The following is a 144,179-nucleotide window of genomic DNA, read 5'->3' as shown; positions in this document are numbered from 1 at the left end:
CATGTTCTTCTCATATGACGTCTGCATTCAACACAACTCGGTGGTCTTTCTTAACAAGGTGATCACCAAGATGGGTCTTCCTGCAGCCCCTACCCTTGTGCAGTTCAGCTGGGGGACACATCAGACATTTGAAGGCTCTGGCTTATACTGCCTCCGTCTGCCCTGGGCCCTGCTCTTGCCGACATTCTGCAGGGCCACAATCTCACACTGAAGAGAAAGCTATCAAAATCCAAATCTTAAAAGGTCAAAGGAGAACGAGGTTTACAGTAGTCACTCCACTCTTTTTCTAGTTCCGTCTTCTCTTATTTCTCCCTTAGCTTTCTGACTTCAAGATGATGTTATTTCTGGGGCTGGCCCCGTGGCCGAGTGGTTGGGTTCGCGCGCTCCGCTGCAGGCGGCCCAGTGTTTCGTTGGTTCGGATCCTGGGCGTGGACATGGCACTGCTCGTCAGACCACGCTGGGGCGGCATCCTACATGCCACAACTAGAAGGACCCACAACGAAGAATATACAGCTATGTACTGGGGGGCTTTGGGGAGAAAAAGGAAAAAAATAAAAAAATAAAAATAAAAAAAGATGATGTTATTTCTAATCCAATATGCCACTCTTTTTGTGGTCTTTATTATGTTTGCTTCTTCCAAATAAAAAATGGAGGTGGAAGAATTAAATCTCTTTCTGGGCATAACTGAGAAAGTGTAGGGCTCAGCAGAGGCACTGTGTCCAGAACACTCTCATGTTCCTGCCTCTCGCTCCATAAAAACCAACCCATATCCTGCCTCTTCTTCAGAGCCTCCCCGGTCGCCCCTGCCCCTGGCAGTTTCTCCCTGCCCTAGATTCTGTGCAAGGTACTGAAGATCCTTGAGGATGGGACCTTTGTCTAGAAAATTACACCTCTGCCATACTGGGTCATCGAATGCTACCTTTGTTTGGGTTAGTGCTGACATTATCAGAAGGCTGGGATCCTCTGAATCACTGGCGCCCGGGGATTCAGTAAGGCCACCCTGAAGGATGCACCAGGTTGCCCAGACGACAAACTACCTCACTCCCACCATTACTGGCTGAAGGTGTCTCAACATGAACAGGAAGTGTTTTAAGACCACGGATAAAGTGTGGTAAGTTCTAATTATGAACAAAGGAATGGAAACTGAAAGGGCTGACTGATTCCAGAGACAAGGCTTTGGGACCTTATTGTGATCATAACCCTTTGGGACCTGAATCAACATTCTGGGATCCTGGGATCTCTGTAAAAACATAACTAAACAATACAAGACTTGCTTTATTGGGCATGGAGAAGATTTATCCATTAGTTATCCAGTAATATAATTAGTAATGTAAATATGATTTTTCAGTAAACTGCGCTCTTCTTTGAATTTTGGATTGAATATATGAATATTCAGAATAATTTTAAAAGTCGTGAACACTAAGAGGGGTAAGTGAGACCCTGCGCTGAAATTCCCCTGGTCTGCAGGTGTGGCTGTCACAGTGGGAAGGACAGAGCCCTGAACCTTGGGTTTCGTTCCCAGCTCCCTGAACTTTCTGTACCAGCTCTGGGAGTTGAGGCACGCTGCTCTCTGTGGTTGTTTTCTCACCTCTAAAATGAAGGCATTAAATTTCATGACATCTAATATTATTTTCAGCTGTAAAATACTGTTTCTAAGCTATGCTTATTCCAAGAGAGAAATGATTTCATTTTCATTTCTCCATATCTTCAATTTTAGCCAAACTCATGCCTAGAAATGGTTTCATAAAAAGATAAAATACTTTCTCTCTTTCTCTCTCTCATGTGTTTGTCATATAAATAAAAAGCAGCTGTCATCAACGCTTCCTGGGTTTGGGAAAGCAATTTTTACTATGCCTTTTTACTTTCTGGATTTCTAAGAATAGGACATATGAAGTGAAGTTAAAATAAGCTCATTAAAGGTAGATTGACTTAAATTGCTTTTTGCCTATTGTTTTTTTGTAGATAGATTTTAATAACCTCAGAAAATCATTTAAAGAGATGAAACACTCTCTCATTGTTCCAGTTTCTTTGTGTAGATGATGACAAGGTTTTATAAAAAAAGATGTTCAATAAACTGTGTGTATGCGGCTTTGAATTCATTTCTCCAGTTTCAGTTCTCTTTTAATGTATATTGCAGACAGCAGAGACACAAGAATTCTCATCTAAGTTATGAGCCAAAACAAATGATCAGGTTACACCTGTTTGGCTTACACTACCTTGGAAACCACTAGACTCCATTTTCCTGAGCTTAAAGCAGTAGTCCCCTCCCAGGGAGATAATATAATCAACTCAGGTTTTTTTCAATCTAATGAGCAACCGACTGGATTTCTTCTTAATCTCCACATCTGTGTCAAGAGGTAAGCTGGCTTATTTCTGTTTTGATAGGATTTGTTTATTCAATGGGAAAATGACATCTTTTATGATTGGGTAGTTATTACCTCTTTCTAAAAAGTTTCGGTGAGGGAAGGAATTCTGATTATTACAAGTCTAGACATACTGCTGTTGGGCTCGGTGCCGCATCACAGACGCCCTTTCTGGATAAGCCTCCTCTGAGGAAAGTGGCCCATTAGGAATGTGTGATTGACTTGAGGGCTTCTGGAGGCGGGGGCCAAGTCAGCCAGTCACACCTGGTCTGAGCGCAGTACAGGCCGATGAGAATGAGTGGGACAGTGAGGGCACAGAGGAACAGCCCAGGACCTTTCAGTGACCCTTTCTGTGTGGCTTGAGGACAACCTTTGCCCTATTCCTAAGAAAGGATCCTCTAAAACTGAGAATGCCTTTATTCACACAGGAAATTGAAATACTAGGCAAGTGGTATCTATGCATGTGTGTCGCTTGTGTGGGTACTGTTCTGCTCAGCATTGCTCATGGGCTCTCAGTGTGGACAATTAATTTTTTAATATGCTGTTATTTATATGTATAAAACATAAAATGAAATGTAAAATAATTTTACATCTACAAGCTAATCCTTAGACTTTAGCTCTTATGCAGCTATATTTACCAAAAAACAAGTCAAACATCATAAAACCAAGGGGCCGGCCCAGTGGCACAGTGGTTAAGTTCGCACGTTCTGCTTCAGTGGCCCGGGGTTCACCTGTTTGGATCCCGGGTGCAGACATGGCACCGCTTGGCACGCCATGCTGTGATAGGCGTCCCATGTATAAAGTAGGGGAAGATGGGCACGGATGTTAGCTCAGGGCCAGCCTTCCTCAGCAAAAAGAAGAGGATTGGCGGTGGATGTTAGCTCAGGGCTAATCTTCCTCAAAAAAAAAAAAAAACACAAAACTAATAAAATTAAAATTAGTTAAATCTTAGTGGACAGAAGAGGTTGTTTTGCTGCAATGAAATCACTACTCATTGAGAGAATAAGATACTGGCTTCAGAAGCCCAGATTCTTAGAAGGTGGACCTACCAGCCTGTCCCACTATGGGCCAGATAATAGCTTGTTCATCCATTCAAACCACTAGCAGCCTTCTTTCACGCTGCGCTCTCAACATGGCTTTGTTTGGCTTTCTGTTGAGCACAACCCATCATGTGTTGTTTCTCGTAGACCTAGATAATTAAAGTTCAACTCTGTCCCAATATGATTTCAAATACGACATAAATATCAGAGGTCAGCAAACGTTATCTTCAAAGGGCCAGATAGTAAATACTTTAGGCTTTGAGGGTCATACTCTCTCTGTTGCAACTACTCAGCTCTGTGGCTTTAGCAGGAAAGCAGCCATAGACAACAAGAAACAAACGGGCATGGTTATGTCCCCCCAAACTTCATTTAAGAAACAGGTGGGGGGGCTGGATTTGGCCTGAAGGCTGTGTAGTTTGCCAAACGCTGGTAAATATGAGCTGAAATCCTGTGGCAGTCTTTGGTTATGAGCTAGTCATCCGGCGTTGTTTGTTTAAGATCCTAAAAACAAAACACACACACACATAAACTTCTCATAGACGCTTGAGAGCGTAACAACAGACTCTGAGAGGCCACAGATACTTGGTTGGGAAACACTCTGCGTTGGAGATTTTCCTAATAGGAAATAGGATAGGCCATCTCTAAAAATGCAAATGCCCTGGGGTTAAAGAACTGCTAGTGTCACAGACACAACGCGCCTCAGAGGTGGAAAGAGGACCATGGGAGGAAACGCTTTTCTTCAGGGGTTAAATGATTTGTGAGCAAGGTAGGGCAGAGTTATTAATGAGCCAGAAAAGCCGGCTCTCGGGGGGGAGTGGGAGACCAGTCATGCAGGACCTGAGTTCTGCTGCAGGATTTTCTACTGGTTATTGGGAGTCTTGTACCAGCGACCTCCCTTTCTGAGTTTCGGTCTCTTCGTCGCTGCATTGGGGGTCATACCACACACCTTGCTTACTACAGAGGACAGAGGTGAGGCTTAGATGAGATGCTGTGAAATGCCTCGGACACAGTCGAGCACCATCCAAGGAGAGGTATGGAGACTGGGTATGGAGACTGATGGCTTTTTCACGCCTTGTCACTGGTGCTCTGCAAGGCAATTGGAAATCCAGTGCTTTTCAAACACAAGTTTCCAAACAGCACTTTCGGTAATTACAGAGCAGGTCTCTGGCTCCTGGCAGTGCCGGGGCTCCTTGGACACAGTGTTTGTGCACATTCACAGCACAGAGAGGCACTCGCCAATGCCTGGACCCCATAAGAAGGGAAGCCTCCTGTGTGGGGAGAAGTTGCTGGTGTGGGAATGGCTCATCCTGCAATAAGAGAAGGAAGGGCGGGCGGGTGCTCAGTCCCGAAGGCTCAGAAGCTCAGGTGTGGAGTTGAGCCCGAGTTGAGTCAGCTCTAAAGGACTCATCCACGTTGATCAAGCCCAGCAGAGCCTGATTCATAAAGCCCATCTCCCGGGACTGGAACTCTTGTATCTGATCTCAGGAGAACTGCCTCGCACAGCTAAAGGAATCTTGGCAAGAAAATTATTACTCAGAAGGCTGCTTAGTAAGTTGGAGCAATGAAAATCAAGTGATTGTAACAGACGGTTAATCCAGGGTGTAGGAAAGCCAGATGTATTAACGATCCTCCCCTACTATATGGTTACTGCGACTCATTTTCTGAACCTAAAGACTTGCACACATCCTCACTAGCTCTGACAACAGCTTAGCATGTTTGCAATAGATTTGTCCCAGAAAAGCCAGGCTCCTTGGTTGCAGAAGGAGTGACAGAATATTTCACTCTGCACTCTGCTGTGTTTTCCCTGTGTCTAGAACTCCGCAGGCGCTGAGAAGGCCGGTGTCGTTTCTGAGCACCCATCTTTCATGCAGAACTCTACTCTTCTGTTGACCTTTGCTGCCATGTCATTATGTCCGTCACAGGACCACACGCTTGATTAGCTTCTACCTGTTTCTTCACTTACTATCCCACTTTACTCAGGTACCCTCTGGTTGCTAGGATTGGAAAATAAGTTTCCAGTTCTCACCTTGAAGTTCAAGGTCTTGCATAATCTTACTCCCTTATAGCTACCAACATTCTAGTATTTTCTGGGTTATCCTGGGAATACAGGACAGATGATCTCTTTGGGATGGGTTTCTTCTAAAAATGGCTAATCCTTCCCCATGATGGTTTTTACTCATTTCACACTCAAATGAGGTGTTTGTCTCCAAATTCTGAGTTACTCAATTTAGCCTGACTGTACTCTCCCTCCAGGCTGTCATATTTTTATGGAGGCCTGTGATTATATTCTTGATTTCTTTTGATCAGTTAGTATAACCTTAAACTAGCTGGTGGGAGATTTTCACCTGAGTTTTGAGGGTCCTTCAAATTTTACTGGTTTGACGATAATGATGATATTTAAATTGATATTTATTATGCACCAGGAACTATCCTAAGACCTTCAAATGAACTTCCTCATTTATATCTATTTACTCCTAGCTTTACCAAGGCAAGTTCATTCTAGGAGAGTCGAGTTTGACATGTGCAGATCTATTTCCTCTACATACCATTTGGTTGTGACTCCTGGATATGCAGCACACAGGGAATAGTTATTTTAAATCTTACATTTACACATTCTCCTCCAAACTCCCCACTTTGAGGATTAGATAGGTTTCTGCTGGGAAGAGGAGGATTAAAACAATTAGCCAGTCATCACTACTCGAGGATCCTAACTCCTCAGCCCCATTGTGTGTGAGAGCACACATGCACCCACATGGTCTGTCTCCATTTCCCAGAAACATTCCATATGAGTTTTTAAATAAAATTATGAAATAGCTGAATCAACATTGATGCCAGTAATGAAAACTACCCTTGCTATAAGTTCAACATTTGAATTGAGTAAATAGGAACTAATGGATATTTCCTATCAATATGAACATTAGATATGACAGCAAAATGATATAGAAATTATTTTAACTTCTCACCTTTTGGCTGAATTCTCTTAGAGTGGTCATCGGGAAGAGTTAAGGCCCCTGAAGACTGTGTGGGTGATTTACTGTGTGGCAAAGAGCAAAGACATCTGAGACTGACTATTTCACCTGAGAGTCAACTATGCTGTCTCTTTAGCTAAATGTAGTTAATAAATATTTACTAAACAGCTATGTTATGCTAAGCACTTTGGAGGATATGAAACAAGTGAAAAACATGGTCTTTGACTCTGAGCAACAAATAAGGTTCTTTGGGGAGAAACAATCTGTATGAGACTAGTTAAGATGTTATATCGTAAGTGGTAACATATGTGCTATGGCTTAGGGGTTATAGAATCTGAAAAGAGAAAAATCAGAACTTGGAAGGCTATGAGGAGGAGGTAGGGAAGAGAGAAGGGCGGAGCTGAGTGAGCAAGAGGCTGGAGATGCAAATGATGTGTGGGCTTGAATGGGGAGACATGCGGGGTGGGTGGGGAGGGTGAACCATCTGACCAAAGTGGGCATTGGTGAATGGTGGTAGACACAAGAGTGTAAGGTCGTGCAGGACCTTAAACGTAAGGTGAGAATTGGGAACTTATTCCAAAAGTATTCTGAAAGCTCTAGTGCATTCTCAAGCAGAGGACTCACAGGACGAAAACAGTGTTTTAATCTGGCAGCCGAGCACAGAATGGGTTTTAGGAGGGATTCTGGAGACATCTCCCACTTGCTTTCCCTGCAGAGACGAGGCAGGGTGGTTTGGATCTCAGCTCCAGCCAGGAGTTAGAAGAAGTGGAGACCTCAGAACAGAGATGCTGAGTTCAATGAAAAATGGAGTTACATTTAATTCTGGTGGGATAGAGAGAGCAGGTACAAGGGGAAGAATGGTTGAGATTTCCAAGTGTTTCTAGGGGAAGATTTCGAGAGAGGCAGCATTCCCATTTGTTACTGAATTTTGCACTGTTATTTAGGTACTGGCAATAGTGGACAATTAAGATACTTGCTTAGGTTGCCAGATAAAATATAGATTGCCCAGTTAAATCTGAATTTCAGATAAACAATGAATATGTTTTTAGTATAAATAACCCCAAATATTCAATGGCACAATTATACAATAAAATTACACATTGTTTATCTGAAATTCAAATTTAATTGGGTGTTCTATATTTTTATTCACTCAATCTGGCAACCCTAGTCCCTTCTCTTATAGAACACACAGTCTATACAAATATTAATCATATAAGTAAGTATATGACTATAAGTTATAAGTGGCATGAAGGAAAAGAGGCCAATATTATGAACAAGAATACCAAGGAAGACCTAATTTGGATTGCTGGGTCAGAGAAAGCCTCTCTGGTTCAAGTGCAGAAGACAAGAGCATCCCAGGTAGGAGGAAGAAAATGGATGTGGGGCCTAAAGCAGGAGGTGAAAGAAGAGGAGAGTGCCTGGAACTCAGGGTACCTCAGAGACGTGCAAGATGAGGCTGGAGGAACAGGCCAGGGCACCACTGAGCAAGGCTTTGTCATCCAGGAAAGTATTTAGCCTTTTTTTCTACCCTAAATGCAATAGGAAGCCACATTAGGGTTTTGAGCAGAGAAATAAGGCGACACAATCTTCATTTTAAACATTAATCTGGTTATGGAATGGAGAATGGCCAAGAATGAGAAAAGGGGGGACAGAGAAGAAGCTATTAGGTGTACCAGGCAGATGGGAGTGGCTTGGGTTAGGATGGAGGCAGTGCAGATGAAAAGAGTGAAAAGTTTTGGGATATCTTTCAAAGGTAGAAACTCTGGACCTGAAGATAGATTGAATTTGGAGCTCGGGCCAGAGAGAAGGTGAACAGCTCCCAAGTTTCTGGCTGCAACACTTAGGTAGATAGTGGTGCAATTTAGAGATGGAGAACCCGGGAGGAACAGGGCTTTTGAGGGGAGGAGGAGAGTGGAGCCAGGAAGAGCAAGAGTTCACTTTTGGACATGTTAATTTTAAGAGATGACATCCTAGTGGAGATGACAAGGAGGCAGCTAGAGCTCAGAGATGAGCGGTCTGGACTGGAGATACATAATTTGGGGAGTCACTGTCCCCCTTACCTGAACTAGAGAGGCTTTCCCTGACCCCGCCAAACTAAATAGGTCTTATGTAGAGGCAAGAAAGATGGAAAAGGATTGACCGCACGATATTCCTCCATGGTCTAACCTTTCAGACGCATTGAGAGGCTCAATTTATAAACACTAATTCTATAAAAAGACTTCTGCAGTTGTTACAAAAATGTACACAGGTGAAACAGTGATAACTCTCTGATTTCTTACTGTTTCTTTTTTATTAGGTTTATTTTTTCAGATTTAATTTTGTACATTCTTATTGTAAAAATACGGGCAATACAGAAAATCATGAAAAAATAAAATATAAGAACTTTTTTCATTGATAAAATGATTAATATTTTGTTATTCTTTCTTTGTCCTTATTTCTGCTCCCTATGTAAAAAATTCTCCTTAAATGTTCAGGTTATTTGGACCCCTATTGTTCCCTTATGTTCTAAATAGGCTTCCTTCCACCTACTTTTTTGGGGAAGTTTTTCATTGTGGTAAAATATACATACACAAAATTTGCCACTTTAATCATTTTTAAGTGTACCATTCAGTGGCATTAATGATCAGTTTTGTGCAACCATGACCACTATCTACTTCCAGAACTTTTTCAACCCCAAATAGAAACTCTGCAACCATTAAGCAATAACTCCCAATTCTCCCTTCCTCCCACTTCCTAGTAACATGTAATCTACTTTCTGTCTCCATGAATTTGCCTGTTGCAGGTATGTCATATAAGTGGAATCACATAGTATTTGTCCTTTTGTGTCTGACTTATTTCACTTATCATAATGTCTTCAAGGTTCATCCTTGCTGTAGCATATATCAGAACTTCATTCCTTTTAATGACTGTCTAATATTCCATTGTAGGTATATATCACATTCTGTTTATCCAATCATCTGTTGATGTAAATTTGGTTGTTTCCCCCTATTGGCTATAGAGAATAGGTACAATGAACATTGACATAACAAGGATCTCTTTGAGTACCTGTTTTCAATTTTGGGGGTTATATACCTAGAGGTGGCAATTCTTTTTTTTTTTTTTTTTTTGAGGAAGATTAGCCCTGAGCTAACTACTGCCAATCCTCCCCTTTTTGTTGAGGAAGACTGGCCCTGAGCTAACATCCGTGCCCATCTTCCTCTACTTTATATGTGGGACGCCTACCACAGCATGGCTTGCCAAGTGGTGCCATGTCTGCACCTGGGATCTGAACCGGCGAACCGCGAGCTGCCGAGAAGCAGAACGTGCAAGCTTAACCGCTGCGCCACCGGGCCGGCCCGAGGTGGTAATTCTTTTTTTTTTTTTTTTTAAAGATTTTATTTTTTCCTTTTTTCTCCCCAAAGCCCCCCAGTACATAGTTGTGTATTCTTCGTTGTGGGTTCTTCTAGTTGTGGCATGTGGGATGCCGCCCCAGCGTGGTCTGACGAGCAGGGCCATGTCCGCGCCCAGGATTCGAACCAACGAAACACTGGGCCGCCTGCAGCGGAGCGCACGAACGTAACCACTCGGCCACGGGGCCAGCCCCCCGAGGTGGTAATTCTATGTTTAGCTTTCTGAGGAACTGTCAAACTGTCTTCCACAGTGGCTGCACCATTTTACATTCCCACCAGCTTTGTACCAGGGCTCCAATTTCACCACATCCTTGCCAACACTTGTTATTTTACTTTTTTAAAATTATCCTCCTCCTAGTAAGTATGAAGTGGTGTCTCATGGTGGTTTTGACTTGTATTTCCCTAATGACTAACGTTGCTGAGCGTCTTCTCATGTGTGGATTGGCCATCATCTTCTTTGCAAAATGTCTTTTCAAGTCTTTTGCCCATTTTTTAATTGTCTTTTGTTGTTGGGTTTCAGGAATTCTTTATATATTCTGGTTATTAAACCCTTCCCAGACATATGACTTACAAATATTTTTTCTCATTTTTTAGGTTGTCTTTTCACTTTCCCAATAACATCCTTTGACGAACAAGAGGTTTTAATTTTGGTGAAGTCCAATTTCTCTATTTTTTCTTTTGTTGCTTATGCTTTTGGTGTCACATCTAAGAATCTGTGACCAAATCCAAGGGCATGAAGATTCACCCTTACGTGTCCTCCTAGGAGTTTTACGGGTTTAGATCTCATGTTTAGGTCATTGATCCATTATGAGTTAATTTTTAAATGGTATGAATCAGGGATCCAACTTCATTCTTCTGCATGTGGAAATCTGGCTGTCCCAGCACCTTCTTCTCACCTCCACTTTTAACTTAGGTCAAATATTTGGGAGAAATTTGTGACTTTCCAAAATTATTCCTGACATCGGAAATATTGAAAATTTTACTTTCTGAAAGTATTTGATTAACTGAATTTTCCAAACTCAATTCCTAGGTAGTTAACTATTACTTCTTAAGAGAAAGTCATAGGAGAAGTAGAAACTCTTTAAAAATTGGGAGTAATTCTTGGTGACTTAAGAAAGGGGATAAATTAAAGACCCTTATTAAAAATAAGGAGACAATCCAAATTATTATTGAGAGAAAAATGTTGAGCTAATGACTTTCATACGGAGACTCCTATTATCCACCCTCACAGGAACAGAGCTAGAGAAAAAAATATATTTAACTTGCAATTGGAGAGCCTTCACTTTGACACCAAGAAGAGGTTTTTAATGGCAAAATAGGAAAAAAATAATGATAATGCTTATTGAGCACCTACTATGTGTCAGCCTCTGATTTGAGCCCCATGAGGTAGGTTTTATTGTCATCAAAGATGAACTTGAACTTGAACACAAGATGTCCGACACCGTGCCCAGGTTATCCACTATGCTAAACCACCTCTGTTGAGAGTGAACTAACACTTGAACACCCTTCCCTCCTGAGAAAAGCCATTGCCTTCCCATCAGCAGAGAATTTCAAAATAGGATGGAGATTTATTAGTCAAATGAAATTCATAATTGTGACACATTTGGTGGCAACAGTCTTCTAATTCTATCCAAACACCAGTTGCTTTCTTATTACTTTTCTTTTAGCTAAACAAACTGGATCCACTTTTACCTTCCTCCCTTCTCTAAATTGCCCAACAGGGTACTTTCAAATGTTTCATAACATTACATAAGTATCCTCAAGTAATATGGACTTTTGTCTTTTGTTTTTGGGTTTCAGGAATTCTTTATATATTCTGGTTATTAAACCCTTCCCAGACATATGACTTACAAATATTTTTTCTCATTTTGTAGGTTATCTTTTCACTTTCCTAATAACATTCTTTGATGAACAAGAGGTTTTAACTGTGATGAAGTCCAATTTCTCTATTTTTTTCTTTTGTTGCTTATGCTTTTGGTGTCATAAGAATCTGCCCAATGACACAGGTCACAGAGAAACATAATACCTTTTTCCCCCTTTTTAATCTTTTGGGCTTTGTTTTAATAATTCACGGAGACATTAACCTTTCAGGTGGATTTGAGAATCCTTTTTATTTAATACAATTTTGTTTGTGTTCTGAAAAGCAAGGACATTGAAGTATTTATTCCCTGCTGAATAGAGCATTGTGTGCATGCATCTTTGTTTTCTCTGACAACACCTCTTAGCCTTCCTACATCTCCTCGGGGCAATGGCGTCTGGGCTTGCTTCATACTGTTCCCTCTGTGAGAGAGAATGTGATGTGCTCCAACAGGTGTGCTGTTATAATGCTATCCCAATTTTCTTAACCCTCTGGTTCCCCTCACGTCATCATTTCCATGATAGAGACTCTTTTGGCTGAGTCTATGGGGTAAGCAAGAAGTAATTATTTTTTTGTAATAGGAAACAGGACCTGAAATGCCAAGGTCTTCACCCAAGAAATTGCAAAATTTCTGAGTGGTAGACCTGGAGCTCCAGTCCACCTCTTCTGATTATAGCAGAAAGTTAAGAGCAGTGGTTTCAACTAGAAAGATTTTTCCTCATCTTCCTAGGGTACATTTGGAAATGTCTAGAGACATTTTTGGTTGTCACAAATTGGGGTGGGAGGTGATGCTACCGGCATCCACTGGTAGAGGCCAGGGATGCTGTTCAACATCCCACAATGCACAGGACAGTTGCTGCAACAAAGCATTATCCAGCCCACAGTGTCAATGATGCCACTGCTGAGAAACTCTGTTTTAGAGTAATGGAAATTGGACTTGAACCTTGTTCTGCAGCTTACTTTGAGACCTTAGGAAAGTGGCTTAATTTTTCAGAGACTGCTTTCTCATCTGAAAGAACCAAACCACCACCACCATAAACAAACAAACAGCAAAAGCCCACTTTCCAGGGTGACTGTGAGAGACCAACTCAAAAGCACTGAACAGAGGGTGCTGAGCATATGATCAGCCCAACAAACAAAAATCAGCGCCCAGGCCATGCAGTTCGATTATAAGATGGAAGCAGAGTGCCAGAAAGACAATGTCACTGAAATGAAAATCGAAGGCTCCCAGTTTCTTATCAGCTTTTATAGAGAAAAGAGCAAAAGAGATGGAGAGAGGTGCCAGAGAATCAAGCAACATTGAGGATGTACTAGAAGGGAAGGGGCAGAGATGATGAAACTGGAAACAGAAAGCATTTGGAGGGCTGTATAGGTGAGGGAAATTTCAGCAGTGACTTGGAATGAACCTGAGAGACATTTAGGGGGAATCAGAAGAATCTGGTGAGCAATTAAAAATAAGTAATGAGAGAGGAGTTCAGGATGAATAGGGGATTTCCAGCTTGGGTAGTTGGGTGTTGGTGATGCCATTCAACAAGACAAGGAAATCAAAGGGCAGGGCAGATAGTAAACTCAAGCGTAGACATATCAAGTTGGAGATGCCTGTGGGTTATTTAGATGATAATCAGGAGGCTGTGAAATATGGAAGTCCGGGGAAGAGCCAAAGATTTGACAGTCAAGAACTTGAAAGCAGTACTTTACTCCATGGGAATGAATGAGATTTTCCAGGGAAAGCATACAGAGTGAGAAAAGAGCAGAGGACAGAGCTTTTAAAATCTGGACAAAGAAAACTAAGATGGCACAATCAAGAGCATCAGAACAACAGAAAGAGGAGGTAGAGTAGTATGGATACCGAGGCTGAAAGGATTTTAAGACTGCAAGTGCAGGCAACAATATTAAACGTCACAGAAAAATTAAATGCGATCTGAAGTGTGCAGACTTGGTAGTTGAGTGATCATGCTAACTTTAGCACAAAAAATTAAGTGTAATGGTGAGCAGAAAAAACCAGACTCAGAAAGTTGAAAAGTAAATAACAGTTGAGGAAGTAGAAATAAGGGATCAAGGAAGACGGACTGTCAGAAAGATAAGCTATGAAGATTTACCCCACTAAAAATGGACACTTAAGTACATTTACATGCTAAGAGGACGGGGACAGTGGAGGTTGAAGATACAGAATACAGAACAGGGCAAATGGATGGATCAAGAACAGGATGTAGAGCTGGAATGATCACTTTGAGGCAAGAGGAGACTGATCTCTCCCTCCGAACCGGGTAAAGAAGGCCTGGATGAGGGATGGGCATCTGGAGGGAAGAGGGAGCACGAGTTTGAGGAAGTTCATGTTGGAGAGTCTCCCTTTTCACTATCAAATTGTAGGCAGGCTCAGCTGCTGGTATGGGATATGGGACATAAGAGGAGGCAGGGGCAAGGAATAACCTTTAAGGATCGAGGAGGGGCATTGACAAACTAGAGAAAATGAGAAGAGACTACAACTTTAAGAAGCTGGCACGTGAGGGATATCTCAATGTACCAAGTTCACCTTGGGATTCACATTTAATTCTTTCTAGATCAGCAACAGAATCAATTCATCCTGAGAGGGAAGAAATAACTAGAAGGATTTGTTTGAAAATGGGGTAGTGTGCGTGGGATGATCAACTAAGTTCATTAAACTTGGCAAGGGATCAATCACATTTGCGAACCAACTGTGTGATCTCCCTGTATGAAAGAGAGTATATCCTACGGGATTCTTAGCTCACAACATCCATAGTTGTAATAATGCAGAAATTCGAGTTTATCTTCCATAACCCCATGATCAAGTAAGACAGCCAATGGAATAAAAATAATGAATCATGATGAAATTGTTTTCTTTTGCAGAATCTTGCCTTCTTTTGAGCCTGTCATGAGCTGGATGTTCCTCAGAGACCTCCTAAGTGGAGTAAATAAATACTCAACCGGGATTGGGCGGATTTGGCTGGCTGTTGTGTTCATCTTCCGGTTGCTGGTCTACATGGTGGCAGCAGAGCATGTGTGGAAAGATGAGCAGAAAGAGTTTGAGTGCAACATTAGACAGCCTGGCTGTGAAAATGTGTGTTTTGACTACTACTTCCCCGTCTCCCAGGTCAGACTTTGGGCCTTACAACTGATCATGGTCTCCACTCCTTCACTTTTGGTGGTTCTACATGTAGCCTATTGTGAGGGTAGAGAGAAAAGGCACAGAAAGAAACTCTACGTCAGCCCAGGTACGATGGATGGGGGCCTGTGGTACACTTACCTTATCAGCCTCATTGTTAAAACTGGTTTTGAAATTGGCTTCCTGGTTTTATTTTACAAGCTGTACGATGGCTTTAGCGTTCCTTATCTTGTGAAGTGTGATTTGAAGCCTTGTCCCAACACGGTGGATTGCTTCATCTCCAAACCCACCGAGAAAACGATCTTCATCCTCTTCTTGGTCAGTACCTCGTGCCTGTGCGTTATATTGAATTTCATTGAACTGAGCTTTTTGGTTCTTAAGTGTCTTATTAAGTGCTGTCTCCAAAAATACCCTAAAAGCCTCAAGTCCTCAGTGTGTGAGTGCCACCACCTCAGATATATTGAATGTGGTGAGACAGGGGTCCCTCCCCTACTCCAGAATCACCATTCAGACTCGGCCATAAGCACACCCCAGCGAGGTGAAACAAAACTACTTTGTGACACACACAAGAGCTAAACAAAGAAAACCTACATCCCTCCCAAGCAAGACCTAGGCTGGGTCGGAAAACAAAGGATGTCAGCCTTAAAGTCATCAGGGAGGAATTCTTAAATTTTTCAATATGCGCTCAGCTGTGTACACTAGACAGAGGTCTCATTGTTTGGTTGTAGGGTTCGTGTGGCACATGAGTTGTGTTTGAATACTTAATTGCAGATTAGTCTGAAGAAACGCAACTAACAGAATTCTTTTAGCTGCTTAGATACGTCAACTGGAAAACACAAAAAGTGATGCTTCTGATAAAGGTGAGGGCCCCCAAGCTGCAAGTGAGGCACTGGCGGTCTCTCCACAGTGGCAGCCAAGGCTCCACCGCCTCAGCCCTACTCAGTCTTTGAGAGAAAGACACAGTGAGGGTGGGGGAGCAGCTAATCCTCTGTGGGAAGGCCTGGCCAGGGGAAAGACCACAGAGCCCAGCAGTCTGCAGGTTAGGTGTCCCCGGGTATAAGTGGACTAGAGGAGAGGGAAGAAAGCCATCATCCAGTGGTCTCCGAGTCTACAAGTATTACTGGGAGATATGCCACTTACGCCTGAACTAGCAGACATCTGAAAAAGTCCCTCTCGAGTGATGAGGGAAGGCACGTCCCACAGAAAGCAGCACCTCGATGGGGAGCTGGAAAGGATGCAGAAAATGCCCACTTATTTAGCATTTCTCTTTAACCACAGAACATTGAAATACTTCATAAATTTCCACGTTGTTGGACCTTTTTATAATCAGGAATTCACGACGTATCATACAATACGTCACAGTTTGCCACAATTTACTAGTCTCTCTCTCTCTAGGATAGATAATAAAATGTGCACTATGCTTTTACACTGATGCAAAAAGTATAAAAAGTTTTTTTATAACTTGATTTGAAGACTATAGCTCTTTTATTTTCCTATTTAAAAAAAAAGATATATTCTCTTTGGATTTAATACTCTAACATATATGCATTTCTCCAAAATAAAAATGAAATGTGATTTGACTGTCATTGATATCATTGCCTGGCTGCACTGGGTAGATTATTCAGGGAAATAAAACTTGGTTCTGACAATTTTAGAACAGGATTTGCAGCCCTGCTTGGTAAAGATAGCTCAGAAATCATTTTCCTCTGCTGGGAATTTTTTAACAAAGTCAGTGCCTAAAAATGTAATTTTAACTAAAACCAATTATGTCATGTCTTCCATGGCCTGCCCTCTGTGGCATAAAATGTCTCATTATGATTCATGCATAATGGAAGTTACTTGTGTCATTATGTAGTTGACAGACCACGTTGCCAACAGTGGTCATAATCTGTGATAAAGACTGTATCCTGGACAGCAGAGGGCAAGATGAATTTGTGGCTTTCCCCTTCCTTCAATTTGCACCACAGATCACTGCTGGACTCAGGAGCTTACATCTAGACTTTTTACATCACAGGAGAACACCTAGCTACACAATTGCAGGTGACCATGTAAGGACTTACAGGAATAATTCTCTTTTAACAGTGGTGGGTGATTAAAGAGGTTTAAGGTTTTTGAGGCCCTGATCATGGCATGGAATCTAGAAAGCAGAGTTTAGTGCAAGGAACTAGAGTGGAGAAGAGGGAAGTTTTCAGCCTGAGGACGTTTGCTACCAAAAATGTTTTTGGGGAGCTCAGCCTCTTCACCTCGGTTATGACAAGCAGCTCTGCTCAAGAGAAAAGGATCGCTTGGTTATGTACATTCTTTGCTTTTCCCCTTTGTGTAGAGAGGAGATTGAAAAGCAATGGGAGCAAGGGCTGTGAAAACCAAGTTGTTTAGATAGGAAGGTGAACGGTTTTTTCCCTCCTTTAAGCTTAATTTACAAAATAAGTTTCCTATAAGGACATCCTGGAGGCTGTCTTGGTGTCAGTGAAAACCTAAAGCATTTGTCTGAGAGAAATTGGCAGTTAAATTTTGCCATCTTTATTCTGTTTCTCTTATATATAAATTAATATTTATTGAGCAATGATCAACAGAAGCAAGACACTGTTCTATGCACCTTCAGAGATCTAATTCCTGCCTCCAGAGAATGTCCACATTCATTAAGGAGCATGGAGGTGAAGATGGGGCGGAGTGACTTACACCTGTCTCCTCCATTTACATGGCCACCTCCCTACCACCTTCTGGCACTCAGGAAGCAGACAGTAACCTTAAAGATGAAGAAATCGAGAGGCCAAAAGGCAGTTTTTTCAGGGACATACATTTAGAGAAAGCAGACTTTACAATCAACCATAGGTCTTGCTTAAACCACCTGCTCACTACACCAGGCTTCTCAAATCACTAACCAGACAGCTTCCTAGTTCCATTCAAGCCATTCCTGACTTGGTTATCTGACTCCCTAGCACTTTTCCCCAGCACCTGATCCCCTAGTCCAAGGTCCCCAAGGTTACGGACCTTACCCCTGGCCATAGGGTTTCTTCTAATTGGAGCTGGAGGTAAATTTTTTTCAAGTGCTTGTACGAAAGAATGCCTAGAGCTGCAAGTGGCTACGATTCCAGTCTTCCCAAGGAAACTAAGCCAATTTCCTTCAGACAGACAGACTGCAAAAACGGCAGGAGAGACGAAAAAGGCAAAGATCTGAGGATGTCTGAATTCTTCAACCCTGCTGTCCCCAACACTGGCTCCACCCCTACCCTTTCTGCTGTTTAGTTACATGGATAAATTCCCCATTTTTGCTTAAACTGGGTTTCTGTGTCTTGCAACGGAAAGGGTCCTAATAAAACCATGTTTTTCATAAACCTTTTCCTGTATAACAGAAAAAAGAGGTAGGATATTTATCTTAGCCTTTCCTTCCTAGGGATTGAGCATCCTAACTTTTACGTGTGTACAAATAGAATGTTTGTGTAAATCGAAAAATCGGGAAAATGCGGAAGGATGTCAACATTGGTTACAATAAAAGATGAACTTTTTCTTTATAAATCTTCTCATTGTTTGTTACTTTTGTTCTTACAATTTTAATAAATAAAGCAATTATAAAGCCCAAGTGGACCGTCTCTTTTTCTAGCTCACATCCCAACCCATGCATATAACACTTTCCTTAATTACTGAAGCCAATTTACTCCTAGTTCACACTTTTTGTTTGTATATTTACTACTACACAGAGCACAGAAGAAAAGGTATTTCACAGCTCTGTAAAAATTGACGTGGAAAGAAAGCAGGAGTGGTGGAGCACCTGGAGGCAACAGACGTCAGCATTCAATTGAATTTTTATGACAAAAGCCCAAGGGAGGTGTCCTGGGAGAGACCTGCCAGCAGCTGTTTCCTTAACATTAAATTAGGTCATTTTGAGAATTTTTCACAGACCTATATTGTTTCCACCATGTCAGAGAGTCTAATAAACTTCTCTCTTCTAAGAAAATGATTATCTTTTAAAATACTATAACGACTCATACATCCTGCTTGAAAGCAAAGTGAATGAGTTCTGGATGTTACCCACACAGGTCAACACTCCCATCTATTTAAGGTGAAGTATTAGACCCTTCCCCAGCTATGAAGATTTAATTTTCTATAAAAGAGAAGGAAAAATGTTCAGAGAAAAGTAATATATGTAATTTAATTTTTTATCTTAGATTTTTTTCAGACATTAACGCCTCCTGTTAGAGTAGAGATGGTTAGAATGGCTGTGGTATAGAATTGGGGTTGAATCTATTTGTCTGTGCAGAATAATAGGAAGCTGAAGAAGTGGACTCAGATTCCCATCCTTTAGGAAAAGGTTCAACTGTGTGCAGTAGATTGGGGCCAGAGCAAATATTAAGCAATACAATTTCCACATTCTTGCAATAAAAATGTCATTAGTTAAATTATCAATCCCATTACTAAAAGTAGTATTATCACTAGGTTACCTAAGTGCTTTCATTTATAAAGCATTTATGTCAAAGGAGAGTAAGTGCAGTAACTTGAGATTTGACTTCCTGTGGAAAATCAGCAAACCTGATAAACCAATCTTCTTAGAGAAGATTGCTCTTAATTACATTAACTTGGTGATGACATAAAAAACTGCCGACTGTGGCTAAGGTCAAGGATCTGTCTGATTCATTTCTTCATCTTTTTATCCCTATAGCTTAGGTCCCTGGTACTTAGGAGCTCAATATTTCTCGGAAAAGTCTTTACGTTTCTTCTTGCCTCTTCCATCTTTAATCTACTAATATTTATTCATGTCCACCTAAAAGAAGTCTCACTTTGCTGGGGGTGGCAATGTGCCCAGCTACAAAAAGCAGATTTCCAAGTCTCCTTTGGATGTAAAGGTAGCAGTGTGACTACCTTCTTGTCAAAACAATATTTTTTAACGGGTGCTTTGGGAAAAGTTAAAAAGTGGGGTTGACCTAGCTTGCATGCATCTTTTCGCCCTCCCTCTTTCTGCCTGAGTCATCACAGCTAGAGCTGCAGTGAACATCTTTCTACCATGAGGTGATTTTGAGGATAGAACAAGACCTTATGGACAAAGGAGCAGAAAGATAGCTCCTGGGACACTGATAGCACTATGCAACTGCCATATCAGTCCAGAACGGCCTATCTCCATGCTTTGGTTTCTGTTGTTATGTGAGAGACAGTTTAACTCCTACCTGATGTAAGTGACTGCCTTGTTAGTCTCTTTTCCTTAGAGCCAAAAACAGTTCCTGACTATATTCGTGTTAGTGATTAGGATGAAGACACAGAAGGCATGTTTACATCTACTGAAGAATGAAGACAAAAGAAATGACCAGTATGTTGAATGTCAGAAATAAAACAGGATTAAAAACCTCAAATTTTGTTTAGAACAAATCAGGTGAAATGAAACAAGTAATCTTTCTGCATTGAGTCAAAATTTTATTATCAGAACTAATTGATATTCGTTCACCACATAAAGTCCTTGGAGTTTTACCTGTGCATCACCTTAATATGAGCAAAGCATAGTATGAGACTATTGGAAAAAAAAGTTAATTTAACCCTGTTAGTAGAAGGGAATAATTTTCCAAGAGCTTGAAAGGCAAATAGCTTGTTTCGTGTTCCAAGGTTTCAGAACCAGGACCAATGGGTGAAAATCAAAGAGATAAAGATTTTACCTAATATAGAAACGCTCTATTAATTTGAATTGCCTCAGAATGAAATGATTGCCTGATAAAGTAGTGAGATCTCTGACACCAAAAGAGATTATCAAGAATACCCCTGGATTGTATGGGAGGTATAGCTAGATAATCTCCAAATTTCCTTTTAACTCACCTCACTAAGATCCTATTGTTCTTGTTCCTGGAACATATATGTATATATATTGGGTACTGGGAAAATGAGACTTTGTATTGGCTCTATCACTATATAGACTTGATACCACAGAAAGACCTCTGATTGATCGAGAACCATCTTTAAAAAACAAATTTCATGTAGAAACAATGACATCTCACTGCAATAAAAAATTTAGGAAATTCCATAGAACTGATTATAAAAAGATTTATCTTCTTTAAAATCCTGGCATTATAGTGACAAGGTACTTAATAATATCTTGTATGATTTCATTCTTTTCTCCACCTTGAAAAATTCTGATTTCATTTCAAAGCTTGGATCAAATATTTCTACAAGAGAACAAATTTTTAATGTAAAACGGGGATAAATAATACCCATCTCACAGGGTTGTTGAACAGATTAGATGAGATGATCCACGCAAATCACTGGGACATAGAGGTTCTTTTAAAAAATGTTAGATATTGTAATCGACAATAGGTGGCTTTATTTTATCACTTTTCCATGTATTATTTGCTTATGCATTTGTACCCCCCTCTAAACTATAAGCATCTTGAATGTAGGCAAGAGATATGTCTTTCATCACTGTACCTTCAGGGCTTAGCCCACAGTAGTGGCTCAGCAACGATGAACATATTTATGAAACTTTCAGCATACCTATGTTGTATGAACTAAAAAAATCATAGTATTCTGGAATTGGAAGAAATCTTAAAAATATTTACAAATGAGACTAAAATTCAGAATGATAAGGTGACTTGCCTTAACTTACATGAAGTGATAGAGGAAAAATTCAGTTTTTTAAAACTCCAAATCTAGTCTTCCAGAAATTTCCTGTACAAAATTGTTTCAAAGATCTTTGGAATATTGGTATTCCATGTAAAGACCAACTATGTTAGGGTTTTTTTTTAACTTTATTAGACAACTAAATTCTGATTTTGTTGGGGATGGCAATGTGCCCAGCTAAAAAAGCACATTTCCAAGTCTCCTTTGCATGTAGAGGTAGCAGTGTGACTACCTTCTGGTCAAAACAAGATTCTTTGACTGGTGCTTTCTAAAAAGTTAAAAATATGTATAATCCATGAAAAGTGGCTCTAGCCTCTTTACATTATAAACAGTGGTCTAGTCATACTAAAACGGACCCACGGCTAATACATCATAGTCATCTCCCAATTTTTAAAATTGTACTTCAATAATTGTTCAACTTATCATAAGTTTTCAAAAATACAAATAATTACCACATATTAGCCCTTGTCCATGATTAAAGTATAAGTAAAAAATGATGGAAAGGTAATTTCTCATTCAATTTCCAGACTTTAGCTATACACACATTTCCAGTGTTAGCTTGCCATCTTGTGGCCTCTTGCTCCTGGGCAGCTCAGTATCTGACTGCCACACACGGTAAGGCCTATGAAACTGATAAACTTTATCACACACACACATCCACTTTTAAACTTACTTTATATGCAGCATGTAAGTTAATCAAACCTCCAATTTCACTCCCAGACCAACTTCATTTCAGCAAAGGCTGACCAACCTTAAGTCAGAAAGAGATGCTGGCAGCTACAAGTGAAGCAAATCACCTAATTAAAAAAATATGCTCTGAGAGACAAGTACTCAAAGTCTGAACATTCACTGAATAGAACACGCATACATGTTTGCTGAAAAGGAGTGTATGTAATTTTCTTTGTGAAGCCAATATGAACCTAGCCTCTGACAAAGATGTGAAGGTAATAACAGGATTTAAATGTAGATTTTATCAAATCCAAATGGTGACCTGGTCTTTCCTCCCACTCTCACAGGATTATAAAATCTACAATGTCTGCTTTCTCCACTGAAGGTATACATACGTCGTGTGTGTGTACACGCTCACATATACTACTGACTACTACAGAAATTTTCCTTCAAGCAGTATTCTAGGATTGTTAACCTGATTCAATGAGAAAACACGATCTCTTGGAACAGAGGTGGTGACGTGAACAAAAACTCTTGACAATTACCACCAATGCCAGCTACATCCTTCCTATGGTTGTGATTGAGTTGACATGTAAGGAGCTCAGAGCAGTGTCAGGCACATGGTTGTTTATTAAATACTACCTATTGTCCTTACTAGACAGAGCCAGATTCCAGTCTTGGGCTTCCCAAGCCTCCCTTCCAAGATCCTTGAGCTCAGTACTTTTTAACTGCTGTTCCACTGAGTACCCAGTTCAATGTATCAAAGAATCGAAGGCTCTGCTGGAGCATGTCTGCTCTTCCCTTCAACGTTGTACTTGAGCGAAAGCTGCCTACACAGATGTTGTAACTTGGTCATTGATAAGAAAAAGAAAAACAACGTAGCCAAGCCATAGGAATGCTGGGTATCAGTCTATAGTTTTAAAACAAAAATTGATTTTCTTTCACTGTCAAGGATATCAACTTAGAAAATGAAACCAGGGGCTGGCCCTGTGGCCGAGTGGTTAAGTTCGCGCGCTCCGCTGCAGGCGGCCCAGTGTTTCGTCGGTTCGAATCCTGGGCGCGGACATGGCACTGCTCGTCAGACCTGGCACTGCTCGTCAGACCACGCTGAGGCAGCGTCCCACATGCCACAACTAGAGAAACCCACAACGAAGAATACACAACTATGTACCGGGGGGCTTTGGGGAGAAAAAGGAAAAAATAAAATCTTTAAAAAAAAAAAAAAAGAAAATGAAACCAATAATACACAGCTAAAAGCTCAAAAACTACATAAAACTAACCACTATTTTGTATTGGAAAGGCCCACACCTTTATCACATAGAACATTCTGGATGTTTCTGGTCTTTTCACTTCTGGCAGAGCAGCTGTTGCCTTTCATATTTCTGGCTCATCTACTTTGGGGAGCTGGTGTGGGATCAAGATTTTGCTAGAACAAAGTGGAATTGCTTCAGCTTCTCATTTTATACTGGTAACATGCAGACTACATTTTTTAAAAACTATTTTTAAATTAAAAGACATCAATGTATGCCATGCCATGTGACAGAACTTATAATTTTGCCTTATATACTGAAATAAGTAGATTGCACTGCTCCCCGTATTTGCAGTGAAAACTTTCCCTACATAATCCTGACACTGTGCCTTCATCCTTCTGCTTTGAAACGGCAATACCTTCAGCTAGCAGGACAGCAGAGAAAGCATTTTGAACCAGTGATCAGGAGACCTGTTGCAGGTTTGCTGTTACAAGTCATTAAATTTTCTCCATGTCACTGTCTTCATCTACAACACGGGTTTGCTAATTCTCCTGTTCTTCTCCTGGGATAGGGGTTGAGAACTACATTTTAAACTGCATAAATAAGGTCTGAAGAACACCCAATTGCCATCATAGGATTAGAAAATTTCCTTTGAGGGCATATCTACTTGAGGGAAAATTTTGGAATGCTCCAGTTTTAAGTAGCCATTAAATAGGCTTAGTAAATACATTAAAGATGGCTTTGAAATCTTCCCATAAGTAAATGTAATAACTTTACCAGCTAATTGTTTCTAGGGTTGGAGGTAGCAAACAAGGATTACCTAAATGACTTAGTTGTTTGAACAAGTGGATCGTATCGATTGCAAAAGTGTACTGGAACTACAGGAGATTGATTCTCTGAGCAACCCATCCCCCTTCCCATCCTGAAGTGTCTAGGTGTCAACATCTTGAAGCTTCCACACAAAAAGGACTCCTTTGGCTTGGCAAGACGCGGGGCACTCTCCTTAGGAGGATGGCTCCTAGGTACTTGTTTCCAATGAAGAATTTCCTGGTGTGATCTGCTCCTGAATAGTTTGAAACCCACCTGTGTCCTCAAAAGCCGAGTGACCTCTTGAACACCTCACTGCTATAGAGGGGCCTTGCGTTAGGACTACTGTCATCATCCTGACGCCGTTCCTCTCCTCCACCCTACTCCATGGGCCAGGGGCATTTAGAGGATCTAACGGTGGTAGCACTAAGGCCTGTGTCAGGGCAGCTCCATAGTGAACATTCTTTTTCCATGCCCATAGCTATCTTGCGGAACACAAGAATCTGGTAGCTAAGATGGCAGCAACCAAACCTCTCACTACAAGTTTCAATTTTAAGGCTCCCAAGACACACAGACTAGAGGGAGCAGAGCTATCCATTCAATCTCTTGAGTTTTTTCTCATGTCCTTCTCTCTCAGCCATCTTGGGTTTAAGAGTGCACAACTACACAACTGCAGCGAAGATCTCTAGTCGTGAGCCCTTTGTTCTTCCGTGTTCCCTACCTTCATCAATACAGCCACCTCCTTCGTGGCTCCAGAAGTTCAATTTTTTTCCTTTGAAATATTAATTAAATTGTAAACAAAAAAATATGAAATAAATGTATTAAAAAATAATATCACTTACAAATCATCTCCTAATATTGTTTCCTAATCACCTGGGGAGAATACTCTTCAGCTACCAGGACAATTTTTACAGCATCATTCCAGCTGAAGACACTGAGCAACTGGTAGCTCACTGGGCTGCCTATATTCTCCAATCACAGCTGTGCAAGCTGTGGAGTCAGTTTGCCTGGTTTCAACTCTCAGCTCTGCCACATATTAGCTGTGTAAAGCCTTAGGAAAGACACCTCGTTTTTCCTCATCTTACTTAATTTCCTCATCTTAAAATGAGGATAAGAACACATAACTCTTGGAGTTGGTGTAACAATAAATGGCAACACAAGGAAAGTTCTTAGCACAGTGTCTAGCACATGGTAGCAGCCAATAAATATTAACTCTTACTATCATTAGCAGACAATAACTAGGCCTGGGAAAGCTAGATACAGCAGATTCCAGTTAGACTATAGACTTTTTTCTTTTTAAAGATTGGCCTTGAGCTAAGATCTGTTGCCAATCTTCCTCTTTTTTTTTTCCCCTTCTTCTCCCCAAAGTCCCCCAGTACATAGCTGTATATTGTAGCTGTAGGTCCTCTGAGTTCTGCTATGTGGCATGCCGCCTCAGCATGGCTTGATGAGCGGTGCCTAGGTCTGCACCTATGATCCAAACCAGCAAAACCCTGGGCTGCTGAAGCGAAGTGTGCGAACTTAAATACTCAGCCATGGGGCTGGCCCCTAGACATGGTCTTGAAGAAAGTACTCAGAGCTTATCTTTCCTCCTGGCCGCTAAAGATGCCCATCTACAGGGCCAGCCGGTGGCGCAGCGGTTAAGTGTGCACATTCTGCTTCCGTGGCCCGGGGTTCGCCAGTTCGGATCCCGGGTGCGAACATGGCACCACTTGGCAAGCCATGCTGTGGTAGGCGTCCCAGATATCAAGTAGAGGAAGATTGGCATGGATGTTAGCTGAGGGCCAGTCTTCCTGGGCAAAAAGAGGAGGATTGGCAGCAGCAGTTAGCTCAGGGCTAATCTTCCTCAAAAAAAAAAAAAAAAAAAAAAAGATGCCCATCTACTACCTACACTTTTATTCTTACTATTCTAATTCCTCTATCTGACTTACTCTACTTAAGCCTTCTAATCCAATCCTGTTCAGCAGCCTCCTTGTAAAGGGTTCCCCCTAGAACTGTTCTTCACTGCTTCAGTTATATTCTGCAACTTCATCTTCTTTTTTTTGTTCCCAAATCCCCCAGCACATAATTGTATATTTTAGTTGTGAGTCCTTCTAGTTGTGGTATGTGGGACACTGCTTCAACGTGGCCTAATGAGCAGTATCATGTCCGCGCCCAGGATATGAACCAGAGAAACCCTGGGCCACCGAAACGGAGTGCGCGAACTTAACCACTCCACCATGGAGCCGGCCCCTCTGCAACTTTATCTCAACTGAACCTGAATCTAAGACTTTTTGGCCAAGACGATACTCTGAAGAAGCTACTTTCTTAGACTCCTTACATGTACCACATAGCTTAGAAGCACTCTCCCTGCCAAACCTCTTAATTTAGGACTTCAGCACTTGACTCAGCCTTCTTAAACCAGTTGATACTAAGGGCATCATCTGTGTATAGTCCATCCAATATATCAGACCAAACTTTCTTTAAATTTCTCAACTTCAATAACATTCATCCACCTTTTAATTCAGTAATCTACTTCTATGGCCATTTGCAGACACTGCAAGCTGCACTACTCCTAAAATCTTACAGTTCAATGTCCTAGTCTTTCATACCTAATTCTCAGCTTTATTTCCACCATCCCTGCTCTTTGACACCATTAAGACCTCCAGTCTCTTGACCACTCTTTCCTTCTTAGCTTTGCTTCCTGCTCTAACCAGGCTCAATTCATTGATGCGTTACTCCTACCAGGACTATGCAGCTTCTTCCCTCTTCCTCCCCCATTCAAGCTGAGGAATACTACTGGAAATATTACATAATCATGCAGTGCCACAGATTATGCTCTCCTAACTCAATGCTGACCAGTAATCCTTTTATATTTCATACTTAGCTCCTTCTCCCATTCTTTATCTCAAGCCTTCACCATACATACTCCGATTTCCCACTTTTCCAGGGCTTGCTGCTGGGCAGGAACCTTGTTTCCTTTCTTCATGACAAAGAACATTCAACATTACTACTCAACAGACTTAGTCTAAGAGATGTCCTTGCTATTTTGTAATACTAATACTTCCACCTGTGTTCTTGAGACCAGGTTCCACCTACTACTCTACTTCAACTTCAACCTCTTTAATGGATACCTCTCCAGAATCCACAAATATTCAATACTCATCTTAAAAGCCTTCAAATAAGGTCCAGTATTGAGCAATTTCCTTTTCTTTAGAGCAAGATACTTAAATAATTCATTGCCATCACTTCCTTAGTTAGCTTGTTCACCATTCAATCGTACTGGACAATAAACATTATTTAGTATCCTCTAAAACTTCTCTAAAGTTCAACGATCACCAACGGTTAATTCTAGTAGCCTCTTTATTCTTAACTCTTAATTGATTTCCCAGTGGCATTTGGCATGACCATCTATCTATCTCTTAGCATTGTCTCTCCTCTGGCTTCATAACACTCCATACCCTTACCTCCTTTCCTGGTTCTTACCTAAGTCTTCTTTGCTGGTTTCTTTTCTTCTGCCCACTAAGTGTTGGTGTTCCTCAAGGTTCTCTCCTTGGAGATCTATCTTTTCCTACATGCTCGCTTCTTCTTTCTGTTACAGCAAAATGTGTTAAGTGCTTACTGTATCTCAGATTCTAGGCTAAATGCCCAGGAGATAGAAAAAGACAGGATACTTGTCCTCAAGGGACTGTCCAGAACTGCAGTTTCAGACCCCTATAAAGAAATGATCACTATCACTCTCTGCCTTGATGACCTACAAAAAACTCAAACTCAACATTAATCTCTTCTCTAACCCTATTCCTTCTATATTATCTTGGTAAACAGCATCACCATTTACAAACACCCAAGCCAGAAAGAATTTTACAATATATCCTATTTCTCACATCTGAACCCCTCTACCAAATCCTTCTCACTGGCACCTGAATATGTTCTATTTGTCTATAATTTTAAAAACTAGACTCCATGACACCCTCCAGCTACCATTCTATCTTCTCCTCTCCATCACAACCAAACTTTCCAAGAATAAGTGTTTATCCTTGCTCTCTACACTGCTCAAACTAGCTTCCATTAAAATTAAGTAATCACAAAGGTGTTTGATTACTTTTTTACCACTAGATCCCAAGTACACTTTATAACCTTTATCTCAGCAGAATGTGACAACTGTACACACCTCCTTGAAATACTTCCATCCTACTAGTCTCATGATTTTTCCTATTTCTCTTTTAATCTTTTTTTTTAAAGATTGGCACCAGAGCCAACATCCCTTGCCAATCTTTCTTTTTCTTCTTCTCCCCAAAGCCCCCAAGTACATAGTTGCACTCTCTAGTTGTAGGTCCTTCTAGCTGTGCTATGTGGGACGCCACCTCAACAGGGCCTGATGAGCATGCTAGGTCCATGCCTAGGATCCACACCGGCGAAACCCTGGGCCCTGACCAAAGCTGAATGCGCGAACTTAACCACTCAGCCATGAGGCCGGTCCCTAATCTACTTTTAAATATTGAGTTCCTCAGAGTTAAGCCCTGAGCCCTTTTCTATATCCTCTTCCAGTCTCACCTATATGAATAAATGGCATTTCTTCAACCACTGATTCATACCGAAAACCTGGAAATTTTCTCGACTTCTCCCCTCTTCCTCCTTTCCTATAATCCATAATGATCAAGTCCTGTCAAACATTCTAGCTCTCTCAAATCTGTCCACTTTTCTCCCTCGGCCATCACCACTCTACACCAAGACAGTATCCTCTCTTCCCTGGATGACTTGGACAGCCTTCTTAACTGGTCGTCCTGGAACGCTCCCTCACCAGAGTGAACTGTTAAAACAGCAAATCTAAGAATCTCATTCTTTTGCTTAAAACCCAAATATGAACCCATTCCTTAGGATAAAGTCCAATACAACTAAGTCTTTCTAACACCATGTGATCTGGCCCTTGCTTACATTTCCTTGTTCACTTTATACTCTCTCTTTACTAGCTTTTTACCATTTCCTCACAAGCTATCCTATCAGAACTTTTTACAGGTTTTCCCCCTTAGTCTGGAGTTTTCTCTACCTTCCCTCCCCTACTATTTCTTTCTTTAGGGAAGTCTTTATTAACTGCCTTCCCTCATCATAGACCACACAGTATCATCTTCTCACTCTATTATATATTCTTATAATACCCTTAGCACTACTAATTCTAGTTATCGTGTAGAATCAGAGCTCCATGAGAGTCAGAATCATGTTCTCTTCATCTCCCACTTAAACATTCAATAAGTTTTTACTACTGCTAAGTATCTACCATGTTCAAGGTACTGGACAAGGCGCATGGCATAGTGGTAAGTGACCTAACCAGAAAGGATTCTACCCTTGTGCAGCCTATGGTTCATGGGGGTGGGCAGTGGGGTGTAAAGGAGAAAAAAAGCAATTACAATTTGTGACGAATCCTATCAAGGAAAATGAGTACTATCATGAAGTAATCAGTTATGGGACTAGTAGCCTAAGACCTGAAGAATAAGTAAATTAGAATACAGTGAAAAACAGATTCTAAGCAAAAAGAAAAGCTTGTGCAAGGGCCTTAAGATGTGAAAGAGCTTGGCTGGTTTGAGGAACTCACGGAAACCAATGTGGCTAGAACACAATGGACAAAGGAGAATAACAAGATGTGATTAGAGAGATCAGCAGGAATCATAGCAAAAAGAAACAAATAAAGCCTTATTTTATTCAAAGGGCAGGGTGAAGATAATGAATATTGAGTCCCTCTGCTCCTCCCTGCCCAGCCCCAAAAAATTATGTTAAAAAATCACCACAGTGGCTTGGTGGGTAATATTCTGGGAGAAAGACCATAAAGAGAATGTTATAGTGGTCTAGACAAGAAACAATAGTTGCTTGGATGAGACATGAGAAGTGGAGGGGGTTCCTTTCTACTTAGGAGTTAAAAATGACTATAATTGTGAACATAGGGAAAGGGCGTCAGTTGGTTACTGTGACAATGTCAAAGAACTTAGCTTGAGAAATCTATGTAGTGACTTCACTTATCCAGATAAGGAATACTGAGAGGAATACATGGGAGGTGGGGTGGGGAAGGAAATGATTTAGACATGACATATTTAACTATTAGGTAATATTAGGTAAACTATTAGGCAGTTTAATGTACAAGCCTGGAACTATGAGAAGTTTGGTATTAGAGGTATAAATTTGGGTGTGACAGGTACATTGATAATACTAAAACTCCACAGAATCAACTAAATCATCCACAGTATAGAGACACACCTAATGAGCCAAAGTTCAGGTACTAGGAGAGGACTAGTGTTGGAGTCAGTGATGGAGCAGCCAAAAAGGATAAGGAGAAAACCAAGAGAAAATGTCAAGAAAACTAAGAGAGACTATTTCAAAGAGGAAGTCATCAACCGTATTGAATGCTCCTGAGGCAGTGAAGGCAGGTAGAAAAAACATATATGGCAGCATGGGAAGAGACTGGTGATCCTGACAAAAGTAATTGCAAGAGAGTTGTCAGGACTGATAAAGTGGTAGCAAATGGGAAATGATGAAATAGAGTGTTTTATGAGTAGGCAGGTCACTAATTGTGATGGGGACCAAATAAAAAGGGTTATAGTTGAATGGCATCAAGGGAGCACCCTCTCCCTCTTTCTTTCAAGAACAGTAGCCACTAGGGCATATCTATAAGCTGTTGGAAAGGACAAAGTAAAGGAAAAGTTGATGAAACAAGACATTAATTAAAAGATTTTGAGAAGGTGTGGGGGGATGGAATTGTCTGAGAAGGGATCAGTTTTTGCTAAGTAGAGGAGTGCACGTATAAACGGGTTTGTAAATTTGGTGGCGAAAAGCTGAGAAAGCTCCTGTGATATTTTTGTATTTTCTCAGCAAAAGGTGATTAAAAGATCATCAGATGAGGGGAGTAGGAAAATTGAGAAAAAAGAATAGAAATCATTTAAGTTCATGGAAGAAGGTTGTTAAAACTGCAGAAAAATTGCCAGTTTTGAGATTATAAACCTGCTTGTTCCAACAATTTTCTCCCATTCAACTGCTCAAGAGTAGACAGGAAATTCTGAGGTTTTTCCACATCACGACACAGATAGATAGTCTGAGGATATTTGCAAAGGACTATGTGTAATAGTAGAATCCAGTCTCTAAGCCAGAAAATTTTAGGGCAGGAGTGAGCAGATGAATAGTGAGCAAGAGGTCGGATTAACTAATTAGTTGTGATAAGGGAGAAATATTTTTTAGCGGAGATATCTCAGTCAGGTGAGCTGGAAGAAGTTTGTGGTGGGAGACAGGGAATCTGAATTCAAGACTTGGAAGTAATAGAGATTTTGATTACAGCAACATGTACAGCTCTCATTCATGGGGAGCAGATCACTGAAATGAGAGGGACTTCAATGATCAAGCTCACTGGGAAATCAAACAGATATCATCTTGTTCAAAGTGGTAGAGTTGGGAAGCACAGAAAAAGCTGAGAACTGATGGATAAGGAGTCAGCCAAACAAATACAGGAATAAGCACTGCAGACAGAGGAGACAGGATGTGTAAAGGCCTGGAGGTGGGGGAAAAGCTTAGTCTATGTCCAAGGAGATGGACACACCAGGAAATGGCCAGTAGGATAAGAGTGTTTGGGGAAGTTGGCAGGGGCTTTAGCAAGGAGACTGGATTTTAACCAAAGTGCACTTAGCTGACAGTCAAATAAATATTATTTGAAAGTAGAAGTGACACTCAAAACATTAACAACCAACAGTCTATCAATTTGCGTGGATAAACTGACCAATCAGAATAATCACCATTTGTAAACAGCTGATGCAGGCGCACTGCTGCACACCTGATTACCAGCCCTGGCTACAAGAATGCCATTTTAGACCAGTGTTTCCCAAAGTGTCTTCCTTAAAACAGTAATTCAGTGGGATACACCTATTAACATTAAAAAAAGAAAAACGTTCTCATGGTCATTTAGTCTGGAAACTTCCCACTTTAACAGTTCACACATTTTCCATACAGCAGAACGTTTCAGTCTTTAATGTGCTAAAGAGCAGTGGATTCTTTAAGAGGGAACTGTAGCTGCAGCTCAGAAAACTTGATTATAGACCTCACCTTCCAACCCACTGGTATCTCACTACAAAAAACATTTTGAAAATAGCTGCCTTACTGCTCTACTTTTTAACACCTCTCATATCCATTAGTCTCCTTCGCAACTCCATTAACATTCTCTTTCTTTTGGCTCCAATAACTTTTTGCCTGGACTACTTCAGTCTCTCTACTTTTAGTCTCCAACTTATCCAATCTATCCTCTATACAGTGTGAATTATCTTTCTAAAACTGGTACCTGATCAAATTGTTCAACTTAAATGCATTCAGTAACCACTTAAAACAACAAACCGAAAAACAAAGATAAAGACTAAATACAGCATACAAGAACCTTCATGATCTGGCCCATTTGCCTCTTCAGCTTCAGCCTCTCCAACTCTCTAATCTTTCCAATGGACCACATGCGATACTGCAAGTGCACTATGTGGCTTCATACGTCCATGCCTAGACTTCCTTTCCCCTCTGACCATGCGACGACTTCTCATTCATCTTTTAAGACTCATCTTTTCTACAAAGACTTTCAGAACCACCTACCTCCTTTTCCCTGAAAAGTAGAGCATTTCCTCTTTGATGTCTCTAGCTGTAGTATTTATGTACTTTCACTTTAACAGCTGTAGCAACTGTGTTTGCTTACCTGATGATCAAAATTAGCCTTGTTAAACTTCTCCGTCTAGACCTTTAAAACAATAATTTAACTATGCTGAATTTAACACTGCTGGCTGCAAATTTCCCAAACTGTTACATTTCACTTAACACAATGATGTATTTTGAATAATGTGTTCTGATCCGTAAGATTCAAATTCTTTGGGTTTAGAAGAGGGGGAAAAATCTATTTAAGTAAGGATGAAATCTTAGACAAATTTAGGCTGTAAGGAAGAAAATATCTCAAGACAATAGATTGAGGGAAAGTATATATACCATGAAAAATACTTTATGATTCTTTTTTAATACTTAGGCATTACATTCTATATCAAATTTTACCAACATGCTGTTCTATAAATTCATATTTATTTTATACCATAATTTTATTTTTCTGTTCCATGCTAAAAAGCCCACTCTTCCATAATTACTTTCAGCATACAGTACCTGGAATATAAAAAGTTTAACTCAATGTTGGCAAACTCATTCCCTTGACATGTAGGAGAACATTACAGAAATGTCTAGTGGTCAATTTTCTTACGCTAATGAGCAAAATAAAAGCCCCAATACATCGGCATTTTCACTTAACAGCGGCTCATCACTACATTCATCAGAAATAAACCTACTTTATCCTGCACTATATATATAGGGCAGTTTTGCCAAATGCCTACCTTTATGAGCTAGGTCAACTTCTAAGAAAACTGTACAGAAACATTCAATTGTTAACAAAATTTAATATTAAAATTACTCAAAGTTAAGTTATTGTTAATTTAGGAAAAAAACCATGTATTAATCACCCATAAGAACAACTTTTATTTTAATAAATAACAGTGGGCGTACCAAACGGTAGGGATTTTAATGTGTCAAGTTTTATGTATACTGGTAATGAACCTTAAGGAGGTGAAACCAACTATTCAATATAACCCATTAGGCCCTAAAAATAATACTATAATACTTTAATAATAAAATTTTAAAAAATATTTTCCAAAAGAAAATAATTCACTCCTTGACCATGCTTATTTATTCAGAGTACCAGCAATTTCAGTTAATGTTAAGTGCTTCATTTTTCCTGCAAATCTGATGTTGCACAGGGAATATACACATTTTCATATCATCACAATATCATCAATATCGCAAACTAATATTGTGAATGCAACTGGTTTATAACAAACACAAAGTCAAAAATCAATGCTACTATTTATGGCAAACAGAAACAAAAGTAACCTTAAAAGGATGTTTTCTTTTGTTTCCAGAACTAATTTTACTTGGACTTCAAATGAAGGTCATAAACTCTCCTGAAATAACCTCTATCTCTGGCCTTGAATCCACAGTATAAATATGGTGAATAGAGCTAAACTATAAGAGCTAACTATATACCAAATAACCAAAATAATCAATTATAACAACTAATACTGCTCTGGAAGACCAATCTAATGAAAAAAGTATCATTAGATATGGTGGGAAAATACAGACAAATCTGTACAATCTAACATCTATAAACAGTAAAATCAAAACATCCAACTTCCTTATAGAAAGTGTTTCATCTATGTAATTATAAATGTTAAGGACTCTTGCATTTTATAAACACAAGATGGGCTCACTTTAATGATACCAATTTTAAGATTTATAAAAATGTTTAAAAAAATCTTTCCACAAAAGTTTATACAGTTTAAAGCTATACACCAATCTATAAATCTCAGAAAATGGAAAAAAAAAAATCTTTATAAGATCACATGTATAAAACAGAAATGAAATGTGATTTTATTTAAGGCAATACTGGGCTACTTCACAAATCACCACCTCAAATATTTACACTGCTCCACACTACTAGTTTCTATCACATTCACAAAGGGTTTTTTTTTAAATACCAAATATTTAAAATCTTTGATGTAGTAAATTCTTTATTCACATTTCCATTATATTTCATGTAATCATATTAACTATATCCAATTAGAAGCACTGAAAAAAAAAAACGGTATAGGAATACCACCCAAAACTCCTGGATGGAAAATTTACAAAGCAGAGCAAGGTGTTGATATAATGTGCCTACTTTGTGAAAAGTAATTTTGAGATCATCTTGTAAATAAATGTTTTATGTAAAAATCAATGAACTACGGTAGAGTTTCTAGCTTTAGTTCAAAAAATTCTTAATTTAAAACAATAAAAGAACAATTTAAAAAACTTGATCACTTAGTTAAAAATTAAAATTCCAAATATAAATGTGTCATTTAATAGTTTAGACTTACACACTGCTGGTGGCAGCAAATGATTTACAATAATAAATATATACAAAAAAGGTATCTACAAACAAAGAGCACTGTTGTACATGAGCAGTGACCTGGTGAGACATGTCAATCACAGAATACTCAGTTTAGTTCATGGAAAGGGCAACTGGCTGATAGAAATTCGAGGTTTAGCTCAATTATTTACAATAACTGAAGTATTGATTCTGTTCCTCAAGTCCCATAGGGATAAAAAAAGTTTTACATGACAAATGTCATGTTTTTTTTCTTTTTTTGGCCAGGCTAATTCATGTCAACAACAACAAAAAAATAATGAAAAAGTTTCACAATTCTAGCATGCTTGATGGCTTCCTATTTAAAATAAAACTGTAAATAATGTATAGTACATTTGTTATCAGTACTGCCCTCTCCCTGTGGCTTTACCTATACTGATTTCTTTCATAATAGACGCATCTGGATCATTTGAATGTACTTCAAGTTTTTTCAGACTGACGGTAGGTTTCATTTCCTGAAGCTGCTTTAAGACAAGCTCGGTGCAATCTTTGAGAGTCTTGTCTAAAACAATTTTTACATTATCACTGCACTGAAGCTGTGATGGATTGGCAAACTGTACAAAAGTTTCACTTTCTTTACAAGAACATACATGATTTCCACTACTCACAGCAGTCTTGTCAATATTTTTTCTTGAATTTGAATGTGATCCTTTTTTATTTCCACTATTTGGATGGTCCTTGTCAGTATTTTTCTTCTGCTTCACTGCAGACTCCTCAAGAAACTTCAGAAACGATACTTCAAATCCCATTGGTTTAAATGAGCTCCAGTCAAAAGACGCAGGATGCTCCTCAGTGGTCTGAATCGCAACAGCAGTCTCTTCTTCTTTATGCACGCTACTTAACTCAACTGCCGATGCTGCTTCAGCTTTTTCAACTTTCCTCTTTTTAATTTGAGAGACATTTTTTTCTTTATTAACTCTCTTCAAATTACTTGCTTTTTGTTTTTCTGACTGGCAGGGGTTATTTTCCTGAAAATCATTATTTACATTTGAAGATGTATGAGCTTGAGTCTCCACACTGGTGGTGTTGTCTTCATTTATTAACTTTGTAATAAATAATTCTGTGAGCTCATCCATTTCATCCTTTTCATTTTTTTCAACTTCATTCTGTGGAACGGTAGCTGTTCTTGAGTTATCGTTGCTCTTTGACACACATGTGTCAGAGTCTTTCACATCATTCTTATCAACTTCTTGCTCAGAAGTTTCCTTTAACTCTGAGTTGCAACACCGTTTGAAGACAATAAGAAGATTGCGGTGTTGTGATGTAAATGCCTTAGATAATTTGTGGCATTTATAATGTCTAATTATATTGCTTTCACTTGTAACAACTGATGTACACCCCTTTATCATACATGGATACTGGGTTACAAATCTGCTTGTACACTCAGATAAAGCATCATTTCTAGCCTTTATAGAATATACATGCTTCCCACGTTTCAGAGAATAAGGCTTATTTTCTTCAATCTGCACAATCTTTGCATTCTTGTTTTCTAAGTTATTTTTTTTCTTTCTTTTGGTCTTAGGCATTTTGACCCCTTCCTTTCCAGACCTGTGTTTTGTGCCCCGATATTTAGACTTTGTCTTTTCTTGGTTTGCCTTGCTTGATATATTTTCCTGACCAGGTGTTAATCTTCTTGGCCGAATCAAATGAGCTTTATGTTTGTCATTATGCTTATTAAAAATGTGTCGGAGGAGATTAGACCGAGTCGCATATATACGGTCACAGCCTTCACAGTCACACTTGTATATGCCGTCTTCTTCAGTTTTACTCCCCCTTATCCCAATCCCATGGTCTGCCTCAAGATGAACAACATAGTTCAAATATGTGGTAAATGAAGATTTACACTCTAACTGGTCACATGGAAACTTCCCAACATCCACAGAAGCAGTCATACTTTCAATTTCCTCAGGAGTCATTTCATGAAGTTTCATGTAGTGCTGTATTAAGCCAGTAATTGCTTGGAAAATTCGAGAACAGTCACTCACCTGACATCGAAATTCTTTCACAGTTTGTTTGGTTTCAATTTCTTCACTTTCTTTACCAGCTTCACTTTCCTCTTCAACCTCTGCAGAAAACGCAGGTAGATCTGATTTGTGTACAGCCTGGTAATGCAGAATCAAGTTTTGCTGTATTGTAAAGGCAGCAAAACAACCCTGGTGAACACAGCGATAAGGTCTGTAGGGACTGTATCTTGTTGGAAACTCAAGGGAGTGGGAAACTGGCTTCTTGCGTTTTTTCTCCTCCTTTTCTTTTTTATGTCTCCTGACTTTCCGTCCTTTGGTTTGTATGTTTGTGAGAGAATTTATATTACATTGTTCAGAAGTAACTGTAATCACTTGTGAAGAACTCTCTGTTTTTTCAGGACTTTTTTTTTCTATAAGTTGTTTTTCTGGGATCACTGCTACATTATTGAGGGCATTTTCCTTCATTGCTCCCAATTCTAAAGCAGGCTGGAATTCCCTTTTATTTTCCTCTGTCATAGCTAGCTGTCTTTTTACTTGCGTAATTCGTGGGGCTGACAAATTTTCACTCTGAGATTTTCTTCCATAAGGCCGTTTTATTTTTAACTTCACCATTTCTTCTGTTGTAAAATGATGTACCAACTGACAGTGTGCCCGAAGATTAGAATTTCTTGTAAATGTTTTTGTACATGTCGGCACTACACATTTAAATGGAGCAAATTTCAACTGATTCTTCTTAATTTCAAGAATCATCTCTGGAGTGTATTGATGAATTTTACCATAATGCTTAAACAGTGCATCCTTGGTCATAGCACTGTAATTACAGCCTTGGTTTTGACACACAAATGGTTTATTAACTTTGTCACTAAACTGAATGTTGTTTATTATTTCAGAAACTGGCTGAACAACTGTGACATTTGGAACTGATTTAACAGGGGTGGCAGTCAGTGTCACTGACGTATTTACTAGTACACACTGAGATGCTGGAGTGGACAGGTCATTTTCTAATTTTAATTTCTGTAAGCCTTCTAAAATTTCCTGTATTTGATCCTCCTTATGTAATACTTCAGACTGAGGAATGTTACTTTTTGTTGGCATGACACCAGTGAAGGAGGAAAACTGAGAAGAATCAGGTAATTTGTTATTCTGCACAGTGTTTACTGAAGGAAGCTGAATGCTATAATTTATTTGTGCATTCTGTGATGTTTCACCAACACCCTGAGACCCACTTTTTACCTCAAGTATTTGAGAATTCATAGCACTTTTAATAATTTCAAGAGTCTTTTCAAAGTTTTGTATAACATTGTCTTCAGAAATCTGTAAATCAGAATTTATTGAAGCTGTGCATGAATTCAAAGCCATCATTTGAGAATCACCATTTTCAGTTTTTAATGTTAAAGGAGCTAACACTGTATGGGACTCAAGATTGGTTTTGAAGTTTTCTTTCACATCAGTCATAAATAACTGATTGTCAACACTATTTAATTTCTGTGTTAGATTTTCCACCAAACTCTGAGGCTCACAATTTGAAATTATGTTTGAATGAAGGTTAGTAGTTGGTATCTCAATACTCTTTGCTAGAAGTCCCATTGCTGTTAAGTCACTTGTTCCCAAATTTGGGGAAGCATTAGGCGCAATTAGTGGAGGAGCAACTTTCTTTCTCCTCTTAGAAGCACTGTTTCCCTTTTTATTGAAATGACTTGCCCTTGTGTTCTGAGGACCACTTATAACTGAAACACGTGAACCGTTACTGGTAAAATTTTGTGATGGGCCACTAGAATGAGGGAACGAGTCAGAGCACAAACCACTTCCAACAGCCTTCAGAAGTAAGTCGTTCGTTGGAAACACAGGCAAACTGCTGCATTCCTCAATGGAGGAAGTTCTGGCGTTTGGTGTCCTATTCTGGTTTGTCAGCAGGGGGTTTGGGTGGCACACAGCCTGCAACAGGGTTGACACAGTGGGATTTGACATCACTGTTGCGTTTACTTGTGCTGCATCTGAGACACAACCTGTTGGAACGTGAGAAAGCATTTCGGCACCCTCAAATGTGCTGGGAATGCCAGCAGTTTCCAAAGCCTGTTTAATAATTTCACTGCCTTCTTGACTAACACTCGTACTGAAGTTAGCCACACCAGTCCGAGGAAACGTATTTGGTAAAAATGTTGATGAGCGATTTTCAGCAGCAAGAAGTTGCAGGAATGATGGATCTTTAAAACATGCTTCTGGATTGAAGGCAGACTGCTGTGGCTGCTGCAAATTTACTGCATTTGTGGAGAGAATCATGCTGGCGAGAAGAGAAGGCTGTCCATTATTCTGCAGCAGTTCTTGAGCAATTTCTGCCCCATCCAGTGGTTTACAGTAAGATCGCTTAGACAAGTGTCCGCCCAGAGATCTGGGATTAGTAAAAGCCCTGTAACACCTGCTACAGATAAATTTCCCATCTCTGATAATTGCAGGCCATTTAGCCCTTTTGTTGTGCTTGGGTTTTCTTTCCTTCCCATTTGGGCCCCGCCCACGGTCTTTTTTAACTTTTTCAGGTGCAGACTGTTGGGGACCGGTGCTACTGAAACCATTTGCAACATTCACTGGTGAAGGAAAAACCGCATTTTCACCATTACCTCCCTTGAGAAAAGGAGAATTAGTGTTTCCTTCAATCTGTGAGGAGAAATGATTTGTATTATTTTCCAGTTGAGAAAAAACAGAATTAGTCCCACTATCTGCTGGTGAAGGAAAGAGAGACATTGAACTACTTTCTGCAGGTAAAGGAAGGAAAGGATCTGAGCCACTGTCAATGTTCAAAGGCAAAACTGTTTTGGTTAGATCTTCCATTTGTGCTGGCAAGGCAGTGTTAGATATATTTTCCATTTGGGAACATAACATACCACTACCATGTTCACTTTTATCCTGAGAAGGTATATTTGGATTTATGACACTTTCCACTGAGGGCAACAGTGGAGTGGACACACTTGTCAAATGAGCTGGAAAAATGGAAGGTGACACATGTTGCAACTGATTTGAACAAGCAGGATTCCCACTGGCTTTGGTCTGTGGTGTAAAAAATGCATTATTAGAGCTGTTCACCTGCGATGGCAAAAAATAAACAAACTTTCCATTATTTGGTGTATTCAAGTTGTTAGATTTCTGACCTTTTTTATTTTTGCGCTGCATTTTAAATGCAGCATACTGGTCAGGGTGTGCTGTCTTCATGTGTTTCCCAATACTCTGTGAAGAATTATAGGTGCGAGTACATCCCTCAACCTGGCAACTGAATTTCTGAACTGGTGCTTTTGGAGGCACTGATGGAGTTCCTAAAGAACTACTTAGGTTGGGCTGTGGTGGAACAAATGTGATACTTTCTAATGTCTTAAGAGGTAAGCTGTAAAGACTGGACGACGTTTTAACACTACCTCCACATTCAAACTTGGAAGTTGACAAACCGTTTTGAAATCCTGCCTGACTTTGCAGAGAGAAGGTCATCAGGTTGTTCACTTGTCTTTCTAAGTTTTGTGGGGTAAGGTCACCTATTTTGAGGGTTTCTGAATTTACTAAAGAATTATGAGTAATCTGCACTTCATTAAAGCAATCCTGTTCTTTTCTCTCTTGGATATCTGGATGAGACAAATCATTACAAGTATCCTCAACTGGTGCATTTAAGTTTGTGACCAGCGATTCACCAGTGCCTTCTACAGTCGAGCTTTCTTGCTTTCCAAAGTTTTCCTCAATTCCCTGATTGAGGGACACCTTAATAGATACAGCTACTTCACCGGCCTGCAGCAGAGTAGTAGCAGGATTTTCCAAACCATTTGACAGTGGTCCATCAGCTTGCCTGAGCTCGGAAGCAGAAATCTGGTCTTGTTTGGTGACAGCTGATTCTGCCTTGCTTTTATCCCAAGCTTCACTTGTATCTGCTGGTAAGGTGTTTTCGATGTTATTTTCTGAAGGAAGCATAGCACTCTCTTTCTCAGTATTCCCTTCTGTGTTCTGATTCACTTTAGAAGGCTGAACGGAAGCTCCGGGTGAATTAAGTTGGTCTTCGGGAGGCATCACTTTTTCAGGAGTACTGTGATCATCCAGATGCTTTTCTAGCTCACTCTGAGACCGATAAACTTTACCACAACCTGTGAACTTACAAGTATAAGTATTATAATGCTGTGCTTCATGATCATATAGTAAATAAGCTTCTGAAAAAATTCTGCCACATTTAGGAAACATACACTTTGCTCTAAAGACTTGATGCTCCTTTCGGTGGGTTAAGAGCTCTGCATAACTATTAAAACCAGCCTTACATTTCATCTGTATACAGATATATGGTTTACTGCCACAGTGCATTTGTAAGTGATCATTGAGATGAGTAACACTTACAAAATGCCGTCTACAGTACTGGCAAATAACTTTTTTGCTTTGCATTTCAAGAAAGCGCTTGGCATCTTCATTATCTTTATGCCCCTTTACATGAGCGATTAAATTTTTAAAGTACTTAAAGCCCTTTTTACAAAAAGTTACAGGGCAATTAAATTCATTAACAGGTACTGGTTTCTGGACTGGCATCACTTCCGGCTCATAAGATTTATCTTTATCATCATTCTCATCATCTGAACCATCATTGTCATTAAACACGATGAAGTCTGTCGAATAGAGACTATTCTTTTTTATAGGCCGCTGTTCCTGTTTGGCCACAGCATTAGTCTTCTGATTCTCATTGGTAGTTGTGATCTTAGGAGGCCTTCCCAATCTTCTTAACGGTTTCATAGCTGCTAGTCTCTCTTTACTAGATTGTTTAACATGCAAAGTGACATGAGGGACAAAAGTTTCTTTAGAATTAAAGTTCTTTGCACATATGGGGCAACTGTAAATCCCATCTTTGTAATGTTTCTGAGCATGTCGTACTATTCTATGACCAAGGAATTCTTTGTCACATAGCACACAATATTGCATGTAGGCTTGCCAATTCCTAAATCTAGCAGATATAAATCCTCTCTCTCTTAATTGTTTTATCTCTCTCTTCTTCTGCTTTTCATCACAAATGTCTTTAAGAAGGCCAGAATTAGCACCAACTCCACCAGAAAGTCCATTCACAGAAGTGTCTTTAATCTCTTCTTGGTAGTCTACTACTTTTTCATAAACTTCACTGTCATTTAGTTCATCTATTGAAGATACAATGGATGCTTCTTCCCCCATTAATGCAAGACATTGTCGTTTTAAGGTTTTCCAATCCCAAAATTCTGGATCAAAGGGCCACTGAGTTTTCAATACAAGCAAGAGCTCACAGCGTAGAGAATTTGGTATTGGAAGATTCTCTTCATCGTATTTCTGGTCTGGCTGGTTATACAACATTTCCACAGCATAATACGCATCTACTGTAGGCTCAATGAGAAATTCACTCAGTTGACAAGCACGTTTAACTTCCAGATCATCAGGCAACAAGCATGAAATGGTCTTGCAAATAGATATTTTCACTTCAGTATTTTCTGTAGATTCCAGGCGAAGAGCTTTTACGCACAGTTCTATACAGGTGGCAAGACCAGCCCCTTCAGTCTGTGAAAAAGCAAATAGGAAATGTTAACCCACACTAATCAAAACAGATTTGTGGATTTAGTAATTTTAAAACTGAGGCTTGCTTCTCTCAAATTTTGCAACATCCAACATAGAAAAAGATGCTCCTTCGAAAGCACTGCAGCTTAGCATGGTGAGTGAGTGACTGAGTGTGTGTGTGTGTATAAAATGAACTGTATAGAACAGCAGAAAAAACACAAGCATTGGGAGCTAACATAAGACCTGGGGAGAAAATCATCTACCAGCTAGGCAAACTTGGAAGTTATTTAACTTCTCTGACCTTTCATATTCCATTTATAAAACAGAGATCAAAACAGCATTTAAACTTCATAAAATTGCTGTGAGCATTAATGGATATTATGTATCTCAAGTACCTGGCACAGTTTAGTATAATGCTTGGCACACAGTAAGCGATCAATAAATGTCATTAACTTTATCGCAAATCTCACTTCCTAAGTTTGTATTTGTAATCCTCTGGAAACAAATCCTCTCAACCCAATTACAAAACTGAGAATGTCTCCATATTTCCTAACTTAGTAACGTAAGGAGATTTTCACTTTTAACAGACTATAAAGTTACTCGATCCTTAATAGTGGGGATTCTAGTTCAATCAGAAAATTGAATGCCAAATCACTTACCTCATGGCTGAACCAGCTTAAGAATTAGGAGCAGGAGGAGACACAATAAACTTTTTTCCTTTTGACTGAGCATCTTGAACTATTATAAGATAGCAGTAATGAAAGTTAAGAGTCATTTGAAAGATACTGGGTTTTAAAAGGGAACATAAATATGTGAGAAATAAACCAGCCACAAGATGTGGCTACATTCATAGGTATGGAATATGTGTGATATAAGATCAAAAGGCAAGAAAGAAGTCAAAAAAGGTGATAGGGTATTTTCATAGATAAAGAAGGAAATAAAATATTTTACACTACAACAGAAGCTTAGATTTGTAGGCCAAAAGGAGAGTGAGGGAAGGAGGCTCGGACACTGAACGGGTCCTGACTTTAGGAAAAGCAAAGGCACAAAGACCAAGAAGAAAATGGACAAGAATAGATATGAGACCTATTTTTTAAAAGTGACAGTGAAGAAAGGCCAACTGGGAAAGAGGAGGGACCATATGGTTGTCTCCAGCTCTTACATAAACTTATATAGTTATTTTATATAATTTTGAGAGAGATCTGAGCCAGAAAACTTCTACAAAAAACATTTGCCCCTAACAGCCTTAGGGGCTATTGATAATAGTAGACAATTAGGCCACTCCTCTGTTATAATATGAAAGAAAAAGACATGGTCAGTGAAGCCACATATGAGAGAGAGGAGGACTTGAAGAAAGAAGTTTTGGAGGAATCAAAGGTCAAGTCAACCATAAAGATGATCTGAAGTGATAATGAAAGCCTATGTCAGAAAGACTGGTAAATACATAGAGGGAAAGAATTCTGGAAAACGCTGTACTTATTTAGAAAATTCAGGAAATGATGGAGAAAGAATGTCTTCAAGAAATGACTCAGAGAACAGAGGATTTGTAGATGAAGGATATCTGCCTTGAGGAAGGTAACTCTAACTATTTTCTGTCCTATGAATGTTGAGTCCTTTCTCCAGAAATGACAAAAGCTGATTCAAAAATTCTACTTAGGGGCTGGCCTGGTGACACAGCAGTTAAGTGTGCACATTCCGCTTCTCGGCGGCCCAGGGTTTGCTGGTTCGGATCCTGGGTGTGGACATGGGGCCGCATGACAAGCCATGCTGTGGTAGGCGTCCCACATATAAAGTAGAGGAAGATGGGCACGGCTGTTAGCTCAGGGCCAGTCTTCCTCAGCAAAAATAGGAGGATTGGCAGTGGTTAGCTCAGGGCTAATCTTCCTCAAAAAAAAAAAAAATTCTACTTATTGCTTAGAAAATACAACTAAAATTATTTCAGAGAGGAACTCAACTGACATTTCTATTCTAATACAGTCTGCTACTGGATACCATGGTTCATTTTAATGCATTCAGGGCAAACAGCTTTGAATAAATTTGCTTAAAAACATCTCAATGTTGTAAATAAATTTAAAAGCTCAACAAATAATACCAATAAAATAAACAATATCAAGATTTTTATTCTTCTGAGTTTTCATCTTTGAGTGTGTGACTGAAAATTAGGTTTACAGACAATATTTAAATCATAAACTGGTTTATGTAACAAGTGTGTTTTTAAAGATGAGTTTGAAATCACAATTTCCTATAAAAACAATGTGATTAAACAAGTAACTAGCCAATAAAAATCTACTTAATAACATCAGTTAATGAAAGTACTGATAGCACTAGCTAGAACTTACGAGTCACAAGGAGCAGAAAGCTAAGTGATGTCATTCAGGGGAGGGATAGAGACTTATCCCCCTTTCTGGAACTAGTACAGCACCAGGCAAGCTTCTGAAAAAAGGCAAGCTTTTATCTTTGGTACCTGCTTTTCTGCTCCTTCCCTCTGGCTGCCTAGTAACCCTGACCCAAAGCTAAGCAAGGCTTACACACTGATATTAGTTCCTCATGTCCATCCCACCCAGCCCTTCCATATCCACCTATAGCATCATGTCTTACCTTGCTTTAAACTTCTTAAATGGTTACCTATGTATTTCGGAATTAAATATAACCTTCTTAGCATGGAATATAAAAGGGCCTTCACAATCTGACCTACGTTTCATCTGGTCTAGCCTCATCTTTTATCTTTCCCCCTACCTAAATAGCCTATATTCCAAGCAAACCGGGCTAACTTTATTTTCCCAAATACGCCATTCTCTCCCATGCCTTGATACCACTTGTGATATTGTAATATAATAAGAAATATATATTTTGGTCTTCAACCACAGTTCCTAGCAGATAGCTCCTAAAACCTTTGTAATTTTCTAAGTGATAAGAGCTACAGGGGCATCTTCTGTTCCCAGCTCCTGAAATAGCTCCTGCCTTATAGATGAAAGGGGTGTTTTTTGTTATTCATAATAAGGTCCTTTCACTCACACCAGAGTTTATTTTAATGAGGTGACTTTTGGAAAGCCCCTACATAACTGTGGCAGGAGTTATCTAGGTTGCCAGGGGAATCGACGTGTGATTAGTGGTTGGAACTTTCAGCCCTCCACCCCCAAGGAAGGCAGAGAGGCTGGAGGTTGCATCAATCACCAATTACCAATGACTTAATCAATCATGCCTACATAATGAAGCCTCCATCAAAACCCCAAAAGAACTGGGTTCAGGAAACTTCTGGGTTGGTAAATACATGAAGACTGGGGAGGGTAGCTTACCCCTTCCCCCTACCTTTCCCTATGCATCTCTTCCATCTGGCTCTTCCTGAGTTGTATCTTTTCATAATAAATGGGTAATCTGGCACATAAACTGTCTTCCTGAGTTCTGTGAGCCACTCCAGCAAATTAATCGAATTCAAAAAGGGGGCATGGGAACCTCTGATTTAGAGCCAGTTGGTCAGAAACACAGGTGACAACCTGGACTTGCAACTGGTATCTGCAGTGGGGGGAGGGGGTAGTCTTCTGGGACTGAGCCCTTAACCTGTGAGATCTGATGCTATCTCCAGGTATCTAAGTATCAGAATTGAGTTAAACTGCAGAACACCCAGCTGGTGTCTGGAGAATCAGAGAACTGCTTGGTATGGAAAAAAATCCCCACAAATTTGGTGACCAGAAGTATTTAGTGAGTAGTGAATGGAGGAGAAAACAGTTTTTTCTTTATACCACTTCACACGCTTTTTCTGTTAACTAGAACACTCTCCCCTCCCACTTTGTCTGGCCATCACTGAGAGTCAAACAGACAAGTGGGTTAGATGGCCCACTTCTTTTAATCATTCAGCACCTACTTTATACCAGGTACTGTGCTAAGTAACGTGTGAGTCTTAACATTCCACTGTGATAGAAAGGTCTATACTACATTGCAACTGTTTGTGGGTCTCCATCAACAGACTATGAAATCCTTTAGGGCAGGGCTATATTTTTCAATTCTTTTGACATCAGGGGTCTAGGAAAAAGCATGAATAAAAAGCCGGACCCAGCTTCTGCTCCATTTCCTTTGCAGATGTCAATTAGAGTTTAAGAAGGACACAATTATTTTAAGTTAATATGTAACTGGACAATAGTCTTCAACAAGTCCTGGAGTTTTGAAAAAAAGAGGGCTACCAGTTAACCAAAATCACTTAACCTTGAGGCTAAATTTCATCATGTGAAAAATGAGGAGTTACACTAGAACCCAGTCACTACAGGATAACTTTAAGGCCTCTTTCTGTCCTAAAACAAGAATAACTATGACTCTAGTTTTAAGATAAAAGCCCTCTCTGCTTGATTAGATTTCAGAAAGTAAAAAACAAAGGAGAAAAATTTTATGCAATGAGAAACAAGATTCCGGGGAGGGAGCAATTACCATGTTACACATTATCCTCCTCAATAAGTCTGCTCCCCCGGCCAACCTCCCCAAGCTTTTAACTGCCTTTCTATGTGCTTTACCTCTGAACTCAAACTCAAAGTAGAAAAGTACTACTCAACAGAACTGCCTTCAACGATGGAAATATTCTTTATCCTGTGCTCTTCAATACGGTAGTCACTAGCTACATGGGGCTACCGAGCACCTAAAATGTGGCAATTGTGACTGAAGAATGGAATTTCAAATTTTACTTAATTTAAATTAAACAGCCGTAAGTGGATAATGGCTTCCATAATGGACAGTGTAGCTCTTGTCCAAGTGTTCTCCCCTCTCCAAGACTGCTTCCTTATGAGTGGCGTGTAAGGTTGAGGGAGAGCCATTTTTTGTAACCTCGTCGATTCATCTGATTAACCAAAGTGGTTAAGGTTACTAGGTGGTCAACAGCAAGTCAAGATTTATACCTAGTTTGTCAGGTTTCGAGTTTCAAGTCCCTTCTACTGTGCCATGCTGCTCTTTAAGTTAGATATAAAGCAGTGGCACAACCTGTTTTAAAATAGCATAGTAATTTCCTAAGAAACTTACAACTGTTTTAAGTTTTTTTAGGGGCCGGCCCTGGTGGCATAGTGGGTAAGCTCATGTGCTTTGCTTCCCTGGCCCAGGGTCTGTGGCTTTGGATACTAGGTGCAGACCTACAAACCACTCATCAAGCCATGCTGTGGCAGCATCCCACATACAATATAGAAGAAGATTGGCACAGATCTTAGCTCAAAGCCAATATCCTCACCAAGAAAAAAGAAAACCTTAAGTTTTTTAAAAAAATTGCTGCACCACAATATATAAGATGAAAAATCAGGATGAGTTAACAGGGTTGATAGAGAAAAACTGGAAAGCGGAAGGATTAATTCCTGTTCTTTACTCTTGAAAATTAAATTATTTCAGGAGAGAAAAATGAAGATACATATAAGATTTATTGACTACAGATTTTAAAAGGTATTTTTAAAGGGGGATAGGAGAGTGTCTTGTGGTCTTTCCTTTCACAAAAAATTATACATTAACTTAAAAATACTTCTTGTCATGCTGCATCCCAGTTTTCAAGGATTCCTAAAAACTGTCTGGCATCTCATTCTATGCAATGGTAACATCCTTGGAAACTATCTTCTGTGTACAATGAAAATGGAAACCAAGTGCATTCTTACAGGGTTACTGTAAGAAAATAAATTAATTTTGTAAAAGCTGGCTTATGATTTAGTTAATAAATAAATGGGAACACATATCTCTGCTCGTCCCTTCCCTCTTCAGTTGTGTCTAATCTACTGTTTACTCTGTTAATCTACTGTTCCATCTGTAAAGTGTTTCTATTTCAATGACTAGGTTTTTTTAATTAAAAGTTCTTTCGACTTTTTAAAATCTGCTTGGTCATTTTCATAGTATCTTTCTTTCTCATGCTTTAATTCCTTATTCTGTCTTAAATATATGTAATTTATAGTTTTTGTCCTGGCATGTCTAATTCTACTGTTACTTCTCTCTGCTAAAATTCCCTCATGGCCAACTGTTTCATGTTTTGTAAATCTTGATCATGAACTCACTTAAGTAGGGCTTTATACGAGAATCCTGCATTGAGGGTACGTCCCTCCAAAGCAGTTCTGTATCTGCTTCTGCTAGGTACCCCATATATATACCAGGCTAGGACTCCATCCTTACCTTCTTAAACATTCCTTACTCGGCATGGGGATTCCTGGACTATACAGGCAGAGTAAATTTGGACCCTAAATCTGTGTGAGGGCAGACCTAAGGTTACTACTTCTTAGAGGAAACATTTTCTCCTCTGACCCACAACCCAGTCAGACATGCACAAAGTTCCCTATCATCCATCTGTGTGAGCAATATTTTTCTAGTCTGCTTTTTAAAACATTACAGAACTTCACCGATTCAGGGAGGGAGAAGGGGGACATAGAGCTCAGTTCTAACACCCCAATTTGAGAGGGCCCAAGATCTTATTTCCTAACCCCATACAGCTATCTACTGTCCCTGTGTAGATATTAAAACTTAAACCCTTTGATTACTGTAACTAGTAACATATCCCAATGCCCATCAGGCTAGGAAAGGCCCAGCATCAGCTCAAGCTTTATGCTCCAGTTTTTAGGTTCCTCTTCATTTTGAGCTTAGAGATTTCCCTGATATTCTCACAATCTCAGGTGCTATACATTAAAAAAGACATTCATTTTATTTTATCAAGTATTTCTGGGTGTTTTGTAGAAGAAGGATTTTCAGATAATGTAATCTGCCAGACTGCTAGCAAAGGAAGCTATCTCTATATTTCTCTTTACACTCTAAAGTTCTATAGAGCCAAATTATCAAAATAATATAACCTCTAGGAATAAAAACTATAGAATGATAAAACACAAGTATTATGTATATTACTTTTCTTCAGGCTAAGAGCTAGCCCTGGCTCTCATTTGCATTTTTAGGTTTTTCTATAACAAATGTCTTTAACCAATAGGAAATTTAATGTTGAAAGCACTAAATGAAATAAACAAAAATCACTGGAAAAGGTGCCAAAATAATACAGTTAAAGTTTTTTATTAAAGGTAATTTATATATTTTAAATTAAGAAAAGATACCTTGATTATTCTTACCTCTGAATTAATAACTTTAATCAGGAAGAAAATGTGATATACCGTCTTGGTTAACAAAGAAAGTTGACGACATCTTTCTAGGTACACCTGTATAGATGGTTCTACTCTTTGCTGTAATTTACTCCAAAAGAGAGTGAGTTCCCTGAAAAATAAAAAAAGTATAAAAAGTAAGTTGGAGCAGTAATGTAATACTCAGGGACTATGTCAGTCCAGTCATTATATTTGAAATTAAAACTGGTTTTAGATTCCAATTCCACATGTGGAATTAAGTTCAAAAGCAAGAAAACAGATCTCAATTTTCTAGAGACTAAATAAAATCAGGATACATAAGTTATCATTTTATTAATATTTTTCAATCTCAGACAGAGAAGCACTACCTTTTATTAAGAAAGCAGCTGACATTTAAACAAGTTGTACAAATGGTAACTTTGAGTCACACCTGAACTTTAATAAGAAAGTGCAAAATGTGTGTGAATACATAAAATGCATCAATGGCAAAATGGTTTTTAAAAAGCATTTAATTTTTATCTTCTAACAAATTTAAAATTAACCAACTTAACTGGTCAATTAAATTTCAATTGGTTATTATTAGATAAATATTAAGAATCAATGACACAGAATCAAGAATTAACTAATCTCAATCTGTGCCACAGCAGTGAAACCATAAAAGAAATTTTGAAAAATGAACTTTGACATTTACTTCAAATGCAATTACAATGTATTTTTCATAGCAAACAATCCTACTGAAATGATGAATTTTCTTCCCTTTAACCTACTGTCCTGTTTCTCCTCTGTCCTCTATAGCTAACCTCCACAAAAATCTTCTTCCTTGCTTCAACTTTTTCACCAAGTCTTCTCCACAATAAAAGCCTTTCCTATTAGTATTTCCTCAGTTTCCACTCCAAGGAACTCTGCCCTTTTCACTACCCGCTTGAATCACTAGCTTATTTACTGGATTTTAACCTATATACTGAAGACTTCAAAATCTGTCTCCTCACTTTCACCTCTCTAGTTTTTATAAGACTGCTCCACTTTGATTTCTGAAACCTGAACCCTAACGTATGAAAGAAGATGATCAACATTCTTTCCTAGTCACCATCTTTCTAATTTAATGCCTCGTTATCACTGACCTTATCAGCCTCTGCATTTTATTATCCTACTGTCATCCTCAACATTTCTTTCACCACATTCCACATCCATAAGGAACCCTTCATAACTTCCCAGGTAGACTATTTACTGGCTTTCTAGTTGAGTTTCCTATCTCAACCCAACTTGCTGTACTGCCACGTCCTCCCCCAACTCTGCCCTCATCATTCAGCCCCAATCCATTCTCAACTTCTTGGCTTAAACGGTTTTTCTTAAACATAAACTTCTATTTCATCCTCCTCCTACTTGAGGGCTTATAATAGACTGCTTTTGCTTGCCATATAAAATTCAGACTTTGATGGTTTTTTTAATAGGGTTTTGTGTGTGTGTGTGTGTGTGTGTGTGTGAGAGGAAGATTGGCCCTGACCTAACATCTGTTGCTAATCTTCCTCTTTTTGCTTGAGGAAGACTGTCGCTGAGCTAACATCTGTGCCAACCCTCCTCTATTTTATGCGGGACGCTGGCAGAGCATGGCTTGACGAGCAGTGTTAGGTCCATGCCCGGGATCCAAACCTACGAACCCTGGGCTGCTGAAGCAGAGTACAAAATTAACCACTCTGCCACCAGGCTGGCCCCTGATGCCTTTTTTAAATGAGTGTAACACATTCATTTCTTAGTTATCACTGATATTTATGTTATATAGGAAATCTACCTGTCCTCAATAAATACATGTTATTTATTCTCCCCTTCAGAAGCTTTCCTCCTGCCTTTTATATCAATCCTCTCTGTATTGCATATACAATTTTTCCTTCATAACAAAGGTCAACTGCTCAGAAAACCTTTATAATTATGAATTTTACTATTCTTTGATTACACAAGCACTTACTTAGATTGCCTGTTCTATATTCATTTGTATGCCATATATCACTTGGTAAATATTCTTAAATGTCAGAATGCCGAAACCTAAATTTTTCTTTTGTGTTTCCATAACACCAACACAACACTGAAAACTAATAATGCTGCTGACTGACCAGATAAATTGCCAGTTTTAGCTAACACTAATTTAAGACAGCTGATGCTAAGTGTTTGCGTTAACTAAAGTCAACACCTGTTAGTTGTATCCTCCCAAAGGATTATATAATAATAACAGGCTTTGCATACCTGGAAATGTACCATATAAAGAAAGAAAAATGTGCATTGAAGAAGTTAGTGAAGTAGAATGATATTTCATAAATGAAAAATGAACTATATTTCCATACATAAATGACTAGCAGCTAGTTGTATGCAGAGGAAAACAGGTTACTTACATATCTGAAAAAATTTTTATTGTGGCAATAGACAAAACAAACCTTTCTTTCATCTTCCAACATTTAAAAATTTCCTGATCATTATATGATCATTATTAGTATACTAAGGAGTTGTGTAGTCCTTAATACAAAAAGTTTTTAAAGTTATAAACTACTTGACAACCAGTTTGACAGCATGTAATACCTGAAAATAAGCTTTCTGTCCTGATGAGACTTAAAAAGATTTTAAAAAATATGTTCTTAAGCTATCTGAATTCTCACAACCTATCTTGTATTCTTATTTAATAAACTTTTCTTCACAAAAGAAAATCAACTCACCAGGCACAGTACATATCTCCTTGCTGGAGCTGACGTGATAAAAATGCTGTACACAAGACAAGAGCATTTTTTTCATCACCCTCAGATTCTAAGTTACAGATCATTTCTAGTGCATCTTTGCAATCAACTTCCGAAATCTACAGAAAAAGGATATAGAAATATGCCATAAAATGGTTTTATATTAGGATATATAGTAATATACTTTAAATCTTTCATTAGATATTTATAGATCATATTTATCAGTAAAACCTCATCAACTCATACACTGTGAGTTCATAATTTGTCATTACTGGGCTGCAGTTTAAAGAAATTATCTTTCTTCAAGTCAGAGAACCAACTCTATTCAAGAACTTTACAAGCATTCATTTACATGTACATAACTAATGCTAATTACAAGCTCCCATTACCCATTAAATCAGGTCTATAATTCTGAAAAAGAAAAGCTTCAGTAGTTATATTTTCCCCCCTTTATCTAGTATTTAAAAAGCATTAGAATCAGCAGAAAGACACAGAGAGGTCTACTGGATATAGGCTAATAAAATGTCTATTCATCTCAGGGAAAAAAGTATAATGTGAAACATTTTATGTAGCTATACCACTTTTAAATTAAGCTTACCTCAGTTTTCTATAAATCTCCATTATTTTTCCTTTCATATAAATATAAATTCATATAAATTCTCAAAGCTTATCAACAGTCATGCATGCATTAAGTATAACCTAGATGAAGTCAACTTGCTTCACTTTATGCACTTACATCTATTGCTTTTTTTTAAATTAAAATTTACTACCTCATTACAATGATTTACTACATAAAACAGAATTTACCTATGATCTCTACAAGCATTTGCTGTAAGACAAGGGTGTGACAAATCACACACAATCACAAATCAGTGGAGTTCCACAGAATAGAAAGATTAATTTCAACGTGGTACAACTGACAAATGGCAAAAAGAAGACTTGAAGACCAATACAAACCATTAACACCCACATACCACAGAGGAAACCATGCCCTCTTGGTTGATCTTTTATCTCTCCTCATCAATTTTTGAGTGTAGGAAAAGTGAGTGTGTGTGTGTGTGTGTGTGTGTAAAATGTAATGTGTTTAGGATTGAACAAGTGTCTAAATGAAGATATGAGTAATCATGGGGTCCATCTCTGATAATGAGGATAAAGACTGCATAGACTCAGAGATTCCATTTTATACATTAAATTGGGCTAGAAAACACTAAGACAAGAAAAGACTCAACTCTGAATCTGTGTGTTTAACAACAAGGATTTCTTACAGGAAGCATGAAGTTAGTAGCAGAGTTACGACTGAAACCTAAATCTTGGCACTCCCTGGTTCCCTGGTGCAGTGTTCTTTCTGCTACTCCCCTGTCTGCCTCTTTCTTACAAATCTTTTCTATAAGTGACCCCATTTAAACAAATAATTAAAAAAAAAGGGTGAACAATACAGTTATAAATATTTTCAAATATCTACAATACGCTAAACGCATTGTAGGACATTACATATATTATTATTTAATCATAACTATTCTACTAGGTAGGTATTATCATTAACATTTTACACATAATGAATATGGGGTTCAGAGAAATTATGTAATTTACCCAAGTTACAACAGTTAGTTAAGTGGTAGAGCCACAAATTCAATTGTCTGACTGACACCGAAGACCTATTCTCTTTCCATTTCATCACAGAATCTTTTAGGAAAAGTTGTGTTAACTTTAAACAATTACCCTGGGACGCCCATGCCGACAAAGAGGACGTCAATCCATGAGTTCTGTTTACTTTTTCATAAGATGTTAACAGTAACAATAACAGCAACTACTATTTATTAGTGCTTCTTTAGAAACAGCATTGCTAAGCAGCACAACAGCTTGCTGGTAGAGACACTTCTTTTTAGAGATAAGGCTCAGAGAGGTTAAGTTACTTGCTCAAAGTCACATGACTGGTTAGTGGCAGCGTTAAGACTTTATCCAGGTCTAGCTTCAAAGTCTGTGCTCCTTCCCAAACTCCACATGCACAAGAATACTGTGGCCTTTTATTTCTAAATATTGACTTTTACGTGTTTCAGATTTAACAAAAATTCTTGTTTCTTGAAACTCTGATTTATTTTGAATCTGATCATTTCTTTTTCTTCTTCTAAAACCTAGTCATTCTTCTTGAATGCTCAAATGATGCAAAATGTGTACATTATGCATATGGAAATTTATTTTCCCAATAATATTACCTATATTAGCTTATATTTAATAATTTTTTAAAAACACTGTATGTAAAGTAGCTTCTATATATTTATTCACATATATACATATACCAACTGAAACATTTGCTATATTCAGTAATACAGAACATCTCACTTTTTACAGGTATACTAAGGAAACAATTTTTACTGTGCACTTGATAGCCTTCATTTCCCTGATTTGCCACTAGATGGCCCTCTCGAAAAAAATATGACACTAAAGAGAATGACAGGGAAAATGAAACCATATTTAAACTAACGAATGGCTGAAGTGAAATTGTGAAACTGAGATACAGGTCAACTATAGCCATCAATGAACAAGAATAATTTTTAAAATCCAAGGTAGCATAAGGTAGGGATTATCAATATATTAGTGATATAGGGACTATTTATATATTATGGATATCTATTCTCCGTGGCCTTGAAAAATGAGCAAAATTTAAATACCAGAAAGTTAAAAATCTGAATTAAATATTTAAAGTTTTAAATGTTTGTTAAAGACATACTATGCTAAATCCCTTTGTAAAGCAGAGAAATCATTTCAAAAATGTGAATGATTTTTATGTTTTAATATGGCTGTTCATGCCAGGTAGGTATTCAAAAAATATAAAACACTTCATCAATATTTTATGTACATTTACCAAGTGTTCTTTTCAAATGTATTAACTCTAATCACATTTCAAGAACAGTCTTTTGCTTATCAAAATAAAACTGCTTTCCAATAAGAAGAGAACTTAAATAGTAAACCTGTCAAACTAAGAAAATGGAAAATCAAATAATGAGCTATTATTTTTAACTCTCATGCTAGCAAAGATTTAAAAGACGAATAATCTCTAGTGTCAGGAAAGAAATTTCATATGCTGTTTATGGCAGTATAAACTGGCATAATCTTTTTTTGGATGGTAGTAGTGTCCTATTAATTCAAAATGTGTAGATTGTTCAATCCAGCAATTCCACTTCTAGAAATCTATTCTACCAGTACACTCCCAATGAGAATGAAAGGATGTATGTACAAGGCTACAATTTCAATGTCTCCCAGCCTGGCTAAAGATATTATAAATCCATGCTACATAATTATGCGACCATTGGAAAGAATGAGGTTGATCTATACATAATGATATGCAAAGACATCTAAAATAAGGGGGAAAAGTGACTAGCAGCCAGGGGGTATGTATGTTTTAAGTATATAAAAATATATATGTGCAGAAAATTGTCAGAAAAGTTATCTATCAAATTTCAAACTGAATAATTACTAAAGGGAGTATTAATTGGGGGAAATGATGGTTAGAGAGACACAAGATAGAAGACTTTACTTTTTAAACTTCTATGTTTAATGACAAAACCAATAGAAATACTGGATCTAAAGTAACACTGCTAACTTCATTTTTATACCTATACCAAGAATCCAGGCCAAAGCTCCTTCCAGAGGCCATCTCTCTCAGCCCCATTCCTGTGCCATCTATCAGGGCTAGCTGCTATTTCTATCATATTGAAAGGATCCTGGGAAATAATCAATCCCTTGCCTACTGGCTCACTTGGACAAGGACTTCCTCAAAAGGACCAAAGATCCAGGCCATAGTTGACTCTTTCCAACATCTATTCCCACCATATTCTAAGGAATAGGTAAAAAACTCAAATGCTTACTAGAACCAAACAGGTAAAGGAAAGGAATGAAGAGGGTCATGTGAGAGAGAGAGAAAGAGAGAGCGCGCACGCACGCGAGCGAGTGAGCGAAAGAGACAGCGTATCTCTTCTGAAGGGGTAATGCCTTTGGGCAACTATTCCAAAGGGACTACCTTCCCTTGGATCAGAAATAATAAGAAAACTTACTTCACATGGAACAATGAAGAACAAGTTTCTAGATGTTTGTAATAGAAAAATAAAAGAGTAACCAAACAATCTCTAAGTAAAAAGACACTTTTAACAAGGAATGTATAGACAAATGTATCCTGCCCTGTTCTGCACTATGTGATCCAGTTTCGTTTCTGGGGTAGGTACAGAGATTTTAGTGAACTTTGCTTAAGAACATGGAATCCTTAATTCTACTGCTTAACACGAGAAGGAAAAACCCCATTTCATAGGACCCCAGAGATACCCAGGGTGCTCATAGAGAATTTTCCTGAGGATCTCCCAGAGCAGGCTGGGCTGCTGCTACTCAACTCTGGATAATTAAACCAAAACGGAATTAAGGTTCAGTATTGTAAGATCTTTTGATTATTCAAGAGAGCTAGAAATACAGCTATTCCTGGAGATTACAAATTCACAGACTTTAAATAGGACTTCAAAGCTAACCCAACAACCCTACTACTAGAAGGTATACTTCTTTAGGGCAGGGCCTATGGCTTCTTCACCTTTATCCCCCCTCCCTTCAAGTGCTTAGACTGCACACGAACTTAATAAAAATTGGCTGAAGGAAGGATGGATGGTTGGACAGACTGACTTAAGGGCTGGGACTGAAGTGATAATGAAAGCTTTAGCAGAGCTAAAAAATATCTAAGATGTAGCAGCACAATAAATTTATTTAAGGATTTTTTTAAAACGTTACATTTCAAAGGCTATCTCAAGAAACTTTATACATCTGCCGATTAACTTATCTATATAGTTATTCTGAACTAATAAGAAAACTTTAATTTTCTATTTTGTTCTGATATACAGTGATTAAAAAGCCAATTACCTGAGATAAAAGCGAAATAGTAAAGAAAAAAATGTACAGATTAGCCAATGTCCAAACTAATGACATATTTCCTAGGCTAGAGCCCTTGGCTCCCTACTCCATCCAGCCAGGAGACTGCAAGACATCACTCTTCCCAGTATCCTCATTATCCTCACCACACACAACAGGTTTATTTCTAATCTTTGTCCAAGCCTATCATCTTCCTCTTCACTTTCTATTCTCAAGAAAAATCACACAATCACCATTATAATTACAACTTCTAACCTCACGTGGGCATTTAGCTTTCTGTCTAAGGTGATTCTTCTTCTGGACTCTCGAAGAAAATAAAGTTTTACATTAAATATGCAAATAAAAATTTATCTTAATATATAGAGATACAGATCTAGATATCTAGATCTATCTATCTATGACTTCCCCACAGGAATGTTTTCTCTGCTTAATACATATATAGATATTAGATAGATAGATATATCTTATGTACCTATCTCTCTATAAAAAACAGAGAAACTATTCCTATGGAGAAGTCATATAAATTCTATAGTTACTTAAATTAGCCAGTTAAAACGATTTGCAAGTATCTTGAAGACAGGTAAAGCTGAAGTAAAGGCCCAAATGCTGACAAATAGAAACATTCTACTAAACTATGAAGCCACCACCATCTTTCCCATAATTTAGCCAAAGCAGTTAAAAGACCCAAATTATTTAAAATAGAAGCTACGTGAAATCAGTTCACATATCATTCTGAAAGATGCTTAGAGTCACTACACAAGAGCATACCAAAAATTTAAGATCGACAATGATCCCTCACTATCTAAGAGAAAGGGAAGTCAAAGACATTCTAATTTAATTAAAAATTAATTTCTTCACTTCAAAAAATAATTACTAACAACAAAAAAACATACTCACCTCTTCGATTAACTTTTCATTTGGTGATGATGTACAAAGACAGACAAGGTAAGTTTGCTTAAAACTACCTTTTGTACCAATCTCTGGATGGTCAGAACACAGCTTTGCTAGAGCAGTTGCTTGACTTAACTGATTTGTTTTGATTAGATGTTTAATTCTCATATCCAACAAGATGGGACCCTCAAAAGCTAAAAATTCATTCACTTTAAAAAACAAGACATAATAGATTATTAACATTTGATAATAATTCATTTGCAATACAAATACTTATAAGGAATATTTTCTTAAAAGCACAGGAACTTTATTTTTATTTTTGCAATTTTCTACTACTGTCAGGCTATCACAAAATACTTGACTTTATACGCAAAAGATTATATTGCTAATTGTTTAAAGATGCATTAAATATTTGTGTCCCTGAAAGTACCATTTAGAATGAGGTGAATTAACTTCCTTTTGATAAAAATAACTTTGCATTAATCTAAGAGTCAGTGTTATTAAAATTATACTAAATTCTTTTTCCCACAGCATTTATTCTTGAATACCAGGGGTTAGCATCTCTAGAAATCTGCAGTGCTAGGGCATTACACACTCATATGGGCAACCATGAAAGGATGTTTGGATAGTCCAGAGGATGAGATTCAACTAATATTGTGTTCAGTAGTGATGATTTATTTTTCATTTTACCAAAGAGAAATGTATCTTGCTAAATAGGTGCTTTAGAATGAGTTAAAATAGCTAAAGAAAAATAAATAAGGGGATGAGGGGAGTCTGCTCAAACTTCTGTGGGTCTGTGTTATTTTTAAAACATCAGTTGATAAACCTCAACATTTGCTTAAGACTGACACACAATAAATTTCTATTCTGTTCAAATCTTTGCATTTCCTAGTACTTGGTCTGTTCGACTACAAAGAAGAATTTAACTTTTATTTTTTGTATTTGTGGAGAAGAATTTAAATTTTAACAACTGCAAATTTAAACTTTTCCCTAAGTCTTCTCTACCAGGATGAAAATCACGTTTAAAAATTTACTTGGGGATGGCTAGCCTGAAACCTTTGGAAGGCTTTTAGTAATAAAATCTTTAATATCCTATAAATAAAACACACAATTTCTCTACTTGTGAACAGACTGGAAGACATGTCTAGTAAGTAATTTATGGGTTAGAAGATGGAGAATGAGAGATGTTCTTCCCTTCTTTAAATATCCTTTGCTAGTACCTTTATTTTTTAGATCTAACTGTACTCTACTCCCCTATGAAAAGATTACTCTGTAAGATAGTATGATCATGGTTCCTCAGTATTAAAACCATGACCATCTAAGAAATTTTACACAGAATTCCAAGTTTCATCCTTTCCTTAAAGTCTAAACCTTTGTACCTGCTACTCTCATTCTTTACATGAATGTGAACCAAAAAGTATACATACTGAACAGAGATAAATAAAACTAAATGTATAACTTTCTGGTGCCTCTGACTATATGTCTTACATATACAGGGCATTACTTTCCTTTTTTTAATATCACCTGATGCTATTAGGATAATTATATTACAAATGTCTTTTCACTGTTCAGTTCTGCCAAAGCAAAATCTGTAAAGATTTTAACTGAAAATTTTAAGAAAAATCAAGTTAAGATAAAAGTTATTCCAGTTATAAATCAGTCACAGACTCTAAAAAACAGCTTTAGTTTCCTAACACAATAATTCTCTCAAAAGGAAACTCTAACAATACAAAGTCAGAATTACTTCAAATACTCCCACAAAAACTCATAATCAACAAACTCTGAAGATTACGGCAAAGAAATTATTAAAGGTGGCAAGGATTTAACAAAACTGAAGATAGTCTTAATAGGAGAATCTCAAATAGTCCCTAAAATCTCAAATAGCAGCATGTAAGTTAGAATAACAAATTTTGCAAAATAATTTCTGTGCTAACTCAATGTATAGGAGAATATACGTTAAATTATAAATTTCAAAAACATAGTTGTGTGGATTTCTTTTTTTAAATGAGAAACTACTGCCACACTTAGAACAAAACTGATTTCAAAGAAATACAGACTATTAGAGCCAAAGGGACTTTACAGATCATTTTGTCCAGCTCCATCATTTGGCAGATGAGTAAACTGAGGCTCACAGAAGGCAAGTGACTTCCTGGGGTCAAAAAGCCAGTTAATGACAGAACCAGGACCAGAATAATGGAATCTTCTGACTTCCAGCTTTATACAGTGGTGAGACGAGGAGAAAAAATTCTCATTTGATGAGTGTGTCTACTTCCAATTAGAATGGCACTTTATAGCAGCAAAGAGCTGTGAAGTAGCATTAGCTTTTAAGGGAAAGTAAGTAACGTATTCTGAAGCTCATGATTCAAGTGGATCAAGAGTAGATTACACTCTTAACACTCAATTCAGAACCTATCGAAAGCTTACTGCTCCCCCTCCTTCATTTCTCTTTTGCTGCTTTCCATTTTCCAATTCCTCTGTATCTTTCTCTACTTCTCTCCAATCCAGGACATGCTTTTCCTTATGAGTTATCACATCAACGACTACCTGTTTTAGTGCTTGCTAGACTTAGGAAAAAAGTTTTACGATCTTTATCCTTGAGCAGCTAGTCACAGGAAATTTCATACTCTACCCTGCTTTTGCCACTCTCCCCCCAGAAAAGTTAAAATACCTTGAATTTTAGTTGTGTGTAGCTTTTTAATCTATTTTCTGTATTTATGGACTCGAACAGAAAAGCAGGTTTTATCACATTCAAGCCTATCAAGAGAGCTGGATGACATAAAATAGCAATGTAAATGAATAATATCCAGCCAGTTCAATTAAGAAAGCAATAATGGCATTCTCATAAAATGCCACTTACATAGTATCAAAAAGGAAAATATTAGTTCCTACATTAAAGGTAATTAACTTTAAAAATATTACAATATGTAGGTTGAATTTTTGTGATAAATCATTACATAAATATTAACTGAGGGCATACTATGCACCAAAACTTAAACTAGGTCTTAGATTCCTCCCAAAGTGCAGCCAACTTATTTACTGGGTGCAATTTCTACACCCAGATTCATACACAATTTTCTTCTCAACACCTCCTACTAGGTGTTTCACAAGCATCTCAAACTCTGCATACAGAAACTGTCTACCACAGTATGTGTTATCTCAATCCACTCAGTGTGCTCAAGCCAGAAACCTAAGAGTTGGCCTTAAAATGCTCTCTCCTGCCTCCTTCTCACACATATAGCCAATCCACCATCTAATTCTGTCACTTCTAACTCCTGCATCCTCAATCCCATTAAATTTCTCCATCCCTATTCTTACTATTTGCCCTCTCCTCCCAGCTCAAATCATTAAGCTATCAGACCACTCTGCAGCACTCTGCTAGTCTTTTGCATCCACTCTTACTCTCTCCATCACATCTCCACTAAGACCCAGAGTGCTTTTTTTTAAGCACACACTTGATTGTCTTCTCCCAATTTAAACCCCACCAGTGGTTTCCCTTTGCCTTCAAAGGGTAAAATTCCAAAATTCTCATCATGGCCCACATCAATCTGCACCACCTATTCCTTTCTAAAAAATACAATTTGTATTTCCTCTTAAAAGTCAATTCAGCATTTGGGCAAGAACAAGAAATAAAAGGCATCCAAATTGGAAAGGAAAAAGTAAAATCATCTGACTGCAGATGGCATGATGTTATATGTAGAAAACCCTAAAGACTCCACAAAAAAACCGATTAGAACTAATAAATTTAGCAACGTTGTAGGATACAAACATCAAAACAAAAGTAAGTGGCATTTCTATACACAAACAATGGATAATCTGAAAAGGAAACTAAGAAAACAACTCCATTTACAACAGCAACAAAAAGAACAAAATACTTAGGAATAAACCTAACCAAGAAGGTGAAAGACTTGTACACTGAAACCTACAAAAACATTGCTGAAAGAAATTAAAGACTGTTAAAGTCAATGGAAAGATCTCTGTGCTCACGGATTGGAAGACTTAACACTGTTAAGATGTCCAAGTTCCCAAAGCAATCTACAGATTCAATGCAATCCCCATAAAAATCGCAATGGCATTTTTTGCAGAGCTAGAAAAATTTATCCTAAAATTCACAGGGAATCTCAAGGGACCCCAAATAACCAAATAATTTTGAAAAAGAACAAAGCTGGAATATTTTTCAACAAGTAAAGCTGAAAAAGAACTTCCACCACTTCAAAATATATTACAAAGCTACAGTAATCAAAATAGTGTGATACTGGCATAAAGACAAGACATATAAGCAATGCAGTAGAATAAAAAGCCCAGAAATAAACCTTCACACACATGGTCAAAAGAGCTTTGACAAGAGTGCCAAAACCACTCAATGGGAAAAGGACAGTCTTTTCAATAAATGGTGCTGAGAAATCTGGATACCCACATGCAAAAGAATGAAGTTGGACCCTTATCTTACACCATATAAAAAAATTAACTTCAAATGGATTAAAGACCTAAACATAAGATCCAAAACTATAAAACTACCAGAAAAAAAACAAAGAGAAAAAGTTTCAAGACACTGGACCTGGCATTGACTTATTGGATATGACACTAAGTCAGGCAACAAAAACAAAAATAGACAAAAGGGACTACCATCAAACTTGACATTTTGTGCAGCAAAAGACAGAATCAACAGAGTGCAAAAGCTATCTAAACAGAATGGGAGAAAATATTTGCAAATCACAAATCTGATAAGGGGTTAATATCCAGAACATATAAAGAACTCCTACAACTCAACAATGAGAAAACAAATAGTCCTATTAAAAAGTGGGCAAAGGACTTGAATAGACATTTCTCCAAAGATGATATACAAATGACCAACAAGCACATGAAGATACTGAATATCACTGATCATCAGAGAAATGTAAATCAAAACCACAACGAAACAGCACCTCATACCCATTAGAATGGGTACTATCCAAGAAACAGAAATAAGTGTTGGTGAAGGTTGTGCAGTACTCGGAACCTTTGTGCACTGTTGATACGGGACTATAAAATGGTGCAAACTCTATACAAAACAATCTGGAAGCTCCTAAAAAAATTAAAAATAGAATTATCATATCATCCTGCTATTCCACTTCTGGGTATATATGAAACAGAATTGAAAGGAAGGTCTTGAACAGATATTTGCACTCCCATGTTCACAGCAGCACTACAGTCATGTGATGCTTAACGATGAAGACATGTTCTGAGAACTGCATCGCTAGGCTATTTCGTCACTATACAAACATCACAGAACCTACTTACAAAAATCTAGATGGCATAGCCTACTACATACCTAGGCTATATGGTACTAATCTTATGAGACCACCGTCATATATGCAATCTGTCACATCCATTACTGACCAAATTGCCCTTATGTGGCACATGACTATACTCACAACAGCCAAGAGGTGGCAGCAATCCAAATGTCCATCAACTGATGAATGAATAAACAAAATATATATATACACACACACACACACACATATACACACACACACATAATGGAATCCTATTCATCTTTTAAAAGGAAAGCAATCCTGTCACATGCTATAATATGAACCTTGAGGACATTATGCTAAGTAAAATAAGCCAGTCACAAAAGGATAAATATGGTATGACTCCACTTATATGAGCTATCTGAAGTGGTCAAAGTCATAGAAACAAAAAGTAGAATGCTGGTTAACTAGAGGCTGGGAGCGGAGGGTGGGGGGAAATGAGAGTGTTATTTGTCAGAATTTTAGTTTTGCAAGACGAAAAAGTTCTAGAGATCTTTTTCACAACAATATGAATATACTTAACACTACTAAACTATACACTTAAAAATGATTAAATGGTACATTTTATGTGTTTTACCACAATAAAAAAAACGCCTTAGAAATAAATTCAGCATCCTTAGCGAAAAAAATCTAAATTCAGAAATTTAATAAAAACATAACACTTCCACCTCTTCACTGGTTCTTCACCCTAGCTGTACAATTGAACTTCTAAAAAGTACTAATGCCTGGGGCTCACATCCAGAAACCCTAATTTGATTGGTCTGAGGCAGGCCTCCGGCACTGGTGCGTCTAAAAACTCTCCAGGTGATTTAAGCACAGCCAGGACTGACAACCACGTCTCTAGGTAACCGTATTTCAGCATCCGAATTATCAATTAGGGATAGTCTTAATCTTTACCCGACCCCTCACCCTTTCCTGAGGGAACAAGTTACATTTATAAGAAAGAGAATTTTCACTTAAAGATCTCAGAACTTCTTAAATCATGCTGCTTGCTTTTTCATTAAGTCTGAAATTTTATGGTCATAACTGATTTTTTGACACGATTGATATAAAACAGATTAAAAAAATTCCATGTCACAGATGAACCTAATTAATATGCAACACTAACATGTTTTTGTGAAATAAGATTTATTGGTATTACTTTTAATTAAACTGACATTAACAAATACACTTACTAAAACAGAAATAACGTATTTTTCTAAGACGTTTCAAGGAGCCACTGAGTATGTGTTTTAAAATCATTTTTAGTAAAAACGAAAATTTTGGGGTCACTATATTTAATTATATAGTTACACTATAATTAACGTTAACAAAATTAATATAAAATATGTCATCAGCCTGAAATGGGAGAGTGAATACTTTTATAAGCTTATTGTGGTGAAGTTCTATCAGCTTAATTCTATCCAGAGTCACTGATCCTCAAGGATCTAGTTTTACACAAGTAGAAGGCAATCTAATTTAGTAGCGATTTTTAAAAATAAAATCTAAAATGTTCCATTTACTTATTTTTTTAATACCAAGGTCACGTAAAGACAAAGGAGAGGGAAGAAAACAAAGGAAATAAATAGAAGACAAAGAGAAACAAGTTAGGAAAATTATATTTCTGGGAGTACTTACTATATAGTCAGTCTATAAGGTGCTCTTTTTAGTGACCTTCTATAACAAATGTCCTAATATAAAAAAACTGTCAATAGATTTAAGGCTAGGTCTCAGAGTCACCCCTTTGGCATTCTCTATACAGACAGGTAAAGACAGAAATATATAAACACAAATAATATACCAAAAGTGTCAATGAAAGAACTGAGATTTACTATCTGAAAGCAAATGCAGCAGCTGCATTTAATCAGATCTGGCCTCATCCTATTTACCTGGAAAATATTAGTTATCATTTGTTCTTTCCTCCCATCTCCTCTCCCTTTAAAACACTACTGCATCTTACGTATACTAATGTCTGGTAAACCAGGCAGCATTTTTCCCATGTTCACTTCAAAATGCAAAGTTTATTACTGAAATAAAGACTTATTTCCTCATAAAACTCTGAAGGATTTATAAGTACTACGGAAAAGCTTCAGCTTTTAGAAATTTCCTTTGAAAACCAAGGGGTTCTGGAAAAAAAGAGAGAGAACTGTAGGGCTTAAATTCAAGAAAGGACTGACAAGCTGATAAAAATGCAAATATGCAATTGCAAATTAACCCAATATAGAAGTAGAAGGGGAAGGGCTGAAGGAATTCAGTGCGACTGTAATAGGGAGCTCTCTCTGAGTTTAGATTTTACAATGACACATGTAAAAGAAGGAAAAGCAGGCTCAGGACCAAGGATGCACCATGAGTATCTGAGATCTGGTACCAACCTATGCAAAATGTTATTAAAGCTAAAACCTAAGATGACCCCTAGCTCACCAAAAATGCTGAGAACAATCAAATTAGTGGAGGTGGGTAACCTCTTGAGAAAAGCCTGATGCTTGGGTTTGATTATGTATTATTTATGATGACAGAGAAAAGGAAAATTCCTCTAGTCTTATGATGGTTCTGATAATAAACTTTAGATTGAAAAGGGTAGAACAAACAGTGAGGCAAAGAGAAATAAATGGGGAAATGTAATTTTCAAAATGGAGCTGATGGTAAATTTTGCAAAACTGTAGGCTAGAGGAATAGATATAATCCTGAGTTAAGAGTCTCAAAATTAATTACATTAAAAACATGACTTGTGATTGTTCAGAAAAAGAAGTGTGACTGTTAAAAGCCAAGACAGAGTCACTAAACATAAACTAGGTTACGCTTTTCACAAAAGTTATCTCAAAATGTATCATAGACCCAAATGTTAAAACGCAAAACTACAAAACGTGTAGGAGAAAACAAGAGAAACATCTATATGACCTTGGGTTTGTAAACGAGTTTTTAGAAAACACCAAAAGCATGATCCATTACAGCACAAAGAGGGAATCTTAAGGTATGTAAATTTAAAAAAATTATTTAGGAGGGTGGGGGAACCCAGGATGGAATGGAGAATATAGCAAAATAATTTAACTATATCACAAATGTTATGCAAGAACTTCACTGAAAGAGGTGGGGGAATAAGGTGCCGACCTAACTAACTTTGGATGAGTGGAGTCTCTAAGAATAATGGCAAGAGAAACTGTACACAGCATTGGACTTGATAAAGTTGCTTTCCACAGGGGTACAGGTTATCAATTCTGAAACTACTATACATGTACACTAGGGCTGATTAAGTATATGGATGGCCAATGGTGGGAGAAGCCAGTCTGAAAAGGTTACATACTGTATGATCCCAATTATATGACATTCTGTTGAAGTGAGAGGTTATAGATAAGCAATAGGAAGAGGCTAGAATGATCCAGGTGGTATGGATTAGAGTTGGAGACATCAGGATGAACTCTGATATTTAATGTAACATAGATACAGCTGGTTACATATAGAAATATTTACAGATATGTGTATGCACACAGATTAGTATACCAACATATATTTTCTTGCTTGTCCACTGAGAGATCCTAGAAGCAGTGACACCCTAGCAGCAACAAGCACACCTAGTTACCATGTCTTGGTTTCTAATACTGGTCTCCTATAAAAGGAGCCAGGGCTCCTTGGAGAAACAGCTGATTCTAGAACTGGGGCAGGAAATACGCAAGGTAAACCTGGAGCACCTTATTGTGCCAGAAGCAAGGAACTACTCAGACAAAAAATACAACCCACAATGATGGGGGTATGTCAAAGTGACACAGAAGTTAACTCAGAGAGTTCCCTTCAGCCAAAGCTGGAATAATTTGAGCAACACAATAAATAAGTAGTATTGAATTATGACCAAAGTATAAGATAAATATCTAATTAGTCCACACTGATATTAAAATCGCTAAATAAGTAAATAAAGGAGGAAGAAAAGACAAACCTCCTGTGTAGAATTCTAAATAATCTAGGTAGATAATGCCTCAAGGAGGTGAAGCTTAACTCTCCACCTCTTAAGTGTGAGCTGCATATAGTAACTTCCCTCCAAAGAGCAGAGCATCGAAAGGGAGAAAAGAGTAACTTTACAGTGGAGAAACCTGACAAACACACCACGTCAGCCAGGTGATCAGGGTCAACATCAACAGTGAGAAGTCACGTTGACAGTATGCACCCTTGAAATAATTTGATGACAATGGCACTTTACCTCTGTGATCTTCCTCCCCCAAACCCGTAATCCCAGTTCTAATCATGAGAGCAACATCAGACAAATCCCAATTGAGGGACATTCTACAAAATACCTGACCAGTACTCCTCAAAACTGTCAAGGTCATCAAAAACAAGGAAAGTCTGAAAAACTGTCACAGCCAAGAGGAGCCTAAGGAGACATGACGACTAAATGTAATGTGGTGTCCTGGATGGGATCCTGGAACAGAAAAAGGACATTAGGTAAAAACTAAGGAAATCTGAATAAAGTATGGACTTTAATTAATAACAAAGTATCAATATTGGTTTATTAATTGTGACAAATGTATATAACATACTAATGTAAGATATTAATAGAGAAAATGAGTTGTGGGAAATATGGGAAGTCTTTACAAATTTTCTGTAAATCTGAAACTATTCTAAAATAAAAAGTTCATTTAAAAAGTAATAAATTAGGTCAGACTAACTTCAATACTAAACAATCTTACTTAATAGAACTCTAGCCAAATACCTGTCATGGTCTTTCATCACACCCTAACAGACAAAACAGAGAACCATGGACCAGACATAAGGACAAATAGGTGTATTTGATGAAACAATCATAACCAAAGGGTACTGACTAAAGGACTGAAGGCAAGCAGGAAGACTGAGACCAGTAGACCAGGGGCTAGGTTTTGGGACATGATCATTTTATGGTAATTATCAAGGACCTGGATGCCAACAGAGTGTATATTAATAAGGTCTGCTACTGAGAGGAAACTGAGATTATCAACAAGTTGCAAAGGATCCAACACAGTGAACTTAAACAGAAAAAAAAATATAATACCTGTGTGCCAAAAGACCAAGTATAAAAATGAAGATAATTTAAGAGTATCATTTATTTAAAATTTTCTGTGTGATTTTAGGAAGCTCACTGAGTTGTCAGGATGATATGGCTACCCAAAAAGGTAATGTCATCTTAGGTCACACTAACTTAAGTATAAATTGTCAGGAGGAAGAGGATGACAGTACCAATGACCTCAAAGCTGGTCAGACCATATTTGGGGCACACACTAAGTTCTGAAAATTACACATTAAAGAGAACAACAAACAAAACACACTCAAAAATCAGGAATCATGATTATAGATTTAAAATCATGCCACAACAGGAAGGCTTTTAGTCTACAGAAGAAAAGATGACAGGGTGTGGACATGATGGTGAGCTTTAAAAATCACAATTGCTATGACGTGAAAGAGGATTTATGCTTTGTGTGGTATGGCTTTAGGGGTAGCACTATAGATCCAAAAGGTAGTAAACTCAAAGAATGCAGTTTTCACAATTTTCACAATGAAGATTTTCTAATAGCAGGCTAAGAATGGACTGAACTACACAGTTATCATTCGCTGGAAGTGCTGAAGCAAAGATTGATTTATTTAACAGTGATGTTTTTAGAAGGGAGTTAAAATTGGGTAAAAAATAAATGAGCATTTACTGCCTTTCCAATCCCGAGATTATGACTAAAGAAATTGGCACAGGCAATATATAAGCCTCAAGTTCCTGTGATATTCAAAGGCCATCTACTTGAATTACGTTGGTTTACTTAACCTTATTCTAGGATGCTAAAACCTTATAGTGAAACCAGCATTTTTAATTTTGAGTCCCGCCCCCCCTCAATCCTCCAAAATCAAAGGGGATTTTTTGGTTTAGCTGGGTTTTAGTAGGTCCAAAATTAGTCAACTAAAACAAAAAAGGAAATAATTCAAGATTAAGTGGACTATCTACTGTTCAAATACTACACCAAACCTTCAAAGGCTTCACTACAAACAAATTAACGAGCAAAGCAGCCTACCAAGGTGTACTCTAGGCTCGATTCAGTTAAGCCAAGGGGCTGGATATCTAATATAAAAAGCTAAAAGTTCCCCATCCTTTAAACCATCATATTTGAAAATGTAAGTAAATTAGTATGCATGTATAAAATATTAATTCCTTCAACTTTTTAAAAGGAAGAAATAAACTTCTAATCAACTTCTAACTTATGTTATTCATAAAATAACTCCCATCAAAAAAGCATTCTAAATAACAGAGGATTAAGTAAAAATTATGGCCGCAAAATCTCATTATATAACATTTGTCTGGTTGCTTCATGAGTTGTATTAAAGGCTGGCTACCTACAATCCATCTACTATTGTAGAAACTCCTCTTGGCTGCATAGTCCAAATTATTCTAGTGGTTATGTCAGGTGAAGACCAAGAAATAAAGCAGCACAGAGATGGGCAGAGACATTTGTTAACAGAAACAATGTTAGGCACATTTAAACAAGTAAAGAAACTGAGCACATTTTCTTTTTAAGTAAATTTTAAATCTCTGCTAAGGTAAAGGTTCCATTTTCCTGCTATAGCATAACGTGTGAGTTTGGCAAAAACTTTTCAGAAATTGACAACAGAAAAAAGGAGTTAATTCTTTATTTAAGCTAGGTGTGATTTTATTTTATTAGGCTAGGTACAACAGGGCATAATATACAAAGGAGAGGGGTTGAGGATCTGACTTCAATTTCTGGCTCTGCCTCACATCACTGGCAACATGATATAGAAAGGAACTAATTTTTCTGAGCCTCCATTTTCTCATCTGTAAAATAGGGACAATAAAGATCCTACTTTTTTCACTGAATCATTATAAGGTTAAATGAAACCATATATAAAAGAACATTTCAAACTGTTAGGAACTATACAATGTAACTTGATATTATCATTAATGTATTACATCCAATATTGCCAAAACCCAGGAAAATTAGAAAGTATAATTTGATTACAGGAATAACAACATAATGCTATGAATATATTGGGAACAAAACTAATATACCAAAGGCAAAAAAATCTAAGATTCTCAACTTTTAAATGTTCTTCCTCTTAGTATTATTTTAAATACTGAGGGTCTACTCTCCATTTCTCTAAAGTCTTGAGAAGCCGGTAGCTAATCTGTGGATATCCACAAAGGAATGAGGTACTAAAAATAAACTTCTTCTGAAAACTAAGAAACAGATAACACTGCTTCAACTATCAGGAAAGCAGGGAGAAATGTTAAGAAGGGAGTCAGGAAGCAACAAGCAGGTTGAAAAGAAGTTTGGAGATTGGCTGGGAAGCCTTTTGGTAAATATCGAAGTACCAGAAGAGTTTACAAGCAATGGGCTTAACAACACTCCCTTCTTGGAACCTTCAAATTTGCTATCACATAGCAAAATATCTAGTTTGCCATCAATCGACAGGAAAAGGAGCAATAAATGATGGAAGAAGCTTATTTACTTCTTTAAATACCTTGGGAAAGGTTAGGTTGAAATCTGGGCTCTTTCCTAAATAATCTCAAGAAAAGTACCAAAGACAACGACTGTGCTCTTTGTAGTATACACAATTTTTGAACTCTGAACATTAACTATTATACGTATTAGTGATTTAGCCATCTACTTTTCCAATAGCATATCTGCCAGTTTGAGTCTAACTGGGATCTTTATTGCCCGAGCTCATCCAATAACAACAAAGTAGGATAAAATAAAATTGAGCAATAAACTGTTTGAGAAAGAGTACTAATCTTAGAGACAAAAGACTTGAGAGTTCTAGCATTAATTTCTTATTCTATTTTGAGGAAAATCATTTAACTATCCTATTTCTGCTTTTCCATCTGTCAAAGAAGTTAGTTATCAAATATAAGCTAGATTGCCACCAGTCAGGATGTTGCAGAGGGAATTCCTCCTCTGTTGAAAAGACATTAGTTTCTCTGTTACTCTAAGACTGTATAACCCTATAAATACATCTTCCCCCAAATAAAATAAAGGTGAAGGGCCTCAAGAACCTTAGGTGAAATTTAATTAAATGGTCCTTCTTTGGGATATCTTGAGATGAATTATATCAAAACAATCTTAAGTACTTATTTTTTCTAGTCTAAAGATTCTTTTTTTTTTCTGTCTCTCTCTCTAGAAAATTTACCTTTATCCTTATCCAATGGTTCCTGGGAAAGAATAGTGCACAGTACCGGGTTTTTCCACACCCCAGTCTCTTGAGCTAGAGTAGCTAAAAAATGCAATTCACAGCTGCCATTCTCCATCAGCTTTTCATGAGCTACCTATAAATATTAAATAAACATCCAAAGAATTACAACAGATTTTTAAAAGCAAGCTTATCAGGCTTTAAATATAACACTAAACTTTTGAAAAATAAGACTTTTTATCTTAAAAATTTCACATCACATTACAAAGTGCTGAATTCCTTTACTTCTGATTTTTAAAGACAAATCTCAAGGGTAAGAATTATATCAATTATAAATTTTAAACAAATACAATGGATTTCGAGAAATAAGTCCATATTATTTTTTCCTCCCAAAATCTAAAGCAAGAGCAAAGTTATTTCTTGAGGAAGCTATCAAAATATCCATAGCATAAAAGATCTTACACATTTTATATCCTCTGTGTTAGTAAAAAAATTCTGCCCAAAACTTCTACCATTAATAAATGCATCAAGGCCTAAGTGACAGCTTACACATGTTCCAATAAAAGGGACTTATGAAAAGAAAACAACTAAATGCATGCTTTTTCATTTATTCATTACATAGCCTTGGCACTATCCTATTAAAGCTGACACTGAATCCTGCTTATTAGTTTCCAAGTGCTCATGCAATCGGCATATTCTTCAGGCCACAAAAGGGTAATAGTTTTTATTCAATTTAGAAAATGTTTATTGAGAACTTCTATGGGCAAAGTACCAGGAAAGAGAGCAACTAGTCCCTGCATTTATGAGGCTTATCCTCTAGAGAGGTAAAGAAATGTTAAACAGTTAAAACACAGGTAAAATGAGACAAATGCTATTAAGCAGATATAAAATAACTGAGGAAGCTCTGAAATGAGAGCAAAGTGTCACGGAAATTCTTAAAGCTGCATGCTATGTTTATGCAAAAGTCTATTCCTCAAAACCATAAAAATCTTCCCATTGCATCAAGTTCAAGTGCTTTAAGAAATTTTCTTTGAGCAAAAAGCTACCACAGAGGGATTTAAAGAGTTACTTCCTTCTCATTAACCCATATGAAAAAGTATCAACTAGTGCTATTGTTTCAAAAAGGAAAGTTTAAAAGTTTACCTTATGTTGACAAACAAAATAAGTAGTATGAGGAATTCAGTATTATATCTGTATATAAACAACTTATTTAATTAGGTCTGTAGTAGAATGTATATGAATGCCACACAATAAAAAGTTCACACATAATTATTGCCTAAAAATTAACACTTGCTAGAGAAAAAAACCTAAGATACAAGTTACTGATATGCTGAAGTAGAGATTGTATGATCAAAAAGTTAGGTGCAATGTGACAAACAGGACAAGACACCTTCATTTCAACAAACAGTTATTAAGTATCTATTATGTGTAAGACACTATATGGAACCCTAAGGTATTAAGATATTAATCCTATCTTCAAGAATTTGCACTTTATGTCGATTTTAATGTTTAATATTAAAATAGGAATGTTGATTTCTCTGCCTAACTACAGTTTATTTCACATGCTTCTAAAATTTGAGACTAATCTTCTTTAATATACTTCTTACTGAAAAACATAAGGCCAAAAGATATTTTAAGAACACTGGCTAGAGAAAGAGAAAACCATACTTTCTGAAACTAACTGGCAAGAACATTCTTTTTAACTAATCAATTAATCAAAATTTACTTGAAGCTATAATATATCCAGCACAATCTAGTGCTTGAAACAAAATTTAACGTTCTTGAAAATACTCCAAAACAACAAGCGCCAGATTGTGTGGGATTTATATAAGTAGACAAAGAGGTACAGCATGAGTTTTCAGACACAGGAGAATAAAGCATGGGCTTTGGAATAAAGAACCTTGGTTTAAATAACTACTCTGTGATATTAACTGTATAAACTTGGGCAGATAAATATTTTAGAGTATGAGCCTCAGTTTCCTCACCTTTAAAATGGGAAAAATATACCTTACCCCCAAAGTTTTCATAAGGATTAAATGAGATATGACAAATACTTACTAGCATATCACAGATTCTCAGCAACTAATTAAACTGTTTCTAAATACAAACGAGGGCGTTTTCTTTTGTGTTCCCTTACTGCCCTGGCAAAGTCCTTAAGTATCTGATCTTAAAGAACCATGCAACATTCAACCAATCTATCTAAATGTATATACTCATTTAGCAAACGTTTACTGAGCATCTACTATATGTTAAGACACTAATGTTGATAAGAGCAGCAATTAATGTTTGTCATTACTTAGATATTTTAAAGCTTAATCAAATAATTTTTTAAGAATAAAGAAAAGTGACATAAGATATACCTATATTAAATCTAATAGATAAATATTCTCACCTGCACCAGTGCCTGAAATTGTTCCCACTGTTTATCTGATAACTCCACAGGCAGACACAGTAAAAGTTCAACACAGCTTCTAAAAAACAAAAAGTTGGTAAAGATACAAATAATTATTAAAATTAAAACTAAAATAAAATGAACAATTCTAACATCACCAGTAGAATCCTCATAACTAATCTATTTAAAATTAAACTATCTTAGGACCTGAGGTACAAAATTAAAACAAAAAAGCTAAATCTAAGTTTTTATTTACTCAAAGGTCTACTCACAATGCCAAACGTTCCAGAACCAATGCTACGTTTTCACATTCAGAGGTAAGATATGGCCGGGCTTTAACATAACTTTGGATAGCCACTGTGTATACCTCCAGCAAAGGTAAAGGATCTTCGGAAGTTTTCCATTTCTCTGCATATTCAAGGAGTGTCTGTTTTGGAAGGAAGAATAAAAAGTATTCAATGTAAACGAAAATGCACATTGACTAATCAACTGTTTTTCTTTCTTCCCTGAGAAATTTTGAAAAATAACGTTTTTTATTTATAAAAACAAAAAGTTTATACTAATTAAAATATTAAAAGTAATAGCTTCATAGTTTTATTTCCAGCAGCTCTCTGTAGGAGAAAAGATTAGTGTTAACTCATCCAACATCAACATCATTTCATGAAGGCTGGTTTTAAACAGTGTAAGCATTATTTCCTCTCTTTCCTAGTGAAAATACCACCTTTCACCCCAAAATTTCTAAGATTTAAAAGTTATTTTAAAAAAAAAGACACCTGGGCAAGTAATACTTGATCAGGCATGCAGTGAATAATTTAAAAGAACATTTATCTTTTCTACTTTTCATATAAGGAGCATAAAAATTCAACACCTAACAATAGATGAATCACACATGTTCAGAAAATAAATGTAATTTTTCACTTAATTAAAAAATAATATATAACATATTACCGTCTTTTATAACAAGCTGTATCACTTAAAAAATAATCTAAAGACCTTCAACATACATAAAATCAATAGTAAAGATATTAAAGAATGATTATAAGGTCAAGTAATTTTTATAATGAAGCACTTATTTTTTAAATTAAAAAACACTCCTCATCCCTTAATGAAGCAAATATTTCAAATTCACCACATCAGGTTTATTCCAAGGGAAAAAAATGCTGTTTATCCCAAAGAATGAAGATATGGAAGAAACTGGCAACAGTAGTTAAACAGATACCCACATGATAAGACTCTACAACTATTAAAATAGTGAGTTACTAAGAACTATCTAAAAGGTCCTACAATTATGCTAAATGGAGTAAGACTAATTAAATGTCCCTAAAATATAGAAGACAGCCATAATTGGTCTTCTTTCACACTTCAAAATTTAAAATTCATCTCATCATTTCCATGTGGAAATTCAGGTGTCATTTCCTGGAAGAGAGGGTTTCTTGACGGAAAATTCCGTGAGGGCTTGTATCCTCTGGCATACAGAAGCAGCTTTAAAACAATGTGTAGACAGAAAGGCAGGTAGATAGGTAGGTGGGTATGAAGAAAGGAAGGAACTATATTCTACTCTCAAATACTCAAAAGAAAATACTGCTTTCTCCTCTCTACTAAGCTCCAACTAGTAGAAGTAGTTAACTGATCAGGGAGAATAAGGAAGGAAGACAGTAAGAAGAGAAAAGGTAATGAGATAAATTAAAGAGCAACATAACACCTCACTTTTTGAGTAGTCATATATTCACAGACCCTGACCTCTCCAAGTTGGAGACAGTGCAGGAAATCTGGAGCCCAAGTACTTGCATCTGGCACCTGAAGTGAAGGCACTCCTGTTGGGTTGAGCCCTTTAACCTGTGCAGTCTGATGCTAACACCTATTTGGTGTTGGAGAGTTGAAGAAGTGGTATTGGAAAAGACACCATATATTTAGTGTTAGCAGTAAAAAAAAAATCTCTCAACAGGACTTACAAAAACCCAAACAAAACCTACCAATTAAATGGAAAAATCTGCATTCGGAGATTCTTTTGTGATTATCCTTCTATTTCTAGGAATAAAACTGAGTATGATATTATGTGTTTAATAATGTTGCACTGCAAAGTTGGCATGGTTGGTTTTAACGTTTTCCTTGGGCGGTTTATGGTGATATGACAGAGAGGGTGACCTTACTCACTCACATCTCCAAGGATTTCAAAATTAACATCAACTATGCATACCATTCTTAGTTTGTTACATGTGTGTTTTTACACAAGTTATTAAATTTAATAATTAAATAAATAATTTTCCTGGAAAAACAAGTTTAGATGTCTAGGGAATTTCAAGCCTGGCAAATGTTCTCAATTTAACAGGGGTGACATTAAACACTTGGGTTTCCCCTATTAGTCCTCTTGCAGTAATGAAACAATTGCCATAATAGTTTTAACTTTTTGTGTGTGTGTGTTTGTGCTGAGGAAGATTTGCCTGAGCTAACATCCCATGCCAATCTTCCTCTTATTTTGTATGTGGGCCACTGTCACGGCATGGCCACTAACAGATAAGTGGTGTAGGACCACACTTGGGAACTGAACCCAGGCCGCCGACACGGAGCACACCGAACTTAACCACTACGCCACTGGAGCTGACCGTTTAACTTCTGGTGGGAGAGAAAAGAAACTACATGATACAGATTTCTTCACAGCTTTAAAATCATAAGCTTCCTCCTTTTCTGTCTCCCAAGCCTCAAAAAAAAAAAAAAAAAACTAAAAAAAGTCATATATCTACGTTTTGCCAAAGCCCTACATTTCTTGATATGTTTAGCTCTGCAAAAGGTACTCAATATATATTACTTCTTTCCTTTATGTAATTGAGTTCCTCTGTCCTCAGATGAAAGAAGTTTTTAAACTTAATTCAAATACGTAACCAAAGATGAGTTCTTTGGGGTGTAAAAGGGTCTGAATTGATGAGAAAAATAATTGACAAATCACTGAATGTTAGAACCAGAAAGCATCTTAAAAATTATCTCCTTTCACCTCATTTTACAGATGAGGAAAGAGGGAGAGGAAGCTGATTCTGGTGAAAAGGAGACCATTTAGGTAGTTATTTAATAGTCTGGGAATGTCAACTAGGGAGAGGGTAGAAGAAAAGGATGACAGCAGATGAGAGATGGCATGAAAAAAAATATGATGACATGCTCATACTAATTACACACAGGAGAATAAGTTAAAAAGTTGGGTTAGAAAACAAATACCTATCTGTACAAATCTATGAGTTAATATTCATAGCCAGTAAGTATATTGACAGAGCTTCCCTTGTTTCTCAAGACACTAAGATCAGCAGAACCACTGTGAAACTGGAAGCATCCTCAACATGACTGGTTAATATACTGTGCTTTCTTCGATTAAGAAAGTTACTTACTCATATCTACTGCCTTAATCTATATATGGGCTTTCAGGTGGGAATCCTAGAATGATCAGACTCATATTCTTTTCAGAGAAATCAGAAAAGACCTTAAACATCATTTAATTGTTTTACATAGTAGTAATTAAAGGGTCCACTGACCTGCACAATATTAACACAATCGGTAACTAGCAAAGCCAGGCAGCCTTACTTTGTGAAACATTCTGCCCACATGCTGTTTGTGGTAATATAGCAGAACTATAAAATCGTGGAGTTACTTGCTAATTCCAAAGTACTTTTTACCTACATTACTTCAATTATTCCTCATAATTTTGTGAGAATAAGTAGTATTTATCCAATCTGCCAGCCACAGTGGAATAAGCTGACTTCTTAACGGTTAAGCTTATTTTAGCTGAAAGTAAGAAAATCCAACTCAAAGTAGCATAAACATTAAGAAAGGTTTCTCCTCATATGTGGACTATAAATAAACTTTCAGACAAAGAGAATAAATTAGTGGTTACAGGGGGAAGGGGGATGGAGGGTGGGCACAAGGGGTGAAGTGGCATACTTATGTGGTATATGACAAACAATAACGTACAACTGAAATCTCACTAGGTTATAAACTATTATGACCACAATAAAAAAAAAACACTCTTTTGGGGACATGCTGCTGTAACCAATTTCTTCAACCTAGTGACAGAAATTTCATGGAGACACACGGAAAGTCAAGCTAGTTCAGCCATATTCAATCTTTTACTTTCGTCTTACATACATGGTCTAATATTCTTCAAACAAAGAAAAGAAAATTGGTCTGACACTGACATTATTTGTTTGTTCAGAAATCCAGCTTGAATTGTTGCCCAACATGTAGGACTCCTCTGAGTGATGAAAAGTAATTTAATGATTGTTCTATTATTTTCTCTGGTATTAAATTTGCATTGACCAATTTATTGAAAAAAAAGGAAAAATTTCTCACATAAGAGGAAATTAAGAGGAAGCGCAGGTTCCAGGATTGGTTAGTCTAGTGGTTCACCAATGAAGGACCCACCTATGTCTTCAACTCTGCCATCCTCAGGTGGTACCCCAACCCAATTCCTAGGTCTCAAAAGAGTGAAACAGGCTTTTTATCCAGACTCAGCAATAGACGAAAAGATGAGAACATCTCCTCATGTGCATGTCTTTTAGGAACAAGGAAACCTTTCCCGGAAACCCCAAATCCAGCCCCCATCAGATTTCTCCTGAGGTCTCAATGGTCAGAATTGCTGGTAGTCTGACTTCAGAGTTTGGTTCTTAATTACTATGCTCTACATTTCTGGAGAAATGAAAATCTGACTCTCAGCCAAATTCACAAATCTGAAAACTTCTCATCTAAGAGAAGAGTTAGTCTTATTCTGAGTGGTCTCACAGGACAAACCAGGACCACTAGATTAAAGTCTGAAGGAGACAACATTCTTGCTTCCTAGGAAGCAGAACCACCAAACATTTAGAGGTCATCAAAAATAGAACAGGTTGGCCTCCCGGGACAGGAGGACTTAACACTGAAGTTATTCCAGCAGGAGGAAGGTGACTCTGAGTTCAGGATGCTAAGGAGCAGTCAGACTTTGGGGACACATTCCATGACGCCAGAAGAGACTACACTAGTGGCTCACAGAGGTTTTGATGAGTGTGCTTATTGTTTCAAAATTATTTTAATTAGTTCCTAATATTTAAAAATCCTAAGTTTTACATAAGACTCAGATTTCTGGCTTTTTTTTTAAAAGCTTGTGAAAATTTGGCAACCTTGGGCCCATATTTCAGCATGGCAACAACTGGCTGGAGCTGAGTGATGAACCCAGTTCTTCCATGAGACGAGGCACGGGCTCTCCGGTTGATACAAGCCTCACCTCGCGGCCTCCCTCCTTAAGGGACCTACTGGATCCCTACAAGGTAGTAGTCACAGCCTCTGGTCTACAGTGTGTATTACAGAGCAGGCCTGGGATGGCAGAAAGAAACACAAACAAAAGAAAGGTAAAAGGATCATGCTCTAGCAGGATCTCTAACTCAGTGTTTCTCAACCTCTTTTCCATTATCATCCCCTTCTAAGGAGACTTTTGACTTTTCTTCCTAACCACTCCCCTTCCCCAATGAAATCTGAATACCACAGAGGTACTGTATACCTGTTTATGGGCTACAAACTATTGTAATAACTAAGATATTTTTTGATCCCTAAGAGCCAACCTTCATTCCCTTGGGAACGAAAGTGCACACTTTAACATTTTGGCTCTAAGTTGGTTTCCCATTATCTAAACCAGAAGAGACTAGAATGTATATACTCTAGGGAGAAAGACAGTATAGATTAGTTTCCAGCAGCTTCCTTTAGTTTCTCTAAGGATTATCAGGAGACAAAACAAAACAAGTATAAAACCACAGGGGTATTAAATTTAATGAACGTGAGGTTTAAATTACATTACTGTTCTATGTAAAGATAAGACTAGTGGAGTGTTGGATATGTTTATACTGTTATACTCTTGTTCCAGTTCTAATTTATATCTAGGATACTCTAGAGCAGAAGTTCTCAAAAGTTTTTTTTTTTATAAGATTGGCACTTGAGCTAACATCTGTTGCCAATTTTCTTTTCCTTTTTTTTTTATTCTTCTCCCCAAAGCCCTCCAGTACATAGTTGTATGTTCTAGTTCCTTCTAGTCCTTCTAGTCCTTCCAGGTCCTTCTAGTTCTGCTATGTGGGACACCACCTCAGCATGGCTTGATGAGCGGTGCTTGGTCCTCACCCAGGATCCGAACCTGTGAAACCCTAGGCCGCCCAAGCAGAGCATGGGAACTTAACCACTCAGCCACAGGGCCAGCCCCCGCAAAAGTTTTGATCTCATGACTCTACTCTTTTAAAATTACTGAGGATTCCAAAGAGTTTTTGTTTAAGTGGGTTACAACTATTGATATTCACCATTTTCAAAAAGAAAACTGAGTTCTTTAAATTACATATTTGTGAATGGATTTAAAATAATAAACCCATCATGTTACAATCAGGTATTTTTTTTTAAAGATTTTATTTTTTTCCTTTTTCTCCCCAAAGCCCCCCAGTACATAGTTGTATATTCTTCGTTGTGGGTCCTTCTAGTTGTGGCATGTGGGGGACTGCCTCAGCATGGTTTGATGAACAGTGCCATGTCCACGCCCAGGATTCAAACCAACAAAACACTGGGTCACCTGCAGCGGAGCGCACGAACTTAACCACTCGGCCACGGGGCCAGCCCCACAATAAGGTATTTTTAATTAAAAAATAGTTTTCAAAAAAATTGAGAAGAGTGGCATTGTTTTACATTTTTCAAATCTCTTCAACATTTGACTTAATAGAAAAGAGCAGGGTTCTCTATTTCTGCATTTAATCGGTTGCAATAGCATACATCATGCAACCTCTGGAAAACTCCACTGTACATGAGTCAAAGAGGACACATACATCTTAGAGTTTTGACCTTTTGGACCCCCTGGGCCTTTGGTGAATGTGTAATACTCTTTAAAATTTCAAAGTTATTAAAATTTACTTTAAGGTTTTGTGTAAAAATGCTGGATTGGACACATATATTTGCACCTTGCTTCCTCCAAAGCTCACTAAAACAGTAATCTTTTCAAAGTGGCATAAACCCACAAGGGCTAGGAAAATAATGGAGGAAAGAGAAACAAAATTTTAAACACTAGAAGGCATATGGAAGATTGGCCCTCTAAGAAAAGTGACTCCTAAGTAGGCTTTACATAAAGACGCTAGTTCTGCAGAATCACCAAAGGGCCCAAGAACTGGGAGCAGTAGGCGCCTTGGAAAATGTGGTGTCGGTGGGGCTACGAATGAGAGCACTGGCTGAAATCTGTCTCAACAGCTAAGCCTCCCTCATCTGCCGTCCCTCTCCACAGCTGGGTGACCCAAGCTAAGCACTGCTCCTCTCTGTCCCCAGCAGAAGTTCATTCTGTAGAAAAGTGTTTTAAAAAGGTGTCTGTACACAGTTGAGGGGCGGTATCTTACTTTAAACAGAGCATGAAGTCAACTTCACATACTGACTACAGAGACAGCCCCCTTCTTGGGTCCCAAATCATTGCCAGAACCTCAAGAGTCCTTGGCTGAGTCCTTCTCTGAGGACTCAAGAGAAAAGACCCAAAGATTCTGACACCAAGCCTTCCCCAGAATAAGAAACTGGCTAGATTCCCTTATGGAGAAGACCACAACAAACCCCACTCACGGGCTTAGCGCTCTCAATCAGTTTTCAGTAGTATACATTTAAATATAGACAACCAAGGACCACTAGACATTTGAGGAAAGCCTCTAATAGGTGAGAGATCAAAACAAACAGTAAAAAAAAAAAAAAAAAAGAAAAGAAAAGAAAAGAAAGAAAGAAACTTGGAGTGAGCAGAGACTATGCAGGGAGAAGACCCTAGAAACTATCATTAGTATGCTCAGAGGTGACAAAATGTGCTACACCTATAAACAAAAGCACCATATCATAAAGGAATATTTATAGAAAAGATTTAAATTAAAACTATAATAGCAGAATTGAAAACCTGAATTAAAGAGTTGGAAGATAAACTGAGGAAACTTCCCCAGAAAATAAAGTAAAAGGGATAAAAAAAGAAAAATTACAAAAACTTGGAGAACAGTGCTAGAGGTCCCATAATCAATAGGAATTCCAGGAAGTCAAAACAGAGAAATGGAGCGGAAGAAATCAAAGAACTAATTCAAGCTAATTTTCTAGAACCTAAGGACATCAATTTTAAGAATGGAAAGACACACTGAGAGCTCACCACACTTACTGAGAATAGACCTGTATCAAGGGACTTTTTCATAAAATCTCTGAGCTCAAGGACAAAGAGAGAATCAAAATAAGTTTGGGGCGTGGTGGGGGGGGCGGGAGCAGACTTCTCAACAGCAACACTAGACTCAAAGGAAAACGAGGCACTGCATTAAAAACTGAAGGAAAATTATTTCACATCCAACTATCATAAGTATTAAGACAGAAAAGTCATTTTCAGACATGCAAGTTCCCAAAAATTTCACCTTCTAGGCACATTTTTTCAGGATGCTACTGAAAGGGGAATTTCACCAAAATCAGGGAATAAACCAGGAAAGGAGTGAGAATGATAACTAATAAAAAGGGACTTTAACACGATCGAAATGATGAAGAAAGATCCCAAGGAGACAGCTGTGTAGTGGGCCTACAGAATGACCCAAGCATATCAGGTGGCTCCAGAAGAAACTTCTTCGAGACGACCCTGATAGACTACCTACTGTGCCTGAATCAGCTGAGAGAAGACTTACACAACTGAGGGAGGGCCTGGATTGAATTAGTGATGTTTACATAGAAAGATTCAGCTAAGGAAGTAAGATCATTTAAATGTACAGAAACCTTCACTCAACAATTAGAGAATGCACATTCTCTACAAACATTCATAAAACATTTACGAAAACTGACCACAAATTAGGCCACATAGACAATCACAAGAAATAACAAAGAATTAATATCATACATTTTACATTCTTTGAACACACTGCAATAAAGTCAGAAACTATTAACAAAAGACTACCACTATAAAGAAAACTACAAACTTAAAATTTTTTAAATGTACTTCTATATCATGTGTGGAAGAAATCATAATAGAAATCAGAGAATACTTAGACCTAAATTACAGCAAAAACAGAACATATCAAAATCTGTAGGATGCAGCTAAAGTAATCTGAAGAGGAATATTTATAGATGCAAATGTTTATACTCTAAGTTCTGCTACAGCTTTTTTTAAAACAAAAAAAACACCACAAATTTGTTCCAACACAGTATGAGTAAAACATGAATATACCATTTGCTTATGTGTGATTTTTTTTGGTAAGAAACAGGTGAAAGCGGCTAACTGTACCCAGCTGAACTGAGCTATGTAGGAATACACAACATGCACACAATTCAAACATGTAGCAGGCACCTCAGCTCACCACGTGTCTTATGAAGCACACCCATCCATGCACTGTGTTACAACTTTCTGTCCAATTTCAGAGAAATCTGCTTCTACCACGTCTCAACAACTCACAAGCTGCATCCCTTCTGACACCCACTTCCACAAGCAAACTGAAGTTCTTTTTCAAGGTAAAGTACCACATTTATTTTAGTCCTTATGTACATCTTAACCACCAAATGGGTGTAAAATTGTAAGAGTTAGGTTCCGCTTGTGTGTGTGTTGGGGGGGGGGGGGGAACTGATGAAGTTTTTGAGTGTTGTGCCTCTAATTCCACCTTCCCCCAAAGCCCTGTGATTTTTGTTGTGCAATTGTGAAACGCAAGGTGACTGCTAGGAAGACATATGTTGCAATAAAGCAAAACTGGCTGCATTAGAAATGAGAAAATGAGAAATGGTCATGGAGGATATTACTGGGACAAACAGAGAAATCTGAATTTATTTTGTAATTAGACGACAATATTGTATAAATGCTAAATTTTCCTTAGTGTGATGAGTGTGTTTTGGCCTTAAGAAATAAATGCAAGGGGGGCAATGTCATGATGTCTGCTAACTCTAAAGACTTCAGTAAAAAGAAAAGAATTAAAGCATGAGAAGGCAAATACAGCAAAATGTTAACAACTAGTGAATCTTGTGAAAGGTATATGGGTATTCACCGTACTATTCTAACTTTTCTATAATAAAAAGCTTGGAAAAGAAAAATATTGGAAATGGCAAGTGTAGTAGATTGAAGTCTTCACTCCTCCTTGTACCCAGGACCTTTTTAACATGACTGGAGTACTTCTCATAATGATAGAGAATACTTTCCTACTCCATGACTGTGACTTGTTTTGACCAAAAGAATGGAGCAGAAGTGCGGTAGGCCAGCTAAAAGTATAAGGATCTCCCTCCCTCTTATGCTTCTACTATCAAAATGTTATGTCCAGACTAGCCTGCTGTTCCTAGGAGGAGGAGAAGTAGATGTTATCTCTGTTGCTCTAGTTGAGGCCAACCTAGGTCAGTCAACAACCAGCCAATTCAAACCTGTGCATGACCCCAGCCAAGACCGGAAGATGCCTAGCCAACCATCCCCTGACCTCAGATGAGAGAGCAAGACATGCTTACTGTCTATATCACTAAGGTTTTTGTGGTTATTATGCAGCATTTTGTGAAAACTGAGTTAAGAGGCCAACTTGAGTTAGACAAAGAACAGAACAAACTCAAAGAAAATACAAAACTTTAAAAACAGTAAAAATAAGAACAGAAATAAATGAAATAGAAAATAAAGATACAATGGAGCAGATCAACAAAAACAAACATTAGTCATTTGAAAAGACCAAAAAAAAAAAATCCTTGGACAAAACTGATCAAGAAAAAAAGAGAAGGCAGAAATAAACAGAATGAGAAATGAGAGAGGAACCACAACTACAGAGGCTATATAGATTGTTTTTTTAAAAATCATAATACATAGAATAACTTTATTCCTTATTTGAAACAGCTTAAAAACCTATTTTTTTCCTATTTACTTTTTAAGGAAACAGCTTAAAAATCTGAATGTATCGGAAGGTTTTAGAAAAAGTTACTAAAACTATCTCAAGAAATAGAAAAAAAATTAATGTTTTACCCACTAAAAAAACTGAATCCAATTAAAAAGAAAATCACCAGATGGTTTTACAGGAGAATACAGCAAACAATCCTCTAGGAAACAGATGATCTCTTTATTAGAAACTTTTGGAAGAAAAGAAGGGAAAAAAGAAAAGGAGGGAAAGTTCCCCAATTTATTGTTTGAGGTTACTATAAACTTGAAAACTGGGTATTTTTGGTATGAAAAAGGAAAATCATTGGCCAATCTCACTTATAAAGAGATTTTAAAATCCTATGTATTACCAAACCAAGTCCTGAAACAAACTTTTACATATTTAAAAAATACTTTGAAACAATCACAAAGTTACAGAAAAGTTGGAAATACAATACAGAGAAAATTTTTTCTTGAACCATTAGGGAGTTAATTGGCAACCTGATGCCCCATTGCCACCAAATATTTTAGTGTGTATTTCCTACAACCAAGCACCTCCTACATAACCAGATTATGACTATGAGAATCAGGAAATAAATACTGATACATTACTACCATCTAATCCTCAGACACCATTCAAGTGTGCCAATTATCCCAATGGTGTCTTTTCTAAGGATACAGTTCAGCCCCATGCACTGCTTTTAGCTGTCATGTCCCTTCAGTCTCTTTAAGTCCTAAATCTCATTTAGGACCTTGATATTATCAAAGATTACAGGCCAGTTATTTTGTAGAATGTCCCTCGATTAGAGTTTGCTATTTTCTCATGATTATATTCATGTTATACACTTTGGCAGGAATATCACAGAAGTGAAGATCATTTCTTCTCACTATATCCTATCAAGTGGTGCAGGATTTCAGTTTGTCCCATTTATGAATGATTTCATTTTGATCAGCTGATTAAAGTAAAGGTCTGCTCTCCTTACTCTACTTGGGCTCTGACTCAGCACGCTGGAACTGGCTGGCGATCTAGGCAGTTCCCCCTTCTCCCTCTGCTTACTCGCTGACATCTTATACCAGGCTACGCATCTGCAGAAATGTCCCCCTCACCCTGCTCTGGCTCAGAAGCCCCACACCAGGCTGCTCCCTCCCCTCCTCCACGGATGCCCTACTCATCTCACTGAGGCTGTAAATCCCCACACATAGCCACCCCAGCCACCTCCCAACAGAGCCCTCCTCACCCTAACTGGTCTCTGATTCCTGCTCCACAGCTACTACTCTGTGGGGATACTGTCATCGCCCAGTCTGGGCCAATGCCACATCCCTGCTCCTACCCCAAGATACCTACTTTGCTCCACCTTACATAATAGGTTTAAGGACTGAATTATTAAGGAAGAGAAGAGGAAGGGCTACGATGTATTTTGGACCCAGGAGGATTTATCCTAGCAATATGAGGATAGTTTAAAATTAGAAAAATCTATTTACTAATTAACCACAGTAACAGGTTTAAAAGAAAACTATATGATTATCTCAATTATTACCAAAAAAGGACATAATAAAAATACAACTTATTCAAGGTAAAGAAAAAAAAACCTTTTTGCAACAATAAATAGAAGGAAAGCTCCTTAACTTGATGGAGAGCATTCAGAAAAATCCATAGCAAATCTCATACTTAGGGGTGAAATGCTAAAAGCATTTCCCTTTAAAGTCAGAAACGAAACAAAAATGCCTGCTATCACTGTTTCTATTCAATGCTACAGGGCTAATAATCAGTGCAATTAGAAAAAGAAATGAAAACAATAAGGCTGGAAAGGAAATATAAAAAATCTTATTGCAGACAATGCATACATAAGAAGTCCAAGAGAATTCAGTATAGTTACAGGATATCAAATATATATTTAATAATACAAAATATCAATTCTATTCACAAGCAAATAAGTAGAAAATATAACTGTTAAAAAGAAATCATTGACAATAACTAAACCCATGAGGTGGCCTAGGAATAAATCCAACAAAATACTTTTAAGATCTTTCCAGAAAAAAATTATGAAACTTCACTTAAAGACATAAAAGAAGGTCTGCATAAATGGAAATGCCACATTTATGAATGTTGATAGACAAAATTTAAAAGTGGTAAGATGACCCAAATTTAATCTATAAAATCAAAGCAATGCCAACGAAATTCCCCAAAGGATTTTCATCTAACTTGACAAGTTGATTCTAAAATTCACAGAGGTCAAACCAATTTTGCAGAGCCAGGTGTGAGTATCTGCCCTAATCAGACAGCAAGAGTTATCTTACAGAAAGAGAAATTAAGGGCCAGCCCCATGGCCTAGTGGTTGAGTCTGGCATGTACTTCCATGGCCTGGGTTCGGTTCCAGGGTGGGGACCTACACCACTCGTGCGCGGCTATGCTGTGGCAGTGACCCATATACAAAACAGAGGAGGATTGGCACAGATGTTAGCTCAGGGTGAATCTTCCTCAGCAAACAAAAAAAACAGAGAGAAATTAAGAGAATGTGCTATTGGTACAGCCATGGATGATAGAAAAGAATTCGAGAGAGCTTTAAACAGAGCTGCATATATATGAGAGCTTGGTATACAACAGATGTACCATTAGAAATCAGGGAGGAAAGTACAGACTACTCCATAAACAACGCTGAAACAACCAGCTATACGGGGGAAAAAATACAACTATATTCTCAGCATACGACAAAATTACATCCTATATGGATTAAATACCTAAATGTGAAAAGCAATACTTTAAAACTTTAAGGAAAAACATAGGAGGATAGTATCTCAAGATCTTCAGAATGTCTCAAGGGGCAATGAAGGACCTCAAACAAGAAACAAAACACCAAACCTCAAAGGAAGACAATGATAACTGAAGCAACATTCGAATTTAAAACTTTTGTTTGCCCAAACCCCACATAAAATCAAATGAAAAGCTACAAACTGGGAATATTTGCAACCCATATTCCCAAAGAATATATATTAACATATTCATAATATGAAACTCTTACAAATTAATAAAAAAAACACCTCACAAACAATCCAACAGAAATGGGCCAAGGATAGAAACAAGTAGCTAAATGGTGAATCTAGTATATAGATAAAATCCTGTGATCAACTAAAATTCCAGGTTGACTTTGGGGTAAAGGGTTCCTCTGACTAGAATCAGTGAAGGTGGTTATTCCCAACTACCAAGCTTGTCAGAAGTCTGACTTCAAAGAACTGGTGTTCATCTGCATCATTTGCAACACCCAAGTCTGCCTCAGCATTTCAGGTTTGAGCTTGTCCATCACCATATTTCTTCTGGGGTTGGGGGGTGCTGCTTTTATATCATCTATCTTCTAAACAGTGAGAAATCAGGAGAGTACCTTACTTGTGATAAAATCCAAGGTTATTTCATAATCTTATTTCCACACTATTCTGGTCCAGATACTTGTTTCTTCACACCTTAATCTACTGTCCTTGACAAATGGCCCACTGTTTCAGTCGCACTTTAGCATTTTCAAAGAAAATCAATTATGAATTTGATATAATTCACACTCCCATAGACTCATTCTAGGGTATAAGGTAATCATTCAGAAAGTGAGCTTCTGATATCTTTAAATGCTAAATGATCTCCAATATGGATGCTATAAACACTCTCCAGATTTCTCATACTCCCAGACCGACTTAAGTTTGTAGCATCTTGGAGACATGAACATCATGACCTCAAAATTTCCTATTCTCTATCCTAACATGGTGTGGTCCATTAATTTCTCTAGTTCTTATAGAGTATATCCTTTGCTAAGGCTTAAAGAAGCAACTAGATCAGTTTCTTAGTGTAGAGACTCTCAACCTTGGACTAATATGAACATGTTTGACGTTAACCTGTTTGCAATGCCCACAAGTGACTCTAATTTCCCAAGAAACCTGATGTAAGGAAGCAGAGATTAACAAAACAATGTCTAATACATAACACAGAGAAAGAATGTTTTTAGACTGCATCCATTGAACTAATTCTCCTAACACTATATAATTGTTTCTCCATATAGGACACTCTAAAAATGACAAATCTGACTTCAATTTAGTCTCCACAATATTTCTAACTTTTTACTTATATTCCAAGAACCATGACAGCATATGTCTGGTTCACCTGCACCTTAATATTGTGACAATAGTCAAGTAATCATAGTGAAGGTAACATGGCTCAAGTCTAGAGACATGATTTTATCCCAATATAATAAATACTACGAGGGAGGTCCAAAATCCTAGAGAGGAAACCTCTAAACAAAATGTGACCCTAGTATCTCCAGGGACCTACAAGCCTAGTATATGGGGATAATCACATTCAAAGAAGCAGAGTGAAGCTGCCACAAATAATAACAGCAATAATAGCATGAGTTTCAATCTCTGCTTGCTGGGGTTCAGCCAGAAAAGGGTACCATAGTCTACTGTATGTCCATCGTGGACATATAAAGTAAAAGAAAATATTTACAAACCATATATCTGATAAGGTGTTAATATCTGAAATATGTAAGGAACTCACAACTCAGCCAAAAGAAAAAAAAATCTGATTAAAAAATGGGCAAAGGACCTGGACAGACATTTTTCCAAAGACATGTAAATGGCCAACAGGCTTATGAAAAGGTGCTCAACATCACTAATCATCAGGGAAACACAAATTAAAAAAATGAGGTTTCACCTCACACCTCTTAGGATGGCTATTATCAAAGAGACAAGAGGTAAGTGTTAGCAAGGGTATGGAGAAGGAACCCAGGTACTCTGCTGGCAGGAATATAAATTGGTACAGCCACTATGGAAAACAGTACGGAGGTTCCTCAAAACATTAAAGATGGGACTACTATATGATCCAGGAATCCCACTTCTGGGTATATATCCAAAGGAAATAATCAGTATCTTGAAGAGATATCTGCACTCCCATGTTAACTGCAGCATTACTCACAATAGTCAAGATACGGAAATGGACTCTCTGTCCAGTGAGAAATGAATGGATAAAGAAAATGTGGTATATATACACAACAGCATATTATTCAGCCATAAAAAAAAAATCCTCCTATTTGCTGCAACATGGATGAACCTGAAGGACATCATGCTAAGTGAAATAAGTCAGACCGAGAAAGACAAATACAGTATGATCTCACTCATATGTGGAATCTTAAAAAAACAAGCAAACAGTCAAACTATAGAAACAGAAACAAAGAGCAGAATGGTGGGTGCCAGGAACTGAGGGGCAGAGGAAAAATGGAGAGATATTGGCCAAAGGGTATAAACTTTCAGTCATAAGATGAATAGGTTCTGGGGATCTGACACACAGCTTGGTAACTAGAGATAATACTGTACTGTATATTTCAAATTTGCTAGGAGAGTATATCTTAAATGTTCTTACCACACACACATAAAATAGTAACTATGTAAGGTGAGAGATGTGTTAATTAACTTGATTGTAATCATTTCATAACGCATATTTATATCATATCATTATCTTGTACACCTTAAATATATATAATTTTATTTGTCAATTATAACTCAAGAAAGCTGGAGAAAAAATAAAAAGCATTTCTCATTTAAAAAAAAAAAGGTAAAATGAAAAAAAGTATAGGCTGAGATAAAATGTTTGCAAAGGATATATCTGACAAAGGACTTGTATGCAGAATATATCAACAACTATTATAACTTTATAACAAAAAGACGACGACTCCCCCCACCTCCCAAAATGGGCAAAAGTTTTAAATGGACAGCTCACCAAAGATGATAAATGGTTAAAAAAGCACATGAAAAGATGCTCAATATCATTAGTCATTAGGGAAACGCAAATTAAACCACAAGATACTACCACACATCCATTAAAATGGCTGTTATTAACAAGACAGACTAGCAAGTTTTGGTGAGGATATAGAGAAACCGGAACACTCCATGGATTGCTAGGAGGAATGTAAAATGGTACATACAGCCACTTTGGAAAAATAATCCGGCAGTTTCTTAAAAAGTAAGACATTAATTCACAATCCAAACTGGCAATTCAACTCCCAGCAATGCACCCAAAATGAATATGAATATGCTGACAAAAAGAAATGGATATGAATGTTCATAGCAACACTAACTGGAAACAAGCCAAATGTCCATCAAATGGTGTGGATGGATAAATAAAATGCAATATATCCCTATGGCTGAAAATTATTCAACAATAAAAAGGAATGAAATACTTCACAGCTTTTATCCCTTTCAGTGAGAATATCCATATGTTCTGCTGTGTGTTTATGGGATGCAACCCAAAGCCCCTCTGAAGGTACTGTATAATACGCAGTATACGCACCACATTACTTTTCTGAAAGCCATAAAATTCTGAATCACATCTACCCTCAATGGTTTCAGATAAAGATTGTAGAATTCATAGAGAATTAATAACTTTCCCAAGGCCATCTGACACATTTAAGTATTTTATATCTTACAATAACCGATATTAAGTATCATCTGTTTCCCAACTAAAAATTAGTTGTTCTTTTAATATTTTTTAAATAGCACATGAAGTACATAGTTAATATGTAACATGTAATAGTAACTTGGTTATTCTAGGATTAAAATTTTAAGTAAATTAATGTCATTTAAGACATAGATCCCTGGCTGTCTGAATTTTCTCTCTGATTTAACTCATCAAATTTATAAAATCAATTTGAAACTAATGAAAAAGAAAATACCAATCAATATATATTAAACATTGTTAAAACATTAATGGTTCAAAATCATATTACTTTTTTCAGAAAATATTAATGACAATTCAGAAGTACCTGCCATAAAGGTTTTAAAAATACTCCAAAAATAGAAATTATCTGAAAACGACTTTAACTGCAGCACCCTCATAACCCAAAATCAGAGATGGAAAATAGTAACTTCTGAAAACTTCTCCATCACAAAGCACATGCCTATGAAAAAGAAATTCTCAAACTTCCCCAGTTGTCAGGAATATAATGATTAAAACCAACAAGGAGACACAATTTCACTCTACAAAATGGAAAAACTTGTAAAACTTTAAAAACCACCAGTGTTGCAGAATGTTGATCAGTACAGTTTTTTGGAGGTCAATTGGACATACAAACATTTTATATGGTCATACTGCTGAACCACAAATTCTGGTTCCACAAAAGAACCCTAAGTAAATACTGCCACGTACGTGCAAAGATATTGATGTAAAGGTAATCTGACACTTTTTGTAACCCAAAACATTGGAAACAATCTAAATGTCACTAATAGAATATTGTTTACTAAATTATGGTATATCCATACCATGAAATGTTTTATTTAAAAAGAATACAGTAGTTTTGAATTCACTGACATGGAATGACGGATAGGATGTGTTATCAGGTGAAAACAAAAATGTACAGCACAGAACAATATGTATTATATGATCCCACTATTTAAGCATGAACACATAAATATAAGTGAATTACATTTATGTGAATGCATAGGAAAATGTCTAGAAGGATAATTTTGTAACTAGTTGCCTCTGGAATGAAGAGTGGAACATCCAGATGGGAAAGACAACACCTTTGTAGTGCTTAGATTTTTAAATAACAAAAACGTTATTTTTATAACTTAAAAAACGAAATCTGAGTGACGTCAGCATTACGGGAAAGTGAGTTTCCCCAGTAATCCCTCCCATCCAACATACAATGAAAAGGACATCCAAACACAACATAAAAAAGTCAGAGAGACCCAAGCAGCCATACAATGGACAGCGGAGAGGCTGGAGTCCCCCTCAGAGGAGTAAGAGGTATGAGAAAACTTCACTCCTTCCCCAAAAGACTGTGATCTAGACCATGGGAGGCCTCTGAGAGGGAAGGAACAGGGATGAGGATGTTCGTTCATGGGAACATCAAGAATCCCTGGAGGGCCCTTGCAGCCTAAAGGGAAGTCCTGTACCAGGGTGAAAGCTTTCGCCAGGAGACGGGGGGATGGGACGGGATGGGGGAGAGGAGTGACCTTATCAAGCCAACACCCTAGAAGAGCAGCTAGCAAGAGGAGAGTGAGAAAACCCCAAGAGCACGCAGGAGAAAGGACACATCCCCCCACCCACCCAACCCAACTCCAGCACCTGGGATCTCTGCTGACAGCAGAGGGCTCACAATATGCAGCTCTAGACCCCCCACCCAGTGGTGATAGGCAGTAACGGCAACCAAATAACACCAGGATGCGAAAAAACAGAGCAACTCCCTCTAGCACTATCAAACATTATATTAGATCTCCAGACCAGAGAGAAAATGACAAGTACCCAGAAAACAGTCCTGAGGACACAAAAATATGTAATCTAAATGACAAAGAATGCAAAATAGTTACCATCAAAAAACTCAACGAGTTAAAAGATAACACAGAGAAACAATTCAACGAGTTTAGGAGCTACTTCACAAATGAGATTGAAACAATAAAGAAGAGTCAATCAGAAATGTTAGAGATGAAAGACACAATGGAAGAAACAAAACAAAATATGGATTCCCTGAATGCCTGAACAGACATCATAGAGCATATCAGCATAATCGAAGATAGACACGCTGAAATGCTCCAGATAGAGGAGGAGAGAGAATTAAGACTAAGAAGAAATGAAAAAAGTCTGAGAAATATCCAACTCAATTGGGAAATGCAACATAAGAATTATAGGTATTCCAGGGGCCAGCCCCATGGCCGAGTGGCTAAGTTCGCATGCTCCACTGAGGCAGCCCATGGTTTCACTGGTTTGGATCCTGGGCACGGACATGGCACTACTCATCAGGTCATGCTGAGGTGGCATCTCATGTGCCACAAGTAGAGGGACCCACAACTAAAATATAAAACTATATACTGGAGACATTTGGGGAGAAAAAGAAGAAAAAAGAAAAAGAAGATTGGCAACAGCTGTTAGCTCAGGTACCAATCTTTAAAAAAAAAAAAGAATTATAGGTATTCCAGAAGGAGAATGGAACAGAAAGCTTGTTCAAACAAATAATAGCAGAGAACTTCCTAAACCTAGGGAAGAAGATGGAAATCCATGTGGAAGACACTACCAAATCTCCTAAATGTGTCAATGTAAAAAGACCTACTCCAAGGCATATAGCAGTGCAACTATCAAAAGTGAATGACAAAGAAAGAATACTAAGGGCAGCAAGGCAGAAGAAAATAACCTACAAAGGAACCCCTAACAGGCTTTCAGCGGATTTCTCTGCAGAAACCTTACAGGCTAAGAGAGACTGGAGTGACATATTCAAATCTTTGAAGGACAAAAATTTTCAGCCAAGAATACTCTACCCAGTAAAAATATACTTCAGATACGATCGAGAAACAAAAACTTTCCCAGACAAGCATAAGCTAAGGGAGTTCCTAGCCATGAAACACTCCCTAGACAGAAGAACTCCTTGAGAAGGCCCTCATACTTGAAAAAAAAAGAAACAAAAATGGAGAAAGGAGTTACAAGGCATGGAGTAAGCAGATAACGAGGTAGACACAATCAGAGCAGGATAGCAATCACTCAAGTATAGCATTAAAGACAGAGGAAAGGAAAACAACAAAAACAAAGATAATCTTGTCATTTTAACCACAAACTCATAACACAAGACAGAATAAGATGCAAGAAAAACAACTTAGGAGGGGAAGAGGAAAGAGACTGAATCAGTTTAGTCTAAGAAAATAAGAGGCCATCAGAAAAGGGACTATCTTATCCATGAGATTTTGAATACAAGCCTCATGGTAACCACTAAACAAAAAAGCAGAACAGCGACACAAATAATAAATAAGGAGAAAACAAAGAAACACAGCATAAAAACTACATAACTTGATTGGTAGACCAAAATACATAGGATGAGAAACAAAGGAAATGCAGGAGAATTGAGTGATAAAATGGCAGCATTAAGCCCTCATATATCAATAATCACCCTAAACGTAAATGGACTGAATTCTCCAATAAAAAAACACAGAATGGCAAAATGGATTAAAGAACAAGACTCAACGATATGCTGCCTCCAGGAAACACATCTCAGCTCCAATGACAAACGCAGGCTCAGAGTGAAGGGATGGAAGATGATACTCCAAGATAATAGCAAACAACAGAAAGCATGTGTTGAAATACTTATATCAGACAAAGTAGACTTCAAGATAAGAGAGGTAAAGAGAGACAAGAGGGGCAGTATATAATGATCAAAGGGACATTCCATCAAGAAGAAATAACACTGTAAATATCTATGCACCCAACACAGGAGCACCAAAGTACATAAAGCAACTACTAACAAACCTAAAAGAAGATATTAATAACAACATAACAATAGTAGGGGACCTCAATAGATCATCAATGTATAGATCATCCAGACAGAAAATCAACATGGAAACAGTGGAATTAAATGAAAAGCTAGACCAGTTGGACTTAATAAACATATATAGAAGACTCCATCCAAAAACAGAAGAATACACATTCTTCTCAAGTGTGCAAAGAACATTCTCGAAGATAGACCATATGTTAGGAAACAAGCCAAACTTCAAAAAATTTAAGAAGACTGAAATAGGGGCCAGCCCGGTGGCACAGCAGTTAAGTTCACATGTTCTGCTTCAGTGGCCCAGGGTTTGCTAGTTCAGATCCTGGGAATGGATCTATGCACTGCTTGGCAGTCCATGCTGTGGCAGGTGTCCCACATAAAATAAAGGAAGATGGGCACGGATGTTAGCTCAGGGCCAGTCTTCCTCAGCAAAAAGAGGAGGATTGGCAGATATTAGCTCAGTGCTAATCTTCCTTAAAAAAAGAAAAAAGAAGAAGATTGAAATAATAACAAGCATCTTTTCCGATCACAAGCCTATAAAGTTAGAAATTAATTACAAGAAAAAAAGCTGAGAAAGGGACAAAGATGTGGAGACTAAACAACATGCTACTGAACAAACAATGGATCACTGAAGAAATTAAAGGAGAAATCAAGAAATATCTGGGGACAAATGAAGATGAAAACATACCATACCAACTCATTTGGGATGCAACAAAAGCCATATTAAGAGGGAAATTCATTGCAATACAGGTTCAACCTTAACAAACAAGAAAAATCCCAAATAAGCAATCTCAAACTACACCTAATTGAATTAGAAAAAGAAGAACAAAGCCCAAAGTGAGCATAATGAAAGAAATAATAAAAATGAGAGCAGAAATAAATGCTACTGAAACAAAAAAGGCAGCAGAAAGGACCAATAAGTACTGGTTCTTTTTTTTCTTTTTCTTTTTTTTTTAAAGATTTTATTCTTTTCCTTTTTCTCCCCAAAGCCCCCCAGTACATAGTTGTGTATTCTTCGGTGTGGGTTCTTCTAGTTGTGGCATGTGGGACGCTGCCTCAGCGTGGTCTGATGAGCAGTGCCATGTCCGCGCCCAGGACTCGAACCAACGAAACACTGGGCCGCCTGCAGCGGAGCGCGCGAACTTAACCACTCGGCCATGGGGCCAGCCCCAATAAGTACTGGTTCTTTGAGAAGATAAATAAAATTGACTAACCCCTAGCCAGACTTATAAAGAAAAGAAGAGAGAAAGCTCAGATAAATAAAATTAGAAATGAAAAAGGAGAAATAACAAAGGATACCAAAGAAATACAATGGATTATAAGAGACTACTACAAAAAACTATACGCCAACCAAATGGACAACCTAGAGGAAAAGGATAAATTCTTAGACTCTTACAACCTCCCAAAGCTGAATCAAGAAGAAATAGACAATCTGAATAGACGAACCACAAGTAGAGATTGAGACAGTAATCAAAAGCATCCTAAAGAATAAAAGCCCAGGACCAGATGGGTTCCCTGGGGAATTCTACCAAACTTTCAGAGAGGATTTAATACCTACCCTTCTCAAGCTATCCCAAAAACTTAGGGAAGATGGAACACTTCCTAACACATTCTCTGAAGTCAACATCACCCTAATACCAAAGCCTGACAAGGACAAAACAAAAAAGGGAAACTACCGGCCAATATTGCTGATGAACATAAGATGTAAAAATACTCAACAAAATATTGGCAATCCAAATACAGCAATATATCAGAAAGATCATACACTATGATCAAGTGGGATTTATACCAGGGACACAGGGATGGTTCAACATCCACAAATCAATCAATGTGATACACCAGATGAACAAAATGAGGAATAAAAACCACATGATTATCTCAATAGATGCAGAGAAAGCATCTGAGAAGATCCAACAGCCATTTATGATAAAAACTCTTAAGAAAATGGAGATAGAAGGAAATTACCTCAACATAATAAAGGTCATATATGATAAACCCACAGCTAACAGCATACTCAATGGGAAAAAATGGAACAAGACAAGGATGCCCACTAATCACCTCTCTTATTCAACATAGTGGAGGTTTTGGCCAGAGCAATTCGGCAAGAGCTAGGAATAAAGGGAATCCAAACAGGGAGTGAAAAAGTGAAACTCTCACTGCTTGCAGATGACATGATCTTATATCTACAAAGCCTAAAGAATCCATCGGAAAACTATTAGAAATAATTAACAACTACAGTAAAGTTGCGGGGTATAAAATTAACTCATAAAATCAGTTGCATTCCTGTACTCTAACAATGAACTTACAGAAAGAGAACTCAAAAATGCAATTCCATTTATAATCACAAAAAAAATAAATAAAGTACCTAGGAATAAGTTTAACTAAGGAGGGGAAGGACTTATACAATGGAAACTCTAAGATATTATTGAAAGAACTAGATAATGACATAAAGAGATGGCAAAAGATTCCATGCACATGGATTGGAAGAATAAACATAGTTAAAATGTCCATACTACCCAAAGCAATCTACAGACTCAATGCAATCCCAATCAGGATCCCAATGACATTCTTCACAGACAGAGAACAAAGAATCCTAAAATTCATATGGGGCAACCAAAGACCCTGAATTGCTAAAGCAATACTGAGAACAAAGAGCAAAGCTGGGGGCATCACAATCCCTGACTTCAAAATGGACTACAAAGCCATAGTGATCAAAACAGCATGGTACTGGTACAAAAACAGATGCACAGATCAATGGAACAGAACTCAAAGCCCAGAAATAAAACTGCACATACACAGACAGCTAACCTTCAACAAAGGTGCCAAAAACATACAACGGAGAAAAGACAGTCTCTTCAATAAATGGTGTTGGGGAAACTGGACAGTCACATGCAAAAGAATGAAAATAGATCATTATCTCATGCCATACACAAAAATAAACTCAAAATGGATCAAAGACTTGCAGATAAGTCCTGAAACCATAAAACTCCTGGAAGATAATATAGATAGTATACTCTTTGACATCAAACTTAAAAGGATCTTTTCAAATACCATGTCTTCTCAGACAAGGGAAACAAAAAAAATAAACAAGTGGGACTTTATCAGACTAAAGAGCCCCTGCAAGGCAAAAGAAACTAGGATCAAAACAAAAAGACAACCCACCAATTGGGAGAAAATATCTGCAAATCATATATCTGATGAGGGGTTAATCTCCATAATATATAAGGAAATGGCACAACTGAAGTACAAAAAAACAAACAGCCCGATCAAAAAATGGGCAGAGGACATGAACAGACGTTTTTCCAAAGAAGATATACAGATGGCCAATAAACACATGAAAAGATGTTCAACATCACTAATTACCAGGGAAAGGCAAATCAAAACTACACTAAGATACCACCTTACGCCTGTTAAAATGGCCATAATCACTAAGACTAAAAATAACAAATGTTAGAGAGGTTGTGGAGAAAAGGGAACCCTCATACACAGCTGGTGGGAATGCAAACTAGTGCAGCCACTATGGAAAACAGTATGGAGATTCCTCAAAAAACTAAAAATAGAACTACCATATGACCCAGCTATCCCACTACTGGGTATCTACCCAAACAACTTGAATCAACAATCCAAAGTTACATATGTACCCCTATGTTCATTGCAGCACTATTCACAATAGCCAAGACATGAAAACAATCCAAACGCCCATCTACTGATGATTACATAAAGAGGAAGTGATACATATATACAATGGAATACTACTTAGCCATAAAAAAAGACAAAATCATCCCATTTGCAACAACATGGATGGACCTGGAGGGAATTATCCTAAGCAAAAGAAGCCAGACCGAGAAAGACAAATACCAGATGATTTCATTCATATGTGGAATATGAACAAACACATAGACAAAGAAAACAGTTCAGTGGTTATCAGGGGAAGGGGGGTGGGGGGTGGACACGTGGTGAAGGGAGCACTTACATGGTGACAAACGAAATAATGGACAACTGAAATTGCACAATGATGTAAACTATTATGAACTCATATGAAAAAAGAGAAAAAAAGGAAATAGTAAAGAAAAAAATGGAAAGAGACCACGTACTATACTATGTACTGGAGACTTAACATAAACTGATCACATATAAAGGATTATATCTACGTGACTTAAAAGATGCTTTCACTATCTAGAAAACTATTAAAACTGACTTTCAAAAGATGCTAATGACTAAATCACATTTCTAGGGATATATTAACCCTAGTGACCTCACTTCAACCAATGAATTCACTGGCTCCTAGTAAATCAAACGCTACAGGCCAGATTATATATTAGAGACCAATTTCTGGGAATGAGTTTTATATCACCAAAAAATATTAAAGTTGATCAAAAGTAAAACAAACATACACTTCAAAAATATTTATTAGCTATTTAAATATTCCTTTGAAGGAATTTTTCTTTAGTCTATTCACTGGCCTAAGAACTCCACTTCTTGGTAAATTACCCCATGGCAAGCATGGGCATTTTCCATTGCTTCAAGAACTTCAAAATCTTCTAGGATCTTCTGTCTTGACAACATTCACTTTCAAGACACTGTTTGCCAATGCCTCTGAAAGTACTTGAATAGAGAATGCTGAGAATAGGGCATAACCATAATAGTAAAATTTTATTAGTTATGGGGCTTTAGGGTAGCAAGGATGTAAAAATGGAAGGGCTATCTGTATACAAAACTTTACCTCTATTTTAAAATTTTTCTTCTGGATCAAAAGACTTACTCTCCTAAAACACACACACACACAGACTTGAGGACATATACCAAAGGAACACAAGAATAAACTGAATATATGGCCAAAACTGGAACAATCTGCACAACCAAATATAGTAGTACTGCATTATAACCCAAAAAATAAAATAAATATCCACAAGGCCATACTGATGTACATGACTAAACAAATAAATAAATGCAGAAGAGACAAATCTCCCATGCAGAAGAATTCTAAATAGTATACCTAGAGTCCACCTTCAAGGAGTTGGAACATAACTTCCCACCTCTTTAGTGTGGGCTCTACATAAAGTAGAGACTTCCTTCCAAAGAATACAGCATGGAAAGGGTGGAAAAAGAGTAACTTCACAGTGGAGAAACCTGACAAACACTTATACTGAGCCAGATGATCAAGGTTAAGATCAACAGTGTTAGGTCATGTTGATAATATGTATCTTTAATATGATTGTGATGACAATGGCACTTTACCTGCATGATGTTCCCGCCAAAAAACCATAACCCCAGTCTAAACAAGAGAGAAACAGTAGACAACTTCCAATAGAGGGATACTCTATACAATACCTGACTAGTACTTCCCAAAACTTAAGGTCATAAAAAACAGGAAAGTCTGAGAAATCATCACAGCTCAGAGGAGCCTAAAGAGAGATGACAGCTAAATGTATTGTGTCAACCTGGATAGAATTCTAGAACAGAAAAAACATTAACATAAGAACTAAGGAACTGTGAATAAAATATGGACTTTAGTTAATAATAATGTATCGATTTTGGTTCACTAATTGTGACAAATGCAAGCTGTGACTACCATGGGAAACTGGCTGCGGGATATATGGGAATCCACTGTACTGTCTTCATAATGCTTCTGTAAAGCTAAACCCATTCTACTAAAACATTTTAAAAAAAGATTTGTTTTTTTAAAATCCTTCATTATTATGTTCATTTTCAAACTTGATATTGGGCTATTTTTACCTGAAAGACAACAGTGAACTGAACTTTCTAAAATAATCAAAAGATAATACAGCTGGCCACGTATTAATCGAAACTGAAGAATTTTTGTTAGATAACGCAGAAAATATAAGCAAGAATATTGACATTCTAAACACTAATTTTAACAAATATATTTTTAAAACTTTAAGTAATCACCTAAGTTTCAAGTTAACATGGTTGCAAGCTTGTGTTATCTGAGTTGCTCCCCTCTACCAGTGAAATACTCACAAAATCATCCTTGGATATATACAGTATTTAAATAGTTCTGGAAACTTAGAAAACTCGTTAAAAATCTGTCAGGCCTTAGGATAAATTAAACAAAGCATGGATTCCCAGAGCAGAAATACAAGACCAGGAAGATGGCAGGAGATTTCTACCTCTCCGCCAAAGGGAATCTTTATCTTAGAGATCTCTCTATTCTAAAGGCGGCTCCAAAGCAATCTGAGTTGTTTCCCTTCCCTTACCATCTCGGCCACTTGTATACCCCTCTTTCCAGATGCATTCAGGAGACTATAACCTCCAGGGATGCAAACAGAGGAGAGAAGCACCTGAACTGTGAAGGAATCATAAAAATCAGAACTCACTCTGGGGGAGGAGTTGTTTTCCATGTACTGTTTCTGGCAAACTATGGAGTGCTCAAAATATCCAGGAATAAATTCCCCAGATATGTTGTGTTTGGCTCACAGTGTTTTCATTTTTTTCCCCCAGACATTTTGAATTCGTTGCCAACATTTCAAAATTGGGACATTACACGTAAGAATCTGGATTTCTAGCTCTTCTTGAAAAATCAGAAGATCTAACAACACTGAGCCAGAATTCCCACATAGCAGGAGTAAGCAGGTAGGCAGCAGCTGGTGAATTGGGATGGAAGCTTTCTGGTTCTTTGCTGCTCTTTCCCTACCCAAGACACCCAGTTAATTGATATTCCTGGGGTTTACAGGCATGTAACGCTGTCACTGCTGGCACACGCAAACAGTTAAGTAGTGAAAGCAGGTTTCCTTTTTTTCTTTTGGTGAGGAAAATTGGCCCCAAGTGAACATCTGTGCCCAATTTCCTCTGCTTTATGTGGGACACCTCCACAGCATGGCTGATGAGTGGTACTAGGTCTGCGCCCAGGATCCGAACCTGCGAACCCTGGGCTGCCGAAGTGGAGTGTGCAAACTTAACCACTACACCACCAGGCCAGCCCCCTGAAAGCAGTTTTTAATCTAGGAGCATCAAACTACATTGTCATCAGCAAATATTAAACATTTGTCCACAAAAGGTTCACCTAACAGCCCTTCAGTTAAAGATCTGGCTATGGATATGTCTGTTTTCCAGTACTAACTGACCAGGCCTTGGAATCTGGAAATTTAGTCAAGTGAGTTATTGAACAAGATGATTTTAAAAAAAAAGTTCACTGGTATTTATCATGATTGAGCTGGATTCATAATTAACAGTATTTTTTACGTATTTAAGTTAGAGAGAAGTGACAACTTGTTATATTTACTTAAGTACTTCTTTCCCTAAAAATTTGGATTATTATTTATATAAGGATTAGCAATTCTATACAACGTCACAAGTGAAAAAAACAGTAATTTATTCACTCATGTAATAACTGGAAAAGACTAGAGTGATGACGGCACAATTGGAATCCTGAATTTACAAAACTATACACACCGAAGGCTCCAGTCTCACCCTGTTCATCCTCCCCATGAACCCCTGCTGCTAATGTAATGGGGATAGTTAGGAAGACGTTCTGAATTCAAGTTTATAGAAACTATGAGTTCAGGAGTATAGGAACAACTCTAAAAAGAGACAACTCAGCAGCAAGAGGGTGGCTTGTCTCTTGGGGACCCTTCTATTCCAAATTATCCTTCCCCAAATTAGCCACATTTTCCCATTTTCATTAACTACTTAAGACAAATCCTCATATTATCATAAATCAGTCTAGATGCTCCATAAAGCTAGCTAAACTTTCCTATACTGATGAAATAGGAGGTTTCAGTGAGGATGCAAAGTGGGGCTCACAGAAGTATGAGAAGAGTGGCTATTCAGAAAAGAGGGCAGGGGGAGAGGAAATGAAAATGAAGTGATAAACAATGCCAACACACACATGCATGTCACACACACACACACACACACACACACACAACTATTACTTCTAAATTGGACAGTAAGCTTGCCTAACATTCAGAAAAATGGTAGCAAAGCCTTCTTTCCTGCATGGCATCCTGTTCCTAAAATACAAAATAAAATTAAAGCATACACTCTGAGTAAAAGAAGACTTTTGTGGGGCCACCCTGGTGGTGTAGTGGTTGAGGTTACGTGTTCTGCTTCGGAGGCCCAGGGTTCACAGGTTTGGATCCCAGGTATGGACCTACACACTGCCCATTATGCCACGCTGTGGTGGCATCGCACATACAAAACAGAGGAAGACTGGCACAGATGTTAGCTCAGTGACAATCTTCCTCAAGCAAAAAGAGGAAGATTGGCAACAGATATCAGCTTAGGGTCAACCTTCCTCACCAAAAAAAAAAAAAAAAAAAAAAAAAGAACCACAAAAAAACCCAGACTTTTGTGATTAGCCTAGAATTCTACCTCCACAAAAATGTATGCCTGAAATTCTAAAAGAATACAAATAGTACACCACCACCACATTCTTAGTGTTACATAGTATTAATGTGTTAATTAAACTGCCATACTGTGTCAACTGAAGGAGTCTAAAAAAAAAAAACACCCAATAACTTCTTAGTAAGATATAATACATACAATATACTGGAGTTTCATGTTATATTTTCTTGCAGGGGCCAGCCCGCAAGAAAAAATGTATTTGACAGTAACATATATAATAAATTATTTTCCTATTACTTTTAATGTAAAAAAGAATTCTGTTTCCTTTAAGATGATGAGATTCATTTCACTGTAATTACAATCTTTTTCTAGTGTGTCACACCCTGACTGAATCTCACATGTCAAAGATGTAAAGTCCTATGTTTTCCCACCGCAGGGGAGAAAACTCATACTTGTAACTTTACGGAAAAGCATTATTTTCTTTTCCAAAAACATTCACTGTATACATAGTATTTATTACCTAAGTTTAGAAAAACTGGCTCCTCAATAGAAAACATCATTTGTTTAAAAAAATTCACTTAAATACTAACTGGATAAATGTTCCATTGGGAAAATCATCCTCTACAGAGTCAGGACCATCAGTTTTATCTTTACCAATATCTGAACTCCAAGTTATCACAAATAGTGAAGTTAAAGAAGTAGAATCAGGAAGTAGGAAATCCCCTCAATTAAGATTCTGGTGTCCTACTGTTTTATTGATACTTTTAAGATAATTTAATTTATTTAACACAAAATACAGATTCATTACCTACGTATCACTGTAAAGGGTACTGGATATAGCAAATTTAACAAATTCTGACAGAATCAATAACTGATCATTAGTTTACTCTTATTCTTTCCTCCTTCAATTTCTGGAATTATCATCACCCATTTTAAATATATACCACAGCTTCAAAGAAAAAGCTAGAACTAGGGTGTATAAAAACTAAAGTAGAAGTCAGAAATCCAGTAACTAGTGAACTGAGAAAAATTCCTGGGAATGAAGGTAGTACTAACAGAACACTGCAGACGTGGTAAGTGTTACTAAAGAAAGATATCTTAAAATTAGCAAAGCTAACGATTTTAAATATTCACAAGAAAACTCAAACGTGAAAAGGATAAACAGAATCCAATTGAGATGTCTACAAATAGACCACTTAAGGTAGCACTAGTAATAAATTAGCCACAATAGTACTTCTTCTTTGTCTCCATGCCTCACCAGCCCCACATCCTCTAGGAGTGTGGGTGTACTTTTCTTTTAACCCAACCTCCTACCTGGGGAAATTTTTAAAAGATAATTCACATGATTGTCATTTGCTAATTTATTCAAAAAGAAATGACCAGTTGGAAATTTCTGAGCTAGCAAATATGCTAATAATAGGATTGAGAAGTTCTCACTTGATGTTTCCTGATTGTTTAAAGTATGATAGATGTTTACCTATGAAAATACACTTACACAATTATTCCATTCCATCATCTCAACAATTTTTGGGACAAATGACTTTTAAGGACTACTCCATATGCTTCTAACCTCACTGGAATAATTAACTGAATTTACAAGCATGGTTTTTTAACACCGAAGCTAGTTTCCATGGGCTAGCAGATAACCCAAATATGCCATGTGTACAACAATATGCCATGTGGAAAAAGTATTGGTACTAATCTACAGTTTTTATGCTTAAGTAGCGTGTAATTTATCTCATTTTAGCCCACAGCATCAGATGGGGTCCAACCAAGAAGTGGGAACCACAAAGTAATTTGAACAGGAAAAGTTTCACATAAAGAATTATTAATTTTATAACAGGGGAGTAACTTATTTATAAACATGTAAAGAGAACTCTAAAGAATACCTAAGAGCTGAGTGAGAGTACCCAAGGAAGATACAAACTTGGAAGAAGGCCCTTCCCAAGAGCTAGGGTTTGGACCTTGCTGGAGAAGGTACGGCTGCAGCCTACTAGAAGGCAAAGAAGCTCTCCAGGTTGGGCTGCCTGGGCCTAAGAGGCTGGTGAGTAAGCACACAAGGTGAGTCGGGACACTGAGAACCTGACTGCCAGCAGCACCTGCATATGGAGGGCCACAGGAAACAACCCTCTGCACGCAGATGTGCAGGGGGAGTTGGAGTGTTGGCTGCTGGCTCTCCAGCAAGGCCACATAAGGTCTGGAGTGTGCAATGTCCAAGTCAGGAGAACTGTGCTGGGGTGCTCACCTAGCTGGGGCTCAGGCTGCAAGCTCGCCAAGAGTCTGTCCACTCTGAGCACTCACCTGGGGCAGAGGACCACTGGATGTCCCCAAATCCGTGCAGCCATTCAGTAGGAGCAAGAAACAAAAACAGAAGCCCCTTCCCTGTGTAATGTCCCTTCAGCATCCTCTACTGACAAAGCTTAACATCATGCAAAGGAGACATGCTTAAAGGGTCATGGCTCCAACACTGCAGAGCAAGTAATAAAGAGCTGATTCTGAGCCAAGAGGAAATCTGATAGCTGGCACACTCAATACTCAGGGGTCTTCAAAAAGGGAAAAATCATGACAGAAACAATAAATGGGAAATACACATTACATTAAATCTGACTAAAAGAATGGAAAAAAACAATTTGGGTTACTACTGCCACTTCTCCAGTATACTCTAAAAATAGGGAAAATAAGTCAGTTATTTACTAATATATCTCCGAAACCTCAGCTACTCAGAGCACTATAAACTAGTGGTTTCCAAAAGGAGAGTAGACAATGAAGCACAGAAGGGAAAAACAACTTCTTTTTCTATTAAATTTATCTAAAACAAACTTTATTATTTAATAAACAGACTCAAATAACTAGAAAAGTTAAAATAGTACACGTATGTGTACATATATACGATTTATAAGTAGACATTCCTAAATCGGGGTTTCGTATCCAAATGTTTACTGGTAGGATATCCAATTAAAAGCAGCTTAAAGACCACCGCTGTTGACAAGGACCCTACTTTTCCCCAGGGACTTCTTTGCACCATATAAAGAGGCCAAACACATCACAAATGCAGATTTGTTTTTTCTTAAAGCAATAAAATAAAGAATTGATCTTAGCTGTATTTGGAGATTAGAGACCAATTTCTTCAACAAGTTGCTCTCACTGTAATTCATAAATATGTACTGACTACCCTTAAAAGACTCATTCATTGCTCAAATAAATTCAAAACTAATAAAACTCCCACTGCCACTAAACAAAGAACCATAATTAGCACATTCTTAAATAAGGCTATTACTCAAACTCCACTAAAATAGTGAAATGCTTACATTCACTGTTCTGCTTTCCTGAAGTTTAGTTTCAAATGATTAAGTTTACTATTATAAATTCCCTTTGTAACCCTAAAACAGATTTCAACAAGCATCAGCTACATATTCCTCCAGAAAAAAAGAGAGAGAGAGAGAAAGCTTTACTTAGTTTGAGTTTTGCTTTTCCTGTTTTTTTAAAATTAAATCCTAGTCACTTGACTTGGGCAAGTTATTTTACTTCTCTGTGCCTCCGCTGTCTCAGATATTACAAAACAGGGATAGTAACTCTACCTATTTCAGAGGGTTGTTGAGGATTAAGTGAGTTCATCTCTCTCTCTCAAACACGCGCACACACAAACCTGAAAGTTCCTGGGACACATCCAGCATTTAACAAATGTAAGCTATTAAGAGGACTACTACTTAGCATACATGCATACGTTTGCTTTATAAGAACTACACATATTTGATCAAACTGAGTCCTTGCTGTAACCATAAATACCCAAGGTCAGCACTGAGAAGAAACAGGAGTGGTCAGAAGAAACCTAATTTCAGTATGTAACGGCCTCTTATGAGCACAAAATTCACTCCCCCCTTCAACAATTAGAACCACCTATTCAAGGACACTAGCATTCAACAAGATTTAATTACAGTCGGCCCTTACTATCCACAGGTTTCACATCCATGAATTCAACCACCTGCAGATCCAAATTTTGCAGGTATCACCAAACTGAACTCAATCTGCAGACGGGAAACGCACATATACAGAGGGCCAACTGTATTCATTGTATTACACCATTTTATAGAAGGAACTTGAGCATCCTCGGATTCTGGGATCTGAGGGGAGGTCCAGGAACCAATCCACTGGAGATACGGAGATACCAGGGGATGACTATACTTATGATTCAGTAAAATAAGACATGGCCCCTGCTTTTAAGGAGCTCCGATAGGAGCGGGGGGGGGGGGGGGCACACAATCATAATACAAAGAAACTGATAAAATCCAGAAAAGCATACACAGTCCAATAAAAAGGATAGAGAATATGTTATTAAATCCTTTTAGGAGTACAGGAAAGCCCCACAAAAAAATGTAATAATACCTAATAATCTCATCACAGATTGAAGGAAAGAAATGTGGAGAAATGGGGTTGATAAAAGGTGGCAACACTAAAGGAGAAAGCTAAAGCCAAAGCACTGAGGTGAGGGAGGATATGTAAACCACAGTAATAAGAACAGACTATAAAACTTTAAGGCTACAAACAACTAAGAGAGATGGCTGTCAATCAGCCAGGCTGGCACGCTGGGAGCAAGCCAGGTCATGAAAGTCCTTGAATGTAAGGCTAGTGAGCTTCAATTTTATTTTTCATGAAATAGCCTTTTATATGGTGCTTACTAATGTAATGGGTGCTTACTAATGTAATGGGTGCTGTGCTGATGCCTCATTTAATCCCCACAACCCTATGAAGTAGGTATGATCATCCTCATTTAATAGGTTAAGAAACTGAGCCATAGCTAGAGTAAATGGTAGAGCTGGGATTTCAGCTCATGGTGCCCAACCCAGAATCTGAACGACTCAACACTGTACTTTAAGCCTTTAAGGGAGGAATACGACATCCATGCTTTGAAAAGATAACTGATAATCTCTATGACAATACAGAAGAGGACTGATTGGAAGAAAAAAGAATGGAGGACAGAAAAGCACCATCACAAATAAAAAATCTTTGTTCAATTTTCTCATTGGAAAGAAGCTAAGTGGCCACTAATAACATATCAGATCTAACCAGATAAGGATACAGGAAACAGTACATGAATAAAATTGACAGAACTTGGTGGCTGGGCTGTGGAGGTGAAAGAAGCAGGAGCAAAAAATGACTCAAAGTTTCAAAACCTAAGATAGAGGGGAAGGGAGGAATGCCACCAACAGGTTTTCTTTCGGGGGAGGAGTGGAAAAGAGAGTGGTTGAGTTCAATTTCAGAAATGTTTAGTTAGAAGTACCTACTAGACATCTATAAGGAAGAGTTTTTCAGGTGGTTAGAAATAGGAGCCAAGAGCTAAGAAGCGTGGTACAAGTCTGAAAAAATGGACACCTGGAAGTTCTACCCAGAGTGTGACAGGGGATGCTGCTACAGTGAATGACTGCTGACGATCAGTATGCAAAGCATGGATTATCAACCAGGGCATCATGAGACACTTTCTGATGAGAGTCCTGTCTCAGATGTGAAATGAGGCAGGGGAAATGGCTGAGGACCACTAATGAAGAGTGAAAGGCAGAAAAGAACACTGAGGAAATGCCATCAAAAAAAACTCTGAAATTTCGGATCTAGACTTCTTATTTATATTAATACTAACTAATAATTACTGCGCACTTCCAGTAGGAGAAAAGAAGAGTCAGTGAAGATGACTAAGGAGCAGTCACAAAGGTAGGAGAATCAGGAGAGTAGTGTAAATAAATTGAAAGGAGTTGAACTTAAGATGGGGTAAGAAACATTTAAAAATGCCAAGAGGGGCTGAGCAGGTAGCCACTTCAGCCTGTAGCCATGAATGAGTCCAGTACTCCCAGATCCTCTGATTTTCCAAGAGAAGCCAAACATTCTTATTTCAAGACGAAACTTACAATTTTTAAAATGCTGACAATTAAGTTTTCTTAAAAACAATGTGCAGGCACATGAACCGGTCTGAGCTGCTGGATTGGTACTCGGGTCTACAGTTAATAAAGTATTATAGATATGCCAAGAAAGTGACCTTTAAAAGAACATTTTCTTTAGTGTGGTCAGGGGCAGAATCCAAACCACAGTGGAAGGTAAGAAATAAAGTCAATAAATATGGTACCTTTCCAAGAAGTCAGGCAATAAAGATTGGAAAACAAGAGTTAAAGAAAACCTTTTTCAGGACAAGAGAAGTCTCATGTGGAGAAAAGCAGTTAGAGAAAAGGGAGAAAACTGAAGAGATGACCAATGAAGCAAAAAAATGAGAAAGACACATAACTATAAACTAAAGGACAGGAATAACGGAAAGAAAAATGAAGACACAGGAAAAGTGGAAAGGTTCTCTGAGAGGGTGGGGATCAAGTGCACAGATGAAAAAAAATCTACTTTCCAGAGAACTGCCACTTCTTTGGAAACCCAAGGAAGAAAATGAAAGATCCAGAGAAAACATGAGATGAAGAAGTTTGGGGGGAATGCGTAAGATGGCCTAGGTCTTCTCAGTAAATGTCTAGAAAAATTAAACATTAAGTACTGAGTATATTTGTGGAACTGTTTGTGCCTAAGTTTCACTATTATTTAATTATTTATTGTTCCTCTGATGAGGTACAATTCCTCTATTCATACTATATACAGGTCAGTCCCAGACTTCCAGAGAAAAATTTATTTTAAATCATAGTGCCAAAAAATGAGTTTATTTAATGTCCTTTAGTATATAAGACAAGAATAAGCAGCACAATTAAAAGTCTTTAAAAATTAAATAAAATATGTTAAAGTCTTCAGTGATGGCTTCGTTATGTCTCTAAGACAAGAATACTCATTATTTTGGGGAGACTACACAGAAGGAAGCAGTAGAATGAAGAAAAACACCTGTTTAAGAAGAAAATAATGCCAGAAGAGAACTACGCTTGAACTGCCTTTACCCCCTCTGGCAATGGTACTGTTATATTCTAGATTAGACTTGCCCAACTATTCTGCAAAAGCAACTTCACTGTTGTAGACATCAAGACACCAAGCAAGACTTTGGGCGAAAAAGGGAGCTCCTCTAATTTTTCTTTTAAGTTTGAAAACCACTATCTAGATGACAAGAAACTCAAGAGCATTTTTACTATGTAAACACTATTGTTCTTTTATGAGGAAAAATTTCAGATTTAGTCCTCTTAAATGTATTAATAGCTAACATTTACTGTGTACTTCCAGAATCATAATAAGCAAAGTGCTCGGCAAGCATTATGCCTTAATCATGACAGCTTTAAGGCAGATATTACCACCTCCAGTCTACAGATGAGGACACAGACGCAAAAGCAAGGCAGAAGTCCCACAGCAAGCAATGGAGTTGGAATTCAAATCACAGTTCAGAATCTGTACTTTTAGTTACTATGTAATACTACCTTCTCTCATCCCCAGGCTCTCAAATCCCAGGTTGAAAATTTTGACAAAGGAAGGGTTTCAGCTGTAAAGCCAGTAATCTTCTCCTGGCACATTCACACACATCAAATAATCTGCACAACACCCCCCCCCCCCAAAACAAAAGGATCTTTTACAAATCGCTGCAAAAATCTAATCCTGCCTTCTCTAAAATGTATGCTTCAAACAAGCTGGTAAATCAGTAATCTAATGTTATTTTTCGAAGTGATGATAATAAGTAACTTGAAAATGATAGCATTATTAATGTTCTAAAATTACGCCAGGTTATAATACACATAAAACATCAAAGATGTTTCCAAAGTAGTCTTTAAGTACAAATGAAAATGTTACTTTATATTTCAAAGATCATTTAAAATAGTTATGCGTTTGATCGATTCTTATAACAACAACAAAGATCTGTATCATCTCCATTTCAAGCATAAAGAAACAAAAAAAAAGTTCTAAGTGGCATGCCAAGGGTCACAATAAACAATGTTGTGGAAATTAAAACCAGTGTCCTTAGAATCCCAAGACTTTAATTCATAGAATCTAATGGGCTGTCAAGCAAAGTATATATGAAAGACAGAATCTAGAGTGTCTTTAAAAGAAGATTCTTTGGGGGGGGGGGGGGTGAGTGGATCAAACACCACAAATGTTTTCATTCAAGATCCGTAAATCCTCAAAGGTCTTTTGATGTTAAAAATAATTTCTCTTTAGGCTGCACTTGCAACATCAGGTCACCTTTTCAGAAATAGTTTACAAATAGGTCATAATATTAAATATACTAAGTCCCACTCATTTCTCACCAACATACTCAGTTTTACATGCTAGGATTACGTCTTTTTTTTTTTTAAAGGTTGGCCCTGAGCTAACATCTATTGCCAATCTTCCTCTTTTTTTCTTTTTCCTTCTCCCCAAAACCCCCCAGTACATAGTTGTTTATTCTAGTTGTAAGTCCTTCTAGTTGTGCTATGTGGGACACCACCTCAGCATGGCTTGATGAGCGACGCTAGGTCTACGCCCAGGATGCAAACCAGTGAAACTTTGGGCCACCAAAGCGGACCATGTGAACTTAACCACTTGGCCATGGGGCCAGGCCTGGGTTCATTCTTAATTACTACATAAGCAGTAGTTATCACACAAGCATTCAGAAATGTTTTCTATAAAATATCTTCATCATGATGAACTTCATGATCAATTTGAGGACATAAATTTTATCAATGTTTGTTATGTTATGTGCAGTATCCCATTTTAGGCAATTTCCCTAATAGAAATTTAAAATAAAGTTATACAAATATGGATTGGGTAAGTCACAGTAAGTCACCAGATTCAAACTACTTAAGTATCAATTTTAATAGGTATTTTATTAAGCTTTATAAATACATATTTCTTTTGAAATCATGTAATCCTGTGAAAGTTTTCTTCAAAAATTAAAAATAATTTGTATTTTTCAGAATATAAATTGACAAAAAGGTAAATGATTCTGAGTTAAATGGATAATGATGTTCCAAGTTTTTTATGTTGCCTGAGATTGATCATATTTGCAAAACTTAGGGACAGATCAAGAATGTGTACATGTTTATACACAAAATACAAAAACGTAAGCTATTTGAGTAAATGAAAATTGTAAATGCCTGTTTTTGATAATGGCTCATCTAAAAGAAGTAGCAAAATCATCCCTATTTACTGGAAATAATTTTCTCTCAAAAATCGCAAATATCTGCTTCAATTAACTTTGGTAAATCAACTACAGGACCTAATTTAAATATTTCATATGATAGCTTTCTAACACCCCAAGAAAACTGATTGGAATGAGGATCAAGTCAATTATTAATTACTACTTTTAAATTTAGATTGCCTCTTTCTAAATATAAAACCTGTATCTAGTAGTCATGAAGCTAATACATAAAATCATCTATGTCAGGCATCAATAAGGATGTCAAAAGTTCCACATAAATACGTTATCCAGATATTTGAATTTCATTTTTTAAAGAACTGCTTCATTTTAGCCATTTAACCATATATCTCAGTCTTCCTAAACAAATGCCTAATAAAACTTAACATTTTCTGATGATTCAGTGTTATACTGAACAAGTATTATATAGTGATGATGAGGTCCTAGGAGGCAATTTGGATAAACTGAGACACTTAAACAGACTAAATGGTTTTTAATCCTATGATCTCACAGGTCTTCACATTAAACCAGTCATTGTTATAAAGCATCTAACAGCGCCTGTTTTGAACATTAATTCTCTTCCTCTTCAATCTGCCTGATCTAGCCTCTAACTCCAAGCTTCACCCTCACCCCAGCCTTATTTTTTCAGACCAAGAAAGCATGAGCTACATTATATTGTCCAAATTTAGGGGAGCTCAGAATTGAACTTAAAGCCATTTGGCTTTCCACTACAGAACAGGGCTCCTCTAAGCAAAGTCACAAACGTAGTAAAATGAACAGGTGCACTTGTGAGGAATAAACAGACCAATTTAGATGAAGCAGAAAATTCCTGGTGAACAGTGAAAGGATGAAAAAAGGTAAACAATAGAGCAGAAGAGCACTGGGCCCAAGATTAAACTTGGATTTTATCCTATGCACCAGTATTTCTCAAATTGGGTTTGCTGGACATAATCCTGAGTTTCTAGCATTCACTGTAAAAAATTTAAAACTGTATTTTAATTCTGATGCTCCTCCTAAATAAAATGTAAGGATATTCTGAATCAACTAGACTAGAACACCACCTTATAACTCAGGACTGTCTGCCTTTGTGCTTACTACTAAATTGAGCCCAGTGATCCCTTAAAAGTAGTGTTTTTCCAACTGTTGTATATGACTTATTAGTGGACCATAACATCAAGAGGAGCTTTTAAAAATAATAAAAAGGGGCTGGCCCGGTGGCGCAGCGGTTAAGTTCACACATTCCGCTTCTCCACGGCCCGGGGTTTGCCAGTTCGGATCCCGATGCGGACATGGCACCACTTGGCAAAAGCCATGCTGTGGTAGGCATCCCACATATAAAGTAGAGGAAGATGGGCATGGATGTGAGCTCAGGGCCAGTCTTCTACAGCAGAAAGAGGCAGATTGGCAGCAGTTAGCTCAGGTCTAATCTACCTCCGAAAAAAATAAATAAATATAAATAATAATAATAATAATAATAAATGAAAATAGAATGCATCACACAATAAGCGTAAGTATTGTTTTGCGATAATTTTGTTTCAGTGTGACAACTAAGTAGTGAAGTAAAAAAGTTGCATCTTACTATGAGCTAAGGTCAAAAACTCATAACTCAAAGATCTATAAACTCATTCTCCTGGATTTCTGCTAACTCAAATTTGAGGTACACTGTTACAAGTATTGGACCTCCACTGAGGTAGAAGGATAAAAGCTGGACGCTGGGGAATTTTACAAATTGAAAGCAAGGTTAAAAGCAAGTTCATCAGTTAAGAAAAAAGAAGGCTATAAAGATTAGGACAAGAACTAGGATGCTATTATTAGACTGTATAAGATAGAGACAGCACAAAACATCAAATTCACACCAGGTTTAATATTCATATAAAAGACCACAGTAAATAAAGAGGTTGTTCTACAGATTTTCCAAAGTTACAGTCATGGAGTGGGATGCCCTTCTTCCATTTAGAGACTGAGATTCGAATGCAGGAATGGAAATACCTTTTGCCAAGCTACGAGAAAACGGGCACTCAGATGTCCTTTGATTACAGAATAAGAGTGACAAAAAAGAAAGCAGAGAGGCAAGGCTATAGAGAGGACAAACAAATTTGACCTACAAAAGTGCCTGGAATTGCAGTGGAGAATAAAGAGAAATGGGATATGTGGTAGAATGCTACAGAAACGGTCCCTAAAGAACCACATCTCCCTGTACCCACGAAGAGGCTGAGTTTGACTACTTGCTGTAGCCAACAGGACACTGGTGAACGTGACACAAATGGAACTTTGAAAAGCAGCTGTGCAACAGGACTTGCTCTCCTGCTGCCATGTAAAAAAATCCAGGCCACCTTATTAGAGGATAAGAGTGGAGCAGAGATGAGCCAACCTAACTGAGCCCCTCAACCAACCCACCTGACAACCACAAAACATATGAGTGAGAGTATCTGGGACCATCCAGCACCAGACAACTACTGGAACCATCCAAGAGACCCACAGACTTGAGAACAGTAATAAAAATGGCCGTTCTTTTAAAGCCACAAAGTTTGGGGGTAGTTTTGTTACACAGCAATAACTGATACAGGATACATCAAGCAAAACCAAAGGGTGTAACATTTTAAACTTAATTTTATTCAATGCCCCAAACTTGGAAGGGTGAGTCTTTAGTCAGTGTAACCATATACTATCTACACTTACAAAATTAATTAAAATTCCTTGGTTTGGATCCTAAACCCTTAGTCTGGTTCTATCTACTTTTTCTATTCTATTTTTCATCCCAACTCATGACACTTTTCTCCAAGATGCCAGTTTGAATAGCTGTTCCATTCCTCTGAGCATTTATTCCCACCCTTCCCACTTCTCTTTGATTAACCAATTTCACTCAAGATCCAATGTAAATAGTGCTTTCCTTTCTTGCTCAATTGTTAGCTAAATTAAATAATTTCAAAATGCTCTAGTTCTCTTAGTTTACACTCCACTTATTGTATTTATCACTACATTACTTTACTATCAAATATTGCTGCTTCACTACTAATATATGAACCAGATTTTGTAAGCTCTTTGAAGGCAGAGATCCATTCCATAATTCTCCATAGCCCCCTAGTGCTCTCACACAAGAATTTAAATATCTGATTAAAATAAATTAAGATATACATAATTGAATTTTAACAAGTCATCTTGGCTAAATATATATACTTAGAGATCATTAAATTTTATAAGGTAAAGGGGGAAAAAGGTAACATTTTTCTTCTGAGGTGCACTGTGCAACTCTCAATGCCAAAAGAGGAATGATGAATCAAGAGGCCCTCGTGGAAGGCAATACATAATTAAAAGTTACATGAGGTATGTGACAAACACATTAATGAAAAGCAAACTTTCCATTTTATAAATGAGGCTACTCACATATTGATTAGTTAATTTTATGAACTGGATCTATGTGAGGGAGTTGGGAAAAATAAGGTCATTTCTCAACTCTGACAGAATCTCAAGGAAAATAAGTACAGCAGCAGTTTCATATAGTGAACAACACATATTTTTCAAAAATCCTTGGTTTTGCAGGTGAGTCATATAAAGTATTATGAAGGGCAACTGCAGAATACACCTTCTCTTGCCCCATTCTAATTTAAGACCAAGAAGTGCCAAGAAGGAAGCAAGCAAAATTTGGTAAAGTTTTTTCTGCTTAAATTGGTATAAGCTTATTCTGGAAAGTGGAATTTAGTATCTCCAGCAAGCAATCATACTAATTATGAACATTTAAAAAATTACTTCCCTTGAGCATTACCTAAACTTTTAAAGTTTAAATGACTTATTACTCCCTCAATACCTAAAGTAATTATCACTAATTAACAAGCAAGCAATCTTTTCTTCTGATTTGAAGTGTCCTACAAATTAACTTAAGATATCCTCTAATAATTAAAAAAGGGTCCAGTATTTTTAAGGAAAATGTTTAAGCATTTTCAAAATTCTTGCCACTATAATTAAAGCTAAGCAAAACATGCAGATAAACAAAAGAAATCAATCTGTACCAAATACATGAAACAAAAATATACAAAGAAATATTATAACTACATAATTTAAACACTCAGCAGCTTTCCTAACAGTTTTAATTTGATTTTTGTTTCTTATACCAATCAGGCACTAACAATAGTTAGTAAAAGTACTGATGTCTAGCTCAAATCCTACCTCTTCCGTAAAGCTTTGTCTGATAACCCAGCCTGAAAGTGCTTACTACCTACTTTGAACTCTTTATAGAAATTACTATATATAAGATTAACTTATTCGCCTAAATGGCCATGAATAATTAAGTGATTAGACAGCCAGAGACTGGAATTATTATACAGTTTAAAACAGAAAGCCATAGATTTGCATTGGTAGCTATGGAATTATCTTAAAGATTCATTTTTTCGTGTAAAAAGCAAGATGCAGTGTAGAACATGTCCTCACCTTTAACTTTAAAAAAAAAAAAAAGAGCAAACAGTATTTTTGGAAAGATGCATAAAAAACTATTAGGGAACTTTGTGGGAGGTGAGTGGAGGTCAGGGTAGGAAAAAGATCAAGTTTTCATTATACGTCCTTTCTCAGTGTTAGAATTCTTTAAAACCATTTCAATGTACTACATTTTCTATTTAAAAAATAGAGAATAAAAAATAAAGCAAATTTGTTAATGATAGCGTCTTTTGACATCTCTTCAACTGTCATCCTGAAGTGATATTTAAAAGCTTACCTTATTAGTTTATATCCAACTAGAGTCTCCTGTATCTTATAACCCCTGCTAACATCTAAACCTAATCCCTGCATTAAATGCTTTCTTAAAAGTACAGAATTTCAATTACATCAGAAGGTCAAATCTCTGCTTTAATCAGGACAATTAAGTATGGTGGATTTGCTACCCTCTTTAACCTAGTAAAAGTGAATTGTTTTAGGAATTGCTTGTAGTATCTGCTAAGGAAGTAGAATTTTTTTTGACCTCTCAAGCTCAGTGTGAATGTAAATATGGTTGAAGAGCATTTACCTGGACCTGTTCCAAATTAACTACATTTCTTAAAATACTATTATCTTAACATGAAAAGAACATAATCACTAAAAAAAACAATATATTCTTTTTCATTCTGTTCAGTGCTTCTCAAAAGGGCACTGTGCGTCTTTAGGCAGAGGGATAAATAACAATGGGGGTAAGGACTGTTCGGATCACTTCAGAAAATTTAGCATAGATGGCCTATGGACACTAAATGCCGGTATCACATCCTCAGTCATTGCAATGACCAAACAACAAACCCTACATATTTCCAAATACCCTCAAAGAGAGAAATGCAGGGGGAGAAAGTACTATGCCCAGTTAAGAAGTACGGCTTATATGAACTAGAGTATGAAGCAAGTGTGTATATGTACGATATACACACATATTTCGAAAACTACAACCCAACTTTTATAAACAATTACTGGCCACCAGAAGATAAGTGACCATTAACAGTCCCAACTCAGCCAGTCATCCAGCCCAACATATAATGCTGTCAACAAACATCATGCCCCAACAAATCATTCTCCAACTACTACAGTGGCTTAATGTTTTAAATGAATGAATATTTTAAAATCCTTTTGGAACATTTCTTCTGTTGGAATACTTCTGTTTAAATTCCCAAATAAATAACTTCCATTGTACCGCACTCACTTCAGAAATAAAAGACACAAACCACAGTTTACTACTATTATTTGTCTACCTTCCTCCAGAGACTGTAAGCTCCCTGAAGCCAGGGACCATGGTCATGGTCACCTGGCCCATAGTGTAGGTATTCAATAACAATGCTGAATGAGTGAGTGAATACTGGCCCAGTCTAATACAATAAACAGTCCAAAAAGTTCCAATTATAATCAATTTTTTATATATGGTAATGATCTTGAAACAAACACAAGAAATTATTTCTGGTAATCCTATTTTCTTATTCTAAATTGATTTTAAGAAAATTAGTAAACTGACTACATTATCCAGATTAAAGCTAGCTTGTAAAGATGTAAGGAAATTAAGATTTTTGACAGGCACTCCCATATGCCCATCCTCTACCACCTTCCCCTCCTCCCACTTAAGCTGTAAGCAAATGTTCACACAAATAAGTTAAAGTGGGGCATGCTTCCAGGAAACAAAACAATACTGTTTACAATAAGAAAAACTTACTGTCTTTCATTTCTATTTTATTTCTCAGAACTCAAGAAATCTGTTACTATCCTATCTCATTCAAAAAGAAAGAAAATCTATAAACTAGGACGACTAAGCAACTTCTTTTTTTGTAGGTTTCACTAGATTCTCCAGAGACTCACTCTTTGCTGATGTAAAAATTCAGAATATAAACTAATTCATTTGTAAAAATAAATGCAACAACGAAGATTACACAAGCACTAAGCATCAACACTATGGAATACTAACTCTGAGGCCCACTAACTCTGAGAAATGTTTATTCATTTTTGCCTTCTTCAAGCATGTGAATATCCCAGGTTCACAGGAAATGCTTAGATAGAAAAAGTTAAATAATCATCTCGAGGTTAGAAACCAAGACAATTTCTAGCTCCTAGTATTTCTAGCACTGTTGTTAGATTGCTCCAATAAATTGTATAATTGTTAACCACTCCTTTGCTCAACACGTATCAGAACGTTAAGTAGGAAGTGGCTAGGATACAATTTTAAAGAAACAATTATGTTTCAAGTTACCCCCCATTTGACAAGATCACTAAAACAAATAGGTTACTTTTAAAAAAGAGAAAATATTCTAGAGGGGATCAAACATGAGAGACACTCTGTACCTGTTCAAATAACGGAGATCACTTTTAAATGTACTGAAATTATTGTCGGATTTCAGTGCATGAAATATTTCATTATTTTTGAAATCCACAAACCCAGCATTTGTTTTATTACTGTTTCATGTAGCACTGGTCACTGAAAACAATCTACGTGTTCTAAGACTAATCACTTAAAACTAACACAGGAAATTACTTTCATACTGATAAAAAAATAGTGCTGTTTCATCCATTAAAAATATTTTTAAAGTGATAACTTTATGATGTTTCACAGCCTCAAAAAAGCCAAACTGCATGAGATTCCATTTTTCCAGAATTATTAATCCTGCTTATAAATATTGCTGGCCAAGAGTATTTACAGTAATTAGCATTAAACCCATCAAAGGACAGTGTTATCTGAAAAACGTCTTTCAGCAAAGCTAGACTTTAATACTTTTCACTGATTAAAAAGCTGACTTTACCTATAAATGAAAGACTTCCTTTTATGGTATCTTATTGAACTATTTTTTTATTTCTAAAATAAATCTTTATATCTGAAAGACCAATTAAGACTGTGTGTGTACTGCCAGGGTAGTGAAACTGGCAAATTCAACAATTCTTTAAAACTAGCATTCAAAGGAATGACAGAATCTCTAAATTTGTCACAGGTATTCAACAGACCTGTTACCTTGAGTATCTTTCACATTGCGTATACTCCTAGACAAGTCACCACTTGATCCCACAGCGGTTTTTTTTTTTTTTAAGATAATGCAGGACCACCAAATAATTAGTGACAATAATGTGCATACAGCAATGGAGAAATTCTTGTATGGGATCAAGTATCCCTAATCTTATAAAGGAAAGATTTCAGAACTTGGAGGCTAACATTAAGTTAAAATGTAAACTACTCTCAAATGCTAAAATGGTCCACCATTGTTCGACCTTAAATTCAATGTTTCCAAAACAACTTCTCTACATTGATACAAGGTAACTCTAAATGTGACGTGTATAAATTGTGTCTTTTTCCTCCTCAAGAAGACAATCTAACCCAAATCTTCACCACAGCCAGCAGTAGCACCTTGAAATTTCAAACGTAACTGGAAGGTTTGTAATCAAGTCCAAATGTAGACCCAAATTCTCCGACTTCTATCAAGCAAACGGGATTGTTAATATGCCAAACCCAGGTTAGAACGCAGTTACTAGAAAGCAATGTCCTTGTGCAAGAAAAGGAAGCACAGGTCTGAAACTGACCTGAGCACAGGTCCACAGGAAGCTCAGTCCTCTCCGTTCCACCAGGAGGCCAAAGAGGGAAGGCTCCAAGTAACGGGGTAGGACGACGGGGGGAGGAAAGGCAGAGGAAATCGTACTCCTCGAAGGGTGAAAGCAAAAGAGAACTGGACTGGAAAAGCCGCCCCAAGGGGCCGTCTATTCGACCCTAGGATACACAGACAAGGGCAGCTCCTCTCCAGCGAGGAGAGCAACCTTTACCATCGAAGTGCTGCACCAAGCAAACAAGGCAGGAAGGGACAACCTCGGCGCCCCCAACTCCGGAACGTCTCGCCCAGCTAGAAGGGGTCGGCGGGGACTGCTCCTCAGAACATCAACAAAGGCCCCTTCAGTCCTAAGGCGAAACTCGAACAACAAAGGCCCGGAGACAGCGAGGACGGGGCCGGGGGCGGGACGGATGAAAGCAGGGGGAGGCGAAGGAATCAACCCACTGGGGGCGGAGGCCCGTCGGAGTGGGAAACGGGCGCAGAGGCGGGGGGCGCGGTAATCCCGGTGCACAATAAGAGGAGGAGGAAGAAGGGGGCCTGGCCTCCATTCCCCCTCACCCGCTCCCTGCGGCGGAGAGGGCTCCGTCCTCGCCGTCAGCATCTACTCCGCCTGGGGGGCCGCGCCGTCCCGACTTCGGGGAAGGGAAGGGGAGGGGGGATTTTCCGCCCAGACCACAACTCCCTTCCCCCAGCCGGGAGCTGCCGACAACAACCGCCACAGCGGCAGCCACACAAAGGCGCCCTCCGCGGCCTCCCCGCTCCCGCCCGGGCGGCGGCGCCGACGATGCCAAGGCGGCGCCGACCACCGCTCGGCCGCCAGGCGCTCGCTCGCCCTCTTCCCCTCCGGCTGGGGGAAAGGGGGAGGGGACCCGCGGCGCCCTCACCTGGCACAGCTGCTGACAGTACTCCGTGGCCGCGTCCACGGCCGGTCCCCGGCTCTCCCGCAGCTGGCGCTCCAGCTCCTGGAGCCGCTCGCCCAGGCGCTGCAGCTCCGCGACGCAGCCGCCTCCGCCGCCACTCAACCTCTCCTGCTCGGCCTCTTCGTCCGCCATCTTCACACCCCGCTCCGTCGCGTACGCACCTGGGTCACGTGATAACACAATGCCACGTTCGGCGGGGTCACGTGCCGGGCGCGCTCGCACGCCGCCGAGCACGTACAAAGGGCCGGCGGGGAGGATGGGGGCGGGCCGAGTGGCGCGAGGGAGCCCGAGGGAAGTGCAGGGCAGGGGAAAGGAGGAGGGCGGGGTCCGGGCGGGGCGGAAAACCGCGGCTTACTTACCCCGGGCGGGAAGTGGGCAGCCGCGGCCGAGAGGGGCGGGCCGGCGGAGGCCTGTGGTCGGTCACGTGGCCGCCGCCAAGCGGGGACAAGCCTGGGGAGGGGCTGCCCTCTCGAACGTCCGGATCCCGGCGTGACTTTCCCCAGTCCCCGAAGTCGTCTACAGACGTCCGCCCGGGTTCCCCAAAAGGACGGAGCGGGGAGAGCGCTGGCGGGGCTGGGGCAATGGCTGCATTTGCGGTCGGCCTGCAGGCAGGCCAGAGGCAGGGGAACAGGGAGAAAGCAAAACCCACCCATGGACCACAAGCGTGAGAGCCAAAGCCAAACTATGAACTGTCAAAATTGTTCCTGACTTCTCACCAGGCGGGGGAGGAGGGATCTAGCGCCTGAGGTACCAGATCTAGTCCCGCTCGACTCTCCTCCTCTTCAGCCCCGAGACCGCCTCTCCCCTGGAAACACCATCTCTAGGGGGTGGAGGCAACAAAGAAAAATAACAATTGGATCAAAGCAGAGTGAGGTTCAAATCCTCAGTCTGGAGGACGGGGCAAACTCATGAAAAGCATAGCTTAAAAGATGTCAGACTATGAAATTGTGGACGTTGTAACCAGATAATTTTTAAACCACGAAAACGTTCTACAATCAGTGATAGCCAACCAATCTGTTTCGCCGTGATTTGAGACTCTTTCTCCTACACGCTACAGAAATCACCATCACTGAAAACACGCTATATGTGAAAGCTCTTGAAAAGAAAGTAGGTCAAGAAAAAAAAAATCAGCAATAAGGACTCCATTAAAAATCACAACGGAGGAGGGGAAATTGATGCTAAAATAAAAGAACGGGGTTATCGAGAATTATTATAAATTCAACAGCGTTTTTTCTAGTGCTGCAAAGAGAGCTGGCATTCTGAACCATGTTTTGTTTACAACCTGGAAGGAGTGAATACTTGGCACTTGAACAAAACAGAAGAGGCACTACAAAAATTCAAGTGCTTAACCCTAAATTTCAGAATAAAATGAGTATTTTGTTAGTAGTAGAAAATTAGACAAGAGGCTTTTCTTTCTTACAACTGAATGCAGAATTTCTGCAGAAATTCAGAAACAATGATGAGGCACCTAGTCTTTTTACTATCATATTCCAAGTGAAGTATATTTTTCTAGTACATTTAAAATAAAAAGAATTTCTATTGTGTCCTGCTTCCTCTTCAAGAGATTTCTAGTATTAATAGAAAGTGTTCTAGATAGTATGCTGTCCAGAATGAAGGTTCTGTAATGCATCAGTGGTCGTGATGTTTTTTAGTGCCATTTTATAAGGTGAGTGGGCACAACTGAACACCTTATGAAAAACAGTATCATCTAAAATATTAGTGCAACGTATGTGTGGCGATATTATATATTAACAAGACAGCTTCGTTAAATATTTGCTCATGGAAGAAGCCAGGGTGTGCATTCAAAGGCTAAGGAGCCAGGATATAAAAGTATCACTGAGAGCTGAAAAAGCAACAAGGCAGCTAATGGATTTTCATATTCACAGCTCATTTGCACAAGTAAAGTATTTTAGATATCCAAACCAGCTTTCTCCAATTTATGTTATTTTAGGATGCCAGTGAAAACATAAAGAGCGCGAAATATGAGATTAGCCAAAAGTACCCATAAATCCAAGGACAGATAAGGTATGGAAGGTAAGTAAGGCACATTTTTACTTCAAGTATAATAGCTTACACCACACCTAATCTATAGAAAGAAAGAAAGAAGGGAGAAAAGGAAGGAAAATATATCCAAAGATAAATATATCCAAACATCAATTTAAAAAATAAATAGCCTCAGAATATAGGTCATTCCCATCTCCTACCTGTGATAGTCCTAAAACCAAAGAGACTTGATTAGCAAGTTGATTCTGAGCACTATTGCTGTCTTGCAAATATCCCTCTGCATGGAAACGAAGTCCTTTACTTTATTTGGTATCTTTGAGCCCTACCTCTCCATTCCTTCATTCCTCTGATTTAGAGCCTACAGAAATGAGTGAGGTTATTATTTAACAATCATTTATTGAGTACTTATGTGCAGGTACTGCTTGGTTTGGGAAAATCAAAGATGAATAAAAACTATCCCTGCCTTGAGGAAGCTTACCATTTTGTAGAAAAGTGACCTGCAATGGCAATACATACAATATGGCATGTCCTATTATGTAAAATGCATGTAGATTCAACTCAGAACACCAAAGTAGTCTGAGTAAGCTGCTAACTAGAACGTCTACTGAATCTCTACAGCAGTGCAGGTTTTTAATTAAATGAGAAGAATTGGAAATGCATTCCTCGACAGGTCGATCTCTTCTTGGAGATCTCAGAAATAGTATTCTTGTCCATAGAAAAGGTGTATCAACAAGTACGCATGACTTATTGTACTAAGTCCATTTGTTCTTTAAATACCAAACTGACAGTTGTTCATGGGAATCATTACACACACACACACACACACACACACACACACACACACACATACACACACACCCCTACTTACTGAGACATTCCTGGGGGAATTCGGAGGCCCGGTCCATTGAGAAAACAAGAATAAGCCCCAGGCCCGAGAGACTGCGTCTCTGGGGAATTCAGTGGCTGCGCCGTGAGTGCCCGTGCCCATTTTGGACACAGCGTGACTGCTATGGACTTGATATAATCATATGGACCTTCACTCCCAAGAGACTCGGTTTCAGAGTAAATCTGGGAGACTGAAATAGACCTCTACCCCACCCCTGCGATCAGTAAAGCTGGGGAGACCCTAGGGGAGGAGACAGACGTGCCCGCATCCGTGCGGCGCGTTCCTGCCTCCTCCACGACTTCCCCGGGATGCCCCGGCCCGCATTACGCTGGTGCACATTTTGTCCCTACAATTCTTGAAACAGCAGGGCCTGGGGGCAGGAAGAGAGCTGGGTTGTGTCTACTACCAGAGCCAGGGGCCGGCGCCAGGGACCCCCGAGAGCGGCGTTTGCAGATGACGGATCGCTTAGGGCTGAGGTCAAGCAGGTCCCTCCGACCCCGGCCCCGGCCCCAGCACACGGGGAATCAGCGCGACGCCGGGAGGGCGCGGAGAGCCCTCCCTTCTCGGGCTCTCTCCCCGGGCCCTGGCCACCAAGAAGGTCCGTAAGGCTGGAAGCGGGCTGAGGCTGGCTCCGCTCTGCTGCGCTAAGCCCCTCTGCAGAGCCCCACTTGGCCGAGGCCCGACAGCGCTCGCCCGGCAGCCGGGCGGGTGCTCGCGCCCTCGGTCCAGGGCTGCCGCCTCCTGCGCGCGAGCGAAAACCAGGCCCAGCAGCCGCAGCCCCGGCGTCCGCTTTTCCACCCAGCGCTGCGCATCAAGCCGGCAGAGCGCCTGTGGCTCCTGGCGCGGGAGCAGCGGCTGCCCCGGGCCTCCAGGCCGAGAGACGCTGGAGGCTCTCCAGGGCGCAGCGGGGCTCCGGGCCTCCTGAAACCGAGCGGGCGAGGATGCTCGAGTCCGTCCTGCGGAGGCCGCGACGCGGGCACTGCTGCCTGTTCTCGCAGGCTCAACCTGCTCTCTTCCAAGGGGCTGGGCGGCCGGCCCCCAGATAGGCCGCCTCCTGAATCTCGCAGCCGGAGTCTGTCTGGGGTCCAGTTCAGTAGAAAGTCCCCCAGAGTCTGGGAACCACTGCTGTGCCCACAGACACAAAGAGGGAGCATGGGTCGAAGCTCTATTGGAATTGGTTAAAAACACATGACAGTTTTCCAAGGAAGACATTTTCCTCGAGAGGAACAGCTAAGGGAGTCAAATGAAATGTTGAAAACGTGAGGCAGGTGCTGTGCCACATAATCTATGTGATTCCAAAGGCACTGGAAACGTTGGATCTACAATTAAGAGGATTAATTTAAGTCCTTGAGTTCTTCCCAGAAAGAAGATAGCATATATATTTAAACGAACAGACAATTAAATGAGGGATATATAATATATATTATATGTGATATATAGTATAATAATTTTGCTCATTTGGATATTTTTTCTATCCACATAAGAAAAAGCCAATTGCAAATGAGTACCAACAGAATACCAACAGTTTAAGGAAAATGCTTTTAATAGAGCCTCAATTATTCAAACATAAATTCAACAAGGTGAAAGTAATCATGAAATAAAGCAAAATAAAATCTTGGAAGCATAATTGGTATACACTATCTCTACAGAGAATTCTTGAATTGGTTCACAGCATCTGTCCAAAGAAGCAAAGAAAGAAGTAGAAAGCGCCCTTCTTTTCTTATATTTCTAAATTTTAATCGCTGTATCTCATTTGCCTTATTGGAAATCCATCAGAGAATATCACTTCTGTTGCATCTGGATTTTTAAAAATAAGACTGTCAAAGTGTGTTGAACTTGGAAATGCATAGGGCTCTCTTTCCATTTTAGGACATCAACTTCTTAGGAGTTTTGCTGATTTCTGTTATTCTTATAGACATATTGTTCAATATAATCACAACAATAATAACAATTCAATTAATATCAGTTTGAGTATTTAGTTTTCCGTCCATGTAGTGGACCAGGATCAGTGCCATCAAGCATTTACCCTCTATCACAACTTTACAAAAATGTTCTCCTACTCACTCTTCCTCTTCCCACATCCTCATCTTCCTGCGTTCCTCTCTACCTAGGGCTCATCTGTGAAGCCTGCCTTTGTCTGCTTGGGAGGAGTGAAGTCTGGGTACAAGATCTGTCACCAGAATAGATTTGACTGATTTGCTCTGCTTTCCCTTAGCCCCACTTCTGATACAGAAATAACACTCTTTAAAACTCCTGTAGCTTGGATTCACTACCTGCTGTATTTTGACTTGGAATCTGTCATCTTGACTTTTATTATAGTTAGTCTATAGATGAGCCCCCATCACAAGCCTCTAAGCCCTTTGAGGGGGGAGACTGTCTTATATGCAGCCTCCCTTCTCTAATATGCTTTGGTACATTGCAAGGTAATACACACAATAAGTAGTCAATAAAAGCCCATTGAAGTAAATATAATTCAATTTATGTTTGGCAATCATAAATATGGATTTATACTTATCCTCATTATTGTCTAAAATATCCTAGACTCCACAGGGAGATCACACACTCTCCACACTTTAGGAACTTATTTACAACTGTCTTTCAAGTATTTTGAGGATCTTTGTTTTATCAATAAAATTATCTATAATCAAAAGTTATAGTAAGTAAAATCAAAAGACGATATATGCTCAGTTGCTATACTGTAATAGATGAAGTGCAAAACTGTGTACTCGAGCTTTCTCACAAACTTAATCTGTGCTTTAGGTCTAATTTAATTTTGTCTTTGCTCTTACACATTGTTGCAATATTGTTTTTTTTTTTTACTGTCTTCTTTAGAAATTCTGAATTTCCCATCCAATTGTTTTCTTTTTCCTTCTTCTTCTTCTTCTTCTCCCCCAAACCCCCCAGTACATAGTTGTATATTCTAGCTGTAGGTCCCTCTGGTTGTGGCATGTGAGATGCTGCCTCAGCATGGCCTGATGAGCGGTGCCATGTCGGCGCCCAGGATCTGAACTGGCGAAACCCTGGGCCCCGAAGTGGAGCGCATGAACCCAACCACTCAGCCACGGGGCCGGTCTCCAATTGTTTTCTTAACATGACTTAATCGTTTCTCAATTTCTTCACCATGAATTTACCCACTAACATCTGGTGCACTGCTTAATATGGGCCCCTACTACCTTCCTAGAAATCTAAGGAGAAAACAAATATGAGATTATCTCTGACTCCAGATAGGACTTAGTCTCCAGGATCTGAATTATCTCAGAGCAGAGCCTCTCAAGCTTTAGTGTGCATAAAGATCACTGGGACAATTTGACTTAAATGCAGATTCTCAGGCCACAGCTCTAGAAAGTCTGATTCAGTACACTGGGATTGGGCCCTGGAAACCTGCATTTTTTTAATTGGCACCTGAGCTAACAGCTGTTGCCAATCTTCTTCTTCTTTTTTTCTTTTCTTCTTCTTCTTCCCAAAGCCCCCCAGTACATGGTTGTATATTGTAGTTGTAGGTCCTTCTGGTTGTGCTATGTGGGACACTGCCTCAGCATGGCCTGATGAGCAGTGCTGTGTCCACACCTGCGAAACCCTAGGCCAGCGAAGCAGAGCACGTGAACTCAACCACTGGGCCACAGGGCCAGCGCTGGCAACCTGTATTTTTAACCAGCACTTCAAGGTCCTTCAGATCATACTGTTTTAGACCCATAGTCGTCTATTTGCCTCCCCTTCCTTCCCTCCAACTCATGGCCCTTGCATCAATTTTGTAAAAAATGCCTAAACATCCTTCTTGTTCCACCCACCAATGGGCACAAACTACTTTATAAAAAGTTATAGCCAACTCTTCGTAATTTGTTCTAATCATCTTAATTTTCCAAAGCCTTTGTTTTGTGAATCATTTGGATTCTAAGACTCTGGTTCAATTCTTGGCAACATAGTAGGTGTGTTCTCAATAAACGTGCATTTTCAACCCCTTCCTCATGTATTCTCTAGCAAGGCTACTTGTTGAAGACAAGAACTTTATTACTTCTGTACAGCCCTATCAGAAAGTGTATGAAGGGATAGGAGGAACAGAGATCAAAACTTTGCCTTTATTTATTTACTCTGATAAAATGCATTTTTCTTTTTATATGAGTAAGGGTATAGTTAGAGGGAAGAAAAGCAATTTAAAATTTGATTTGTAAATTTCAAATATCCATGAGTCCAACAGTTTCTGTAATTGGTAATTAGGTGCCATTAATTTAAAAATTATAAACACAATTCATGTTTGGATAAAAATTTCAAGCTGTAAAGAAAGACGTAAAATAAAAATCTTCCTCCATTCCTGACCTCTAGTCCCACCCTGTCGGTAGACTCAGTAACAGCATCTTTATCCTGAAGAATTTTCTTCTGCATATATAAGCATTTATGTGTATATCACCACTCCACTTTCTTAAACAAATGGACTCATACCACTCATTTGGGCAGTTTTCCACTTTGCTTTTTCCCTTAATAATTCATCTAAAACTCTTTCCACATCAGCATTATTTTTAATGGCCATATGGTATTCCATGGTATAAATGAAGGTAATTAAATTAATTATCTCATTGACAAGCAGTTAGGTTATTTCCTTTTGTTTTTACTATAAAAATGCTGCAATGACCTTGCTTGTGCATATAGCAAGCAAATATCCATGGGATAAATTCCCAAACAAGGGATTGTTGGCTCAAAAGCAACGTGTGATTTAGTTTAGTCAAATGTTGCCAAATTGCCCTTCTGAAATGTTGGACCAACTTATAGTCCCATCCACTGTGTAGAAAAGAGACTGTTTTCCAGAAATCCTTAGTGGAACCGTGTTTTGTCAAACTGTTAAAACAATTTCATAGCTTAAAAATAATATCTCATTTTGAGGAGCATTTCTTAAATTTTGGATCAAATGGAGCAACTTCTTTTGACGTGTTTATTGCTCCAATTAATTTATGAAGAATATAATCAATTAAAATCAGACACTATTTTAAGCAATTGTTAACTCTGTATAGACTTATTTCATGGAACCCTTAGAAGTTTATGAATATACTGTTTGAAATTGTTTATTAACTTAGATGTTAAAATATACCCTTAAGGGGATAACTTATTCTCGTAAGTCAATAGAGGAATAGTAAAATGGAGCTAATTTTTCTTTGTTATTTAGTATTTCTGCCAGTAGAATAGCTTCCTGGTATATTACTCCCCTTTTGAATTAGTGACAATAGGTAAATGGCTTGATTTCTAGTTAGAGTTACTTATTTTATGCATGAAATATGCAGTGAAACGAGGAGGCAAATTCCTTTACCTTAGCCCAGGATGCCTGAGTCTTGCTATCATTTCCATTCCATTGTAGGGTTTCCTTCTTTGGTGCTCTGCCCTATTTCAAGTGTAGAAACTAACAGAACACTTACAAACACTCAACTGTCTGCAGCTTTGGTGCATCATTTAGAAAGCAAGAATCATTTCTCACCCAGCACTGACTGGCACAACACAGCCGGGGTGTAAAGCTGAAATGAGAAACCATGAAAAATTTGTGTTTTCTTTTTGCTTGCGTTTCCTGTCAAACGCATAAAACCAGAACTTAAAAACCAACCAAATGTGCTTCAAATGAACTTTAAAGATTAAAGTCAAAACATTATTTTTTAACTTCCAAATGATCAGTATGTATTGCCCCTCACAGAATTATCAGAAACTGCTCTGTGCATATTTATTTGAGGTTGTAAGACTATAACTATGAAAACTAGTTTTATGACAAACTCAGTCTTTTGGAGTATTTTGCATCTTTCATATACCTGAGCTCTTTAATATGGGAAGCCAAAGACTATTTTTAAGAGGGTAACTGATCACCATTACTTTCCTGTATTAGTTTTTTGCGCTAAATTTTCAGAGTTACTCCAAATGCTTTCCTTTCAAAGCAAAAATGAAGCACACCGTTCTGTTAAAGATAACTGCAGGTTAATTCACGTGCCTTGCAGTGTGTAGTGCAGGATGCCCAGAAAATCTGCAGTGAATGTCTTCATGAATTGGAGCCCAAACTCTTCACTTCCACTTCTGATCTTATAAAACCATTTTCTGTACAATTATTTTAGAAAATAACTTCCTTGTAGAACCTTTACCGCTGTTAAGTTTCCATTTTGGGGGCATATGTTCTAAGATCCTTAATACCTAAACCTGTGTCTTAGTTGCTCAAGATATTGAGTGATTAATCATTTTCTCTGTCTTTGCTTCCAGTGATCTAATGTGGTTCTATTATATTGGATCTTTGATCTCACTAGAAACTCCTTCAGGCCGCTCAAAGTTTTTCTAAGTTCCACCCATCAACTTTCTCATTATATCCTCTATTTTGGCAATCTCATCCATTTTCATGGCTTTAATTTATATTTTCTTTGTCTTGACTCCCGAATCAGTATCTCCAATCTGAACCTTTCCCTGAGCTTCAGCGTCATACACCCGTTGTTGGACAGCTCCACCTAGATGTTCTGCAGGCATCTCAATCCCAAAATGAGCTAATGAAGATCTCCTCCCACCTTGCTCTCACCGCAGCTAAGCTTTCTCTTACTTTCCCATTTCTGTTCAGGGCATTACTCCTTCCGAGTTTTAGGTTCCAGACCTTGAGTTCAGCTTTGACTTTTTGCTTTCCCTTTCCTGTATGCCATCGGCTGTTCAGATTTGCCAAGGAAATCTTTGTATCACTTCTCTTCTCCACTCCCAGTGTCGCCCCCCCGAGGCTGTCATGAATTTCTCCTAGGGAAAGCTTTCCCGATTTATCTCTTTACCTTCTGCCTCTTCTTCTGTTTTGTGCTAAGGACTTACAGCTAGAGCTGTCCTTCTAACGTACAACTCTGATTTTAAAGCAACACAATCTAGAAGAGTTGAATCCCAAATCTGGAGCGCACTTAGTGTGGACAGTTGGTTAAGCCTTTTTTTCCTCATTCCTTATTTCCTTAATTGGATTGTGGATAATAATGATTCCCACAACCTATAGTTGTTGCATTCAATGAAAAAATGCACAGAAAATGCTTACCCTTGGCACTTAATTAGCACTCAATAAATCTTAACAGTTATTATTATCATGTCACTTTGCTGTTCAAAACTGACAGTGGTGCCATAATACCTACCAAACGGTGCAGCTCTAACCAGCCTTTCTAGCTCTGAATCCCGCTTACTGACCTTCATAAACTTATTTTTCAGCCATGCAGGCTGAACTGTTCTCTATACACATATCATTTATCTAAGATGTTTCTTACTTTCTGGTTTGTCTTCTAGCTATTTATTTAATTTCCCCCGTCTTAGTGAACATTCGGTTAGTTACAAATGATCTTCACTCTTTACAGTAAGTTAAATTAAAAGGAGGGAAATTATTAACTCCCATTTGTGGACTAGCCAGGGACTAGAAAGCTCTCCAGAAGCATGAAAGACATTCTGTCAGTCACTTTCATTTTGGGGCCACATGGGCTGCACTTCCTTCTGCACCTCGGCTTCATTTTCTCCCCCTTCACATTGGTTTTCTCTGTTCTCCTTGTACCCAGCAGCAACACACCTCTCAGATTTATGCCTCGTTATTTCCATTCGCTTAGTTCTGCACACACATTAAATGACACTGCATCCCAATTCCAAATTTCTGGGGAAAAGAATCAGGTCAGTGATCATTCCAATCCAGTCAGTCATAGCAGCAGGGCAGGTCATCTCAGACACACCTGGCTGCCAGGGCCCACTCTGTGTGTGCTGGGCAGTTCTCAGAGAAAGTCCATTCAGGATAAGATGCTTCAAAGATATTTAGTGTATCAGAAAATCAGGTCACTAGAGCATGAGGAGTGGTTTATCATCTTTGTCTTTTCTTGTCGTTCTTTTTTTTTTTTTTTTTTTTTTTTTAATATCAGCACCTGAGCTAACTGTTGCCAATCTTCTCCTTTTTTTTTTTTTAGATCCTTCTAGTTGTGGCACATGGGACACGGGCTCAACATGGCCTGACAAGTGGTGCCTTGTCCGCGCCCAGGATCCGAACCAGCGAAACCCTGGGCTGCAGGAAGCGGAGCGCGCGAACTTAGCTACTCGGCTACGGGGCCGGCCTCTCTTGTAGTTCTTGCAACTGTGCATTGCATAGACCCCTTCAATAAATACAGAAAGATCTGAAAATTTCTTTTGTGAGGTTGCTGAAAACAATACTGATATTAAAAGTGAAGGGAAATTTATAATGTACTTAGTCTGCAGGGACTAATAAAGGCTTGATTGGAAGTTGCAAGACCTCACAATGCAACAGAAAATTTTGCCAAAAAGTGAAGGACATACTTGAACATGTCTAAACAAGGGGACTTTGAAGAAATGCAGGATGTCATCTCAATTCATCTTTTTTTTTTAAGATTTTTTTTTTTCCTTTTTCTCCCCAAAGCCCCCAGGTACATAGTTGTATATTCTTCATTGTGGGTCCTTCTAGTTGTGGCATGTGGGACACTGCCTCAGCCTGGTTTGACGAGCAGTGCGATGTCCTCACCCAGGATTCGAACTAACGAAACACTGGGCCGCCTGCATTGGAGCGTGCGAACTTAACCACTCGGCCACAGGGCCAGCCCCATCAATTCATCTTTTTTAAAACTCCGTTTTATGTAAAGCTTTGTGTGCTTTGGAGCCCACTGGGAGGAAGACACTGATAGACTAGAAAGTATCCATACAGGTCAATGAGCGTGATAAGAATACAGAGTATGGATTACTGTGGTTTCTTAGGGCTGCTGTAACAAAGCAGCACAGACTGTATGGCTTAAAACAACAGAAATTGATCATCTCACGGTTCTGGAGGCTAGAAGTCCAAAATCAAGATGTTGGCAGGGCCCTGCTCACTCTGAAGCCTGTAAGGGAGAATCCTTTCTTGTCTCCTCCCAGCTTCTGGTGTTGGTGGTCGTCAGTCCTTGGTAGTCCTTGGTTTGCAGCTACATCACTCCAGTGTCTCCCTCTGTCACCACATGGCATTCTCCCTGTGTGTCTATGTGGAGTTTTGTCTGTGTATCTGTGTCAGATGGCATTTTCCTTCTCTTTTAAGGACCCGAGTCTTACTGGATTAGGGTCCACCCTAATGACTTAACTCAATTACATCTGCAAAGACCCTATTTCCAAACAAGTTCACATTCACGGGTCCCAGGGGTTAGGACTTTGGCATATCTTTTTGGGGAACACAGTTCAACCCATAACAGAGTATGACCTACAAAGATCTTTTAAAGTTGAAATATATTTCATCCAAAAATGAGTGTGTGAGGATGTGATAAATTATAATAAATATTGGAATGCTGTGGTGGTCAGAATAATGCCCTTCACCTATAGACGTCTCTGTCCTAATCCCCAGAAACTGAATGTGATCGCTTACATGGAGGGAGAATTAGGGTTGCAGCTGGAATTAGTTGCTAATCTGACTTTAAGATAAGGTAATTATTCTCAGAGTGGGCCCAATGCAATCACAAGTGTCCTCTAAATGTGGAAGAATGAGGCTGAAGAGGAGGTCAGAATGATTTGATCTGAGAAAGACTTGTTTGCTTTGCTGGCTTTGAAGATAGAAGGATGCTACCAGCCAAGTAATGCGGCAGCATCTAGAAACTGGAAAAGGCAAGAAAATGGATTCTCTTCTAGAGCCTCCAGAAGAAATGCAGCTCTGCTAAAATCTTGATTATAGCACAGGAAGACCCCCTTAGGACTTCTGACCTCCAGAACTGTAAGATAACAAATCTGTATTGTTTTAAGCCACTAAGTTTGTGATAATTTATTACAGCAGTCATAGGAAACTAATACAAGTGCTAATGTCATAAAAGGAAGGAAGACAGTTTTTAAACTGGTTGATTTTGGTATAATTAGGAAAACAACTTGAAACTTTAAAACAGACATATTAAAGTAGATGTTAGAATAAAATAACAGTAATTTGGCTCAGATAATAATTTATCAAAATCAATTGCTAGTATGTTACTGCTGGAGGTAGTTAAAGGATGCTACATTAAATAGATGAGAGATTCTTGACACACATTTGTTCAGTGGCATATACATAGAGGCCAAGCAAGCCTTTCAATCATGTTATTTGTGCTTTGTTTCCCTTTACTAAAATAAAACTTACTAAAATGCTATGTTTGCCCATGAGAGCATGTTGAATTCAATCAACATGGCTGGATTTAGAATTTCAATTTCCCTAGCAGTGTCAGAAACTTCACCTGTAACTAGTTCCCTCTGGGGAAGATTGCCTGCCTGTGTAATCTGATTTCCATAGTTACATAGAATGAGAACCTGGCCCTTTGAAAACAAGGTATTGATCTGGTAAGAATCTACCTTATTCTTATTCATAAAAGCTGTTTTCAGTTGCAAGCATTTAAGGTTCTGAAAAATCACCCCATTCTAAAGGAATACTAACTAAAATGTGGAGTGATGATCGTTGCCCCAATTTTGCTTCTAACATTTTATAGATTACCATATATTCAATCTGTATCATATCTTGCAAAAATAAAGTTAGCCGTTGAGAAGTCAAGAAGTCTCTGGCCCTGCCTAGAGGCGCTGACTTTTCATAAATGGCAAATTTTAAATGGGCCGTATCCATTTTTGGCTTGTTGGTCCTTTTCAACAAACTGTCTCTGACTCTAATTAGTAAACTGTACAGCAGAAGAAGGGGGAATGATAGCTTTCTGAGAGCTTCTCTGGAGAGGTCAGAATGACCACAGAAGGATTTGTGAGCCCAGAGAGTTCACAGTTAGTCTTACAGAATTCCCAATTTCTTGCAGAGATTTATTTCTAATTGTTAAATTTTATGCTGAACTAAGTGTTTATTCTCTTTCTTTCTTTTCCTTTTCTCTACTATCAAAACATCCTTTGAGAAATTTCCTTTATAACCTTTCCATTTCAACATTTCCATTTCAAACAATACTGAGTTCAAGTTAGTGAGGATAATATAAAAAATAATTGCTGCAAGTTTCTTTAAATTGAAGGAGAGTGCTTCTAGCACTGTTGATGCTATGCCGTGTTAATATAAGTGAGAATTATTCTTTTGTAAACACTTGACCATGAAATTCCTCGTGGCAGGTGGGAGAAACCTGCAGGTGGTTGCCAGAACCCAAAGATTGGACTGTGGTGGACTATGAGAAGGGATAGGTTCCTGTATTAAGGAGGATTATATAAGGAAACTGATGAATGAAAAGTCTGAGGTCCCAGCAGAGAAGCTCATTTCTATCATCTCTGTGTTTTCTATACCTGGAGCTGTCTGGTTTTCATTCTCAGGACCTCCGATTGCTAGCTAGATTCTTTTGATATGTGGCCCCATCCATAGACATATTTTCAACTTTCCTTAATTTTAACTATGTATTCTCCCTTCTCCAAATATTAATTAGGGTCATACTCTAACTTAAGTGCTACAATCGCTTTAATAATTTGAACTTTAAGTCTTTGGCTTGTCCCATTTTAGTTTCCTGACTTGGGGGTGAGTAGTATAATCAGATAACCAAAGGCAGCGTCAAGCTTCATGCAGCTTTTCCTAAAGATAATCGTTTGGTTTTGCCTCCCTGGAAAGCAAACACTTCACCTCCAAATGCTTTTTTAAGTGAAGGTTTTCTATGTAAAAATTATACAAAATCGAAGTAGTCTCAAAATATCCTGCTGTACTGTATTATCAGAGGCAGAGTGAGTGTGGGAGGAAAGGGTTCCTGATTTTCACGTTTCAGCTATGTGCAGTAAATAATTTTTTCTGAATTATATTTCCTTAAATCTTCTGTCAATTAGTATTGAGAATCACATTATTTTCTCAGTAAAACAAACCAGAGCCTCTAGAATAGGTTTCACAAAATATAATAGCAAGAATGAATTCAAACTCAATTTTAGTAAGGGCTGTGTTAGGTCCTTGGGGTGTTAGATTGATGGTAAACCTATATATTACTTGTTAAATTTCTATTGATTTCAGCCTTATGGTAAAAATCATTGTGTAGTGGAAAAATAGTAGCTGTGAAATGATAAAATGAAAGGCAGTATAATATTAGTTTTTAAAAAGATTAATAGGAATGCAATAAATGTAATAAACTCCGCTTGTAACATAGTTGAATAACAGTAATAAGGACATAGAAAATACAGGGAGGAGAATGTAATATTAGCCACTTCTTAATAAAAAGCCTTATAATGTATATCTTCAGCAGCTAAATTTACTTTCCTATAGCTCTTTGTATATAGATAATTTTCACTCATACAAACCTTTGCATTATTTACAATTAACTCATAGCATTGTGGTGATAGAGAATTTAAAAACAACAAAAAGATGTATTAACTTCCTCCTCTGAATCTCCCCTGAGATCAATGAGTTGCAAATACATTCTTTTTCAGGGATGCACAGTCTCCATGTTTTAACACCAAGATAACAGCTCCTCACACATCTATTCTTTTACGTGATTAGGGGCAAAATGTTACCTTTGCTGAAGCAAGTCACTGCTTTTCACAGCAATAAAATAGCAAAATTTCACTTTACAGATATAAATTGTTAACGATTTTCATAGGAAAAAACTTGTTGATAGGGTGAGTTGTTGCTTGAGCTGAGAATTGGGGAAACATGAAGGGACCTAGGACAAACTTAATTTTATGATTCATTTAAAAATAATTATTTAAATTTATTACTAAATCCTGTTTCTTAAAAGTGTTAGTTTAATAAGTCCTTCAATGATTATTAGACTACCTTTGGCATTGAACCAAATTGCCGTACTCAGCAGCTGGATGATGTTTCAGAATATTAATGGATGTAGTCCCCTCCGTTTTCTTTTGTTCCTCTAACTTTCCCCAGCAGTGCTGCTGGATGTAAGGCCACCCTTGCCCCAAGGACAATAGAAGCAGAGAGCCAAAGCAGAAACTTCCTGTTTTTGTTTGCTTTTTAAGTTTGAATCTCCAGCACCAAAGATTAAGCAGAAAGATTGGAAAAAATACTTGATAAGTGAGTTCCACTCGGCCCCTACCTCGCTTCATTTCTACCTGACAGCAAATTGAAAACAACAACAAACTTCATCCTGCACTAGGAGAGGAAGAGAACATCAGAAAGAAAACAATAGTTAGGTATTAGCAAGTGGTCCCTTGACAGGAGGTCTTCACCTCTCCAATCAGGACTCTGGGTTGGGAGAGGGATAATGTTGATGAACTCTCCCGATAAATGTGGACCTCCAAGAGTGAGTGTGTCTGGCATCCTGCTTTCTGCCAGGTAGTCCTTCTGATCAGACGAGATGCTCTGGGTGGTAGAACCAATAAAGAGGCTTCTAGGGAGAAGTCCAATTACACACAACTTGCTCTCTCTCCTGCTTCCTCTCTCTTTTTTAAAACTATACATAACAGATCCATAATTAATGGACTAGATCTACTTATAAAGAATATCAATGAATCAATCAAATATTTATTGAATGTTACATATGACCACCTTAGAGAACTCTTGAGGAAGTTAATGTACAGCCCACACAACACATGTTTTAAGAGTCCGAGAAAGGAAAAATTCAGAGTGGAACAAAACAAGATTCATGGAGGAGATAGGTCTTGGGTGGGCACTGGAGACATATTGGTCACTAGTGAAAATAAAACAAGCCCAAAACACAGAAACCAGGCAAGGAAGGAACAGGTCTTCAAAAGGATAATCTTTTGTTTCTGGAATCCCCTCCAGACTAAACCCAATCGCTGCAGCATGGAATGTATAGCAACTGAAAAGAATTAAGAACTAATAATCAATGGCAACACCTCCTTTCCCCCTTAACTGGTTCCATCCAGTAATGAGCTAAAAACACTCTTTGGGAAGGATCAGTTGTGAACGTAGATACATGATGAGGTGACTTCACTTCAGCAGGTAAGAGGGGCCAGGGGAAAATTACTTCTTATTTTTGTTTCTCTGGCTGGTCTTCAGGTGGAGTTGTCAAAAATCACCAAAATTTATTCTGAAGTGTAAATTTCCCTAGTAGAATCAGCAAATTGGAAAGAGCATTCCTGCTTATGTTAAGGACCAAGCACTGCAGTTTGGGGGAATTTCTTGTATGCCATGTTGTGAAATCATGAATATGTTTGTGTGTGTGTGTGTGTGTGTGTTTAGTTCACCACGAAGCCCGTGCACCTGTATTTCTATTGCTACAGAGAGCACTCCCACCAGGTGCTTTTCCCACAAACCTTAGCCTCTGCATAACTATTTCATTGCTTACTCAGAAAAGGTATTACGAAGAAAAGGTGGACTGAATTGTGTCCACTCAAATAATATGTTTAAACCCTAACCCCCAGTGTCATGTATTTGCAGTTGGGTCTTTTGGGAGGTAATTAGGGTTAGATGAGGTCGTCAGGGTCAGGCTCTCATGATGGGATAGTGCCCCTTTAAGAAGAGATGCTAGAGCTCGCCCTCTCTTTCTCTCTCTCTGCTGTGTGAGGCTGCATAAGGCCATGTGAGGACATAGCGAGAAGGTGGCTATCTGCAAGCCAGGAAGAGGATCCTCACCAGAACCCGAACATTCTGGCATCCTGATCTCAGACTTCCAGTCTCCAGAACTGTGAGAAAATAAATTTCTCCTGTTTAAGGCCCACAGTCTATGGTATTTTGTTATGGTAGCCTGAGCAGACTAAGACAGAAGCATTGGACTTGCCAGCATGAGGATGTTTTCTGAATGTCAAGTGGTTATTGACTTTTCATCCAGAGGAATGCATTATGATGAAAATAAACTACTGCTTCTCACCACTTATCTGTCATCCTGTCAGTGCTGGAGCTGGCTCTAGTCGTAAAATGCCAGCGGCAAGGAGACACCAGTTGTTACTTACTTCAGAGAGGATCACTTAGAGAGCAGAACTATGCACAAATGAGAGAGAGCCCCGGAAGTTATCTCAGGGATTAGGAAGGCTTGCATCTCCCTCGGCTAGGGCCATGCTTTTACAGTTTGTACAGGTCACAAACTTTCTCAGAGAGTCTGGTAGAAAAATAATCCTGTACCCCTAGTTATTGTCACATGCACATGGCTCAAGATATTTTGCTTGATGTGTATGTCTAATTGAACAAGTGTAAACCTATAAAAGGGGAGAGATGATCTGAACCAGCTACCATAGTAAATGCCAGACTCTGTAGCTACGCTATCTCAGAAAGTGTGGTGTCAAGAACCCTCAGGATGATCAGACTGAATGATTACACTAATTCCAGATGATCAATGGCTTGAATTGGATGTGCAGGAGAGAAACTGCTCGAGGTATTTAAGCCATTCGTAAGCCAGGAAGACAAATTATCAGTCTCACTTTTTGGAGAAAGTCACCTTATCCCATAAATTATTGTGACTGTGCTGCATATACAGAATCAGGGGCTGTCTGCATGACAGTAATGGCTAGAAATTATATTTAAAGACTTGTAAGGCCAGCAACCCCTCCCTAAGTGCAAGTTCCCTCTATATAAACTTCTAGTATACTTAATTGTATTTCTGTATGCATTTCTGTATGCAAGCATGAAAATTTTATTTCCAAAATAGGTGAGTGATTATTTTGGGGGCAATTAAGGAAGGAGAGAGAACTGGAAGTAGAACAGAGGAACATGACAAAAGTATCGACGGCAGATTTAGGAGGATGGGATTCTAGAAACCTTGAATTGCAGAAACAAAGATAAAAAAAAAATCCAAATGTTGGAACCAGCCTGCTACGTCTGTGAGAACGAAGGACACCGAGATGCTTCCCAAGGGGCAGTGCATTGAGGACCCCCTTCAGGTCTACAGTGGGATCTGGGGGCAACAGTCCTGGGTAAAGAACAGCAGGAAGCAGGTACGTAGGAAGCAGGCACATAAAAAGGGTAACTTGTGGGATATGTATTATCTCCAGAAAAGCCAAACAAGTTTACCAGCATTTCCTTGAGACTGTAAGTGAAGGAGATTCTGAAACATTTCTAGTAAGCAGGAAATGGTAAAGGGAAATTGATTCTATGGTGTCATTATTGCTCATTTAAAATGTTTCTAGACCCAGCCTCAACCCCAGTCCCTACCTAATAGGTCAAATGCGTGGTGAAAGGAGGACTGTGTCTGACAGATGTTCTTATATCTGTTCAGGTTCATAATCCCATATCTTTAATCCTTGCGGACCGATGTGTTTCAGAATTCAAAAAAAAATTTTTTTTAAACATTAATTTTAGAAAATTATATGTACACACACACATATGTTTTGCTGAGAAATATTGGAGTGCTTGATTATGAGTCACTTTCCCAAACTCTACCAGAGGCCATGTAGATACATATCTATACATATATCTATATACATATCTATGCATATATATGTATTATATTCTCTCTCTATATATGTATATACTTAATTTGATAAACATATTTTATGTATAGCCTCTGGTAGAGTTTGGGAAAGTAACTCATAATCAAGCACACCAATATTTCTCAGCAAAACATGAATAGTCATACAAAGTAGAAAAAGATTATAAATGATCTCCTCAGTTCTGGTTGGGACTTGTGCCAAATGAGTCCAAGTTGGGTCAGATTTTACTGCTAACCAAGTTATGAAAAAATTTTCAATTTTAAGAGATTTTTAGATTTCAGATACAGGGCTGTGGAATTATGAATGTTCATTACTTTTTTTTTAAGCCGAAACTCAATTTTGGCTAAGAACTATGGAGTTGTGCCAAGTTATCCTTTTTCCATGATAACTGAGGTCATAGAATCTGAGTTGTACCAAGTATAGGGGCAGAGGGGCTGACATGGCACTCTCCATGGGAGGTGACTGTGAAGACATTTTCTCACAGTGACCAGGCGGGCACAGAACCATCGGGACAATCTTGTCTTGTGATGCTGGTCCAAAGGACATGCTCAAATTTTCCACAATCTTATCAAATGTCCCTGTCTTGGATGAGGTTGAGGAGGTAAGCAATCTTATTAGCACACATGCTTGGGTCTCACAGACGGTGGGGGTCTATGGTGTTTCAATTCTGGGCTACTTAGCCTATTTCTCCTAGGGTACTGACTCAGTCCATCAAACTCCAGTTTGCCCCAAAGAGTTAGGAGCACATTCTGCCCAGCTTTTGTGATGGAGTGTGCATTTTATGGCCCACCAGTAGCATTCTCTCCCTCTCTTTTTCTTCAACAAGATTGCAGTTATGCTGCTGGAAAAGACGTTGCATTGGCTATTACTAAAAGCCAGGCTAGGAACGAGTGTGTCTTCAACTAGACTGCCTTTTATCACTTCAAAAACCGCAACTGAGCCTGCAAGTATTTTAGCCTGCACCTCTAACAAAGCAAAAGAAATCTAAACACCAACACAAACCACGGTAAACCCAGACATACAAGCAGGAGCATCTCAGGAAAAATGAATAGACTGAACAAAATAGAGAAGCTGAAAATAAGGAATACAGGGAATATGAGGAAAAGAAGAAAGGAGCCTCCCAGAGTAACTCCACATTGGAACATAACAGAAAATAAAGTGGGAAAAGCAGTGTGGGACCACGCAGGAACCAATAAGCATGTGCTAAAGTGTCCCCATTATTAATCTTTATGACCTCTGTGCCAAGTGGAGGGGGAATAATAATCATAACAGTAATAGCTAATATGCATAGAATGGTTTTTATATGCCAGGTATTGTCTAAGTGCTTTATGTGAATTGGCTTATTTACTTCTCACAGTAACCCTATGAAGAGGGTCCTGTTAACACGCAGACTTTATTAGATGGGGAGACTAGGCAAAGAGTAGTAAACTTGCCCAAATTTATACAGCTAGGAAAGAGCAGAGGTGGGATTTACCCACCTGAAGTCGCCACTCATTTACTCTGAAGTCGCCACTCAGACTTCACTCACCCACGACCATATACAGGTGACCAAATAAGTATGGGGATCAAACAAGAGAAAAAGTCAAAAGTAATCCCAAAAAAGTGGTGATACTGTTAGCAAGATGGAGAACCAGCCTGGAGGAGAAGTGAGGCTGTAGAGTGGACAACCGAGTCGTGGCCTGGCATCCGAACTCCCTTGTTGTAGACACAGCCCTGCCACTTTGTTTTGGCGTCTTTCCTGGTCAGAATCCTCAGTCCACATAGCTCTCGCGCAGTGGGTTCCCTCGGGCCCTGGAACGTGGAGTCAGGTGACTCCGTCCTGGCCAAGCCTTCCATTCCCTTGGCTGTCGTGGTTGGTTTATGGATGGGTGACCGACCCCAAAGGAGCCCATGAGACACTAGGAGTGTTTTGCTGAAGTTTCTAAGAGTGACAGACGCTCTTGACTGGGCCCAAGTTAGAATTCAGAGATTAAGTTCCGAGTTGCTGCCACCGTCTGCTGTCCCGTGGAGCCTGCAACTGATAAAGCGAAGTAGGAGGGAGAGTCAGGCTGCGGAGGGACGCCGAGCCCCGGGGGCCGGAAAGAGCCCGAAAGCCAGTCACGTCCCAACTATCCCTGTTACTGAAAGCTCCAGTTGTACCAGCCAATAAATTTCCTTTTAAAATTAACCCTACTGGTATTAGGTTCTTCGGAACTTAAAAAAATGTACTGACAAATATACAATAAGAATTTGTAAGAGAAATAAAGTTTGGTTTGAACAAGTTGTGTTTGAGGTTATTAGTACAACAGCAACTAGAGATGTTCCGTAGACAATGGAAGTAGAAACTAAAATGCAAGGTCACGTGTGGAGACGCCCCCTCAGAGGCTCCTGCTTTCACGGTTGAAGTTGACGATAGTGAGGCTAACTGAACCACGGGGGTGAGTAAGCTCTGCAAGCAAGGTGGTGCAGAGTGAGTGGAAAACCCAAGACGGCGCTCGGCGCAGTGCTTCACCGTGTTTCCATGATATAGGAGCTCACTCAATACGTGTTTTAGGTTGTCAAAAATTTTCATGGTAAGTTTAAGTGGTTGCAAAGTATGTAATTTGCTGCATATTCTAGGTCTAACATTTTAAAATAAAAGTTACATCACTCTTTTATTTATTTATTTATTTTTTAAAGATTTTATTTTTTTCCTTTTTCTCCCCAAAGTCCTCCCGGTACACAGTTGTATATTCTTCGTTGTGGGTCCTTCTAGTTGTGGCATGTGGGACGCCGCCTCAGCGTGGTTTGATGAGCAGTGCCATGTCCGCGCCCAGGATTCGAACCAACGAAACACTGGGCCGCCTGGAGCGGAGCGCACGAACTTAACCACTCGGCCACGGGGCCAGCCCCTTACATCACTCTTTTAAATGTATCACACGGAATCCAAATGCTATACCAATTTACTATCAATCATAAGCCATTAAAAAAATACATGAACAAACTGTTATAGTGGGAATTTTGCATTGTCACATTTTCTTCTCAAGCTCGTTTCTCCTGTGCGTCCCCACCTAATTTTGTCCTAACGTAATGTATTTCAATGCTTGAAAACCTTCAAAAGCTATTCCTAATATACTTCTCTGCCACAAAAATACGTATAAAAAATTGAACTTAAAGTATTTTTATTTTTTGTGATTGTAGTGCTCTACACTAAAAATATTCTTCTGGGCTAGGTCTCGTTACAATTATTTTCAGTACCAATTCACCAAAACAACGTACACATATGATGATTTGATAAGTAATTATTAACATAAAACACTTTGGAGATGCACGTAGAGAGAGCTGTGATTCATGTGATTGTCACCTCTATACTAAGTATAGGGGTGATAATAATAATGACAATAATAATAGTACATGTGTATTGGGATTCATTTTGTGCCAGATATTGTCTGAGTCGTTTTTGTGTTAGTTTGTTTATTATTCATGGCAGTCTTATGATGTGGTGACTCTTACCACTCACATTTATGTGCATCTATGGATAGCTATTACTTATCATGACTTATCACTAGAAAGAGATGGGATTTCAGCATCAATTCTATTCTATTTTTTTGTTTTAATGATGTAAGCTCTGAGAAATCTTTATTCTCATAAGTAATGGGAATGTGAGAAGTTTTATTGCGGCAATATTACTCAATTTTTAAAACTTCTCTCAAGCTATGTGCTAAAAATATTGCAACTGACAACT

General features: G+C 38.2%; 2 protein-coding genes across 6 annotated transcripts; one reads left to right on the top strand and one right to left on the bottom strand.

The window, feature by feature from the left end:
- The first annotated feature begins 2,137 nt into the window (after positions 1–2,137).
- Positions 2,138–18,323, top strand: GJB7 (gap junction protein beta 7). 2 transcript variants are annotated; one of them, XM_008515154.2, is made up of 2 exons: positions 2,138–2,357; positions 14,488–18,323. In XM_008515154.2, the coding sequence occupies exon 2, from the start codon at positions 14,513–14,515 to the stop codon at positions 15,317–15,319; it is 807 nt and encodes a 268-aa protein (XP_008513376.1). In that variant the 5' UTR covers positions 2,138–2,357; positions 14,488–14,512; the 3' UTR covers positions 15,320–18,323. The 2 variants fall into 2 exon arrangements, with proteins under 2 accessions (XP_008513376.1, XP_070489675.1); XM_070633574.1 differs by lacking the exon at positions 2,138–2,357 and adding an exon at positions 9,994–10,118 and having other exon boundaries at positions 14,488–18,317.
- A 14,716-nt stretch (positions 18,324–33,039) lies between these two features.
- On the bottom strand, positions 33,040–125,216 carry ZNF292 (zinc finger protein 292). 4 transcript variants are annotated; one of them, XM_070633570.1, is made up of 10 exons: positions 124,229–124,975; positions 121,716–122,176; positions 121,321–121,517; positions 74,200–74,354; positions 73,928–74,006; positions 71,536–71,671; positions 58,127–58,329; positions 52,307–52,443; positions 49,596–49,737; positions 33,040–42,543 (listed from the first exon to the last, which is right to left on the bottom strand). In XM_070633570.1, exons 3-10 carry the CDS (start codon positions 121,486–121,488, stop codon positions 35,389–35,391), a joined length of 8,175 nt encoding a protein of 2,724 aa, XP_070489671.1. In that variant the 5' UTR covers positions 121,489–121,517; positions 121,716–122,176; positions 124,229–124,975; the 3' UTR covers positions 33,040–35,388. The 4 variants fall into 4 exon arrangements, with proteins under 4 accessions (XP_070489671.1, XP_070489672.1, XP_070489674.1 ...); XM_070633571.1 differs by lacking the exon at positions 71,536–71,671 and having other exon boundaries at positions 121,716–125,216; XM_070633573.1 differs by lacking the exons at positions 58,127–58,329; positions 121,716–122,176; positions 124,229–124,975.
- Positions 125,217–144,179: the final 18,963 nt, after the last annotated feature.

The sequence above is a fragment of the Equus przewalskii genome, chromosome 9, assembly GCF_037783145.1.
Source record: "Equus przewalskii isolate Varuska chromosome 9, EquPr2, whole genome shotgun sequence".
NCBI classification, from domain to species: Eukaryota; Metazoa; Chordata; class Mammalia; order Perissodactyla; family Equidae; genus Equus; species Equus przewalskii.
Note: the sequence above shows the minus strand (reverse complement) of the source record. Positions and strands in the feature narration are given on the sequence as shown.

Excerpts from the sequence above, each read along its gene's own strand:
- ZNF292 (XM_070633570.1), bottom strand. The coding sequence starts at position 121,488 with ATGGCGGACGAAGAGGCCGAGCAGGAGAGGTTGAGTGGCGGCGGAGGC. Across the intron at positions 74,007-74,199 it reads GTTCTGGAACGTTTGGCATT|AAGCTGTGTTGAACTTTTAC; the intron begins GTGAGTAGACCT and ends TTTGTTTTTTAG. Across the intron at positions 71,672-73,927 it reads AATTTCAGGCACTGGTGCAG|GTAGCTCATGAAAAGCTGAT; the intron begins GTGAGAATATTT and ends TAATATTTATAG.
- GJB7 (XM_008515154.2), top strand. The coding sequence starts at position 14,513 with ATGAGCTGGATGTTCCTCAGAGACCTCCTAAGTGGAGTAAATAAATAC.